The following is a 119,202-nucleotide window of genomic DNA, read 5'->3' as shown; positions in this document are numbered from 1 at the left end:
CGCTTAAGTTCCCGCTCGTCTAAGTAAAGTGGTCTTTAACTGTCTCATTTTGTTATAATAATACTAAGTAAATTAAATTTATATTCTATTTAAATTTCACACACATCTAACTCATTACAAATAATACTGTTTTAATTTATATTATCTATTTAGATATATTTAAGTATATCTTTTCAGATGCTACTAAAATAGTTAACAACTTAATCAGTGACCTTTATGTCATTTTGTATGGCTCATCCTCTTCAACCTTGTCCTATGTTTTGGGGGTCACAAAATAAATACAACTTTTGCAATTGCATTTTGTTTTTACGCTTGTAGGCCTACCTGTGCAATTATTTAGCAAGCTAAGAATATCTAAGTCCACTAATTCACAACAATTCATCATCAACATAGCATTTTGCTTGTAATAAAAATTAGGCATCCTTTAAAATTAGTAACAAGGAATATAGATAGAGGGACTAACAGAAATGTCATCTTAATTGGAGTGTCCCTTAAATAGAGGTTGTTCATATTGTTAAACATATTGCCCTCGCTAACTTAACAGAAATGTCATCTTAATTGGATTGTTCCTTAAATAGAGGTTGTTCATATTGTTAAACATATTGCCCTCGCTAACTTAACAGAAATGTCATCTTAATTGGAGTGTCCCTTAAATAGAGGTTGTTCATATTGTTAAACATATTGCCCTCGCTAACTTAACAGAAATGTCATCTTAATTGGAGTGTCCCTTAAATAGAGGTTGTTCATATTGTTAAACATATTGCCCTCGCTAACTTAACAGAAATGTCATCTTAATTGGATTGTCCCTTAAATAGAGGTTGTTCATATTGTTAAACATATTGCCCTCGCTAACTTAACAGAAATGTCATCTTAATTGGATTGTTCCTTAAATAGAGGTTGTTCATATTGTTAAACATATTGCCCTCGCTAACTTAACAGAAATGTCATCTTAATTGGAGTGTTCCTTGAATAGGGTTGGTCGTATTGTTAAACATATTGCCCTCGCTAACTTAACAGAAATGTCATCTTAATTGGAGTGTTCCTTAAATAGAGGTTGTTCATATTGTTAAACATATTGCCCTCGCTAACTTAACAGAAATGTCCTTTAATAAGGATGTCCCTTAAATAGAGGTTGTTCATATTGTTAAACATATTGCCCTCGCTAACTTAACAGAAATGTCATCTTAATTGGAGTGTTCCTTGAATAGGGTTGGTCGTATTGTTAAAACATGTTGCCCCCTCAGCATAGAAATGTCCCCTTAAAATGGGTGTTCCCTGAATATAGGTTGTCTGTATTGTTAAAACATATATTTCCCCTCGCTAGCTTCACAGAAGTGTCCCCTTAATTGGGGTGTACCTTGAATGGAAATGAGGGATTCTACTATAGCTATGATTATGTTGTTTTTTAAATATATTCACATTAATTTATTTTAATACCATTTTAATGTAAACCGATAAAATTATATATTTTTATTGTCTACACTGTACATTTAATTTTGTTTGGTCTCTTTCAATATATAAATTAATTTCACTTTAAAAACATTTTGAACTAAATTGATATTATTAAATAATTATACTAAAAATACTGTAATGTAAATTTTTAACACTAGATAAATTAATTTTTAAAATGTGTTCTTCTATTTTATCCAAACGGCTAGTTCCAGTAATAACAGATTTACTTCCTTTTATCTGTGGATAAAATGAAAACAGTCATTTTATTAACTATTTAAAAAGAATGTATATAACAAACTAAGATACACGTATAAAAATCTATGAAACGAAACATTTTTTGGCACAAATCCCAAGAGAGGAACTATTTACAGAATGGATAAGTCTCATTTGAAGTGTAGGGAGTGGATAAGAAAGAGTTGTGAGACTAGGTCAGGATTGAACCAAGATCTTGGGATTGGAAGGCAAGCATGTTAACCACCAAGCTCTCCACTACCGGTATTCTTTTATTTATTAATAAAAACAGTTTAGAGCAGTTATTGTTATAGATTTGAAAGCGATCTTTTGTGGAGCTACCTTAAGGCCAATTTCGATAGACAAGCGGTAATGGTAATAAAAATATAGATGATCTATGTTATTCCTTATGACCATTTGCACACAATGTGGAGAGGACAAACGGTTCCTACTCGGGATAGATACAGATTCTACGTGGGACAAAGGTACACGGTTATCTGCTTATTACCGCTTGTCTGTGTAAATTGGCCTTAAGCCTCAAATGAGACTTAGTTTATAAGCATGACAACTTATAAAATAGTTTATCCATCCTGTAATTGATAAATTAAAAAGCAAAATGACGATTCAAAAATGATATAGCTGTAATAACTTACTTGTTTTGTTTCCTCCACTAGGCGGCCTGGTCTGAGGTAAAGAGTCAGACAGTTTAGGCATTGGAACAGGAGTCATGCCCCTACTCACTGGGCGGCCTCCCTCTGGTGTCCTTGGGATCTTAGGCCTAGTACCAAAAGCTGCGTTGTATTCAGAATTACTGTCAAATGAAAACACATGTGACACCGTATTACAGACTTCGCCAATAATACTGTATATGTAGAGATATGTTACAGAGAATTGGGTGAATCTTTCAATAAAGTGTAAAGTTAATGTTTGAAGATATATTGTCTCTTTTAAAAAATAGGGTTTTTTTTTGTGTTAAATATGCCATATTAGTATCACATAATAATATCAACACAAAAAAAAGTATTGACATGAAAAAAACTAATTTAAAACCAAGTCAAATTGTTTTGTCAGATAGGTTTTTGATTAAAGTGTAACCATTTATTTTGTATTTTTATATGTGAAATCATTATTTTTTACACTTATGGAAGTGATTAAACTTAATTAAAACTGCAACATGGCCTATATGTGTGGTTTTGGTAATCTTAATTTGTCATGTTTTGACAATACATCTTTAAGAATTGAACAAGGTACTTACTGTCTTCCATTTTGTGGAGCTGTTGGTTTCATGGGAGTTTTATCAACAGCAGTCACAACAGGACGATCCGTCTGTAATAATATATTACAATCACTTTATTAATTCTTTATGCCATTAAAAAAAATTATTAAACTACAGTAGAACCACTCTTTTATGACACCTCTATTCAAGAAACACCCCTATTAGGGGACACTCCTATTCAGAGGACACTCCTATTCAGGGGACACACCTATTCAGGGGACACTCCTATTCACGAAACACCCCTATTAGGGGACACTCCTATTCAGGGAACACTCCTATTTAGGGGACACTCCTATTAGGGGACACCCCTATTAGGGGACACACCTATTCAGGGGACACTCCTATTCAGGGAACACTCCTATTTAGGGGACACTCCTATTAGGGGACACCCCTATTAGGGGACACTCCTATTCAGGGGACACACCTATTCAGGGGACACACCTATTCAGAGGACACTCCTATTCAGGGGACACACCTATTCAGGGGACACTCCTATTCAGGAAACACCCCTATTAGGGGACACTCCTATTCAGGGAACACTCCTATTCAGAGGACACTCCTATTCAGGGGACACACCTATTCAGGAGACACTTCTATTCAGGGGACACTCCTATTCAGGAAACACCCCTATTAGGGGACACTCCTATTCAGAGGACACTCCTATTCAGGGGACACACCTATTCAGGGGACACACCTATTCAGGGGACACTCCTATTCAGGAAACACCCCTATTAGAGGACACTCCTATTCAGAGGACACTCCTATTCAGGGGACACACCTATTCAGGGGACACACCTATTCAGGGGACACTCCTATTCAGGAAACACCCCTATTCAGGGGACACTCCTATTCAGGGGACACTCCTATTCAGAGGACACTCCTATTCAGGGGACACTCCTATTCAGGGGACACACCTATTAGGGAACACTCGTACTCAGGGGACACTCCTATTAGGGGACACTCCTATTCAGGGGACACTCCTATTCAGGAGACACTCCTATTCAGGGGACACTCCTATTCAGCGGCAACCAACAAGGGGAATTCCATGTTTCAACACTACAACAAGCCAAAATTCAAGGGACACTTGTTGGGTCCCAAAGGTGTCCCCTTAATAAAGGTTCTACTGAAGTACTAAATCCCAAGATTAGAAGTTTTCAGAAACAGTATTCAAATGATTTGAATTCATGAATTTCAATTGGAAGGCAAGTATGGAAAGACCATGCTGTAGTGCCACCTCATCCAAACAAACTTACCCCAAGTTCATTCGCTAGTATTTGTTGAGCTTCTGGATCTTTTTCTGAAATGAAAATATAGTAATTGGCAATTAAAAAAACTTGTCACACGCTGACCTATACACATACATCCATGTAGAGTGGCAAACACAAGTGAAAAGCAATGACAATTAGTGTTTAAGAAGAAAAATAATTTCAAAAATATAAAATACTATAGTAGAACCATTATTAATGGTCCTTCATGACCCAACAAAGAGGTCCCTTAATAGGGTGTCCTCTGATTAGGTGTTGGCCACATATATTACCCACTTGTTTGATTCACTGTAGAGTGTCCCTGTCTCTGGGGTATCCTAAATAGGGGTATTACAATGTAATTTATATTTCAATCAAAGTAATAAAATACATCAACTATTACCTACTGTTTCGTTGATTTTGTTTTTTAGGCCATGAGCATTTAAAAAAATTATTGTAACTATATTATAAGAAAGTTTTCATACTTAGGTTGAGCGGCGGTGGTGGCTGTGTTAACTGACCAGCAGAAGTCTGTGATGAGGGTCGGCTCCCACCACGGCTACCAGAACGAGTTGGCGGTCTGGAATTCTACAGATACAGTAAAGGTTGAAAAACCGAATTATAAATATTTTACAAAATTGAAAATAGAATATGAAATGGTCAATGAAGAGAACAATTACTTGTATATTAAAATATTCAATTCAATCTTTTATTTATTTATTTTGGAATCCATAGATAATAAAAATACTGTAATAATTACATACAAATTAAATAAATAAATTTTTAAAAATAAATAAATTAAAAAAAGACATAAAGAATAATCACAAATATAATTACCTGTCCATTCATGTTAAACTGTTGAGGATAACTAAGTTAAAAAAATAATTCAAATAAATTAGTATGGCATAGTTTTGTTTATTTATAAGACGGCGAAATACAATGAACTGGTTTTAGAGCCTTTATGAATTATTTGTTCTTATTCTTATTCTTTATTGCCAATCAAAAACAACAACAACAAACAACTAAAAAGTAAGTGGTAGGAAACACAAAAGTGAACTAAATCCCTGACAAGAGCCTGTGAATCCTCTTACCAAAGTAGCACATAAAGATAAAATATAGCATTTCAATAAATATATCAGAAAATATCCACACAAAAAATATCAAAAACCATTCATAAAAATACTCAGAGTAGAAATTTCATTTTGAGTTATTTATTATATTATTTATTAATTCTTTTTTGTTACCTATAATTTGATTGATTTGGTCCATCACCGCTTCCCTACAAAGAAAACAAATTATAAAAAAAGAACTATTTAAGCATTCATTTATAGAATATAATTTTAAATTAAGGAAGAATTCATTACTTTTTTTAATCTGTTACAATGATTACAATTTTGTTTGTATTAATCCCAAATTCAAGAAAAAACCCGGACAGATGAATGGCCGCAGTTTGGTGGCAGCACTCGACATGAAGGGACCCTTAGGGGAGTAGCAGAAAGTTGTGGCGTGTGTCGTCCACACCTGTGCGCAATTCAGCCCAGTAGACTGTAACAGATCATACCCCCATTTACATTTAATACTTTTGAAATTTACCATCATGTAATGAGTATATAACAGTTTGTCTCCCGTCAACTCTCCTGAGCGAGGGCGCAATAACTCCTTTTTGTCGAGGTCAGCTTCCATTGAGTCTTGATCAGCATCTTCCTGTAAAATAAATAAAAAAGAAAATATTACGAAAAAAAAATTGACATTTTCTTTAAAATAGAAGTTTACAGAGAATTGTAACAAATTATATGTTATTATACCTCATTTTCATCCTCATCTTCATCATCTGATTCAGATTCCTCGGCAACAGCATCTAAAAAAATAATAAAAACAGAAAAGAAAAGAATAAATGACATCATCAATTTTAATTGTAACTCTTTGTAGACATCATAGTTACAACTTTAATTGTAACTATACTTTGTATATAAAATAGAAATAAAATACTGATATGAAATACATACAAGTAAGAATATAAAAAAAATTTCAGAGAAAACTATTTTTTTTCTTTTTCTTCCTATTTAGGAATTGTCAAGTCTGTTGAGGCAAGTCTGTTGAGTTTTTGTATTATTTGGGTTTTACTAGCAAAGCACCAACCTATATTAAGTTTCTTAATGATATAATGTAACTGCCTGTTGAGATCACTATCTGGCTCCTCCTCCATAAAGCATTTTAACATGTCCTCCAATCCCTGCAAAATAAGTAAGTGTTCAATAACAACATTGTACACAAATAGGGGCATTTCTTATCACTTGATTTAGTTCACTTTTGGTTTTCCATGTCTCATGTTTCTTGCTGTTATTTTTTATACCTGTATATTTTATAATGAAGGGCTAGTGTTGCCCGAAAGCTCTGCTAGTTTTTCTGGCTGTTTTACTTTATTGTTTTGATTTAGCTTTTTGCTTTTTGCTTATTATTTATTTATTTCTCCATTCGAAGCCACTGATACCCTCAGCATTGTCATTTTGTATCTCCATTGAGATCGAAGCCACTGATACCCTCAGCATTGTCATTTTGTATCTCCATTGAGATCGAAGCCACTGATACCCTCAGCATTGTCATTTTGTATCTCCATTGAGATCGAAGCCACTGATACCCTCAGCATTGTCATTTTTGTCAGTAATTTGCTTCTTTTTTTTTATTTTATAGTTATACCTTTAAAATGTCCTTGTTTTGAGACAAATAAATGAAATAAATTGGTATTTTAATCATCGAGTAACTATGGTATTAATCCATTTTTAAGATGTTTTAACACCTTAATTTTTTGCCATACCATATATATTGAGTGCTGCTGATGTAAAAATGGTGTTTGTCAATAAATATTATTTACCATTTCTTTTGCCTCTTCTCTGATCTCAGGCAAGTCCAACAGACTGTACAGTGTACCATTAAGAAACGGTTGAATCTAATATCGGAAATAATACATCAGAAATATAATATACACAGTAGAATATATGGAAGAGTTTTGTGACTGCATTGTCTGTTGTGTTTTGTCTGTCTGTGAACATGGTGCCGTGAACATTTATATTGTAAACTAGAAAGACACTCCGAGAGTGCATACCTCCGCCTACTGTAAAATTCTCCTACATAAGATTTCTCCGGTAAAAAAAAAAATATATATATTTGTGTGTGTCTTAATGCTGTTTGTGATTTAGGCTAATTTCATTACAAGCATGTGTATGCAAGTTTGGTGTAATGGTTATGTAACAAGCCTTTCAATTAACAATAGCTTCAGTTGACTAACAATAGAACAGCAACGCGAAAATCAAACGAGTGAATTTGAAAAGAAACAGGTTTTTTAAACTACTCGCATCAAAAAACGTGCACATTAAATCAAATTATGTTTTAAAATTACAAATCACACATTATAACTCTTGCCTCTTGTTAAAAAATGAAGTTTTTTGGACAAGTAGTTCTCCAGAAAATGCAATTTCAGTTTACTTGTTACTTTAAGACTGCTCGCCGGCTTTAGAAAAATTCTGTCCTATCTTTTAACACTAGCAGGTCTAAAAAAGTATACTAAAAAGTGGTCCAGAATTGGGACTGTGGTCCCAAATGGTCCCAAAATTTAATGGAATGGTCCTTGACCACATATCTATCTGTCTATTCATTTTGGTAAAGATCTTGTAATTACTTTTTTTTGCTAACAAACAAACAAACACATGCTACCGATTACATATACCTCCTTGGCGGAGGTAAACTAATTGTTGTGAAGTAGTATTTTAGTAGAAGAATATTCTTTTAATTTTTAGATGCACCTTGTGTACCACTGATACAAAAGTGTAGTACCAATCAATAAATTATCATATTGTACATAAATAAAAAAACAAAAAATATTTGAAAAAAAAAACAATGTTCATACATTTATTCATCAGTGGAAAATTACTTCCATTTGCATAAAAAATATACATAGAAATTATGATATACTAATTAAAAGTTATTAGAATTTAATACAACGGATAATCTAATTAATATAAAAAAAAAAAAAAAATTACCTCTTGGTGGTCGAATATATCCAGTAGAACTTTTAATATTTTTCCTCTCATTTTGATGCATTGCCTCTTACCTAATAGAATAAAAAATATGTAATAAGTTCCGAATAAATGAGAAGATATTTTTGTAGTTTTTATTTATTCAAAATCCAACAGTGTTGAATACAGAATCGCCATATATACATAAAAAATATATAAATCCAAAGGCAAATTACTGAAAAAAATGACAATGCTGTGGGTATCAGAGGCTGGATCTCAATGGAGATAAAAAAATAAAAAGCGAAAAGCTAAATCAAAACGATAAAGTAAACAGCCAGAAAAGTTAGCAGAGCTTTCGGGCAACACTAGCCCTTCATTTTATATATATATATAACAATATAAAATTTGATTTACATAACAATTTATAGTGAACATTAAGAAAATAAAATAAAAAATAATATAAAATTCTTATAGATGGTTTAATTAATTGCATATTGTCCCCCAAAAAACAAAAAAAATGAAGATAAATAAAAAATAAATAATACTATATAATTATTTTATAATGTATTCACTTTATTCACTGAAAAAAAAAACAAAAACAAAAAAACAAAAAAATAAAGATTTTACAATTATAAAAAGACAAAATAAATGCAGATAAATTTAACAAAAAAATTCAGTGTCTGACAAATTGACTTTTGCTTTGAATTACAGTTTTTCAGGTAAATATTAACAGCATAATAAAATATAATAAAACCAGCGGCATTTATCCGAATAAATACACACAACTTACCAGCAGTTCTTAAGCACAGGTTCATTGTTAAAGCAGCTGAGAATTCTAAAATATAATCTGATTGGTTCTCATGTTCCTCAAGGACAGAAACCAGCCAATCAACAAGGCCGTTTTCTATCATAGCATTTTGTGGTCCACGTCTATAAAAAGAAATAACAAATATTTTTTAAAAAGCTGTATCATGCATTTTTATATATTTGTCTACATCAGGTACATTTTAAAATACATTAAAAAAGAAGTAAAAAATTATTTGAAAATACAGTGAAACAATAATAAAAATACATTGTACGATAAACTCTTTAACTATTAATCAATAAACATATTACAGTTTTGTTTCTTTGGAAAAAAAATACATAAATGATTTTTTTTTTTTTGTACTACTGTATAAATAAATTTGTATCTAGTAAGTATTGTATTTGGGAATTCTATTGTACAAGAAAAGCTAACCATTGCACAATGAATACTCAATCATGCATGACTGAACGACAAGCACAATAATCAATGAGGTCAGATAAGGGTCAAAATTTGCATATGCTTTAAATATGTGTTTTCAAGTATTTTATACTTATAATTCATTAATTTATATTTTATTAAAGACTATTACATATCTAAAAAATAAATAAAATATTTTATTTTAGTTTTTTACATATAAAAACCAAAATTTTTGTATGGTTTTTGGATATTTAAATTTTATGACACTACTTAATCAACATAGCATTTGGTCATATATATACTGAAAGATACCAGAACATGGTATCGCTTCTCGGCCTTTTGGCTAAGATCATGTGTAGTATCTGTTCTTTTCAGCTTAATATCTGAAACGCTACTCATCGAGTAGCTTCTATATTAAACTGATTTTTGAACCTAGGCCATGGAATAGGAGCTTGCTCCATCCTGGCCACGGGTTGGCCTGGTATTGCAGTACCTCCAGGATCGGCCCATCCTCTTCGGAGGAAATGATAACCCAAAAACAGAACATTTTTAGTTTTATTTATAAGTATGGTCAACCATTACTTCTTAGGTACCGATGGGGGTTCCAGTATTTTGGGACAGCGGACACTAACTTAGTACAACAATTTACTGTGTAAAGGAATACAAACTTATTATTACAATATTCACTGTAATATACATTTTTTTCAATTCCATTAAATAAATTATTGCCCCAATGAATGTTAAGTTATTCGACAGCTTGTTTAGCGATAAAAAACATGGATTAAAGAATAGAAGGATATGCATCGACGGTGACATCAAACGATTTTACAACGCGCTTGCCTATACTAAAGCACTGCTGCCAATCAAACAAACACGTCCATTGAACTCCGTGTCTCTAACCGCGGCCCTCTGTAAAACGCTGCGAATCAACTGTTACATTTTTTGAGACCAAAACGTAACCATGTAGAAATCGTATGCGCAGTCTGAATGTTCTATTGACATGTCTGCGTCGATGATTAATTGACAACAAACATATATTGCTGAATAATTCTGTTTTAGTTTCATCACAATCGAACTACGAAAAGTTCACTTTCTTACGACTGGTAATTTTAAGTAGTTGGTAATATTAATAAAATATGCAATTTTTATATTTGAATTATACGGCCATACTGCGTTGAAACACCGGTTCTCGTCAGATCACCGAAGTTAAGCAACGTTGGGCCCGGTTGCGTTCTGGATGGGAGACCGTCTAGAAATCGTGGCGGGTGCTGTATATACTGGAGAGTGATGGTGTAATGGTAATATCGGACTAGCATGTGATAGGCATGGGTTCGAGGTTATCTGTACCATACTAATTGCATCCTTAGGCAAGATGCTTTAACTCTCATTGCCTAATCTGGTAGGCGCTGCACTGCTGGCTGCCGTGGGTCCGTGGAGGGCCTAATCCGAATTTCCTCACTGAGGACAAATATTAATACAAAATACAAATACAAATCATTATTTGCCTGCCATCTTCTGTCATTAAAACTTGCGTTAATCTATAGAATATTAAATTATGCATTTGACCATGTATGTTGTTAGCGTGGCCGGTGTTCAGACATACAACAATCGTGTTTTTAATATATGGCTAAGCAGTGGTTTCTTCATAAATCTCCTTAATTATCGATGTGATTATATTTAAACTGTAGTGCCTGGTGATTGGCTAGTGGTTATGTCATCCACATCACATCCAATCACCAGGCCTAATTGAATGAAAACAGCGATCCCTGATTCGGGATTGGCTGGCTATGTATAGTTGCGATTCGTTACCTAGCGGTCGTTTTGAAAAGTACACGCAGGGCAAACTTGATCACGAACAAACGAAGTAGGCCTACCTATTATTATTCACACAAGAAGTAAGACAACGGTGAGTATATAGATTACACGTTGTATCTACTACATTTAAGATTAGCCTAGGCCCTACCTAGGCAGTATCAATGTCAGCAAATCATAGGGTTTACTAGCCCAGTTTAGCCTCGTTAGTAGAAGGCCTGGGCCTAGGCTAGCATTCTTGCTGATTTTGTAATTTTACAACAAATGAGACAACAAATAGTTATTGTCTCAGATGTAGGGCTACTACAGGTCATAAAATGCTACTTTAATCATAAAAAATCATTAGCGTAGATCAATCGCGGCAGAAACCTATACTAATTACAACATAGTCAATAGTTGACTATCTACAAACATCATGCCACCACCAAAGAAAGCGCGAAACAAGCGTAGCCAACAAGGTTAAATGTCGTTGCACATGTGCAGTAAACAATATATTAGGCGCGCGACCGTTTCGTTGTTACCATGCGGTTAATTAAACTGTAACATTGTGGGCGGTCCGCGGTCTGTCAAGGAACCCTTGATCTCACGTCGATGCATATCCTTCTATTCTTTAATCCATGCTTAAACTAACCTTAAACTGAGTTTCTGCATTGCACCAAGAGCATTCTCTCTAGTTATTAAATCCAGCTTCTCATCTTGAACTACTTTTTTCAACTGAGTAACAATACATGGTTCAATAGCTAGATAGGATCTCCCTGCAAACCAAGACACAGTACAATGTTTAATACAGTTATAAATGACATATATCTTAACAGTTAGATAGGATCCTTTTGAATATGTTTAGAGTTGTGAGAACGACAAAAGTATATTGATTGAAACACCAAGAAACTGATACTGGCTCAGGAAACTGTCTACATAGAGACATAAAGTTGGCATTTAGATTAATGCTATTTATGGTTTTTAAGAGAGTGACATACCACATTCATTGCAATAAATTACACAACGAGAAAACTATAACTAAATATATGTGTACCGCAAACTTTAAATCAAGGTATATTGATTGAAACGTCGAGAAACCAAACAGTTCTCTTCAGAATTAACGCAAACTTTATATCAACATAATGACAAAATAAACAGTTTAATTCAACGAAAAACAATACTTTAAATTACAGTTTTTTAAAGTAAATAATTATTTTTTTAATTCAATTTTTCGTAAACGTGTATAAATAAATACCATAATAACAAAATAAATTTTTTTTTATAAATATCATTTCTAATCTCACCTGGTGAAAGTGATGCTAAAGCATTGATGAACCTTGACATGTACTGCTGAGCTATAAGGTCATCGGAGGTCAAGATGTTTAATAATTGTTCCTGTGGACAAAACATACAACAGAAAAATTAGAAATAATAAGATTAATGTTTTATATGAGCGAAAACAAATTTAAGAGAACAAGAACTAAAAACAATTTTAACATAAATTTCTTACAAGAAGTTTACTGTCCATTCTGCAGCCTAATATGTCGTTGTTTACTAAATCTTTCACCACACGAGTGCGCTGTTCACCTTCTTCTGATTGTGTTAATCTCTGAAATTCGGAATAAAATAATATTAGTGTCAGTATAAAATGTTGTAATTGTACTATTTAAAACTTTTTCAGTAGTTAATATAACATGTTACATGTTACATGTTTTTCCTAGACTTTAGCCTAAAAATGAATGTTTGTATTGTATGTAACATTTTTTCAGTATCAGGAAAATCAGTATCACATATTTATCACATGTGCACCTGTATCATAGTCTATAAGCTTAACATAATACAAGCACCCTGATACAAGGCAGCACATGTGATACATGTATTACAGAATTTGCCTATAATACTGGACAAATTATGCCATATTTGACCTTGAGGGCACTATTTTATTAGTGTGTTTGAGAGCACCACAGTACTTGACAATAGGGACTTTACGAAACATGACGGTTAGGGGAGGACGCCGAATATCCTGTGTTCCCTAGAGCTTAAAATCATATACAGTCAACATAGCCGTTTTATTATTTACACACCCTTGCGCGATGATGATGTCCGGCAGTATATCTCTCCGATTCCTCCCCTGTCTCGTGGCACGGGCCCTTCTGAATTGCTTGGCTCCGTTGATACACCTTAGGCATAGCCTTCCTAGCTAGGGCCTCGCATTTAAACGCCACTTACACAGCCATTTTAACCCAATGAAAATGTTATTTCATTAAACAATTTAAATAGAAGTTAAAATATTATTTAGAGTTTTGAAAATTCCACGTTTAAGTCTAATTTGAACTGTATATTGAAGGTTATATATACATCATTTCTATTCGTTCTCCATAAACGGGAAAATGGCAACTTTATCATTCTGAAAAAGTTAAGACAAAAGAATTTCACGAGAAGCTCTGCCCACTTTGTTAAAGCTCATGCATAAATTATTCATGAGCACCGTCCTGTGGTTTCATAAAATCCCTATTGACTGTAGAAAACACTTAATATCAATCAGTTTTACCCATCGTAATGCTTGTAACAGCTTGGCTTGTTCTCTAGGTTCTGCACATACCATAGCACTTTTAATCTTAGCATAATCAAGCGAGGGCAGCTCCTCAACGTTCTCCAAACTACAATTGTCAAACCAAAAAAAAAACTTTCAGAAAAATTATTCAGCAAAAATCTGCTTAATTTGCAAACTGAGATAGAGAAGAAACTAAAACAGAAAATGTGTTAATATTTTTTTGTCACCAATATAAATAAATAAAATAAAATTAATTCATTAAATAAATGTCATCTATTATAGAACAGACCCATACTTTATCTAGTACAGCAAATTATCAAGTCATGCAGGGAATATTTTTGCATAGTAGAGAGGTTTCGCAATTTTACGAATACGATATCGAAAACGGATACATCACGCAAACGTATTCGTTTTTGTAAGCTAGAGTAAAAATCTGTTTCACATGGCAACGAAATATTGAGGGGCGCGTCCAAATATGACTGCGGTAAATTTGAGCAAAGCGCATGTACGTGTTGCTTGGTGGTTGGCTGCCTAGGCCTAGCGTAACATCAAAGCGAGCGAGGACTTTAAAAACTGCTATTTATCAAAATTGGCCTGGCATTTTAGTAAATTACTTTAGAAAATTACTTTCAATAAATATGTAATTATATTATAATCCTGAATCATTCCTGATTCGAATGCAAAATGTGCAAAATAGATCAAAAACTATACTCGTTTTGTAGTTACGAATATGACTGGTGATATTCGTCAACACGAATACGCTTTACGAATATAAAATGGGGATCTGCTCAAAAGTTTCACATATGTGAGACGTATCCGTTTTCGTTATCGTAAGGTTGCGAAACCTCCCTACTAACTGCATATTCACATGAGAAATCTACCTCATATTAAGGATTGTGTGATAAGGATGTTTAAGGCCATTACCAGTATTTAACCTAGGTACATCAGGTTTCAAGCAGATGAACCATTAAGCTAAAATATATTTTGTTTTCCTTTTAAAAGTAAATAGAAATACAAAACAACCACCAACGACAATAATTAAGCACATAGAACGAACAAGTAATTATGACCACACCCTTGCTAAGTTTGTATTTTTATTTCATCATTAACTCAGATAAGCACATTAATCCATATTTTATAATTACTTTTAATCTAAAAGTGTTATTTGAGGCTTAGGTAGTGGAGTGGAAACCACTGTGAGTTACTCCCCTGGCACTAGTTCAGAATTGAACCCTGGATCTTGATATTGCAAGGCAAGTGTGTTAACCACCAAGCCATAGCACCACTATGTATAGTTTACTATTATATACTATACTACCACCAGACTATGTTTGTACATTACTACCCCTTTTTTGGGACACCTCTATTAAACGAACCCTTTCCAATGAAATGAACAATATATAAGTTTAAAACTATGGCCAACCCCTATATTCCGGGGACCACCCTATTATATTAGTGGAGGGGGGGGGGAGGGGAGAAAACCCTATTAAGGGGACACTTTATTGGGTCCTGAAACTGTACTCTAATTAATTTTTGTTAAATAAGTTTAAATATAACAAAGTTAAATTGTTTTGGTATGTACCTTTTTGCCATTTATCATTAATCATAAAATTCCTTGTTACTGTACAGATTAGATCATCACTTTATTTTTTTTTTAATTGACCTAATGGAAGTCGGAGTAAAAAAGGCGCAATTTCTAGAATTTAAAGTAGATTAAATAAAGAATACACAGAAACTAAACCAGAATATGTACTGTATATGTGTGTAAACTGGTTTTTTTTAAGTGATCGCGCGATTTTAAACCCTTCAGGGAACATTGTTTTTAAAAATAGTGCATTATAGTAAGTCTAAAATGCTATTATGAAGATAGTAAAACATACAAGAGAGTCATAAGCAGAATACATTTACAAATTAATATTTTACTAAAATATAAACGTATAAAAATAACTGATATGAAAGGGCTTTTACCTTTCTTCTATGGTAGGGATTCTGATTGAATTAACATGAAATGTGTAAAAAAGACAAACAAAAATACATATTTAAAATTAATCGTGCAAAAAATAAATTATTTGAATTAAATTTGATTAATTAAATAAAATAATTGTATAATAAAATATTGTGGTAAGAAGTTTTTTTTACCTGAAATGGGCAACGGAGCTTCTAACATATTGTGCAGCCTGAAAAATTGCAATTTTGAAAATTGATTATAAAAGGAATTGACTTTATTATTGGCGAGTGGAGTGGTGGAAATATGTGTGGAAAGAGTGTGTTTGGTTGGAGAGTGGGAAGGGGCTTTGGAAAAGAGGAATTAAGTGTTTGGGAAAGCAGAAGTATGTGGAGAGGGAGAATTGTGTAGGGAAGGGAAAGTATGTGTGGAAAGAGAAATGTGTTTGGTTGGAGTGTGTGGAGGGGCTTTGGAAAAGAGGAATTAAGTGTTTGGGAAAGCAGAAGTATGTGGGGAGGAGAAAGCAGAAGTATGTGGGGAGGGAAAAGTGTGTGGGAAAGGGGAAACTGTGTGGAAAGAGAAGTGTGTTTGGTTGGAGAGTGGGGAGGGGCTTTGGAAAAGAGGAATTAAGTGTTTGGGAAAGCAGAAGTATGTGGGGGTTGGGAAAAGTGTGTGGGAAAGGGGAAACTGTGTGGAAAGAGAAGTGTGTTTGGTTGGAGAGTGGGGAGGGGCTTTGGAAAAGAGGAATTAAGTGTTTGGGAAAGCAGAAGTATGTGGGGGTTGGTTAAAGTGTGTGGAAAAGGGGAAACTGTGTGGAAAGAGAAGTGTGTTTGGTTGGAGAGTGGGGAGGGGCTTTGGAAAAGAGGAATTAAGTGTTTGGGAAAGCAGAAGTATGTGGGGGTTGGGAAAAGTGTGTGGGAAAGGGGAAACTGTGTGGAAAGAGAAGTGTGTTTGGTTGGAGAGTGGGGAGGGGCTTTGGAAAAGAGGAATTAAGTGTTTGGGAAAGCAGAAGTATGTGGGGAGGGAAAAGTGTGTGGGAAAGGGGAAACTGTGTGTGGGAAGGGGAAGTATGTGTGGAAAGAGAAGTGTGTTTGGTTGGAGAGTGGGGAGGGGCTTTGGAAAAGAGGAATTAAGTGTTTGGGAAAGCAGAAGTATGTGGGGAGGGAAAAGTGTGTGGGAAAGGGGAAACTGTGTGTAGGAAGGGGAAATGTGTGGAAAGAGAAGTGTGTTTGGTTGGAGAGTGGGGAGGGGCTTTGGAAAAGAGGAATTAAGTGTTTGGGAGAGCAGAAGTATGTGGGGGTTGGGAAGGGGAAATTGTGTGTGGGAAGGGGAAGTGTGTAGGGAAGGGAAAATTGTGTTTGGGAAGGATGAAGTGGTATGTGTAAAGAAAGCATAGGAAAAGTTAAGGAAATAAGTAAAGAATAGAATTTCAATTATATTTTCAAACAAAATTTGATATGTACCGTGCCAGGCCGCGTGGTATCCATTGATTCCCTCAGTTGGGTTGTAAACAACCTTGCGCATACTGTTTGTAAATATTCTGGTGTAACCTTTAAATAAACAAAAATTATAAATTATAAATTTAACCACTACATGATATGTGATACACATGAGATGCTGTATTACCAAATATTCCTATGATACTGGGCAGATTTGGAGATACAGCACTGAGTAAAATAATCATATATTATTGCAGTAATGTAGTTACTTCAGTAGCTGCAGTAGAAAATATGATCATTCTGTACTACCAAAACTGTTAATTTATATAACTTTTGATGGGTCTCACTTACTCACCATTTTACCATTAATGCAGTTCTCAAGCGAATCAACTAGCTCTGCTGTTATACCAATCAAATTATGGTAATCACTCTAAAAAGACAATATAAACAACATATATTAAGTGTAAATGGGGGAATAACTAGTGACTTGCAGCCTACCCGGCCGAATTGCGCACATGTGTGGACGACACAACTTTCTACACTTCCCTAAGGATCCCCTAATGTCGAGTGCTGCCACCAAATGATGCCCGTTCGTCTGTCCATGATATTGTTAGCATAGGTTAAGTTTTTAGAAACAGGCTAATTGCATTGGCATAATTACAAATTGGCGATCAGAACACAAAAAGGAAGGAATCTTGCAACAATTCAATAGAGGGCGCACCTGTAGGTAGTTATAACGCTTCACATATCCTGTGGCTTTCTTTTCGGCATCTATGACATTCTGCTGGAGTTGTTGAAGTTGAGTAGACATTTCTGTCGGAAAAAGGTAACATAAGACTTTTTAATTCTGGTATTTTGACTTAGAGGATCATTAAATGAATATCAATCAAAGAACTTATAACACAAGAATCTCCTGTTCTTCAATTTGCATTCAAAACACAGTATCGGAAGTACAGGGTTAAAAGGTCAAACTGGGCGACGCCATTTCACAGCATGGAGCAGCACCCCCTCCAAACTAGGAAGTCAATTACTCTACCCCCCTAGAGTATTAGCAGATCCCCTCTATGATTTTGACTTTCTAATTTGATGCGGGCGCCCTACTCCTCAGTCAATTACTCTATACCCCCTAGAGCATTAGCAGAACCCCTCTATGATTTTGACTTTCTAATTTGATGCGGGCGCCCTACTCCATGGCTCACAATGGCGCCACCCATAGCTCTATTCTATCCCACAATGCCTTTCGAAATTGTTACGCGCTTCGGACGAACAGGAGATTCTTGTGTTATAAGTTCTTTGATATCAATAGAGGGAAATGACGAACAGACATCTGCATTCAAGTTGGGAATAAAATCATGATAAACTGTTTGGAGGTGCTAATTTCTATATGCTTAAACAAAGTGCCTATTTAAGGTTTTAAAGATAATAATTCATTAAAAAATAAAAACCACTATAAAGTGAAATCTTTAAATATTTATTGACTTAAGTGAACTGCTTAGTATTTAAGTGAAATTTGTGAATACAACCACTGATATGTACAATTTATATTAAAACCTTCATATATTCAAATTTTATTTTTTTAATTTAGTAAATCATAATAACAATTGTCTTACCATTTGGTACATCTTGCTGAGAAAAAATGTTAAGAAAGTATACAATAAAAAACCATAAAAAAATGCACAAAAGGATTGAAAACCGTCTATACAGTACTAAACACCTATACAGAGTAAATAGGGAAGTGACTTGAATGTCTCATAACAATTTAGAGTATGTTGATCGTGGCTGCAGTAAGTCTATTGTTAGTAAGTACACTAAAATTTAAATAGGTAGATCAAAGGATACATAGATTTCAAAGAGCCTAGGTTGTGGCCTAGCTGGCAGTGTTAGTGCTAGAAATTTCTCCACCCTCAGTCTTAGGTCTGGAACCCACTGGTCTAAAAACAGCTCTTTGTAGGCCGGGTGCTTGATGGGGTCTGGCACAAATGGCAAGGCATAAAAGGGTAGGAATTCGGTTGTTTGGCTTAACACAGCTCCTCGTGTCTCAATGAACGATTTAAAATCGTTCATCGCATCTTCCACTTTAATTGAGCTCTAGAAAAAAAACAAGAAAATTCAAACCATAATAATATTACATGGTCAAAAAAGCCAATCTTAGAATTGATTGTTTTTTTAACAATTTATTTCTTGTTTAACCTGGCTTAACAACTCAGGTTAAACCAACTCTTATTCTTTCATGCTCAGAAAGATTGAAAACGTTATATATTGCCCTGGGGGTGAATTTCTAACTAAAGCTCTGTTTACACTAGGAAACGTTATTTGACAAAAAAATTGTGATGTTCCCATATATATGGACATGATGATGTCGTATCACTACCATACTTGGGTATATCACTACCATATTTGGGAACATCACTCTTTTTTTGTCAAAGTAGTTCGATAGTGTAGACAGAATTTAACCTTTGGTATATCACTACCATATTTGGGAACATCACTCTTTTTTTGTCAAAGTAGTTCGATAGTGTAGACAGAACTTTAACCTTGGGTATATCACTACCATATTTGGGAACATCACTCTTTTTTTGTCAAAGTAGTTCGATAGTGTAGACAGAATTTAACCTTTGGTATATCACTACCATATTTGGGAACATCACTCTTTTTTTGTCAAAGTAGTTCAATATTGTAGACAGAGCTTTAACATTGAAAAAAGGTTCTATAGCAACACTATCGCTCTGCTTTACTGTGGACAAAAGCTAAGTGGGTTATTATCAATGTTGCTAATTGATATATATTTTATAGTAAACAATGGGAATTTTAAACCCAGAACTACCCATTTAATTTCCACCTATAGAACAACATTGTGAGGGCGTGTGGCGCTGTGTGTTGGACGTTCGACTACTGATCGTTAGACCGAGGTTCGAATCCAACTCTCGCTGCGTTGCTTGTATCCTTAGGCAAGATACTTTACTTACGTTTGCCTCTCTCCACCCAGGTGTATAATTGGGAACCCGGTTAGATCAAGACACAACTTTGCACTGATTACTAGCTGCATACATGGGAGTATGTTTCCATAGGTGTTTGATCAGGAAATGACTGGGGTAATAATGTTCAGCGCATTGAGAGCTTGCTTATATGCGCTATATAAGAATGAACTATTATTATTATTGTTTATAGGTGGGATTAAACCCCAGGTTTCTAATTCAACAATTAACTGTACTTTTGATATGTCCAAAAACTTTTCAAAATATTAACCTTCTTTCCAGTTGACATCTGATAATTTATGGGAAATATTGCAAAATAAATATTTAAATAAAACTCAAGCTTCTTGCATGTAGCGTCTCCTCTGCGTATTCCTTCTGGAATATTCTCATCCCAAATTCGGAAAAATTCTTTCCGTGCTCCCATATTGAAGAGGTTCATAATATCAGTCTGAAAAATTAAAGATAAAGGATAATTTAATTACATTTTTAAGATCCTTGCCATAAATCGTACTACAAAATGTACAGATTACTAGGATCATACTAATCTTCGCCCGCTAGGCTCGGTATCATCCGGTAGGGTTTTATGATATAAAATGTACATGCTAACATTATATTTAATATTTAATTGTGATATTTATTTGTACGTTTTATAAATTTTGTATTACTATATGTTTATTCCGAAACTAAAGACCGCCCTCTGGGATAAGTGATGTTTTGTTGTTCATGTTGTGACAAATGAAAAGTTTAACAATATTTTAACTGATTTTAACTAATTTCTGGAAAGAACTTGTTGATCATAAAACCTACACCCCCACCTTCCCTCTCCACAAGCGTTAACATCCTTTACCTGTAAATCTTTCTTTTTCTTATTCCATGTTCGAGCGGGAGAATCTCTAATTGGTCGACTCTTTTCTTTGACCTCTTTTTCAAAAATTAATTCTGTTTTTTGAAATCCACAATATGCCAAATACTGTGAAAAAAAAATAAATGTAATGAATATTATGCATTATCATATGGTCTTGATGATTTATATAACAACAAACTAACAACATCAACACAGTTACGTAAACATCACAATGAGGTTGATACAGTACCTCTTTGACAATAGCATTAAGGTCTCCCTCAAATGCTGCAACTATGTTGCCAGAATCTCCTGGTTTTCTGGAGCCCATTTTCTAAACTGTGAAAATAAAATGATAATCAATTTCAATAGCCAAACTTGAAACACATGGGATGGATGGAATTAATTTGGCACTGTTTTTACTTATTAGAATAGAGGCCTACTCAAAATCAGTTTCCCATATTTTTGTTAACATGTCATTACTGATTATGTTGGCCTACTAGGCCTAGGGCCTAGGCTATATTTAATAATAATAGTACTAGGCTAGTAGGTAGGAGGCCTCCACGGTACTACTACTAGCTAGGCTGGCGGCTATAAATAGTATTAATTATTTTATAGGCCTCAGCCCTAGCCGGGCTAGCTCAGTCTCAGTACGCTAGCAAAAGGAAGGTTAGAAAAAAGAAGGAAGGCCTAGCCCTAGCATAAATTAATTTATATTCATGTAAATATAATGAAAAAATAAAGTTAACACTAAAGCTGATAGTGATAACATTAAACGGCGCTATTTAAATACTCAAATATTCTACAAACCGGCAGTAAAATGCTGGTTTTTTCTAATTCAACACTCGATCAAAACATCATGGATGTAAATATTTTTAGTTGCCCTTCTCCACGGTCATAGTTCAGAGGTTATTATAACGTTTTGGATTCGTCGATTGTTGTTTCTTCAAACATCCTCCATGTGTGAAAATCAAAAAATCAATATTCAAAGCGCTAAATATAAAGGGTCGGAGGCAAGGTGTTACAACAATAGAATTACGAATTTGTCATTAAAACTTCATCCAAGAAAATGCAGAAAGTACAAGCTTCAAATCCAGACAATCCTGTTGTATTCGTTGATATTGAAATCGGTGGGCAAGTAAGTTACAAAGTTGAAAGTAGACCTTATATTATTAAAAAATAAAAGGCCTAAGCTAGGCCTAGCTAGTAGGCCTATATTTATTGTAGTAAGGATCAATAAGACAGACACACAACACAGCACAATGCCGCGTAAGATGAATGGAAATCCCTACCACAGTAACCGAATACTTTTGGTCGCGGTCTATTTACAGTACAGTACTCAATCTTAGCTGGGAATTTAAATTAAAACGTTATGAATATTATAAGACTAAGTTTATTAAGTAGAAGAATCAATCAATCAATCAATCGTTCGATTTATATAGCGCCATTCCAACATTCATTGCTCATGGCGCTGTAAAAAAAAAAATCAGAAAAGGTGAGTTTTGAGTAGTGACTTAAAGTGACTCAATAATGATGTGTGTTTAATGTTAAAGACCCCTTCCCTGCAATTTTGGACGTTTTTTGGAAATTAATACATATATATCACTTTAAAAACATTAAACCATGTCATTCCTTGTCTTAAATGTACGTTTTATGGTAAATTATGATAAAAAGTGAGAAACAATGCACTACCTAAGTAGCTCGCGGCGATCGACCTCTCGTGGACGGTCTTAGGCCTAGCCTAGCTAGGCTTAGTTTTGTAGGCCTAGCTGGTAAACATCGATAACGTACGAACATCGTACGCTAGCTATATACCTAGCCTGACGTTGTATAATTGCTGCATTAATTGTCTTTCTATTTTTGCCAGACTCCGTTGATACAAATTGGGGAAAACCCGGTATTTTCGCTGAAAAGTTAGGAGTCTTCCATTTGTTTTGGCTTCACGATCGATCGAAACGTGGGCGAATTACAGGTGAAAAACAAAAATATCAATCCGCGCGTAATGCATTTTGGGATTTATAGCGGGCCGCTATAATTATTAGAATCGATTTATTTTTCACATTTTTAACCGTTTAAAGACGAAAAAAGTTATCGCAATAGGACCATATAGTATTATTTTTACATTAAATATAGTTTGTGATCTTAAATTAGATCTAAAAAACGTAGGGAATGGGGCTTTAAGGTAAGTGGTTCCAGAGCCTAGATCCAGCAACACTGAAAGTCCGATCTCCCCAACTATGTTTGCTCCTTGGAATGTCCAGTAGCACCTGATGACTAGATCTTAGTTCTCGCTTTCCCTTCTTGACTGTCAACAATTCTGAGAGATATTTTGGAGCGCAACTATTTAGGCATCGGAACACCAGCAGCAGGATCTTAAATTTAACATGTGACTCCATGGGTAGCCAATTTAACTCTTTGAACAATGGTGTGACGTGATCATACTTCTTGGCACACATCACCAAGCGAGCTGCCCAATTTTGCACCTTCTGGAGAGTCCGCAACTATAATATAATATAATATAATAGTTATAGACAGTTAGCAATCACAAAACTAAAAGGCCTTTGACATAGAAATAACTAAGCTATATTAATTATTATATCGCGGTGTATAAAATGCGACTCGACTATATTAAATTATTCAAAATTCAATTACAGGAAATAGGCCGTATGAAGATGGAGCTATTTGCAGATGTCGTACCGAAAACAGCAGAAAATTTCAGACAATTTTGTACAGGAGAACATAAGTAAATATATTAGTAATTTAAATATTATGTAATCTTATTGTACAGTATTGGATGATTTACAAAGACGTGTGAATTATATTTAATTTGTGTACAGTGATATCAATTTTATATATTTTTATTTTAGTGGAAGGAAACAATTTACGTCTATTGATAACACAAGTTCGTGTTTGATGGATATAAATTGCGGTGTACCACAGGGTTCAATTCTGGGGCCTCTACTTTTTATTTTGTACATTAACGATGTATTTAATTGCTCAAACTCGTTATCTTTTGTTTTATTTGCTGACGACACAAACATATCTGCATCTCACGAAAACTTGGATACGCTCATAGAACTAGTTAATGGTGAACTAAAAAATGTTTCGGATTGGTTCATGTGCAATAAACTATCAATCAACGTTAAAAAAACTAATTACATAATTTTCCGCAATCAGCGAAATCCAAGTAATTTAGAGAATGTAAATATTTATGTCAACAATAAAAGAATAGATAGAGTTAAATCGACTAAATTCCTTGGAGTACATATTGATGAATTTCTCACATATAAGAACCACATCAATGTTACAGCTAGGAAAATATCTCGATATGTAGGCATACTATATAAAGTAAGACATTTTTTACCAACCTATGCTCTCTGGACAATATACAAATCACTCATTGAACCAGTATTAAATTATTGCAACATAATATGGTGTAGCACATTTCCAAGTTATTTAGATGAGTTATTTAAACTCCAGAAAAGGGCATTACGAGCTATAACATGGTCAAAGTTTAATGATTCAATGACTGAATGTTTCTATAAATTTAAACTTCTTAAAATTGCGAATATCAATAAGTACCAAATTGGGCTTTTCATGTATAATGTTACTACTAATCAGGACGTGCGTTTTTCATCGCTCTTTATTAAAAATGGTTCTTACCATAATTATAATACAAGATCTAAAGACAAAATGAGACTCAGAAAACGTAATCGTACTTCTACTAGTTTTACTGTGTCATGTGTGGGACCCAAATTGTGGAATGACTTGAATTACGAACTACAAAGTACCAAATCAATATATATATTTAAATCATTGTTTAAAGAACATTTATTATCATTTTACAAATAATTTTAAAAATTATACTTGTTGCAGGATTTAGCTTTTTTATTATTTATGTTTTAGTTTTTTAGGCTAGTTAGGGACATAGGGGGACACAACTAATCAAGCTCTTTTGAGTTTTTATGTGTTTCCTTTTCATCTTTTTTATGTTCTCATATTTTGTTGTTGTATATTTTCATGATAGAGGATGAATAAAGAATATTTGAATTTGAATTTGAAAAAATTTTGAATTTTCACAAATGGAATAGAATTTGGAACCAAAAGATCATTGATATTTATACTGTACCATTGAATTAGTATTGACGTATACAGTATTTTATTTATTAACTGTATTCACAAAGAAAATTGGTCACATGAACATAAACTGAATACCTGTCTGTACCATCTTATTTATGTGCATTACTCTCATTGTCCGGCTCTTCAGATTGGACGTTAAAGCTTGGTTACCACTAGAACGTAACGCAAGGACGTAAACGCAACGCAAGCGTTTTAACAAGTGAAGTTAAAGACAGTTAGCAATCACAAGCGAAGTTATAGACAGTTAGCAATCACAAGCGAATAAGCCATCGCTTGTGATTGGTCAATTCACTTGCGTTGCGTTGAGTCCTTGTGTTGCGTCGCTAGTGGGAACCACGCTTAAGTGTTCTTCCTCTGTACATTAAACTAAATGTACAAGTTCTTGATAAATAACTTGGTACAAGCTATTAAAAAAACTAAAAGGCCTTTGACATAGAACCATGGTGGTATTAAGATTTAAAGTTTTAGATTTTTTTTTATAGAAAAGACGGAGTTCCTATTGGCTACAAAAAAGCAACGTTTCATCGAGTTATAAAGGATTTCATGATACAAGGCGGTGACTTTGTCAAGGTATACAGTAAAACCTCTATTAAGGGACACCTCACGAACCCAAAAGTGTCGCCATAATAGGAGTGTCCCATGAATAGAGACTATAAGTCAAAGTGTTAAAACATAATATATTGCCCCTTGTTCATTTCACAGAAAATTGTCCATTTAATAGGGTGTCCTAAAAAAAAAGTTAAGTTATGCTGTATTAAACAAAAATGTCTTCTAGTTTGTTAATCATTATCAATAGTTAAACAGTTGGTTTTTGTTTGATTTATTTCAATACCCTAAAAAGCAATCATTAGCCCGATACGGTACCAGGAATTACCCTCTGAATCTCCATTGTTCTGCACTTAGGTCCTATCATTTGCATTGTAATTACTGAAACATGAATATTTATTAATCATATCCATAAGGTGTGGAGCTAACAATTTACTAATACAAATGCTTTCTGTTGAGCTGTCTGTCTAGTCAAGTGGATTAGACTATGAACTTTGCATGTCGATGTATGGGGTTCGAATCCGATGCTTACAATATTGATGCTTACCTTAGTGAAATAAGGAGGCAAAGAGTAATTACTCATATAGGCTGCCTCCTCTCATAGTGTTTATGTGATGATGAGCAACTTCTTTTTACTTTATAGTGAGAGAGATTATTTAGACGATTAGGTTTAGTTATATTTAGGAAGTAGTCCGGCTATCTTTCACATAAAGGGTAGGGTCCCCAACTTATGTACGGAAAAAAAATTGCTGCCTGGGCTGGCTTTCCCTTTCCCCACTGGATCCGTCTATGTATCTACATAAAAACTAAAATTAAAGTTACTTGTTTCATGTTGTTTTAATTTTTTTATTATTTACCTAGGGTGATGGTACAGGAATGAGCAGTATCTACGGCACTTCTTTTGCAGATGAGAATTTTAAATTAAAGCACGATTCCCCTGGTCTTCTGTCAATGGTTTGTATATTATAAAATAGAATAGGGTGTCTAGAAAACTCAGATCTAGAAAACTCAGATCTCCGATATAGCTGAGTTTTCTAGATCTAGAAAACTCAGATATATCTGAGATCTGAGTTTTCTAGACGCCCAATAGAATAAGAGTAATAAACATTTTAAAACACAATTACATTAATAAATTGTGGTGGGTATGGAGACTGCACCTTTTCTCATTCTCACAGATTTCCTCATCTTTATCATTTTAAATAAATTGATTAAATTTCAGTATGAACTTACTGAGTGGTTTAGAATTAATATTCTGTGCCTGTTGTGTTTATATTATATTATTATAAAATAGTTTTTTTTCACCAACAGTACCCTAACTTTTGAAACCCACCCCTACACTTCAGGACCCTAGTCAGTGGGAGGGGTTGAGTGTTTGAACAAACCCGCTTTTGCCCGAAATTCAAACTAGAGGCCAGCAGGAGAATTGATGGTAAACAGAATGTAACCTAGTTATGATGATTTTGTCCATTTTGTAAAAAAACGAACTTCTCTGTAGATATCCTTGCAACCAACAGACTTGAAGTTTAAAAAAAAAAAATTAAATTTAGAAATTTATATATTTAGGCAAATTGCTGAGGATAACCATAAGTGAATTCATTCATTATTCAGGTAGCAATCCTGTTCATAAAACAAATATTACACAAGATGCTTTACATAAACGAAGTCTTATTACAAATCTTTGGGAGTGAAGTTAAAATTGTCATTAGAAAAAGAAACCTGACATGACAGGACTTGAACCCAGGACCCTTGGATTGGTAGGCAAGCATCATAACCACCAAGCCACAACACCACTCATTCGGAACCTTATGATTTGTTTACTTTTTATTTACTTAGGCTAATTCCGGACCTGGTACTAATGGGTGTCAGTTCTTTATCACTTGCGCAAAGTGTGATTTTCTTGACAGTAAACACGTTGTATTTGGCAAAGTTATCGATGGCTTATTAGTTATGAGAAAAATTGAGGTAAGTATCTTTTTGTAGTGTAATGATTAATCATTATTTACTTGGTAAAAGTATAGTACTTTGTTGATATAAAGTTTGCAGTATACCACGTATATTAGTTCTGAAAAGAACTGTTGAGTTTCTTATGAGTTTCAATATGCTTTGATCGTCCTTGGGAGTTAGAGGAGAAAGATCAAAGCATATTGATCAAAACGTCGAGAAACTCAACAGTTCTTTTCAGAACTATTATCTGTGGTGTACCGCAAACTTTATATCAACATTTAATTTTGCTATGCAAACCTTCAAACAATACATAGAGTACTTTGCTTGCACGATAGCGTCCAGAATTTTTAATTCATCGTCCAGTTATATATTGATTTCAAGGAAAATTGATGCAATAGTGATGTCACAAATTTAACTTACCTGTATCTTGCTGAAATATTAAATATAGCATGCCCTCTGTATAATGATGAGTCCCCTCTCTCTCTGTATATACATTTCACTGATATATTTTACCAAGTACTACACTCATTTTCTGAGTGCTTTAAATTATTTATAATAATTAATCAAATTATATAAATTAAATAATTTCAGAACATTCCTGTTGGGTCTAATAACAGACCGAAAATTCCTGTAGTAATTACGCAATGCGGGGAGATGTGAAAAAAAACAGACAACCAAATGAATATGAACATTTTGGAGACCTTACAAGCAGATGAGGATTGAACTATTTACCTTAATCATAAAGATCGGCACTCTCTTGAGAGTCCACTATTTACAGTTTGAATTCTCATGTTAAAATGGTATCCTACACAAACGTGATTTTCGGTACAGTCAACAACCATGCAGATGTCAGTCGAGTGACTAGACACTACGCGCAGGAAATGGAGTTTTTGTGTTTTTTAACAAAGAGACACTAATGTTTAGCCTTAACATAGTAGTTCATTAATTAACAAGATTACAATTTTTCGCGAAATGTATGTCTTTATAAAAGTACTGCGTGGAAGTCAACCGTGCATGTATTTATTAGGGAGCTTTCGCATCAGAGAACGTTAAATCAACCAAGGAAATTTGCGATAAGAACGAACAGAGTATACAGGTTTTATATGCATACGCAGATTAATATTTTGTATAAATTACTGTATCCTAACCATCAAAAGCTCACTATTATCTTCTTCAGTACGATAATGTAAAGTTTTCTATTGGAATAATCTCTATAGTTCCCTTTTACCAACAAGAAAACAGAATGTGTTCCTGCAAACAATTTTTAATAAAAATGATGAAAGTATATTGTACGGTTTTCTTTTAATTTAAAGCCTCTTGACCACTAGGCAATTTTATTCACACGAATCGAAACCTCCATCTTATGCATTTTCCAATTTCCTTTATAAATGCAGCGAAATTACTACTATAGAGTTCTGCGGTGTAACTGTAAGTAAGGAACATGGTAAAATGAAAACTCACTACATTAAAAAAACAAAATTCACTAGTATGATATCCACAAATGTACATAAATACGGTACGTGGCACTGCATGGTTGCTAGCCAACCAAAAAATGCATTCAATGCTACTATGTTGATAAACTGTATAAATCTGTATTTCGATCAAATTATGTATCTTAGCTTGATTTTTTTAAACTTAAACTGTAGTTGAAGAATAAATAGATTAAAAACAAATAATTAATGATCTTTTGAAATTTTTAATTTGTTTTTATTTAAAATTATTAAGATTTAAAATGACTACTTCAATAAGCCTATTTCAAACCATTGGTGACATTAGAGTCACTCAGGCAGGTTAAACACATTTTTTGGTTGGCTAGCAACCATGCAGCGCCACGTACAGTGGTGACGTCAGCACTCTATAGTTTCAAACTAAGCGAAAAACAGTTCCGGAAATGAGTTAAGACACGTTTATGAGCACTAATGCGAATCGAACAGGTCAGCAGACACGAATGGGAATGAAAATCGCAGCTATTCGCTCTTGTATTGGAAAATTACAAAATGGTAGTGCGAGTGACGTAGTATTTGTGCGAATAAATTAAAGACAAAACGAAACCATTTCTAATATTTTTTCTTTAATGGTGTTATTCATCACGCCCTTACTGAGCACATGTTGACTAGTAAACAATTGTATAGATGTTAATTAGATCAACAGAACGAAACAGAAAAGCTTTTTGCAAATGAAAAAGAGCCATCTTGCAAGTGGTCAACTGAACAAGAAATATCACTTGACAAGCTATTTAATGTGTTATCAAACATAACTATAGAATTAAATTCTAATTCGAAAACATCTACAAGAATTCCGGGATAGACTCTTATATAGAACAGCTCTATCTTTTAGAACTATTAATTTCTGTACTCCAAAAAAAAAAGGTCTTACAAACAAAAATGGAGAAAATTAACTTTTTAAGAGCAAGTAATGTGTATAAAAAGATTCCTTTTTCATTTAGTAACTTCTAAAGTTTGAATTCATGAAATTTATTTGTTGGTTTTTCAGTACAAAAGAATTGTAGAAATTATTGCTTATATTTTTTTTTACAAGTTTTTCTATTTTTTTTTATTATCTTTTCTGTTCAAAAATTGGAGAACGTCTCAGAAAAAAAGTAAAATTGATTTTTTAAAATAATGTTGGTATTAAATTAACCATGTAGTACGGAGTAACTGTTAATAATTCCTCGTGACATGTTACTCATAAGATGGGCTATAACATCCTATTCACTGGCAGTCACGCCATTTTCTATTGGCTTGCTGTCGGGCTCAATCACGGATGCCACTGGTGTAATTGTGGTATCATCATGACCTCCCTGCAAAATAAAAACAATTTAAGTGAACATTTGTACTTCTTCTCATGGCTTCGATTCCACAATATTACAGTTAAGGCCAATTTACAGCAGTGACGGTAAGCGGAAAACCGCGTAGCTTATCCCACATAGAATCTGTATCCTTAGCGGAAACCGTCCGCTCCATGCTTTGTGTAAATGGTCATAAGGAATAACATAAATTCTATATTTGTATTACCGTCACTGTCCGTCTGTGTACATTGGCCTTTAATGAAAAAGTTTAAATTGCATAAAACATGCTCTAAATTTAGAATCAAACAACATCACATGTATGTGTTGACAATGTACTAGTCTAAATAATTGTATTATTCTTGATAAAGGCTAACGGACATTGTAATGTCCACATTCAGCCAAGTTAGAGATATTTAAACGATGACAGAGATTTGATAGTAACATACCTCATCCCCCTCCTTCTGTTCATTGCTTTCTCTTGGAGGTCCACGTCGACGACGGAATCTTCGGCGCCGTCCACGCTTCTCACCGTCAGCAGGGGCCCGATTTTCCTCATCACCATCAGCCAATTCACCATCGTTACGCGGTGGTCCTCGGTATCTGCGATTTCTACCACCACCTCGGCCACCACGACCACCTCTGTACCCACCTCGGCGAGGTCTTTGCTCAGATTGGTTATCTCTATCCTCGCCCTCTTCTCGATTCTATAGAAACAAATATTTTTATTGGTGGTTTTTTTAGTTAGTTTATTATTATTTACATCCTATCCTGGTCAATCATAGGATAGGAAACAAACTCATACAAGGATTTGGATCCAGGACTGTATAACAGGCATGTTAACAAAAATTGTCCATTACAAATTAATGATATTATTAACTTACTACAGTACAAGTAAAGAAGTGGTATATGGAAAGAATGGTGAAAATATAGGCTACCCTACCTCCTTATCGTCATCATCTTCGGAGCGGTTACGAGGTGGACCACGATATCTGCGGTATCCTCCTCCGCGATACCTTCCACCACCTCGTCCTCTTCTGCGGACATTCTTTTTCTCACCATCTCCACCTCCTTCGGATGTTTCACCCTCACCTGCGCTTCCTTCGCCCACCTCTCCATTCTCCTTCTGTGGGCGCCGTCTACGGTAATACCGCCGGCGGAAGTTACGTCTCTCAGCAGCATACTTACTGCCCTCGACAGGGGCACCATCTGGCCCTGTGACGTTGGCAGCCTCTGTGCCTTTGTCGCCCTCTACAACGTCAAATTCTACAGCCTCGCCATCTCCTACACTGCGTAGATATTTCTTTGGGTTGTTTTTTTTAATTGCAGTCTATAAAGTAACATTGTTGAAAATGTTAATTATAACTATCAGGGTAAATACTGTAGAATCCAAGGAGTAGCCGAGCGGTTAAAGTGAAACCGTAGTCTCATGGCATGGGTTCAAGGCTCATTCGTTCCATGGTTCTAGAAGTCATATGAACCGTAGGTCCCAGGTACAAAATAATACTCATATGCATCTTTCAAGACAAGTAGGGGGTTACCTACAATACATTCAATAAAGTTAAAAATCAACATTTTCTCAACTTACCTGATGTACAAAAACATCTTCTTTATTATCATCTCTGTTGGAAAAAAAATAATAGTTACCAATTTTGACCAAAAAGTGGATCGAAAAAAAAATTTTTATTTAGCTTTAGCTGAAAAAAAAGCGCAAAGAAATAGTCAAGCTTTTTGGTTAAATGTATTTGTTTATTTTGTATTTTCAAATTTTTTTTTATAGAAGTGACTAACGTTAAATTAATCCTAATTTTTCATGTTTTTGGGGGACATCTTTAACCAAATATAATATTACTTTACTGCCCTCTATAGATATATTATTCCTCCAGTTGACTAATATTTTTTAAACTGGTCAAATTAAACATGTAACCTAAATTCAAGTAATATTTTGAATTTAATACAGTATTTCTATACTTACAAAACTACTAAACAAAATAAAACAAGGTGACAACCCGTTTAAAGATAGTATTCAACACAATAGGTTGTTAGGAACAATCAATAATATATGAACAATGAAAACACTCAAAGTCCAACAGACTTTCCATATTCCACAATGGCACCTATGCAGAATGTGAACACCATGCAAATATAGTATTGATTCGCGAATATTGAATGCATTAAAATTAAAAGCAGATTTTCAATGAAACCGAGCGGTTTTATGTGACTAAACTTACCTGTTGATAAAACCATATCCATTCTTGACATTAAACCATTTTACGGTTCCAGAGACTTTGGTGGCTGTAAAAGAAATATATTTTTATCGGTTACTTTGAACTCTGAACTTTAAGGTTATTTTCATAGATCATACTACGCGTGTAAGCATATAAGTACTAGATCGTCCACTATAGTCACAAGAGGTGATTCCAACAGGAGGGGGTCCGCTCGAAATGGCTGCCATAAATATTATTTAGTATATAAAGCAGTGAACTCCTTATATTATATACTCATATTGTTAATCACAATGAAAAGAAAAGTAATTTCTTAGTCTCGCGTTACAGGGATTTTATGAAATATGAGGGGAGGGAAGTGTTTCGTAAAGTCCAACTCTAGCATTGCACGTGCAGGCATTGTGAGGGACTGCGTGGTGAATGGTCGTTTGCAGCCACCATTGTGTGGTTCACCCTCTACTTTTTGAACTATAACATTATGAGTTCACCCTCTAGCCAATTTATAGAATTTTTAAATTATAATTTTGAACTTATGGTTTCCATTATCTTATTAAATTCATCTTAAAGCTAGAAAAAATACATAAAAATGTAAGAAACTAGGCCCTAAATAAACAAAGAAATTAAAACAAAAATATTTTTACTGGGTATTGAACATTGATAGCTACTATTTTATTGAAATTTTAACATTAAATGTAATATTTCCTTAAATGAAACATAAACAATATGTAAAATAAATATTTTTAAAAACATGCTGAGATAATATTTTGATAAATAAATAAATGGATTTTATAATTTATAAACAAATTCAACTTTAATGTTGTTAATAACATTAATGATTTTCATTTATTATTAATAATGAATTATAAATAATTGTTGGAAGACCAAACATGGATGGACAAATGTAAATTCAGTCAATCAATTGGTCGACAAAAAACCAAAATAGTTTTGCTGTTGCAGCATGCAGCAAAGTAGATGAAAGAATGCTTGGCATTTCTGATGACTGTATTTTCTGATGATGATGCCGATTATTTATCAACCAAATAATAAATTTTAGAAATGGTTACTATAAACTAATAATAATAATGTACTTAAAAAGACTAATACAGTATAATCAAATTAATGATTTCTTACTGTAAAATAAAACCCCAATAAAAGCTAAAATTGTTTTCGACGAGTGCCAGAGCCAATCCGCGATCGATTCGCTGCCGACGTGTTGACGAACTAAACCGAGTCGTTCGCGAGAGCACCACGGCCAACAATTCAAGACAGCCTAACATTAAAATCAATAATTTAATATTTTGTATAACTTATAAATTAGAAATTTTGAATTGTACATACCGACGACCTTTTTTTCTGGGGCCTCTTCGGTCTCAATATGATGTTCCTGGCCCTCAGACATTGTTTGAGATGTTAATTCTAGATGTTATAAACTCCACTCTTTTCCACAGCGTTGTTCTTTATGCTGCATGACTAAGTGCATTCTGGGATATTTAGACGCTTTCTCTAAATTGTAAGTGCGCCACCAACATTATACGTTTTAACAAGAGGCTATGATTGTGTGGCTAATAATATAAATATGATGATAGTAAAGAATCATAATAATAAGAAATTATATAAGAATTATAAAACTCTTCTAATATTATCTATAATCATTTATTCTAATAAAGGCAATACATTACTTAATTATTACTATAAAAAAAATCAAGATATCTAAAGCCTGCACTCTCTACACACACATCAAACATTTCGCGGTGACAAAAAAATGTGATGTGTACAGCATGCAGAGATCATATGGACATGATGATGTCATATCGTTAACTATATTTGGGCATATCACTACCATATTTGGTCACATCACACTTTTTGGTCAAACTAATTTGATAGAGTGTAGACAGAGCTACTGTACAATTCTAACTTTTTATTTTACAGTTATTGAGTTTATAGTTATGGGCACCCCCAATTCATTTCTAATTTCTTTCTTTCTCTACCATGGCCTATAATATTCAATAATAACTGTACATAGGCTAGATAGGCCTAGCTAGGATTATTATAGGCTAGATAGAGGCCTAGAAGTAGTAGTAGGCCTAGTAGCCTCCTATACTAGCCTATTTTCTTTTCCTTTTTTTCTCTAAAAACTGTGTGCAGTCCGTGTGCGTGTATAGCACAATATTTGTTAGCACTTATTTATTTATTATTAGAGCTGTGTTTATATTAAAACTTGAAGGAACCGAATAATCATTTGTTTTGCATTGTTTTGTAAAGTTTTGTATATATAAGAGGATATATAGGTAGGGGTATACGAATTGATACATTTCGATACCCAAATTTTAACTATACGCATGCGCGCTACATAACCTCAGCTCTCCCTCTTTTCCACATCCACTAAAAAGTTCATCGCACGTGAGTATAAAATGTAGTTTATTTTGGGCAGGATATGTATAACACTAGTACTAATTTACATTTTGTATCTAATTTCATAAATTACAATGCCGTTGAATAATTATGATTTTTGTTCTGTCTCGATTGCCTGCTAATAATCGACGGTGGTTTGCGATCTCGATAATATGATTTGTCACCGCACCACGGCTGCCATCTTCTCATGATCAGTGCAGTTGTGATGTAGTACTATCAGCCAAACCGTGGCAAAACGTGTACTGAGTGACCTGTCGCCTCTGCAACAACAGCAGGCTAGCCAGCTAGCCAGCCAGCCAGCCTCCAGTCTAGTAGTGCTACCTAGAGAGAGGGCTACATGTTCCTTAACATAACAATTTACTAGATTTTTTTTGCTGCAGACATCTGTTGACTCGTAATAAAAAATTGTTTCTAAAATTAACTGACAAATAAAGGCACGCAGTTTAGTTACAGTAGTGACTGCAATATTATTATTATTATTTTCCAATATGTTAAGTGATTATAGGCCTGTAATTTCTATTGAAAGAATTGTGTTTTTAGATGTTAATATTTAGTTAGGACTATACTATAGTATAGGCCTAGAACTATTTTGCATGGTTTGGTAATTTATTTCAATTAATCGAGGAAGCTTTCTGTTATTTCATCTCCGCTCCCCCTTCATAAAAGAAATTCCTCCCTTTTTTTTATTCATAAGCATAACCCTTGTAATGCAAATTGTATTGTATGATGCTCTATACATGTGGGAGGTGCGTCATTTGTTCGATGTGGGTCATACTATGTATACCATGATAGAGAAGTCACTTACCTTTACGTGACAATGACGCACCCATTTTAAAATTTATTGATGGACAACAATGCACTATGAATAACGGCAAATTATTGGAAAAATGACCATGCTGTGGGTATCAGTTGGTTGGATTTCAATGGTGAAACAAATAAAATTAAATATCATTTTAATTTTTTTTTGTAGATTTTGATTGAAAATGAGTGAGTATGAGACCGATTCGGGTGCCTCTAAAACATTCCCAGCCCAGTGTTCTTCCCTTCGCAAAAATGGTTATGTAGTGATCAAGGGGCGGCCATGCAAAATTGTGGAGATGTCTACTTCTAAAACCGGAAAGCATGGTCACGCTAAGGTAAATTAAGTGAATTGAATTATTTAACATCCTCTCTCCAGAGAGAAATTAAACATGTAAGGTTAACAATTTTAGAAACATTCAAGAATGTCTGTTTACACTTGCAAGCAAACTGTATAAATTATGTATTTAATGCATGTCGTAAACAAACAAATTGAATACTATGCACAGTATGAAACGCAAGTTAATTCTAATAAACCTAATGTGAGACAAGCTACACACACATGCAGTCCCAGGGCATCATTTATAAGGAGCGCCTGCGCGACCGCGCTCCTCCGCGCTCCTCAACAGGCTTCGAGGAGAGCAATTTATCGCGCTCCTTAATTTTCAAAATAGAGCCTAGCTTTAGACAGTGTTGATTTTTCTGTCAAGAGGCCTAAAAACACGTGGATTTTTAAAAGTTAAAACCAATCTAGGCCTAGGCTAATAATATATAAGCTAAGTTATAAAGCTACAAGCCTAATGGCAGTCCCTCGTTTTTAAGGATCGCGAGCGCGATCGCAATCAACAACCTTCGAAAAGGAGAGCAATTCATCGCGCTCCATCTCACAGTGCGAGGTACCAACAAAGGGGATTCCCCTGCCTGCGTGCATTCCAAGGGCGAGTTTACTTCATCGCCTCATAGTGCAACCAGTACGGTGTCATAGAAACACCTCCTTTACAGGAAGATCATGTCCCAACCAATAATTTTTCCCTTTATGTTTTTATGGAACGAGTTAATAAAATATATTTAATTTTAAAAGGAAACATTAATATAGGAGGCCTAAATATAATGTTTATTATTTAAAAAAGCTTAGCTGCTGGTTGCTTTAATTATGTCATTTTGAAGATGGATTATTTCTTCGAAAGTTCTAACCAATTTTGGTCACTCAAATCCTCCTCAAAACACGTGCTGATGTGTGACGTCAGCATCTTCTAGAAGCTCTCTCAGCCCTCCCCTATTTTGTGCGTGCGCCCATGTGTGACACATGTAAACACGATCAAATATCTTTCTTAATTATTTTAAAATGACACTTTGTAACTTATTATCAATATTTTAATGGCTGTTGCATGTTAGAATTGTATAATTTATGAATTGCAGGTAAATACTTTTCAGGTTTTCTGTCTGATTTCTAGGCCAACAAGCTAGGCTAGAAAAGCTAGGCTAAAAAGGCATATATAGTTGGCCAGGACAGGATTCTCCAGGCTCCTGAAACCCAATCTACCCAGGCAGGCCATAAAAAAAAATTGGCTTGAGTTTTTTGTACTGTAGAATAATACGATCCCCACGGAAAATATTGTGTGTAAAGGTGGGTGTGGGGGATTTTAGGGGAGAGGTACAGTATACATTTGTTGTGCCCGGGGGGGGGGGGGGGGGGCGACCATCCTTCAACTTCAACATAAATATTTGAGGAGAGCGATTTAAAATTTTTGCAAGGAGAGCGAATTGCTCTCCTCGGTGATTTGAGGAGAGCGATTTGTTGCTCTCCTGGGTTTTACATACGTGATGCCCTGCAGTCCCCCTACAGCAGCAATTGTTTTTATTGATAGAAAATACAAGAACATTGTTATTAAACGTACAGGCTATATATACTGTACTTTTCTAGTTAGGCCTCGCATCTTGGGCCTAGCTAGTGACCACCTGCATGATGTACAATACAGTAAAGTAGGCCTAGGCAAACACGGTAGCCCTTATAGCTACGATCTCTACGTATTTGGGGTCAATTTAAGGTCAACCTGGATTTTACGAATCTCTTGTTTTACTGTACGTAAAATGAAGGTTCTACTGTACTAACACATAACACTTGTAAATTGTACCTTTCCAATTGACATATTTTCTATATCCATCACAGGTTCATCTGGTTGCTCTTGATATTTTCACAAACAAGAAATATGAGGATATTTGTCCATCAACCCATAACATGAATGTTCCACATGTCTCGCGTGTGGACTATCAGGTGAGTACTCTCAAAGAACTTAATCTCCTGTTCGTCCGAAAAGTGTAACAATTTCGAAAGGCATTGTAGGATAGAAAAAGAAAAAACGAGTGGCGCCATTGTGAACCATGAAGGTCTATATTTGATTATAATAAGTGTTTTCAAATAAAAAAAATTATGCAAGACTACTTTGATTAATTAGTTTATTTGTGTAGTTGATCATCATTGAGAAATTGTATAATTTTAGTTTTGAAAAGACTGAATTTTACTATATTTTGTATTAATAATGTATTATTCAAGTACAGAGACCTCTATAGTATGGGTATATTAGTACAGAGACCTCTATAGTATGGGTATATTAGTACAGAGACCTCTATAGTATGGGTATATTAGTACAGAGACCTCTATAGTATGGGTATATTAGTACAGAGACCTCTATAGTATGGGTATATTAGTACAGAGACCTCTATAGTATGGGTATATTAGTACAGAGACCTCTATAGTATGGGTATATTAGTACAGAGACCTCTATAGTATGGGTATATTAGTACAGAGACCTCTATAGTATGGGTATATTAGTACAGAGACCTCTATAGTATGGGTATATTAGTACAGAGACCTCTATAGTATGGGTATATTAGTACAGAGACCTCTATAGTATGGGTATATTAATAGTTTTGCCTTTCTAGTTTGGAGAGTGCACTTCTCTATGATGTGAAATGGCCTTTTAACACTTTATTTCCGATACTGTATTTTGAATTGGCGTTGAATGTTATGAATTCTTTGGTACTATTGTTTTCCAGTACACTGTACTGACTGGGTACTATGGTTTTTCCAATACTGACAGGCAGAGGCCCCAAGTTGAAAACATTTTGGGTAAACAATAGAGGGCTTCCTATAATAATTAAAATAATATAGAGGGCGCTATTTCAGCTAATATATTATTAAGTGGGTTGCATGTGACATTAATACAACTACAATACAATGTCACATGTGTAATTGGCTTGGCAGTTGATGGATGGCTGTTAATTTGTAAAACAAATTCCTAATAAATGCTTTTGTTTAAATACCGATCGTCATTATCAACAGGACCAGGAGTGTTAATTTAGATGACAAATCTCTAGGCTAAATCGTCCAGATTTTCGGGGGAAATAACCAATTTTCGGATAGGCGAGGATCTGCATTAAAAATTTTGGGGAACTTTGGACCTCTGGACTAGGTACTATTGTTTTTCCAGTACTGACTGGGTACTATTGTTTTTCCAGTACTGACTGGGTACTATTGTTTTTCCAGTACTGACTGGGTACTATTGTTTTTCCAGTACTGACTGGGTACTATTGTTTTTCCAGTACTGACTAGGTACTTTTGTTTTTCCAGTACTGACTAGGTACTATTGTTTTTCCAGTACTGACTGGGTACTATTGTTTTTCCAGTACTGACTGGGTACTATTGTTTTTCCAGTACTGACTAGGTACTATTGTTTTTCCAGTACTGACTGGGTACTATTGTTTTTCCAGTACTGACTGGGTACTATTGTTTTTCCAGTACTGACTGGGTACTATTGTTTTTCCAGTACTGACTGGGTACTATTGTTTTTCCAGTACTGACTAGGTACTATTGTTTTTCCAGTACTGACTGGGTACTATTGTTTTTCCAGTACTGACTGGGTACTATTGTTTTTCCAGTACTGACTAGGTACTATTGTTTTTCCAGTACTGACTGGGTACTATTGTTTTTCCAGTACTGACTGGGTACTATTGTTTTTCCAGTACTGACTGGGTACTATTGTTTTTCCAGTACTGACTAGGTACTATTGTTTTTCCAGTACTGACTGGGTACTATTGTTTTTCCAGTACTGACTGGGTACTATTGTTTTTCCAGTACTGACTGGGTACTATTGTTTTTCCAGTACTGACTGGGTACTATTGTTTTTCCAGTACTGACTAGGTACTATTGTTTTTCCAGTACTGACTGGGTACTATTGTTTTTCCAGTACTGACTGGGTACTATTGTTTTTCCAGTACTGACTAGGTACTATTGTTTTTCCAATACTGACTGGGTACTATTGTTTTTCCAGTACTGACTGGGTACTATTGTTTTTCCAGTACTGACTGGGTACTATTGTTTTTCCAGTACTGACTGGGTACTATTGTTTTTCCAGTACTGACTGGGTACTATTGTTTTTCCAGTACTGACTGGGTACTATTGTTTTTCCAGTACTGACTGGGTACTATTGTTTTTCCAGTACTGACTGGGTACTATTGTTTTTCCAGTACTGACTGGGTACTATTGTTTTTCCAGTACTGACTGGGTACTATTGTTTTTCCAGTACTGACTAGGTACTATTGTTTTTCCAGTACTGACTGGGTACTATTGTTTTTCCAATACTGACTGGGTACTATTGTTTTTCCAGTACTGACTGGGTACTATTGTTTTTCCAGTACTGACTGGGTACTATTGTTTTTCCAGTACTGACTGGGTACTATTGTTTTTCCAGTACTGACTGGGTACTATTGTTTCTCCAGTACTGACTGGGTACTATTGTTTTTCCAGTACTGACTGGGTACTATTGTTTTTCCAGTACTGACTGGGTACTATTGTTTTTCCAGTACTGACTGGGTACTATTGTTTTTCCAGTACTGACTGGGTACTATTGTTTTTCCAGTACTGACTGGGTACTATTGTTTTTCCAGTACTGACTGGGTACTATTGTTTTTCCAGTACTGACTGGGTACTATTGTTTTTCCAGTACTGACTGGGTACTATTGTTTTTCCAGTACTGACTGGGTACTATTGTTTTTCCAGTACTGACTGGGTACTATTGTTTTTCCAGTACTGACTGGGTACTATTGTTTTTCCAGTACTGACTGGGTACTATTGTTTTTCCAGTACTGACTGTGTACTATTGTTTTTCCAGTACTGACTAGGTACTATTGTTTTTCCAGTACTGACTGGGTACTATTGTTTTTCCAATACTGACTGGGTACTATTGTTTTTCCAGTACTGACTGGGTACTATTGTTTTTCCAGTACTGACTAGGTACTATTGTTTTTCCAGTACTGACTGGGTACTATTGTTTTTCCAGTACTGACTGGGTACTATTGTTTTTCCAGTACTGACTAGGTACTATTGTTTTTCCAGTACTGACTGGGTACTATTGTTTTTCCAATACTGACTGGGTACTATTGTTTTTCCAGTACTGACTGGGTACTATTGTTTTTCCAGTACTGACTAGGTACTATTGTTTTTCCAGTACTGACTGGGTACTATTGTTTTTCTAGTACTGACTGGGTACTATTGTTTTTCCAGTACTGACTGGGTACTATTGCACATTCTATAAAAGAATATTTATAATCAATTTTAGATGTTTGATTAAGGTTTTACATGATTTTTCAGCTGACCAATATAGATGAGGGTTATTTATCTCTTATGGATGATGGTGGAGATGTTCGCGAGGACATCAAACTACCAGAAAATGAAATTGGTAAGGAAATTAACACCAAGTTCGAAAATGACGAAACAATTTTGGTGAGTTGGCATTCAATATACTATTTATAATTCTTTTCACATGAAATAATCCACTGGCCTAGTTTTACAAGCCGGCCCAACATAAGCCAATTTTCTTACCCACACACCATTTTGCTAGCCTGCAGTAAATTTGGTATTTGACGTTTTTTAGGTTACCATCCTTAAGGCGATGGGTGAGGAGAAGGCTGTGGGCGTCAAAACTTCATCAGCCTAAAGTACTGGAATGTTAAGGCTACCGACTGTTGATGTGTTAATTGGTCTAGAGAGGGCAGTATAAGGGACCAGAATTACCAAGTGGAAGGATGCTAAATAATAAAAAAAAAAACAGCTCATTTTTTAGATAATGTCTGAGAAATTTTATTTAATCTTCCAGACATTGACTAAATATTGTTACTTACTCTCTTTTTTAAAGCAGATGAACGATTTTTTTCTGTTGTAACTTTTTTTTAAACTGGAATTTATTTGCTAAAAAACATGGATCAACATGAGAGATATTATTTCAAAAACATTGTGTTATTTTTTTCTCTTGGTGTTTTGTGTAAAATGCTGATTTGTAAATGGCTTTGGATACTGAAGCCTTTATAGTGTGCCATGATTTATTTAATTTGTTACTGATAAAAATAAGAAATATAATTGTTTAAACTGATTATGAAGTAGGTTATAGATGTACAGTAGATGTCCTTATTATATACCAGTGACTGCTATTGTCTTTTGTCCGATGCAAATTTCTAGAATAGTCACGTACCTGTTTATTATTATCATTTTAGAAGGGTAAATATAATTTCAAAGGGTTATATATTTACTTGAATATAAAAAAATAAGTAAGACCGGCCCTACTGCCGTTAAAAAGTCGTTGTACGTAAGCTTCCTACTTCCGGTTCAGTTGATTAACTAGAGACGTGAGCTGGTAAGAAAGTCAACGATAATGATTTTAATCTTGATTTAATATTTGTGATCAGTGGGAAAGGTACTTATCGACATAATGCTAATGAATGAGACAGTAAGGAATTGCTGAGTATTGGTATGTATTGAAAGTGATTTTGATTTTTGTTCCACACCACCAACCCCCTCCCCCTTTTTTTTTTTTGGACAGAAAGCCTTCAATTTGAAAATAGCAACATACAGTTATACTTGTCACGATCTCCATTTGGCGTTAAACTCTGTTGATCCCCATAATGAAATCATGATATTCTATCCCTCAGAATAAAGATAAGGCCACCACTTTGTAACATAAGCGTAAATATTTGATTACTTGACAGGGAATTAATACTGTAATTCTTAAAAATCTAACCTATAACCAACGTATAGAGATGCCCTTTTTAAATTTTTTAATAAATACAAAGCTTTAAAATGCAAAGCTTGTCCCCACTTACTGTAACCAGAGCCTTTCGTGATCTTATGCCAATAGCGACATTTGCATTGTGCAACACCAAGTTAGACTGTTGAAATAAAACACATGTATGCAGGTAGAACTTGTGGGCATGTGCAGACACAATGTTGCGACTGTTTTGTAGTTTGGTGTTGCTGGATGCAAAACGAACGAACGATACCTAATAACATTTAACGTGTCTTTATCAGTCTTTATCTAAAAAGGCTTTATATATACGGTTTATTGCAAAGAGTCAGCAAGCATGTGTCTTGTTGGAATTCATTGTTTTCCAACTGGAGTAGTTTGCGCTACTGTATTTGCATGGTACATTATATATATAAAAAAAGTCAAAAGGCATTGGAACTTTCTAAAGATTGTTTTTTGTGCTAATAAAGTTTAGATGCAGATAAGTCTACCTTTGTTGACATTTCTTTATTTTTCGACTCCTAAATTTCTGCCTTAGCAGGGAATAATTTTGCCAGTGTAGCATAGCAAAAAGCTATACAAAACAACCTTCTTGCTACACATTTCTACAATTGTGTAGCAAAATATACTATAGAAAACTATGTTTCTCGATTCAAACATCAGTTTTATTAGCAATATTGCTAAACGAAATTTTAAGATGAAATTTTTCCCTGCTTAGTTGCTCTACTAACTGCATGTCGTCTCAAAAGACAAAAAATAAAGTGCCAGTTTCTAAGCAAACAATCGGCCGGCGTGCACATTTTTTTTCTGGACGTTTTAGGCGGAAATGAATATATATATGGGAAGGAGATTAATTATTTGTTTATTTTAAAGAGTAAATAAGCCTATCTACTGTATTTTAAAAAAAACATCGAGATTTGTTATGGAGTTTGAAACCTGAAGTCCATAATAAGCCACACAGATGGCTTGCAGAACTTTGATAAACATTCTTATATTCTACAAGCGAATTAACCAATGACAAGCGACAGTTGGGATAATCCTATGATTTGTGAAATCATTAAAGCTTGGTTGGTTCTCACTAGGATGCAACGCAAGCCGCAACGCAAACGAATTAACCAATCACAAGCAACAGCTGGAATAATCTTCGTTTTTGGTTGGTCAATTCGCTTGCGCGGCGGCTTACGTCCTTATGTTGCATTTTCAGTGGGAAACAAGCTTTAGAATCAAACCGCGCCGTATAAAACAAAGCAAACGAAGTGTGAATATGTTAAATCACTGCTGGTGCTACTGTACTCCCTAGGCCTACTCGACTCCCAAGACTCTGCTACAATCAGTGTGCGGCTTAATCTTTATTTGAATCGTTTACAATTTCCCAATTAATTCAGCTTACATCTAGAAGTTGAAGTGTGATCACTTAGTTGCCAAAGGCGCCCGATCTGGCAGCAAATGCAGCCTTTCTTTGAGCTTCCTTTTCCGCCGCCGCCTTGTCGGCTCTTTTCTTTGCGTAAGCCTTCCGTTGTTCTGCACGAATCTCTTCAGCATTGTCCTCGCTATCCGCGTGCGATTTTTGCTGGCACGGAAAAAGAAAACAAGTTAGAAAGACATCTCTCTTTCATACAATAATCTTCAACTGAAATAAGTTACTGAAATATTGAGACCAATGGAGAACTTACCTTGGTTTCAAACAGAGCTTTTGCTCCTCCGACTCCAGACGTACCTGCATGGGTTGCAGGCTTTGCCAGTATCATTTTGTTTGTTGCGGCAATTTTTGCAAATCCCGTACCTTCTGGTAATACTCCTGTTAGGCATTTCTTCCACATCAACATAAACTGAGAAAAAAAATTGGTATCAATCCGTTATACGCAAAAACGCAAGTGTACAAGAGGACCTTCGCATTTTTCAGACGAGAACAAAATACACAAGTTGAGTTATATTTATGATTACAAATATGTAATAATATGTTGAATGTGAGTAATCGTGGTGATCGATTGCAATTGGTCTCAGGTTGTCGCACGTATTTGTAGGCCTAATAATTGCAGAAGTCGCATTTAGTAATGTTCCGTCATCACACCTTGTAATATAACTCGCACTTTGTAATATTAATAATATAAGCTGTCGCGTCAAAATTTATAATAAAGTTGTCGCACTGCTTAAAAACCCATCACAATATGAAACTGCTGTGTCGCATTTTGTAATTATTCAGGAGCTGTCGCCCTTGATATTGAGAAATTAACTTTATTACAAAGTGTAACAGGTATTATAAAGTTCGACACTACACCACATGCGACAGGTTAAGTGCGACAACTTTACAAAGTGTGACAGGTGTTACAAAGTTCGACACTACACCACACATGCGACAGGTAAAGTGCGACAACGTTTCAAAGTGTGACAGGTGTTACTAAGTTCGACACTACACCACATGCGACTGGTAAAGTGCGACAACTTTACAAAGTGTGACAGGTGTTACAAAGTTCGACACTGCACCACATGCGACAGGTAAAGTGCGACAACGTTTCAAAGTGTGACAGGTGTTACAAAGTTCGACACTACACCACATGCGACAGGTAAAGTGCGACAACTTTACAAAGTGTGACAGGTGTTACAAAGTTCGACACTGCACCACATGCGACAGGTAAAGTGCGACAACTTTACAAAGTTCGACACTACACCACACGCCACAGGTAAAGTGCAACAACTTTTCAAAGTGTGACAGGTGTTACAAAGTTTGACACTACACCACATGCAACAGGTAAAGTGCGACAACGTTTCAAAGTGTGACAGGTGAGTTCGACACTACACCACATGCGACAGGTAAAGTGCGACAACGTTATTACAAAGTGTGACGTAACATGCGTATGCTTTTAAACCCCAATATATGCCCATGGGATTAACTGATTTGCTTACTTCTCTGAAGCAAAGTTTGTCATCTTTATCTTCGTCAACCGCCGCTATCAACTTCTTTAATTCCAAATGCGTCATAGGCTCGCCGCGAAGTTCCATCATGCATTTTAACTCATCGTAACAAATATAGTCATCGTGATTGCTATTGTACCTAAAAAAACATAAACACTTTGAATGATAATAATAACAGTCATTTCTGGTAGCCTAACAGAGAAGTACTGACAATATGACCAGGAACGAGTGACTTTCCTGTTATGACTTCACGTCGGCAGTGTTCTTTTTACGTTCATCTACTCTTAGTAGGCCTTATTCTATATTAAGGTCTTATTGTAAGAAATAAGAAATGTCATCTGTCGTGTCAGTAGTCAGCAGAGTCTAGTAGAGAACAAAGCTAACGTTTCCGGAAAATAGAAATCTTCATAAGTCTAGTATTTAAACAAAGCACATCACATTACAGTTGGAAATGGTATTGGGGTGCAGACCTACTTGATGGGTAAGCCTACGTTTATACTTACTGCGCAAACATGTCTTCAAATTCTTGACACTGTTCGCGCGTAAACTCGCTGAATTCTGGATACGGGTGTGCGAACTCTTTATGTGGGTCCTTGTACTCTAGTTTGTTTTCTTCTATCTCTTTTCCAGATTCAACGTCTAATCTTTTTTGCAAACGAGAAGCCAAATCATTATCAACCATACTGATGAATTAATAATCAATTAAATTGAATAGATATGTATCGTACTTAGTGGATCGACTCTAGTTCTGGGTGTGGTGACGTTTGTTTTTATGCTATTGTCAGGAGCAGCAGCTCCAGGGCAACAGGAAACGCGCGACCGTTACTATGCGCGTCACCAACGCGCTACGCAGGGTCGTACGCGCGCGTAATTCTTTCAACTGCAGTTGTTAAGGTAATTGGAAACACAATATAACTAAAAATAATAGGACTTATTATATTACTATCAATTCTGTCCTTGATTATTCTAAAGAAAAAAAATTTGATAGACATGGCGAATGTGTTTACCAGAAAGCACAAACGTCCGAGAACAACTACTTTTACAGACTTTAATTTGTCTCAGACTGGTCCGAGACTTTTTCCACGAGTTCTATCACCAACACGTCGGCAAAACCCACATTCAGTAGGACTACAATACCAGTCTCCATACAACAAAGATAATTCTACTTTTGGAATATGGAATCCGGACTTTAATTCCATTCAGACTCAATTACCAGACATGATCCGACACACTCAGATGACCAATTGGACTTCTGGACATCACGGACCATACACAAGCAATTATGGTAAACCGCCGGATATTCGGTATACCTTGAATTCAACATCACGGTCAAGTTATCAAGATCCACTGGTAGTGTTCCCGACATTGCAGGACAAGCGCGAGGTAGGAACACGATTTGGGTACACGCCATGTAACATTGGAAGAGGTATCGTGCCCAACTGCATCCTACCGCCACTTGTAAAATCAAAAGATGATAAACGAAATCACTGAAGCTATTTTTAGAATATGGTTTATTTAGATTATTAAAATCATAATCATGTTCGGTAACATTAGTAAATGTACAGTGGTTTTAATAAAATAAATTGAATAAATGTTAACAACCTGACAATATATTTAAAATTTGTTATTTTGAAATTATGAAAGTAAAATTTCTAACATATAATGCACATAACATAAAATTAGCACTGGAACAGGTAAGGGTCAGAGTCACAATTTTGCAAAATCAATCAAGTGCATTGGGCCCAGTGAAGACGGCCGTACCCAGTCATTTCTTCCGTCACTTCTGCTGGTACTGATCTCATCTGAGAGTTCCGCCGCAGTCACAGTTGCATTCTCCATAGCTAGCATCTTGTGATCTTCTGTGAGTGTGATTCAAACTGCTGCTGAACTTCTGGAACTTTTAAGTTTCTCACTCTTTAAGAGCAATGCATTGCTAGTAACTATCAACTTCATTGCAACATTAAAGGTCACAGATTATCAGTAATTTCATCTTCATCTTTCTCTTCAAGTAAAAGTAAAGTACGGTCTTTAACACCGCAATCACCAAGACTTTCTTTCAACCATTGTAATTTTTTCTTTGGTACACAATTCATGAAAACATCACAATCTGCAAAAGACTCCTTCACTTGGTATTCCGCAAATGTTATCACGTCTGTAACTGTACTACTTGGCAAGAAAAATCGTTGAAATCTCTCACCGGTTGGTAGTCTTATAGCAATTAACAATCTATCCATTTCTTCCGTCGGTTCTGGCTGTACTGATCTCATCTGGGAGTTCCGTCGCTGTCGTAGTTGCATACTCCGTAACTCGCGTCTTGATATCTTCCGTGAGTGCGATTCAAACATTCCCTCTGCTTCTCCTTTGCCATGTTTGATTGTCGCAGATGTCACATGACCTTTTACATCTGGACTATGCGGTTTTATACTGTAATTTTGAACAACGTTTTTAATTTTAATATCTTCATACGGTGCCGTCGAATCTTTCATACGCTTCTTCTTCTTCACATGTGGACTGTGATTTTCTTGAATATGCAAACTACTGACATCGTTAATAACATTGTCTAGTAAATCTGAAGAAGTTGTTTTACTCCATTTCTGACCAATATCAGGTAATGGTCGATACACTGAGAAGGAAGATCCGGGTCGAGAATTGGTTTCTTCTTCATGAAAAGTGGAACTTGATTTTATTTCCTCTTCGTGTACAGAGTTCCGACCAACAACTGATGAATCATTTTGTCTTTTAAGCTTACTGGAAGCACTAATTATTTTTTGAGGGGTGGCAGTTCTACCATCTGTGGTATCAACACCATCATGTTTGTGATTTAGTGGAATATTCCTATTGTAAGGATTGTGAGTGTGCAATCTCTTTGCCATTTTGTGGTAGTCTTCTATCCATTAACAATAATAATGATTAAAACATAATCTGCTGTTGTCATGGAATCTAACAGCAATATCCTGCACAAAAAAAACAAGAAAACTATTATTAGCACTGTATCCCATAATTGATCAACCACACCAAATGCTAAAATCCCGACAACACACTTTGTGCTTTAATGATTAAACAATATTGTATGAAAGAATTTAACTATAGTATATGGTGGCCTGTAAGTGTCACGGCAACAAGTATCTTGGCAATTTACAAAAAGCCACACCAATTTTTAAAATAATTATTTCAGCATATATTTATTTGCCGTGTGATGTTTTCTTGTTAATTGCCATAATATTTAAAAAAAAGTTGGCATGATACTTTTACAGGGAGGCTATCGTAATGACTAATTAGTAATAGTATGAATGAACTGTGACTGATTCATTCGCCGTTTTCACACACACGTCAATCAAGTGACACACAGAGCTGCCCTGCTGCATGATTGCTTGCTGCTGCTGCATGATTGCTAGTAGTAGGCCTACTACTACTAGCCTAGTTAGTACTATCTAGCTAGTTAGAGAGGGTGGTAGGACCTAGCCGCCTACCTCCTCTCCATTCATTTAATTGACCTTCATCACAACTAGGCTAGGCCTATAGGCCCTAGGCCCTAGCCTAGGCTAAATTTAAATGATTTATAGGAATAGATAAATTCTACAGTTGGTCAATAATATCTTACACTTGTTAAACCAACTTTTTGCAAATTAAAAAACATTTTTAACTTTCTAGTCGTCCTCTTCCCCTCCTCCTTTCCCAAACCACTTTTTGATCTTTTTTGATTACAGTTGTTATTGACAACATTACGCATGTGCAGTTCATAAAACTTTTCTAAATTCATAAATATCATCAAAGAATTAATGATTAATTGCAATTTTAAAATTATAATGTATTCATAAACAGTTAGTTTTAAAATTTTAAAATTAAAAAATTTAATATATTTAACATTTAACTAGGATTATAATTTTAAATTGAACAGTTTTTATTTAGGTCATATTTTTCAACGAAGTCGTTCCATTTTTTATTCGATGCGCAACGTTGATTTTCGAGTTAGTTATCTAGTCTATTCTTAGTACGAGTACAGTGGAAGAACAAAGAAGTGTTTTATATTCATAAAAAACATATTACTACAGAAAATTATATATACTTTTGAACCAGGTGTTGTACATAAAATGGCTACTCTTTTGAGCCAGCTTATCGATGGTAGGGAAGGTTCGCAATTGATCGTTTTAGAAGGTAAGCCTCTCGTCCGTCTTCACTTTCTTAAAAATCCAAAACAACAACCTGCACACTCGATTTACAATTATAAGTTGGGCACTCCATGGGCGGCCTAGACTCTAGGCCTAGTAGAGGCTAGACCTACACCACTAGTATGTCAATATATTTGATGGGTCATATATATTTTTATATGGGTAACGTCTAGGCAGAGAGAGGGGTATGAAATGAATTAATAATAATTAGTAATCGATACCAGTAGTACTACTAGGCCTAGGCTAGTACTAGTAGTAGTTATAAATCGTATACTGTCTATTTATTAATAATAATATTATACTAAGTTCACAAGTGAAAAAAAGTTTTATTTTATTAATTTCCAGATAGCCTAATCTAATTGCTTTGTTTTTTTTATCGTACCTTATTTATATACATACAAATTAAAGTTTGAATTAAAATACAGTGGTAAGTACTCCTAAAAAAAGATATGTAACTTGTTATGAAATTGTAAGTAATTTTCAAATAATTCACATTTTTGTTCATACTTGAATTTAAAAAACATTGTTGGACATGTTTATTTAGTTTTTTATAAATTCATTTCCTCAACAATATTTATTATGTAATTAATTTTTGTATACATGAGAATAAGTACTTACAATATCCAATTGAAAAACCCCCCAGAGAACTAATAAAGGTCTATTGAATGCTGTAGGCGTTTATTTGCTGAGAACCTACTTGGGAATTTCTAGCACATTAACTAAACAAAAAACATCTTTGTTTTGCATTGTTTTTCTTTCAAGAAGTTTTCTTTCAAGAAGTTTTCTTTTCATGAGTCATCGTTATAACATTTTATTCATATGCTAATGAAATATGGCTCATGGATTTCTGTGAGAGTATACTTTTCTAATTTGTAGACTTACTGTAGCTCAATCAATGTTGATGAAAAGGGGAAAATGGTTCAATCACAGCTAGCAACACAATTGAACAAAAACTAGTCCTAAATAATATTATTTGTACGGTATTTACCTATTTCAGTGAAACATTACTGCAGTAACTGAAGTACAATTTACTATGTTTAATTACTGTATGTTGTTTATTTATATTGTGTGTTTATATTGTATCCCATATTTGTTCACAAAATATATCAATATTTCCACTTTTAAATATCAGTATTCAAATCACTTCATATACTATTGGCTGTGTACTTAATTAACATAACATGAATATTCAAATGATGTATGCTAATGGATTGGCTGCTTTACTCTATGTCATGTTTACCTGCTGTTACTTTCTATCTGTTGCACCATGTTCTTCTCTCTTCATGAGTGTAGATTCTGTGGCACACAGTGGCCGGGCACTTCTACGCTGTATCACAACTGAGCTAGCCTACAGGTAATTCAAGTCTATCTCTACCTATTGGGTGTCTATAAAACTCAGATCTACCAATCCAGATTGTGATATCAAATTTAAAGTTCCGTCTCCACTATTAAACTTGACAGTGACAAAAAAGTGTGATGTGCCCGAATAATAATAATGGGCACATTAAATGTTTTTGTCACATAAAGTTTGATAGTGTAGACAGAGCTTAATTTAAGTGCCTAGATAGATAATTATCTAACTCTCCTAAATATGGAGAAATAACTCTGATTACATTGTATGTATTTTAAATACATTTATTTGTCTTCAGTAATTTTAAAAAAACAAAATAGAGAAATCACATTAAAAAAAAACTGTGGCTGTATTCACCATTCACAAACATTTATTCTTTAAATTAAAAAAAATCTCCTATCTACAGTAAGTGAATAAAATTAAAAGTGAAATACTTAAATATTTATTGAGTTAAGTGAAATACTTATTATTTAAGGGAAATATCTCACTTAAGTGTGATTGGTGAATACGGCCATTGTACCCAGAATGTAATAACGTTTGTGGAAGACCATCTATGCATAATTATGGATTGTTCCTTGAATATGTATCTCAGATTTGAGTTTTGTAGACACCACTACCTATCTGCTTTGTCTCACTTTCAAATAACATTTTTAACAGATTTTTCTTTTATTATAAAAGGGGGTGAGAGAGGGGATGTTGGAAGGGAGGGTGGAAGTGGATCATTTATGAAGCATGTGCATATTACTACCATGGACCTATATCTTATTATGTATTCAAGCTTTTCGGGTTTTCCCTAAATCAAAATGATAAACGACATGTCTAAGTGGATTTCTTCAATTGCCCTACCGTACTATTGTTACTAAGGTTCAGCAATTTCAAAGTTGGGGCAGTTTGATATCTAAATTGTATTATAAACATTTATAAACCTTCCCATCCACCCCACCTCTTTCCCCTTAATTAATAATAGATTGGCCTTCCAATACATCCCATCTCTTTTCCCCCCTTAATGAATAAAAAATACCCCATTGTTTGTTGCAAGCAACGTGAAGCAGTATACAGTAAATGTGGCAAAGGACGTGTTTCTCTCATCATGAGAGGAACAAGTCCTTTCTAATTTTTCTTCAACATGACAGTTTCTATTTATTTATATTCTAGCATGGGCATGAAAATAACCTTGGAAATTTAACATTCTGTATGACAGTTTTCACTGCCAAATTTATTGAAAAAATAATGAGATAAATAAAATGTTTTCATTTTTTTGCTACCGGAGCCAGTATCATAAATGTTTTTAATCTGATTTGATTTGATTTAATTTATTTCGGCATCAGTACATAAAATATCACATACAATACATACAATTAAAATTGGCAAATTTTAGTTTACTGTTTGGTGACACACATTATAATGTAGTTTTTCATATCAAGGTTTAAATGCTTGAAATTAAGGGGGTTGGGCAGGGGGTGTCATAGGGAAACACATAATAGATTTGAAGCTATCTTTTAGCTAGACACTAGACAGGTACGACAGTATGATAATCATTAAGAATTTGAAATATGTCGTTTAATGCAATTGTTTCGAAGATAAAATGATAACACTGTAGAATCCAATGCTGATTGGTTGCAGGTTGGACCAGGTGCACATATTCAACTTCGACACGTCGCCCGATGTATTCATTAACACAATCGACACAAAGGTGAAGAATAAACTGCAATGCCATGATGGATGGACTAACCCGCTTCAATGGAACTTAAATAGGTAGGTTTTACCAAGGAAGAGTAAAGAGTAATTTTATCCTTGTTTGACCTACTGAGACTACTACAGTAGTGATACAGGTATTTTGTTTCTGTAAAGCATAGAAATAATTTATAACAACTAGAGAGTCAACTCCAATACAATCACAACTCAAAAAGAGTTCTACCATGAGGAGGAACCATCAAACAATACCGTAGCTGCATCAACAGAACCATGTCCACTACTCAGTTAGGTACCACTGCGTCTGTGTTGCGGTATGCATAAGAGAATGTATTCTTAAATATGCTGCAAAACTTTCATTTTGAGGAGTCCCTGCCCCTTTTTTCTTTAATTCTCTGTTTGGTGCCTCTAGTTGACTCTCTAAAAGTAATACCTCTATGGTTTTACCATTAGTGATTTCATTTGCCCTGTTCACTTCAAGTGCATACTGTACCTCTAGTTGAATGAATGAATTGAATAAGTAGATTAATGAAGCTTCGGAAGTGATGTTTTTTTGTCAGTTACCACTATCATTTATCAATCATTTTGGGTACAAAAAAAGTTTACTTTTAAATTAAACAATTTTTCTTCGCAGCACAAATTACAGACACAACAGTTTAGATATAAGCACCTCTGAAGACGTCTTCATGAGGAATGTAAAGAAGTGTAACCGAGATGACAGTAAAAGGGTTTGCGTCGTTGTGGATTCTCTTAGCCCGGTACTCCTTCGCAAATCCCCGACATACGTGTTTAATGGTTTGCATCGATTAATCAACACCAATGATTTAGGCAAGTTAAAGAAAAAATTGTTGGCAACTCACCCAAAAAAATATCTATAATATACGGCGGTATTATGAATATGCTGTAGTACATAATGTAACTGTATATAAATATATATACCCAACAAACAAACAATAATATTGCTATAATATATAATGAAAATTAACATTTTTTTTTAAATTTCGTTTTAGGTTTTGAAGTATGTTTAGTAGTGTGTCTTGTTCACAAAGATGTTCACGATGAGAGCGCCCTCTGTGCGTTAGAACACCTGGCGTCTACGATTCTCACGGTTTCCTCCTACATGTCAATAATGCCATTAAATGAAGCGCCTTTGGGTATTTGTAACATTGTACATAAACGCAGAACTGGAAAAGTATTTAAGAAGGTAAATATTTTGATCAAACTTAAAATATTTAGCAAGTTTTGCATTTTATGATTCATTAAAAAATGTTTTTATAAACAATCAATTTCATTCTCACTCCTGAGGACGATCAAAGCATATTGATCGAAACGTCAAGAAACTCAACAGTTCTTTTCAGAACTAATACATGTGGTGTACCGCAAACTTTATATCAACAAACAATAAAAAATTATCAATAATGTTGATTATCAAAAATAAATTTTCATTTTACAGAAAGAAGGCTATAGTGTAGATAGAGACTATCGACTTATTACATTCCCAGAAGAAACAAAACAGTCAGTTATTAAAATGGAACCACCTGATCAAGTGAGTACAAATTGCAATCATACTGTAAGCCCACCATGGGGGAATCTTCATTAAAAAAAAGTCAATTTTCTTTAAAAATAAAATTTTCTAAGATGTACAGCATTAGTAAACTAATGGTGTGTAATGTGAAAAAATTTGAAATATCTTGTTTTCGTTTTATGTAAGTTTTTTTTTATTTATAGGGAGATCCGACAGCAAATTTAACCTTTAATCTGACGCTGCGAGAGTCCGAGAAACAAGCAAGAAGTGAAGTTGTGTTACCGTATACCCTTAGTGCTAAACGGTAAGTTGAGTAGTCGAGCCTTTACTGCGTCGCAAACCTATACAATCAGCACAGGTTCAACCAATCTTCTTAAAACTGGAGGTCCAGTGTACACATCTGGCTTGTGTGCATTTAAAGAAACCAGTACTTCGGAAGAGTAGGCAATTACCCTGGTGTACTAGTCCATGCAGCCCTAATAGGCTGCAAGTTATTCCCCCATTGACATTTTACATTTACAAAAAGAATTTTTTTAACCTTATCCCAAAGTGAGGTTTTGAATTGCGAAAATCTAGATACTAGCTACGTCATGTTAATTTAGTGTACGCAGTATGCCTCCTGGCCTCATTTGATGCCTCTACACAGCTTCAGATTCTAGATCCAGACAATGACACGATATACGTAGGTCCTTAAGCCGTCAAAAAATTGAGAGCTTCTATAAATGCCTCCCTATGTTGCCACAATTTAACCTTTGATTATTTCAATTTTGTTTTCTCAGAAAAGCAAATGAATTAAATCCTGGAGGGAGGATTTACTATGAACCGGATGAAGCGGACGACTTTGACGACGAGGATCCAGATGATGATTTAGACATCTAAAGGGGCGGAGCCAATGGACATGGGCGGAGCCAATGGACATGGGCGGAGCCAATGAATGTCAATCACTGACCTCCATAACCAAATACCAGTACTCGATTTATATATTCTCCATTTTCTAAGCTGGATCTTGGAATGCAATAAGAAACCATTTCGTATATATTATTTAGGACCAACTAAAATATTAGTATTGCTTTCTTATGTTTTTGTTTTGTAAATAATGTTTGTAAAAGTAAAAATCTGTAGAAATGTATTCATTTTAAGGGACTAGCATTTCACCATTTTATTAGGCATAAACTTTTATAAAAAAAAATGATAAAAAAGTCATTCGTTATTTTTTTAAGAGAAACTGGAGGGAGTATTATAATTTGATAAAACTTTAAAAAAAATGTCCTTGAATGCAAATGGTATTAAGTGATTTTGAGGAAGGAATAGAATTACTGTAGTGTTGTTCACTGTCAGTTTAGGTATACAGAACAAAAACAGTTTTTAAACTCAGAAAAGTAGAAAAATAAAATTGTTGACTAACATACTACATTTCACTGGTAACTCAGCATTAATTTATATTGTACACCCAATTAAAATTAAATTCTGCTTTTTTTTGGCTAAAATCCTGACCAATCCATCTCTAAAGGTGCTTTCATACCAAACCCAACATTTTCAGATAGAAGATATGCTGCTTAATTGGCTAAAAACCTGCAAAAATCCATCTCTAAATGTGCTTTCACACAAGACCTAAAATTTCAGATAGATATGCTGCTTGATTGGTTAAAGTCTGCAACAATCCATATCTAAGGGTGCTTTCACACAAGACCTAACATTTTCAGGTAGAAAAGATGTGTTGCTTGATTGGCAATGAAAACCTGTATATAAGGGTGCTTTCACACAAGACCCAATATTTTTCTTCCTGCTAGTCCTGATTCAACTTCCCTTATATAATGTTTGTATTCTTAAAATAGACTTATTTAGCCTTCATACCCCAGACACCTTTTATATAAAATAGACTTATTTAGTCTTCATACCCGAGACACCTTTTATATAAAATAGACTTATTTAGCCTTCATACCCGAGACACCTTTGATATAAAATAGACTTATTTAGCCTTACCCGAGACACCTTTTATATAAAATAGACTTATTTAGCCTTCATGCCCAGACACCTTTTATATAAAATAGACTTATTTAGCCTTCATACCCGAGACACCTTTTATATAAAATTGAATTTTTGAAAATACTATTTTCATCAAACACATTGTGAATAGTTTATTAATATATAGTTCATAATTCTGGGATGATATAATTTTTTGGGGGTTTTTCTGTAGAAATGTATATTTTTCCCTCACACACATTTAATCTGGTTTTGATAAAATTAAACTATATTTGTATTTTTTCTTTGAAAGTAGACTTAAATTTTGTGTGAACAAAAGTAGCACAAAAAATCTATTTTCTACAAACATGTATGATTGTCGTTCATTATACAAATAATGAATATTTATGAGTTTAATGGTACAAATAATAGTTTAATAGTGTATACTATTGCACACCATGTGACCCACTATCAAATGACAGGAATTTATTTAGCACAAAAAATCTATTTTCTACAAACATGTATATATGATTGTCGTTCATTATTATACAAATAATGAATGTTTATGAGTGTAATGGTACAAATAATAGTTTAATAGTGTATACTATTGCACGCCATGTGACCCACAATCAAATGACAGGAATTTATTTAGGTGTTTAATAAAGAGTATTACACAGTAAAACTGAACTTTTATGGTCCCACATTCTCCAAGTGCTTTGCGTAAACAGTACAGTCAAAATAACAATGGACTAACGAGTGTCCAGTTGTAATGTACTGTAGTGCTTTATTTTACTCTTAGAAAATCATAATTAGCCAATCAGATCTAAGTAATGTAATTATAAACTTGTCTAATTGGGTGAAAAAAATCAGGAAATAACCAATTGAATTCCAGCCTTGCCTTATAATTTGAACTAATTAACAAAACAAATCAGGGCTGATATTTTAAAGACAATTTAATTTTGATAAAACTGTAAATATAAAAGAAATTTGCCTGATGAACAAATTTGCATTATTGGTGCTTAGATCAAAAGATAATATAAGATAAAGTAGTTTGTTTCGAGTCCCAGTACTGTGTTATCAAAAGTTTGTTTTAATTTTTAAAACCCGAAACAAAATGTCCTTGGTTTTAAGTAAAATAAACACTAAATTGTCAAATTTTTTGTTACAAATTTGGATGCTATATTTGAAGTGCTACTTGTTTATTGTTTATTTTATATATCTATAAAGTTTGGTTTCCACTTGTACGCAACACAAGGGCAAAAGCCCACTGCAATGTATAATGGCATGAAGAATCACTCGACTGTTGCCTTTGATTGGTGTGCCTGCATTATTGCGTTACATCCAAGTGGGAACCAAGCTTTAACTTTCAATGAAAATATGTTTTTAAAGCTCTGCCTACACTATCAAACTATGTTGCTGTGGCCAAATATTGTAGTGATATAACATCATGATGTCCATATATGGGCACATCACATTTGTTGTCCTAAAATTTGATAGTGTAGACAGAGCTTAAGTTAAGTTTTTAAAGTAAATTTAAGTAAATGTCTACCTTGATAAGAACAAAAACATGTTCCGAAAAATAAAAATATGTAAAGAAACTTCCATTCGCTTTTTGTTAATAAAAAACCATTTGTTTATGTGATGTTTGTTTTATTTATTAGTACAGTAAAGCTCCTATTAAGGGGACACGTTCAGAACAAAGTGTCCCTTGAATAGGGGTTGGTTGTAGTGTAAACCATATCTTGCCCTTCATACCATTTCACCTGTGTATAAACAAACATTGCAAAATTCAGTGAGTTGTACGGCTGGCATTTGTACATTTTTTTGCTTAATTAAAAAAAAAACTATCAAAATTGGTTAACTTTTAGGCGAGTCTTTAATAGTGTATTGTATTAGGCCAAGTGTCCTCGAGATCTTGACCAATATCAGTTCGCCTATAGACCAAACCGGTCTACCGAAGATGCTGTATCGATCACTTTGCATAGGATCTTAGAGCATCTCGAACGTGATAAAAGATATGCAAGGATTTTATATATAGATTTTAGTTCAGCATTTAATACGATTGTACCGTATAAGTTACACACTAAGATGGTTGAAATCGGTTTCGATATTTCTATATGTAACTGGGTGTTAAACTTTTTAACTGATCGACCCCAACGTACTAAAGTGAGTACCATTATATCAGATAAGCGTATTATAAATACAGGTGTACCACAGGGCTGTGTACTGTCGCCCTTTCTTTTTACTTTATTTACCTATGACTGTGTTACCTACTACAGTAACTGTCATATCGCTAAATTTGCGGATGATACTACCATTGTAGGTCTAATCAATGATGACAGTGATGAGTCTAATTATCGCAACCAAGTTAAACGAGTTGTAGACTGGTGTAACGAAAACAATCTGTTCTTGAATGTATCTAAGACTAAAGAAATGGTTGTAGACTTCCGTAAATCACTTAATGTCAAATATCCAATATTTATTAATGGTATATCAGTTGAGTTTGTAGAAGAATTTAAATTCTTGGGTATTTATATTTCAAATGATCTGAAGTGGCATATTAACACACGTAACATTATTAGAAAGGCCCAAAGAAGAATCTACTTCCTACGTAGACTTAAATCATTTGGTATAAACTCTGAAATAATGTCGTCCTTCTATAGGTCAGTTATAGAGAGTGTAATAACGTATTCTTTAACGGTATGGTTCGGTAGCGCTACCGAAAATGAAAAGCGTGACCTAAATAGAATAGTCAAGACCGCATCGCGTATAATTGGATCTGCACAACTGCCTTTGGAGAACATATTTTCGGATCGTCTTCTGAAAAAGGCAGTGGCTATCAAAGATGATCAATTTCATCCGGCCTCTAGTATGTTCCAGTTGATGCGCAGCGGTCGGCGATTTCGTTCTATTAAGGCCAATAAGGCACGATTTACAAATAGTTTCTTTCCAGGATCTATTAGAGCCTTAAATATGATGTAGACACTTTTTTTTGTAATGTTTTTGTTTTTGAGTTCGTGTTGTGTCCGTTGGATATTGTGCTCCGCCAACAGAGCAAACAGAATTTCTATGTTTTTCCTAAAACAAATGATAATAAATGATACTTGACTTGACTTGACTATTACGATGAGTCTTTAATAGTTTGATAAATTAGTACCGGGAACAGATCCAGAACTGATTTTAAACGCGTACACCATATAATCAACAGAGTTGTAACATGTGTGTAATCATATCTCAGCATTTACTTAAGCTCTGTCTACACTATCAAACAAAGAAATGTGATGTCATATCACTACCATATTTGATAGTTTGGTAGTATAGACAGAGCTTTACCGTATATATCCCATGATGGGCTACAAGGCGCTACTGCAGTTTCGGATCCACCTTATATTTCGGCTCCAAATGTGTTAACTAACTTTATCGTAGAAAGCCCACCTTAGGCTTCGAAAGTACTTTTATGATGGACAATCACATAAAAAGTAACGAATAAATCCTTTAAATTGATGATTTTACAGACGTGTTTCTCACACTGTTTGTATACTTCTATGGAGCGCCAAAAGGGCTGAAAAACTTTGTGAAATCCATCTATGGAAAATCATGTTCAAATTTAAATACATTTTGCCAATAATGTCAATAAATGCTGGGTGCGAAACTACAGTAACGCCCTTATAAATGCATTTTTATTTTAAAACTTAGTTGTTTTCTTCTTGTTTGGCTGTTTCTTCAAGTAATAAATTCTCATATGATTGTAGAGCCAGCTCTACCTTGCCTGGGTGAGGAGAATCCCGCTTTAAATAAGTCTGCAAGAATGGAAAAACAATGGTTTAGAATGGATCCAGTGTAGTGGTAAATAGAGGCCTAGCAAATATCATCATCAGTGGAAATTACTTCCATTTATTGTCATTTTCATATAAACTATATACATAGACATTATGTTCGCTCGGAGATATACAGAAACATATAAATAAAAAACTAACAAAACAATTACAAAGTGTCGCATCACTCACATAATGTGGGGGCGTGTGGCGCAGTGTGTTGGATGCTGGATTACCGATCGTGAGGTTATGGTTCGAATCCAACTCTCGCCGCATTATTATTATACGGTATACTGACAAGCATAAAATGTTTTCTTGGGGAATGTTGTCCTCACCAAGAAAAACATTTCCTCTTTCTTTTTTGGCCCTCCTCAAAAGACTGCTTATGGTGTAGTATAGCATTTGTTGTGGCTAATACATCGTACTGTACCTACCTTTATGATGTCTGTGCCAGTCAAAGATTTCTCCGTCACTTCTTTCGCTGACGTACTATCTGGATGGAGCAAGTGGAATAAACACACCAAATCAACAGCATCATCAATTCTACAAAATAAACAATCAGTACAAGTTACTAATCTACTAATAAAATATTTCAGTATTTTTCTACAAGCAATAAACATAACACACAAAGAAGACATTTCTATGTATGTAGGTAAAAAGTTTGTTTGATTTTGGTTTTTTTTTTTGGGGGGGGGGGGGAGGGTTTAAAAGGTGGATGACATATAGGAGATTTGGTAGAAGGTTTATTATAAAGAGGTTTGTAAAGCCTGGTTCACACTACTACAGATGCAATCAAGTTCAACAATGACAAGCGACAGTAATATAACAATACAATAATCCATCGCTTGTGATTGATCAAATCGTTGCATCTACGTCCTTGTGTTGCATCTCTTGTGAGAGGTTTATGAAGTCTATGAGAGGGGGAAATGAGGCTATACAGGTTTCAAAATATTTAAGTTGTATTGGAGTAAAGTGGTTTTTTACAACTATAGTGTAAGGGAAATGAAGGTGGAAAAAAACATGAAAAATGAAGATTATTAAAATCAGACTTTAAATAGGCCATTTTGCAGTTTTAATAAAGTTATTCAATTCGGTAAAAAATAAAAAATAAATAAATTATTTCACTTATAAAAAGACAAATAAATGCTTCAGAAAGACAATTTAAGCATTTTTTGGGAAAATAATTTTCGATCCAGTTTTTGGTCAAAATGAATAACTTTTAGGCAAAATTAAAATGACATGTTAAAAAAAATGTGAACATTTTTTAGGGGGGAATATATATCTTTACCCTGTGTTTATTATCTTACATAACCTTTGACCCCCCTTAAATAATCTCACCTACTTCCAGGACCCTTTAAATCAATAGATATTTGTTTGCTTACAATTCTCGTTCTATCATGTCGGTAAGCAATCCATCAATTCTTTTATTAACTGTAAAATAATATGCAAGGCCACCAAAATGTCGCGTTGATCGAAGTACGTCATATTTCAATTTATTTTCTATTTCAGTGTATACACTCCTGTGAACCTGGAAAAAATTAGCACAAATGTTTTTTTTTATTTGCTACTTAAGAACATACCAAACATGCTTAGCAATTATCTTAAATTTGCTTTAAGTCAATGCTTAGTCAATTTTCAAAATAACCCTTTTCCTTTTAACTTTAGAAGTTTATTTCTTAGGATAAAAAGAACTGGTTTGATAAATAAAGTTCAATTATTAACTAAAGCACTTCTTAACTAGCTAAGATAAGATAAGATAACTTTTATTGATCCTCAAAAAGGAAATTCATTGCTCGTCATAATAACAAGAAAACACAATAAAAACAAATATAGAGGCCTACCAGACATAATGGTATATTGGAAATATATGAAAAATAAATTCAGGTATACATTATATACCGTATATCCTCGGGTATAATCCCACTTCAGGTTTAATCCCACCCCCTATCCCCGGTCCTAGTACTAACTTTTGGCCTGGATGTATACCACTCTTTAGATGAGTTTTTACAAGAAATGCTACATTAATTTTTTTCTTGAACCAGGATATCCCTGGGTATAGTCTTATAGTCGACCCAATTTCGTGTTCTGTTCTAAGGGGGGTAGGGGGGAGGGGATTATACCAGAGAATAATACAGTACATACAAACCATCATCTCACACCAAAGACACAAAACAAAAACAGAGAAAAAGAATGATTTTATAATTTTTACCCTAATAAAATGCTTATCATCTGGTTCAAACTGTACACATGCTAGGTCCAGCAGTTCTTCATGTCTATCATCATTTAAAGAGTTCTTTAAAAAAAAAAAAAAATATTACAATTATTCACACATTAGCACTGTGATGTATGTGATATAAATCACAAATATAGCACTGTGTTGGATGTCATATAAATCACAAATAAACTTATAGCACTGTCATGAATCCGATATAAATCACAAATATAGCACTGTGATGGATGTCATATAAATCACAAATAAACTTACAGTGCTTTGCTGGATCCGAAATAAATTAATCACAAATATAGCACTGTGATAGATCCGATATAAATCACAAATATAGCGCTGTGATGGATGTACAAGTTACCAACATAAGCTGTTGCTTTCAATTGCCACAAAACACGTTCTCCTTGGCCTATATTTTTTAATTATTTGCAGTGGATCTTGCACACGGAATGTATGTGATCTACATACTGTACGGGACTTTGGTATTGTCATACCTGAATATTTTCTTCTGCAAACATCAATGGTGGTACAAGTCTACGGCCTTCCCTTGGGAAATATACTTGCGTAATTCTATCCCTTTCTTCCCATTTGGCTTTCCTTAATGTTCCGTCTGGCTCTCTCACTACAATAAACCGTTCCTTAAAAACAAAAATTCACAATTTCATAGATAATAATAATAATAATAATATCTATTCGGCCATCAATGTAAAAATAACCAGGAATGAGAATAGGCTAAAGCCCAAACAGATTCTGCACTCACTCCATACAATACAATCAGTTAAAGATAAAACCATATACAAGAAAAATACAAATAAATTATACATAACATGAAATATAGTGTTTTGTTAGAGCAGCCTTAAATATTGAAATTGTTTGTGAATCTTTTATGTCATTTGGTATTTGCTCCCATAGTCTAGGAAAGGAAACAAATACAGAATTATGAAAAGTATTGCCTTTCGAATTCCAACGTAAAAGCCTACCCGGACATCTTTCACTAGTTTTAATATACTCATTGAAAGAATGGGGACAGTAACCTTTCAACACCTTAAATCCTAATGAAAGTCTATGTAATTTAAACAAGTCATCAATAGATAATAATTCAAGCACTTTCAACCTATGAAAATAAGATGTGTCCCAGGAACCTTCCTTTCTAAACATTATTATCCTTTTTGCTTTCCTTTGTATACTTTCTATTCTATTAATATATGATTTCTCAAATGGTGCCCACATTGAACAACAGTAGGTAACCACTGGAAGTAATAGAGCTTTGTATAAGTTCAACATAGCTATTACATAGATAGTAGTAGAACAAAAACGGTCCTGTAGTGTTCTGCGATACACTATGGTCTCCTATTAATTTTTATTCTTTATCCTATACTGGTTTATACCGGAATGATTGAATACTTGGTCATTGTACTTTTAAAATCCAACAATCACTCCCAACATGATTTCTCAATCCCCCCACCACCCACCTCGCAAGGAGATGATTTCAGACATACAATGCAAAAGATTGAACATCATTCTTTATTTTACGCCCTGGCACTCTCACCCCAATTTTAACATCCTTTATCTGCCACTAATCCCCCTTATTAATTAATTATTCAAATATCAAACAGTAATTACTCTATCATTTAATCCCACTGTTATATCAGTGAATACGTATTTTGAAGTCTCTAGGCCTCTCAATTCCCGGTTTCGAGTAATCACTTCATCAATCTCTGTACGTTCTTCCATCACTGGAGGCATTTCAAGCTTTTCTTCAGCTTTCTTCATTGCAATTTGTCGAAACTTAAATAAAAGAAAAACAGAAAATTTGTAATCTTATAATTATACCATGGAAGAGAAAACCCTGAACAGATTATACTGTATGTATAGTTGAAACCAAACCAAGTAACTGAACCAGTAAAGATCTACAGTAATTTAGATTAAACTAATCATTACTACCATTAAATATATGCATTATTACATAAACCTGTACTGTTTGCCTCACTGTAATGGACAGGTTTTGGCATAAAAAAATGTTGGTTGCTCAAGCACGGAATCAATTGAAAAACAGCGTCGGTCGGTCGGTCAGACTTTTTATTTCTAGTCTATTTTGTTTGTGTTATTTCCTAATAAACACTACTCGACCAAAATCTAATAAAAAATAGAGGGCGGTATAGAAAATTGGCGAATGCACAATTTCGAGAAATAAAAACCACCATAGATAAGTAATAATAGCACTAAATTTGATAATTAATTTTTTAAAGCTTTTAATTTTATCGTTAAAAATCAATATTAGGAAATAAGGACGGTACCTCTTGGAGTTTCTCTTCACTCATGAGTTGGTACTTTGGTGGTTCTAGTTTCTGTGCCATTGGTTTGAATATTTTTTCCAACTGCATTCCTGTAATTTTTTTTAGTATTTCTTGAACTTTTTCATCTTGAAAACCTAAAAAAAAAGCATTATGTCAAATGTATGGTTTATAGGCGCTTGGCAGTCGACCATACCATTTTAAATTGACGCACACGACACGATAGACCATTAATTATATATTTAGGCCCGATAGTCTTACTTTAGGCCCGATCGTCTTTCAATAGGCCCGATCATCTGTTCCCAGTCGCCACAGGCATAAAATATGAAAGCTAGGCCTACCTAGCCTAGGCCTAGCCTACTCTGCTAGGTATATTTATTAACTTACCAGGTGTATAATCTGTACTATTTTCTGTAGACTTAGAACATATTTTTCTATGATGGCTTTGAATTAGAAAGTTAGAACAAACAATGTGCTTATTATTGATTAATGTCTCGTTTATAAAAAGACGTGCACGAACAACTTTGTTCATGTGCGCCGCCATGTTTGTTACCTCATAAAATATAGATGGCGCTAGACTACTAAAAAAAGATCCTCTTCTCTCTCTCTCTTTTTCGCCGCCACAATTGCACCTAGCCTAGCCAAATTAAATTTGGCGAGTTACGGTCTAACTTTATAACCAAAAAATAAAAATAAAAGAAACCGAAGTTGTATAATGGCAGGCCTAGACGAAGATTGGGGAAAAGCAATAAGTCAACAGGAAAAAGGAGATGGAGGAGGACTTAGTAATACAGTAAGTTTTTTTAGTGATCAGGCTAGGCCGCCTCATCGAACCGGCTGATTCTCATTATTCCAAATAGCACGCTGGGCATGGGTTTGTCCTATACAGTTGACTATGATGACTGTAGCATGATTTTAAGTTTTAACGCTATTGTAATTTTTGTGGTTATTTTGAACAGGTTCAGCAGAAATTGACAATCTCATCACCACCAGTAGCTGAAGTCGATACATTGACACCGGAAGAAGCAGGTAGAACATTAAAATTACTTTTTTCATGTGTTTTATAACGTTTACTACTTATAATTATATGGTAATTTTCCTATTCAGGTTATTAATATATTTGTAAGATGGTATTGTCCATAAAATAAAATAATTGGAAACTGAAAAAAAAAAATTAGTAAATTCAAATTTATAATAGCCTATAAGTAACATCAAGTTTAAAACTTTTACTTAAAACTTTGTTTTAATATCTTATTTTTCATTTCATAAACAGTATTTTCATTTGCTTATAAAACCATAAATAACGTTCCATGCTTTGTAACTTTATTATTTTATTTAAACTTGTGGTATTTTTACAGTATTGAAAATTAATTTCTTAATAAAGTTTCTTGTTACCATTAGCCCAACAAGCAGAAGATGCATCACTACTACAAAAGGCATTACATTCTAAACTTGTACAGTCGAGTCAAGGTGTGAAGCTGGACATTCAACAGAAAGACCCAAACTCCCCACTTTATTCTGTCAAATCTTTTGAAGAATTACACTTGTAAGTATTGTATTTTCAGGCTTCTCGTCATGCTGGTTGGCACCGGTCGCCCTGCCTGGCACTCATAACCAGTGGGGCTTTAGTTGGCGACAGGCTCCTAACGTGCTGGTGAGAACCCAGATTTTGACTAGTATTATTACACAGTTGGTTTACCTATCCAATGGCACCATCTAATTATCCAATTCTTGATAACCTGCGATCTAATTGTGACGTGAGAATATGGCTGATAATTATCAAAAGCGGCATTCGGTTATCGCAAAAAAATGTTTCTAAAAAACACACATTTTCAGCAAAAATTATGTGAGTTTTTGTATTTAACCATACAAAACTAATGCTTTGACTGATTTTGTATGAAAGTTTGTTATTATTATTATTTTATCATTTAAAACTATTTTATATTCCATTTTCCTTAGAAAACCGGAACTTTTAAAAGGTATATACCAAATGGGATTTAATGCCCCGTCAAAAATCCAGGAGACGGCTCTGCCTATGCTTCTAGCTGATCCGTAAGTTTAATTCAAAACCTCTTGGTCTTTGTGCTTTTTAGGGGGGACATGTAGGTGTAAAAAGTTAAGGATGAGTGACAAGACGTTGAAGGATGGGCGACAAACAAGTTTAGGGTGTGTTCAAAATGTTCAGGATATGTTCATAATGCTTAGAGTGTGTTCAAAATGTTCAAAGTGTGTTCAAAATGTTCAGAGTGTGTTCAAAATGTTGGGAGTGTGTTCAAAATGTTCAGACTTTGCTCAAATGTTTCTAAGAGTGTGTTCAGAGTGTTGTTCAAAAAGTTCAGAGTGTGTTCAAAATGTTCAGAGTGTGTTCAAAATTTTCAGAGTGTGTCCCAACAAATTCAGGGTGTTCAAAATGTTCAAAGTGTGTTCAAAATTTTCAGAGTGTGTTCAAAATGTTGGGAGTGTGTTCAAAATGTTCAGACTTTGTTCAAAAAGTTCAGAGTGTGTTCAAAATTTTCAGAGTGTGTCCCAACAAATTCAGGGTGTTCAAAATGTTCAGAGTGTGTTCACGATGTTCAGAGCGTCTTCAAAATGTTCAGAGTGTATTCAAAATGTTCAGAGTGAGTTCAAAATGTTCAGAGAGTGTTCAAAATGTTCAGAGAGTGTTCAAAATGTTCAGAGTGTGTTCAAAATGTTCAGAGTGTGTTCACAATGTTCAGAGTGTGTTCACAATTTTCAGAGTGTGTTCAAAATGTTCATAGTGTGTATACAATGTTCAGAGTATGTTCACAATTTTCAGAGTGTGTTCAAAATGTTGAGAGTGTTCAAAATGTTGGGATTGTGTTCAAAATGTGAGTTTGTTCAAAATATTCAGAGTGTATTACAAAATGTTCAGAGTATGTTCAAAATGTTCAGAGTGTGTTCAAAATGTTCAGAGTGTGTTCAAAATGTTCAGAGTGTGTTCAAAATGTTCAGAGTGTGTTCACAATGTTCAGAGCGTCTTCAAAATGTTCAGAGTGAGTTCAAAATGTTCAGAGTGTGTTCAAAATGTTCAGAGAGTGTTCAAAATGTTCAGAGTGTGTTCAAAATGTTCAGAGTGTGTTCACAATGTTCAGAGTGTGTTCACAATTTTCAGAGTGTGTTCAAAATGTTCATAGTGTGTATACAATGTTCAGAGTATGTTCACAATTTTCAGAGTGTGTTCAAAATGTTGAGAGTGTTCAAAATGTTGGGATTGTGTTCAAAATGTGAGTTTGTTCAAAATATTCAGAGTGTATTACAAAATGTTCAGAGTATGTTCAAAATGTTCAGAGTGTGTTTAAAATGTTCAGAGTGTGTTTAAAATGTTCAGAGTGTGTTCACAATGTTCAGAGTGTGTTCAAAATGTTCAGAGTGTGTTCACAATGTTCAGAGTGTGTTCACAATGTTCAGAGTGTGTTCAAAATGTTCAGAGTGTGTTCACAATATTCAGAGCGTCTTCAAAATGTTCAGAGTGAGTTCAAAATATTCAGAGTGTATTACAAAATGTTCAGAGTATGTTCAAAATGTTCAGAGTGTGTTCAAAATGTTCATAGTGTGTATACAATGTTCAGAGTATGTTCACAATTTTCAGAGTGTGTTCAAAATGTTGAGAGTGTTCAAAATGTTGGGATTGTGTTCAAAATGTGAGTTTGTTCAAAATATTCAGAGTGTATTACAAAATGTTCAGAGTATGTTCAAAATGTTCAGAGTGTGTTCAAAATGTTCAGAGTGTGTTCAAAATGTTCAGAGTGTGTTCAAAATGTTCAGAGTGTGTTCACAATGTTCAGAGCGTCTTCAAAATGTTCAGAGTGAGTTCAAAATGTTCAGAGTGTGTTCAAAATGTTCAGAGAGTGTTCAAAATGTTCAGAGTGTGTTCAAAATGTTCAGAGTGTGTTCACAATGTTCAGAGTGTGTTCACAATTTTCAGAGTGTGTTCAAAATGTTCATAGTGTGTATACAATGTTCAGAGTATGTTCACAATTTTCAGAGTGTGTTCAAAATGTTGAGAGTGTTCAAAATGTTGGGATTGTGTTCAAAATGTGAGTTTGTTCAAAATATTCAGAGTGTATTACAAAATGTTCAGAGTATGTTCAAAATGTTCAGAGTGTGTTTAAAATGTTCAGAGTGTGTTTAAAATGTTCAGAGTGTGTTCACAATGTTCAGAGTGTGTTCAAAATGTTCAGAGTGTGTTCACAATGTTCAGAGTGTGTTCACAATGTTCAGAGTGTGTTCAAAATGTTCATAGTCTATGAACATTTTAGTGTGTTCACAATGTTCAGAGTGTGTTTACAATTTTCAGAGTGTCTTTACAATTTTCAGTGTGTTCAAAATGTTGGGAGTGTGTTCAAAATGTGAGTTTGTTCAAAATATTCAGAGTGTATTACAAAATGTTCAGAGTGTGTTCCATGTTCAGAATGTGTTCAAAATGTTTATAGTGTGTCCAAAATGCTCAGAGAGTGTCTCTCAAGAAATTATTAAAGAAACATATTTAATACACTTATTCTACCTATATTTGTGGTTACCCTTTATAATATATTTTTTAGGCCTCATAATATGATTGCACAGTCACAGAGTGGTACAGGTAAAACAGCGGCATTTGTTCTCACGATGCTCAGTCGAGTTGATGGTAGTAAAAAGTATCCACAGGTAAATATTAAATAAATAATATAATAATTATAATAACAATATTATTAAGATACTGGTGTCATTTTTAATTTTTAACTTAAGGAAATCCGATTCATTTGTTTATATTTAAAATATGCTAAACCAAATTTTAAAATTGAGAAGGTATGAGTTTAAAATATATAATACAATTAGCATGTTTATTCATTAACTGCATTGAGGTTTAAAATGCTAAAAGGTCATTGCTGTAAATTGTGGAATTTTTCTTTTTCTTGATGTTTTATGGATAATGATGGATAATCAGTGATAACAATTACAATTACTGTATGAAATAGAGACCTAGTGGTTAACATAATTGCTTACCAATCCCAGAGTCCTTGGTTCAAGTCCTGTCAGAGATCTTGTATCAGTTAGAGGAAAAATGTCAAATTTAGCACCGTGGTCATGTTACAAGAGTCCTAGAAAGTAGGAAACATATGCCATTTTCTCCCGACTGGTATGGAACTTTTCTGACAGCCAATACAGTGCCTGTACCTAAGCCTCATATAAGACTTGGTTCGAAAACACAGGTTTCCACTGTTGAATTCCTGTATAATTGATGAGATCTGTGTTTGTTTTTGAATGATATGAAAATAAATACAAATTAACAAAATCTTTCATTCATAGGCTCTGTGTTTAGCACCGACGTTTGAGTTAGCTTTACAGATAGGCGAGGTAGTTAAAGAGATGGGAAAAATGTTAACAGACATATCGGTACGTTACGCTGTACGAGGCGAACGAGTTGCCCGAGGCGAAAGGCTAACAGATCAGATTGTTATTGGGACCCCGGGTACGACTCTGGATTGGTGTACACGTTATCGTGCGATTGATCTTAGCGCAATAACCGTATTTGTCTTGGATGAAGCGGACGTGATGATAGCAACGCAAGGACATCAAGATCAGTCAATTAGGATAAGAAAGTAAGAAATAGACTCGTTTGCAGGCAATAACCAACAATCACATGTCTTAATTTAATACTAGGCTGGTTAAACACACTAGCAATAACCAATCACAACAGGGTGCAATTTGGTACTAGCCCGGTAAACACACTAGCAATAACTAATCACAACCGGGTGCATTTTGGTACTAGCCCGGTAAAGACACTAGCAATAACTAATCACAAACTGGTGCAATTTGGTACTAGCCCGGTAAACACACTAGCAATAACTAATCACAACCTGGTGCAATTTGGTACTAGCCCGGTAAACACACTAGCAATAACTAATCACAACCGGGTGCAATTTGGTACTAGCCCGGTAAACACACTAGCAATAACTAATAACAGATTGCAATTTGGTACTAGCCCGGTAAACACACTAGCAATAACTAATCATAACAGAGTGCAATTCTGTACTAACCTGGTAAACACACTAGCAATAACTAATCACAACCGGGTGCAATTTGGTACTAGCTCAGTAAACACACTAGCAATAACTAATCACAACCGGGTGCATTTTGGTACTAGCCCGGTAAACACACTAGCAATAACTAATCACAACCTGGTGCAATTTGGTACTAGCCCGGTAAACACACTAGCAATAACTAATCACAACCTGGTGCAATTTGGTACTAGCCCGGTAAACACACTAGCAATAACTAATCACAACCGGGTGCAATTTGGTACTAGCCCGGTAAACACACTAGCAATAACTAATAACAGATTGCAATTTGTTACTAGCCCGGTAAACACACTAGCAATAAACTAATCATAACAGAGTGCAATTCTGTACTAACCTGGTAAACACACTAGCAATAACTAATCACAACCGGGTGCAATTTGGTACTAGCTCAGTAAACACACTAGCAATAACTAATCATAACAGAGTGCAATTTGGTACTAGCCCGGTAAACACACTAGCAATAACTAATCATACCAGAGTGCAATTTTGTACTAGCCCAGTTAAACACACTTGCATTAGCAATAACTAATCATAACAGAGTGCAATTTGGTACTAGCCCAGTAAACACACTAGCAATAACTAATCATAACAGAGTGCAATTTGGTACTAGCCCAGTAAACACACTAGCAATAACTAATCATAACAGCGTGCAATTTGGTACTAGCCCAGTAAACACACTAGCAATAACTAATCATAACAGAGTGCAATTTGGTACTAGCCCAGTAAACACACTAGCAATAACTAATCATAACAGGGTGCAATTTGGTACTAGCCCAGTTAAACACACTAGCAATAACTAATCACAACAGAGTGCAATTTGGTACTAGCCCGGTACACACACTAGCAATAACCAATCACAACAGGGTGCAATTTGGTACTAGCCCGGTACACACACTAGCAATAACTAATCACAACAGGGTGCAATTTGGTACTAGCCCGGTACAAACACTAGCAATAACTAATCACAACAGAGTGCAATTTGGTACTAGCCCGGTACACACACTAGCAATAACTAATCATAACAGGGTGCAATTTGGTACTAGCCCAGTTAAACACACTAGCAATAACTAATCACAACAGAGTGCAATTTGGTACTAGCCCGGTACACACACTTTTCATTTCTACTTGATAATGAAAATAGAAACATTAAATGGCATGTAGCCAAATCTGAAGGAAAGACAAAATGTAGCTGTTTATTTTTCTGTGTGTCACAGGATGACTGTAGAATTAGCAGGTTTTGGATTGTAGTACTTTATCTAAAGCTCTATCCATACTCAAAATTGATGTGACAAAAAATGTGATGTGCCCATATAATATGGACATGATGATGTCATATTACTACCATATTTAAGCATATCACTACCATTACCATATTTGGGCACTTCACACTTTTTGTCAAACTAGTTTGATAGTGTATATAGAGCTTAAAAAGAAATAAATATTAATGTATTTTTTTTGACAGAAAATTATTAGACACATGTCAGATGATGTTGTTTTCTGCAACATACGATGAAGCAGTTATAAAATTCGCACAGAGCGTGATCAACGACCCATTGATTATTCGGTTAAGGCGAGAGGAGGAGAGTCTGAGCAACATTAGGCAATATTACGTCGAGTGTCGAAGTATGGAGGACAAATTCCAATCACTATGTAACATCTACGGCACTATATCTATAGGACAAGCCATGATTTTTTGCCATGTAAGCTAATGTAAAAAAAATATGTTAGATTTTAGTATTTTTGTTTGATTTAAAACTAAATTGTTGGGCTTAATATTCCATTAACAAATAAAACAACAATGTCACTGACATAGTTATGGATCAGAGGTTAAAGGGTAGAAGTGAAAGAAAAAGATACATACACAACAGAAAAATGCAAATAATTATAGGTCAGAGGTGAAAGGATATATCTGAATGCAAAAAAAGGAAATTAAAAAACAGCATACACCATAAAACAGTTACAAAAAAGTTCCTAGTCAATCAATTATTTTTAATTCTGTCCTGTAGACCAAACGAACAGCAGCATGGTTAGCGGAGAAAATGGTAAAGGAAGGTCATGCGGTGGCGCTGTTAAGCGGTGAACTAACTACTGAGCAGCGAATAGCTGTCTTAAATCGGTTCAGAGCTGGAAAAGAGAAGATCCTAATTACTACTAATGTCATGGCTAGAGGTAATAACAAATCATTGTTTAGATTTCAGTGTCAGTGAGGCAGTGCGTCTTCTTGTATTAAACGAATATTTAATGCTGATACTTTACCCAGCCCTAGGTATTACATTAAATAGTCCTTCAAACAAAATAAATGATGACATAATATACCTAGCCTACCTAGGCCTAATATAAATATAGGCCTAGGCTATATGTTTAGATTTGTTTCACTATCCAGGCTACAAAAATTATCAATAATATAGTACTGTAGTAGGCCTACTAGTGTGAAAAGAAAACTAGGCCTCTAGGCCTATTTAACTTCACGACTACGAGCGATATTATTGTATCAACGTTAAATAGTAGGGAGTTTTCGCAATCTTACGAATACGATAACGAAAACGGATACGTCGCGCACACGTATTCGTTTTTGGTAAGCCAGTAAAAATCTGTTTCGCATGGCAACGAGATATTTAGGGCGCCGTCCAAAATATGACTGCGGTAAATTTGCTTGGCTGCCTAGGCCTAGCGTAACATCAAAGTGAGTGAGGACGTTAAAAACTGTTATTTATCAAAATTGACCTGGCATTTTAGTAAATTACTTTAGTAAATTACTTTCAATAAAAGTATAATTATATTATAATCATGAATCATTCCTGATTCAAACGCAAAATGTGCAAAATAGATCAAAAACTATACTCGTTTTGTAGTCACAAATATGACTGGTGATAATCGTCAACACGAATACGCTTTACGAATATGAAATGGGGATCAGCTCAAAAGTTTCACAAATGTGTGACGTATCCGTTTTCGTTATCGTATTCGTAAGGTTGCGAAAACTCCCTAATAAAAAATAATTTTCTTTCACAATTTAATATAAGAGGCATTTATGTAAACCTTTTTATTTATTTTTTAAAAACTTTTAGAACCATCAAAAGTGGCTGATTTAAAGCAATTTATTTCTGCGAAGCAGCTACTGTATTTATATCCTGGGCAGCAATTTTATCTTCCATTGCCTTTCATTTCTTGTCAGATCCGAAAGGTCATAATACTTCTACCAAGCTATTAATGAATCGAGAACTTTGCAAACTAGTTAAAATCTAGTAAGCTTTCGTTACATATAAAAAAGACCAAATTTGTTTGTTGTTCAGCAAAATTGAAATAACAAAAGCAACATTTCTTGGCATTTTTATTGGTGAATACTTTTTTTTTATCTAATACTGTACACCTAAAAAATGTTGCTTTATTTATGTTTAAATTCAAACATAATCCACTGCCCAGAGTTTTTGATACTTATTTTTAAACTTTTAGTTTGGTACGTAATTTTAATACCAGAAATATTTTAGATTATGCTTATGATATTGTTACGACCACTTTTGGCCTAGGCCGAAATACCTAAATAGCAACAACGAGGCTTGGAACAAACAATAGTCGACACTCAAAGTATTATGCAAGGAGCACGAGCTCCATTTATTTCCTTTCACGAAGCACAAAATACATAACAACACAATTATAGATACGTATGATACCGAGTGGTTGGTTTGCCTGGCCATCCGTACACATCACAACCTCCCCATTCTTATCGTCCTGCCTCGCTTCCAGTCTCAAGCACAATTCTAACCGCAAGCGTCCTTGGCTGGCCCTGTCTCCTGAGTGACCCTCTTCTTTGTATCACACACCCAGCACAGCTTTCCAAAATACCGCGCACCACCACGCTCCATTCTGATTCGTCCACTTGACCACCGGCAACTTGATTCATTTGCATGTGACATGTGACACCTGACTCTCGTCACACGTAACAATATGCATGGCACACTCGGACGATAAATATACGTTTCTATCTATAAAGATTGTTTTACATACCGCTTGTATGAGAGCTATTTTAATAGGACGCAGACGATACAAATATAACAAACTTTGTCCCCATTGGGATTGGCCACTTAAAGTAAGGAAGCTAGGCCTACCACAGGAAATCACCATCAACAGAGACGAAGGCCCCCGTCAACTAAGTCAGTGTATAACCTTGTCATTAGACAGATTTGGCCCTCTAGAGGTCAATCAATATTAGGTATTATCAGGTTAATTTGCTAATTTTTGGTTTTTGCAAAAAGAACTACTAACTCAATAACACAGTTATTTAATTTTGTGATCAGGTATTGATATCGAGCAGGTCACTGTCGTCGTGAACTTTGACTTGCCCATTGATCTCAATATGAAAGCTGACTGTGAAACGTACCTGCACAGAATCGGGCGAACAGGGCGGTTTGGCAAGTCTGGACTGGCCATCAACTACATTGACGGTTCAAGGAGTATGGCTAACCTAGAAATTATTGAAAAACATTTTGGTAAGAACCCTATTTATTCAAATAAACGTCCGGGACATTCATTGTTCGGGAGGGATTTTAGCGAGACGTTAATCCGCGGGAGGCATTTTTTTTTTTAGAGTAATATGGTAACATGTATTTTAATCAAATAAATTCTCCTTAAATATGAACATACAATTTATATCAAGAAGTGATAAAATATAGTAAAATTTTAAAAGTCAAAATGCTTGGTCAATTGTAGATCATGGAAGTCAGTAAATTCTACTACAAATAGAAATGTGTTATTATACAATATTGTGTGTATATGCATGTGGCGGGACGTTTATTTTAGAAAGAAAATTATATTAACATTTTGACTAAAGAAATATTTTTGAAAATATAATTTATATAAATTGTTTTGTAAGAGCATGTGGCACAGTGTGTTGGACGCTCGACTAGAGATCAAGTTTCGAATCCAACTCTCGTCGCATTGCTTGTATCCTTAGGCAAGATACTTTACTTACGTTTGCCTCTATCCACCCAGGTGTATACATGGGTACCTGGTTAGATCAAGACACAACTTTGCGCTGATTACTAGCTGCATTATGGGAGTATGTTTCCATACTGTACGTGTTTGATCCAAAATATAAAATGACTGAGGTAATAATGTTGGGCGCTTAGAGGTTTCACAACATTAGGCGCTATTTAAATCCAGGATATTATTATTTTTCCTAGGAAGGAAGATTGAAAAACTTGAAACAGATGATGCTGATGAAATAGAGAAAATTGTTTGAAATTTGAAGGGACTTTGGTAAGTTTTATTTATCTTTTCTACATACGCATCCAACAGCAAGTACTTTGCCAATTACTGGATGAATAAACTACGGTGAAATTTCATGGTTGAAACTAAGTCTTATTTGAGGCTTAGGAAGTTGAGTAGAAGTGAGTGCGACCCTGGCACTATTTCAGGATTGAACCCTGGACCTTAAGCAATTGAAGGAAGCTGGTACTCCACTACACCAACAAGCTACAGCTCCACTTTTACCTATAGTAACTTAAAGATGTATTGTACCCCAAACACATGAAAAATGAAGATTAATATAATAAGAATTTAATTAGGCCATTTTGCAGTTTTAATAAAGTTAATATCCACTTAAGTAAAAAAAAACAAAAAAAAATTATTATTTCACTTAATTTTAATTTTAACCAAAAACCATTTAAGAATTTTTTTGCTTTGAATAAACATTTTTTAGGAGACAATATATCTTTAAATAATTTGAATGTAAGTTTTCAACAACAAACAAACTTTTTAAAAATGTTTTTCCCTCAGCAGAAGACTGAAAACAGAAGATGCCAAGAGATAGAGAAAATGTTCTGAAATTAAAAATGTTTATATACTGAACACATTACCACTACAAAATAATTGTTTTCAAATTTTTAAATAATTCCAAGATAGGGTTTCCTAATGGATAGAGTAATGATGTTATGTTTTCCAAATTCCATGTGTTTATATTGTGTTCAAAGACTACAGGGTTTAGGAAAATCCCTTAAAAATAATAATGAAACTGACATGATAAATATTAGAAGCAAGCAAAAATATGTTTATATAAAAGTTTAATGTCCTGGTGCTGTGCTCGCTTCGGACGGCATGAAATAATAAAGTATATTAGCGCGAATGAGGGGACATTTGTTTGTGCCATGTAAAAGCTGTAATAGCTACTCTTTCAAGTTTATCTCAAAGGACTAGATGAAATTGTCATGGATGTTTCCCAAGCCAGAGACCACCCAAAATTTGATAAAAAGCTAGGGTTAGCTTTCTTGGTGTAATGAAGGCAATTACCTAGTTTACCTTATTTTTTATCGTGTATTTTGATTTAGAAAATAACATTCATCAAACAATTACTTATAAATGTATTGTTTGTTTTTAGGTGAAATTTTTTTTTTTTTCTATTTAGGCAAATTGCCAAGGATAACCATAAGCGAATTCATTCACTATCCTTCTTAAAGGTGGCAATCCGTTCACGAGACAAACATATACACACGATGCTCTACATTAACAAAGTCTTATTACAAGTCTTTGGGAGTGGAGTAAAGACTTGTAAGAAGACTTTGTTAATGTAGAGCATGCATGATTGGCCCAGTAGTTGATCAAACTTATGTCAATAAAAAAACAACCAAAAAGTATCTGACCGACTGCCTTCCATTGATTCATTTTATTTTTAAGCTCTATCTACACTATCAAACTTTTTGAAAAATGAAATGCGATGTGCCCATATATAGACAAGCCCACATATGGACAAGATGATGTCATATTATCACTACCATATTTGGGCACATCACATTTTTTTTGTAAAACTTGTTCGAGTGTAGACAGAGCTTAAGACATGAAGTTTAAAAGTTCATTACAACATGTGGTCCCATTTGTGGTCTTTAATTGGAGAGATTATTTGTAAACCACTTTAAGCGAATTAGGTATGATGCTTAGCATCTAAAATTTCCGATACTCTGTACATATTGAGCCCAAGAGAGTTTTCTGATGATGTCATCAGTTTTGTGATGATGTCATTAGTTTTGTGATGATGTCATTGTTCAAAGACAAGAAAGCTAGGCTAGAAAATCATGCGTTGAGAACATACAAAATAAATGCAAAATTGTAAAAACAACAAATCGTTTGTAAAGATTTTAAAAATTTGGATATAAAATCTTTAAATAGTAAATAAAATAAAGTATTCCACGCATAAAAATGATATATTAGTGAAAATTCAGGAAGTATGGTATATTATTAACAGATTTATTTATTAAAAATATTAGAGAGACGTAGATATTGAACAATTGGAATAACCATTATGATAAAATACAGTATTCTGTAAAACTGAATTGCATGTATTTGTAAAATTTATCTATAAAAACAATTAAGATGTTGTGTCTGAGAAAATATTAAAATCTTGCTATATTGTATTAGCAGCAGCAAAACTAGAGAAATGCAAGATTTTGGCTTCAAATTGCAGACATGTAATTGGCTAATGTTATTACCGAGTGACAGCAAGTTTTATCAAACAGTTTTAATTTGATGAGTAAAAAAAGAAATATATGTTATTGTTACAGTTCATTAATAAAATGATTGTTTTTAAAATATTGGTTTAACATTTTTTTATTTTAATGTCTTTCTTATTTGCATCCAATTTGCATAAACATCCAATTTGCATAAGCATCACAATAATCATCCAAATTACATAATCATCTAATTTGCATAAACAGTCAATTTTCATAATTGTCAAATTTGCATAATTATCTAATTGCCATAAGTATCAAATTTTCATAAGTATCAAATTTGCATAATCATCCAATTTGCATAAACAGTCAATTTTCATAAGTGTCAAATTTGCATAGTTATCTAATTGCATAAGTATCAAATTTGCATCAAAACTCAATTTGCATAATCATCCAATTTGCATAAACAGTCAATTTTCATAAGTGTCAAATTTGCAAAATTATCTAATTGCATAAGTATCCAATTTGAATAAAAATTCAATTTGCATAAGTATCAAATTTGCATAAGCATCACATTTGTATAAACGTCCAATTTGAATAAACAGTCAATTTTCATAAGTGTCAAATTTGCATAATTATCTAATTCAATAAGTATCTAATTTGCATAAGTATCAAATTTGCATAATCATCAAATTTGCGTGTCAATTTGCATAAACAGTTAATTTTCATAAGTGTCAAATTTGCATAATCACCCAATTTACATAAGTATCAAATTTGCATAATCACCCAATTTGCATAGTATCAAATTTGCATAATCATCAAATTTGCATAATCACCCAATACAATGATTTTTTCATCTATATTGAGTACTTTCGAAGAATTCTCTTGAAGAATTCTCTTCTTCTGATTATAAACACTTATCATAAATACTATAATAAAAAAAACAACTTTTTTTGTTTACAAATTTTCTTTATTCTATTTACTATAACTTTAAAAACATTTATCTAATAAATTTATTCAATAGATTATGTAAAAAGTATCAATATACATTTTAATAAACTACTTATTTAAAATTCTTGACCCAAAGAGTACAAACAATCAGTTATGACTACACTTTTTGTTCTATGAATTGCAGATTATTGAAATAACAAATGAAATCAGAAGTTTGAGGGAAACCAGACAATTAACTACCTTATACCACGCCGTTAACCACAAAACAACTCTGACACATCTAATAATATTTTTTATAGTTACAAAATTTATCTTCAAATTTAGAAAAACTTTACTACCACTATTTAGGCTACCGATTGTTAAACAACTTTTATCAGACAGACAGGCCTACAACAAAAACAAATTACCGTAAATCTTCTAATTGTAACCCTCGGTTATTATTCTTTGATTGTTTTTTACGGTGGGTTACTATTAGAGTAGTGGGTTACTATTACTAATCTTAAATTAGGCACCTGAAAATAGTAACCCACCCCAACATTTCCGGTCAGCAAATCATAGCAAAATAATAAAACAGTACGAACAAACAAATTTGGTTGAACTCTAACTTTATGTTATAAACTCAAAAACACTCAATCCTGCCCCACTCCCGAAATCAACATGCATTATCTCCTTATTTTCAAATACGGCTGCATCATAAACGACCAGTCTTCATAATGTCATTTTGCCAATAATTTTTGTGACTCTAATATTAACCTACATGGGTTACTATTAGAGTAGTGGGTTATTATTATAGATTGACTTAGGTGGGTTACTATTGGAGTGTGGGTTGCTATTAGAAGACTTACAGTAAACTTTATGTCAAGGACACAAGTTACTTGCTCGCTTGATGATGTTGGGTCATTGAAAGCTTTCAGCTTATTCACCCATACAAATTTGTTTCCATTAAAAAATTGTGTTGCTTGTTGAGCAGAGCATCAATAAAATGTAAGCTCTGTCCCACTTCTAGTTTAACAAAAGTTTGATTTGCCCAAATATGGTAGTGATATGCCCAAATATGACATCATCATGTCCATATATGGGCACATCAAATTTTTTTTGTCACATAAAGTTTGAAAGTGTAGACAGAGCTTTAGATTGTCCCTTTAAGAGAAAGTGCTGTTGAACATGGCCCTCTTTAAAAAAGCTGTGTTTAATTAAAATTAGCAATACTAAACTATACTACAACAAAACAATACTTGATTAAACATTCTAAACTAGAGTAGTAATATGGTAACTTTTGTAAAAGACTGGTGTACAAGTTAAAAGGTGTACACACTACAACGTACATTTTTATTTGCAATCACAGTAAAATTTCTTAATTGTTTATTGCATAATAAATAATACAATGTAATAATAAATAATACTTAAAATACCAAATTTTGGTAAAATAACAAATTAATTATTTTTAGCAAAATCATTCAATTTTTAGCACTGTACAAATTTTAATTATTGCACTATTTAAAAGGTTAAATTTTGAGATTCGTAGCTGTTAAATCTAAGATAAAATGTGTCAAATTTAACAAATTAAATTTAGTATTTTTTATATTACACATGTGAAGTCATGGTCTATATATTAATACTGTGTCATGTAATGATACTATACATTTTTATAAAATTAATACTTAAAACATATATTTTTACGAGGATAAAAAAAAGAATTAAGGTGGAATCTCAAAAGTTGAGGTGGTACTCCAAATATATAGATCTTCAACAGGAGAAAAACATTTGTTTAAAGCTTAAACAAAATTCCTTTATTTATCGTTGTGAGGTGGTTTCCCGAAAGATCGTAAAATCAAAACGGTACTGGGTATGACCAACTAGCGTTATTGTCACCGGCTAGTCATCCATTCATAGAAGTACTAATGTAGTAGCCTACCTGTACGGTGACCATAGAATGTGACCCGAGGCATGACTAACTACGACTTTTAGATGATAGAAAGTTGAGAAAAATTGTTACGAGTAGTTTTACGACATGAAGATGTTTATGAAATTATGTTAAAGATGTAAAAACATATTACATTAGGTATATAAACAGTAATGAGTGTTAGTAAAAATAATATAATGTAAAAAAGATATAAGGAAGAAAAGCAAAGAGATTATGGAGCGGCTGTACCTGAATATACAATATAAATATTGTAAGGTTAAAAACTAGAAATTTAGGCGATCTTGTCAAAGGTCAAGCGCCTTCAGCCTGCCACGTTTCGATATTCAATATTGAACTTGACCTTAGAAAGAAAAAGATAGAAAGAAATAAAAAATCTTCACTAACCCACCTCTCCCAACCCACCCCTTCAATTTATAACCTGCCAAGTTGTGGCCAAAGTGAGAAAGTACAGTACCTAAATAAAATACACATTGAAACAGCCAAAGCACAACATTTAAGGGAGAGAGGGCGCTAAATAAACAATCTCATGCATCGGAGGTCAGCAATTTGGCAGTTATAACCTAATTTTTATATAAAACAACATTTGTTATTATCATGATTCCTATTAAACCTATTTTTGAACGTCAAAAATTGCAAATTATAAATAATCAAATATAATTATAAATATTAATGAATTACAAAAACACAAAGTAGAAATGAAACGAAAACAAACAGAAATGATGATAATGATTGACCTCCTGTGTCAAACACATTTGGGTCAAAGTTGAAACAGTTCTGTGTGCCTTCTATCATGTGGAAGCTCTGGGCTTTACAGAATTCGCTGGCCGTTTCAAACCCCTTCAGCAGAGGTTCATTGTTGTATGTAGCGGTATTGCATACTTTAAACGTTTCCTCGCAGAAATCAGAACAAATGATCACTCTATTCCTATATAAGGAAAAAAAAAACAATTGTTATCAGCACTATAGCCTAATGGTTAGTCTAGGTACAAAGATATTTTGGCACACATGGCGTTTCATATGTATCATACTTGAGCTCACTATTTCAGACAAAAATCAAAACGCTGCTGGCATGAACTAACATAAAAAAGACGATAACTACAGACTTGGAGCAAGTCTCCCTAATGGGCACCAGTTGTATATCATTAATATTCATGAATACTAGGATTGATTGACTGATTAGTTTTTGACCGAGATGACTTGGTAGCAAGCTAATGTTGGACCGAGTTGAGTTGGGACTGAGTTGATGATGTGGGACAGAGTTATGTTGACTTGGGAGCGAGTTGACTTGAGAGCTAGTTGACTTTGAGCGAGTTAGTGTTAGACTGAGTTGACTTTGGACTGAGTTGATGATGTGGGATGGAGTTAAGTTGACTTGGGAGCAAGTTGACTTTGGAGCAAGTTGACTTGAGAGCGAGTTAAGTTGGAGCGAGTTAGTGTTAGACTGAGTTGACTTTGGACTAAGTTGATGATGTGGGATGGAGTTAAGTTGATTTGGGAGCGAGTTGACTTGAGAGCGAGTTGACTTGGAGCGAGTTAGTGTTATACTGAGTTTACTTTGGACCGAGTTGATGATGTGGGATGGAGTTAAGTTGACTTGGGAGCGAGTTAACTTGGAGCGAGTTAGTGTTAGACTGAGTTGACTTTGGACTGAGTTGATGATGTGGGATGGAGTTAAGTTGACTTGGGAGCAAGTTGACTTGAGAGCGAGTTAACTTGGAGCGAGTTAGTGTTAGACTGAGTTGACTTTGGACAGAGTTGATGATGTGGGATAGAGTTAAGTTGATTTGGGAGCGAGTTGACTTGGGAGCGAGTTGACTTGAGAGCGAGTTGACTTGAGAGCGAGTTAGTGATATACTGAGTTGACTTTGGACCGAGTTGTTGATGTGGGATGGAGTTAAGTTGACTTGAGAGCGAGTTGACTTGAGAGCGAGTTGACTTGAGAGCGAGTTAGTTTTAGACTGAGTTGACTTTGGACCGAGTTGATGATGTTGGATGGAGTTAAGTTGATTTGGGAGCGAGTTGACTTGGGTTGAGAGAGTTGTGTCAGACTGGTATGATGTGGGACCAAGTTGACTGGGAAGGGAGTTAGTGTTAGACTGAGTTGACTTTGGATTGAGTTGATTTGGGACCGAGTTGACTTGAACCGAGTTGTTTTGACCAAGCTGACCCTACTTACTCATCATACCAATCCATTTGATTTGGACTGCAGAAGTAACACATCATGTAATTTAATCTGTTCTTGCACTCTTGCGATGCTTTGTTGATTTTGTACATACCACCTAAGACCGATGTCACCTCTGTACGACGACAACACGCCGAGTCGCTGAACCATGAACAGTTCGATAAACTTGATTGTGGAGCTGCATAGCGTTGTTCACCTGAAAAATAATGTACGTTTTGTATCATGTTATTTTACTATTGGTATTCTATTATTATATTGTTAAAAATGTGTATTTAAAATGATATAGGACAGTATCTTAACATAGTTGAGGTGGAAACATACTGTACAGTATATTATGAAAACATTTATTATAATTATTTTCAACAATAACTATATTATAAATTATATCTCCTAGATCTGCAAAATGTAGATTTTTTAATTATAAATTATTATAAATACGTAGGCCTATTATATAGTACTATTTAAAAGATCAATTGAAGAAAAACTATACAGTAGGCGAGCGCTAGGCCAGGCCACAAATGAAACACATGAGAGGCTACACTGACTGCTATGCAAGACAAGAAGGAGTTTATTAATAATAAATAAGAATAGGAATTTCCATACACATCACACTGGTTCTGCCTAGCATTTATAACACGATAAAATCAAGTATAATTACCATAATATGAACAGACTTTAGTACTGCAAACAGCAACAATACACGCACAAAAAACTGATTGTATTGCTAAAACTTGTAATTTCATTATTTCAAAAAATGGTTCTAAGAAAAATTGGAACGAAAAACGATCCACTTATGTTTGTTGTGAGAGATCAATATAAATGAATTATAATTATTCGTTATGGTTCAGTACACATCAGGTCATAGGTCGTTCACATTGGCAACCAACGAAGCCAGTTTCTTCTTTTTCGGAGTTGAAATTATTCTTTTAAAATTTGGTTTGAAGGTGTTGTTTCGTTAAAACTTATAATACCAACAAGGTCTATCGGTAGTTAAGGGATAAATAGGATAGATAGAATAGTTTAACAAGTAAGCCTAGATAGACAAGACTTCCCACTCTCTGTCTGAGTCTGAATCATTTTCACACGTACCGTGTGTACTACTACTAGGCCTAGGCTTAGGCTAGGCTAGACCTACATGATAAAGCCTACTAGCATTGGAGTACAGAATCGGCGGCTCGGTTTGTTATCCGTGTCAAGATTAAGTAGGCCTAGCCTAAGCCTAATACTATAGTATACTATAATAGTATACAACTAGGCCTAATGAATATTTATGAGTTGGATGGTGAGAATATTTCATGATGAGTTGAAAAATTGACTGCTGTGAAGTGAAGAAGTGAAGGCGAGTTGAAGAAAATAGAGCAGTCAATTTTTCATCGAATGAAATAACAAAATTCTCTCAATTCCAAATGACACTCTTGACGCGATTGGCCAATCAAATTGCAATACAATCAGGTGTGTTATAAATATACAGTAGTATATCGTCTTCTTCGAGACGGTGTGGGAGGGAGACTGACTATTAAGAGGCCTAGAAACATTTCAACTATGATAGATGATAATTAATGAAGGTAATAAAAAAAACAAATCCAAAAAAATAATGACACGTCACTGTTAGCATCTTTATTGAATGAATGAGTTTGTATTATACAGTACATTTAACAATATACCAATTTAATTTAGGCTAAATCAAGTTTTTTTGTAGAATGTCAGATCCAAGTGGAGTACAGAACCGTTATGTTGAGACTTGTAAAGAACTTGATTTAAAACCAAATAAATTTATCATGAAAGTCCTGGACATGGAACGGCAAGAACAAATTATGTAAGTATAGTTGGACTTTTTTTGGGGATTAATGTAGATTTTAAGTGAAACGTTTATTGGTGTTTCTTATGCACTTGTCAATTGTATAACCCACTATACGACCCCCCGGGAGATGTGCGTTATGGATGCGTCTTTTAAAAATAATTATATACTGTATGCAGGGGTGTAAAAAAACTCAAATGGTACGTCACATCAATGAACAATGGTGTGTCAATGTCCATCACTTTACCACCCACCATATCATGAACACAATGCGTCAAAATGGGTGCGTCATGGTCACCTAAAGGTATAGTCACTTTTTTTATGCAGGGGTAGGTCATTGTATTCACAAGGTATGACCCACATCGGACAAATGGCGCACCTCTCCCGGGGTCATATAGTGGGTCATACAATTGACAAGTGTATTAAGGTCTCATTTTTGTAATTGAAATTTTAATTTCTGGGCTGCTTAAACTGCTATCTCACACTGCTCTGTAGATGGAAAAATAGCAGACTGCATGTAGGTAGATCGTGTTACATAAGGGTTTCAAGGGTCATGTTCCACCCTCACAATGTAAGCACTCTCAATATTTCATTTCATTGCTTTTTTTAGTACTATATAATTATATAAATATTAAAATGTAACTGTTTAAATTTTCAGAAGAGCTAAAAACAATGAGTAAGTAAATACCATGAATTATGCATGATCCAATCATGAATATTATATTATGCAAGTCATATTCATGAATATGCATGATTTCCTAGCATGTGCAGTGTTTCATATCCAACATAATTTCATATTCATGAATATGTATTTCAATATTCCCTCCATGCCATTCTTATTTAATGAATTGCTGACTTTTTATAATTAAATTTAACTTTATAATTTTAAACCATACTTTAGTTTGCTTAGCATTTTAGCCATATATTAAAAATTGGATAGTGCTATTATATTGCATGATAAACCTTCTCAATTATTCTTTTGAAACAACAAATACCTTTCTAACTAATTCTTAACTTACTAAGTTTTGAGGGAAATCTGGATAGAGAAAATCCTTGCAGTGGTGTAACGGCTATGAGCGCTCACTGGCTAAACCCACGAGCCCCAGAGCTTATGGGGGCCTCTGAGCAGTGCCCAGAGGAAAAAACAGGCATTAAAATATGTCAAAAAGGCTGAGGCCTCCAGCGTTGAGGGCCAGTTAGCGTCCCTAAACCAGGAGCTTCATGCCTTTGCATTATGCAACTGGTCCTTTTCTCTCAAGATAATGTATTTATTATGTGTTGTGTTATGTCAATCTTAAATACTTTAATTTGTTTTCTGTTCTATGTGTAAAAAAACGAATGAACAAATTAATAATGCTTTATATCTTTTATTAGGAAATACTTAATGTTGATTCTTTCCTTAGATTTTACTTACTTTAATAAGTAATAAGTTACTTAACTACCCATATATTCTTATGTTTAATTTTTTGTTTTCATTTATGTCATATATGCATATGTTATTAATAAATATCAATATATATTAATCAATCAGTCAATAAGTCAATGAATCAATCTATCAACCTATCAGTCAATCAATTAATAAATCAATTAGTTAATCAATCAGTCAATCTATCAGTCAGTCAAGCTATTATCAGTCAATCAATCAATTAATTAATAAATCAATTAGTTACTCCATCAGTTAATCAATCTATCAGTCAATCAATCACTCTTATCAATCAATCAGTTAATCAATTCATCAATCAATCAATCAATCAGTTAATCAATCAATCAGTTAATCAATCAATTAATCTATCAGTTAATTAATTAATTATTCATTAAATCAATTAGTCAATCATTCAATTAGTCAATCAATCAATCAATCATGTATTCATTCAATAAATCAATCATTGAAATATCACAAAAAGTTTAAACACATTTCATTGGTTGATCTAGAGATCCACAAGACAATATGGCGATCAAGTTGCCAGGCAACAATCACCTCTTGACAGATACAAGACTTCAGGATGAGGACGCATTGATTCTTTACAAGTCATTAGTGAACAGTACGTATGTGACCTCACTTGACCTCAGATATAATAATATCTCCGATGAGGGTGCTAAACATATTGGAAATCTGATTAAGGTAAGACAGAGAAGTCAATCGGATGCTGCCGTGTGCTCTCTCTTAAATTTGGAATAATGTTTAAGCATTGAAAGTGGTGGGTTAGCTTGTACCTAAAAGTCCATATAGCTGATATCTTATTCTTATTCTTATATTATACTAATATTAACTTGGCATTCACAATGGTATTGAGAATGAGAATTGACTGTCCTAAAGTCATTCAGTCAACTTCATCTTAAATAGTGCATTTCACTTACTCATCCTGAGCTTCTGATTGGTTGAAAGTTTTAGATATCTGATACTTTGAGAAGTACAGTGAACTTATGGTTATCCTTGGAAATTGCCTTTTTATATACAAAAATTAAATTAATGTTACTTAGAAGCAAAGTATGGAACCCACTAGACCAGCATTCCACAAACTTGTTTTTTTTTTTTGTTGCTTAAAGTACAGTTCTTACGATTAAGCCCAGCTACCCATACATTGTTTGCGAAATGTCACACCAGACCCACTAGTTATGAGTAAACTAAAGCTCTGTCAACACATCAAATTTTATGTAGAAAAAAAATGTGATGTGCTCTTATATGGACATGACGATGTCATATCATTAGCATATTTGTGCATGTCACTACCCTATTTGGGCACATCATTTTTTTGTCAAGAGCTTTTTTTTTTATTCTCATTTTAGGCAAATTGTAAAGCCTGGTCTTTTTGTGTATATAAAAATTAGTAGAATTTGTTTTTCTTTTAAGCAAAGTAATTATTTTGGTTAAAAAGAACAAAACAGCTTTTTTCTTTTCACAGGATACATGTGGTCTGAAACATTTGAACATTATGTGTAATGACATTGGCCCTGATGGTGCTGCATACCTGTGTGCCGGAATCCAGGTACAAATCATTAATAATCGTTGGATATTAACAGGAATTTTCCAGTTTTTGAAAGGATGTAGAGGTTATATCACCATATTAATTTTAATGAACAGTTTCCGTTTTTATCAAGGTGAATGCAACACTCATCTCATTCCGGTTAAATGGGAACAAGATCGGAAACAAGGGAGGAATGGGTTTTGCTGAGGCCCTTCAGGTGAACACGGCATTGGAAGATCTTGACCTGGGAGACACTGACCAGGTGAGAGAAATAGTTAACATTTGTGAAGTCAAAATCTCATGCCAATCGTTTTGCAATTTCGGATTTCTGCAGGTGATGTGCAGTGGTGTAATGCAGAGGCGTCTGGTTTAGGAACCCTAAGAGGCCCTCGTTTAGGAACCCTAAGAGGCCCTCGTTTAGGAACCCTAAGAGGCCCTCCAATGCTGGAGGCCTCTGGCGTTTTTTTGCCTTTTTTGACATATTTTGATACCTGTTTTTCCTCTGGGCACTGCTCAGGGGCCCCCATAAGCCCCGAGGCCCGTGGGTTTAGCCAGTGAGCTATCATAGCCGTTACATGTTTGTAGAATGTCAATATTGTTGCCAATTGTAGAAGAGTACTCATTTAGTTTAGAAAATAGGGAGCCAAAGTGAATTTGACCTCTATTCAGTCCTGATCTCTGCCATCCTCAGTATCAGAGGTCAATTTCTTATTTCATCAATTATATTACAAACACTTGATAATCTCAATTATTGATTTCTTTAAAGGGCACAAAAAGTATGATAGCTATGGCAACCGTTCTGAATCGAAACTGCACGTTGAAGAAGCTAAACATGAACCGCCCTCTATTGTTCAGTCAGCAAGAAGAAACAACAGTTCATTACGCTTTGATGCTAAAAGTGAACAGTGATCTATGTGAACTTCATTTACAAAAGTGCGATATTAAAGATTTTGGAGCAGAGCGTCTGGTCGATGCTCTTGTGCTTAACATTGGCTTAAAATATCTGGATCTTAGTTGGTAAGACTTCAGTTGAATCTGCTAAATTTTTTCTTCATATGCAGTACACCTCAGAGTTTGCACACACCAGGGGTCAACCCTGGCATTTTGTTTAATATGACTATAACAATTAAAAAAACTCTGGAGTTCAAAACACCTTCGTTTTTCAAAACTCGGTGCAGTACATTGAACTTTATAAAACTTGTTTTTTCTATGAATATGTTTGTTTTGGTTTTTATGCATATTCATATTTTTTTTTGTACTGCAAAAAAAATGAGAAACATATGTATACGAGTACACTCTGAAAAGTGTGTGGATGAATGTAAAAGATCAGGATCTGATATATATACAGAACACGCAAAAAGTGCTTTTTCAATGGAAAAGTCTTAAAGCTGTATATAAAAATAAGCTGGTTCTAATGTAATACGTACATAATTGTTTCTTCTTTGACAGCAATCGTATCACAAGAGATGGTGCCCTCGCAATTTCAAAACTACTGAAGCGTAATACACCGCTTGAGGTGCTTGACCTTGGGTTCAATAGGATTGAAGATGATGGTGCTGTGTATATCAGCGAAGCCCTCACGCAACTTAACCGAACTTTAAAAACGTAAAAATATTTTATTTCAATGGAAAAGAGGTTTGCCATGTATCACACAATGGGCTGATTCATGTGTCTTGCTAGTGTAGAACAGGTTTTATATAATGTCATTTTTTATTTTTACAGCCTTGTTATAACAAGCAACAACATCCAAGGCGCAGGGCTGGTGGCTATTGCAAAGAGCATGCATTCCAACCCAAGTCTAGAGAGTGTGTTCATCTGGGGGAACAAACTGGAGGAACCTGCCTGCGTCGTAAGCATTCCAAGGGTTCTCTCTATTTTTGTTTTACATTACCTGCCTGCCACCAGCAGGAATTCGGTTTGTCCCAAAATTAAATTGGTGCTTAAGTATAGTTATGACAAGCCATGTGTGCCAAAATGTAAAGTGTTTGTTTTACAAAAATTAAGTCAAATCGCTGTCTAGCCTACTATAATGAATAGATTTATTTTGCTGTGTTAAAAGCACTGTAAATGTTACCATTTTGTTTTTTGTCCTTTGAGACATCATTTACTCCTGTTCCCTTGTCCTTCCGATGGGATGTTCAGCAGTTGATGCCATGGAAATGATTGTAGGCCCTGCATTATATATATACATTTACCTGTTCTCATTGTCTGAACACGTTCCTACTAAACAATTTGTTTTGTTTTGATTTTTAAAAAGGCATTTAGTGAACTGATTGAGTCACAGAGACTAGAAGAGGAGAATACTGATGTACAAGCTTACGTAGTGGACGGACAGACATACTTATCCGAGTTGAACCATGGAATTCGACGGCACTACTATTGGACGCCGTCTTATGGGCCTGACATGAGCATTGCAACATAGTACTGACAAAATGTGTGTAAAGTGTATATAAACAAATATGAAACTCGGTTGGTATAGTGTTTGAATGATGTACAGTCTAATTTGTATGTTTGTAATACAGTATCTAAATGATATATAATTTGTATGCATTTTTATCATATTATTTTCAAAACAGGCAATTCTTTTTCACATTGTGCCACATGATTCAGCAGCTATCGAGTCTAACAGTCATTCTATACATGTAATGCCCTTTTTTTAAAAGTGTGTGCACTTTATACTGCATGCTCATGTGGCGCGTCCTAAAAAATGAAAGGTATAATCTAGTTTTATATAAATATTGTGACTACAACAAAATTGTAAATATAATACCTGTATATTATTGTTGATAATTAAATAAAGAATTTATGAAATTTTCTGTTTTTTTGTAAATGTTTTCTTGGGTCAGAGAACACAAACACAAGTATACAACAAATTCTTATACATTTTATTTTTTATTGAATTACACATTTTAATTTTAAAAGCACCAGTCACTCGAATTTCAACAAAAATAATCTGTTTAATATATTTATTTATTCGATCGACCATCTTTAGTGAGTGAAGGAAAGGGCCCTTGAAAAAACAAACATATAAACATAAAATACTTGAATTATTACTGTATTTAAAAACATGATTATTACACCATATTTAGACATATTAAATTTATGTTTTTCTTGGTTGTCCAGTGATTTTCAGAATTCACAGTATTTAAAAAGTCTAAAATTATTTTAAAATAAATATTCTTTATCATTTTTGTTACGTTTTCTAGTAGTCTTTGGTGACATAGTTAATCACAACAATAAAGGACCAATAATCATTTAAAAAGTACAATTAAATTTTGTTATAATTAAAAATATTATTTATGTTAATCTAATCAACAGAATCATCGCTTTTATTTGAATCGTCATGGTGATTTTCGGAGAAATTATCTCCGTTGACCAAGTGATTATTAATCGGCATTCCACCGTTCTCATATGTACCCTGTACAATTTTACTTGGACTGAGTGACCCCTCGAAAGAACCGCTTAAAGACCTTGCAATTTTGCCTTGGCCATCAGTAGCGGTTTCTGATAATACTGCCTCGCTAGTTTGTTCACTATCAACGCTCTGTTCTACGTGGTTTGCAGGCGGAGTTTCGGTTGTCGATGTTGTATCGCCATTCGGTTTACTGGACGCCATCTGCCATGCTGGGATTGGGCTTGGTTTCGGTGTACGAGGAAATTGGTTTCTAAAGCAGACAAAAATAAGGAGGAATTGTGGGTAAAAATACATCAGATGATTAGGTTTTAGGAATTATGTAAAATTCAGGAAGAGGAATTGTGGGCATGGATGGGCAATCAAGAGGATTCATTAAAAATAAAATACTGCAGTAAGTTCTCCTGTATCACGACACTAGGAGTCAACCCAGAACATGTTGCAAGTGTCACAGTAATGCAACACATGAAACCTCTACCATGACACTAGGAGTCAACCTAGAAGATGTTGCAAGTGTCACAGTAATGTGACACATGGAACATCTATAATAACACTATGAGTCAACCTAGAACATGTTTTAAGTGTCACAGTAATGTGTCCAGTTTCACAGTAATGTGATGCATGAAACTTCTACTACGACACTAAAAGTCAACCTATAACATGTTTCAGGTGTCAAGGTATTACACTACTCCCCAGATTATGTCATATCTTGTACCTGCTTAACACAAGTCCTTTGAGCGAAACAAGTTCACTTTTGATATCACCGATGTCAATACTTTTCACGGTGGTTTCCATTGTTTTATTCCTGGCAACATCCAATGTTAGCTGGTCTAGCTTTTGATCTTGCTTATTCAGACTTACTTTCATGCTGTCGACCATTTTCTGAACCTCATTCACTATGGGAAAGGAAGTTAAATAAACTTTAACTATCTTCAGAAAAATGTAAATAAACTTTTTTCACATCTGCAAAATGTAACAACTTGTAACCAGGTTTTTTTTTTTTTTGTAGCCAGGTTTGCATAGTGTGAAGACAATTTTCGGGAAAATCTCCCAAGAAAAACACACAGACGAGACCTGTTTTTTTATTCCGAGATGTCCTGTGTTTGTACTGTGCATGTGTGTTGCCCTGGAATTTAACTGACATGTTAGTCCCCTAAACTACAGTATTATACATTTTTTTTAAATTAAGAAATCTGCATCCATTCATAAAAAAGAGGTATAAAGAAATTTGATGCTACACCCAGTTTCTTTTGTTGTTACGTTGTCAGACATACTGGATACTTTACTGGTGAATTTATTTTTTGTACATTAGTTGGGGACCCCTTATGTGAAAACTACTTCCTAAATATAACTAATCTAAACCTAACCCTCTAAATAATCTCTCTCATTATAGGTAAAAGAAGTTGCCCATAGGATTCAAATCCCATACATAGAAATGTAAAGTACATAGTCTAATCTACTCGACTACACAGACGATTCGATGGAAAGAGTTGCATTAGGGAATTGTAGTAAGCTCAATTCATACGTCACACCTTATGGATATGACTAATGAATATTCATGTTTATTTTGTGACGTTTCATGAAGGGTCTCCAACTTATGTATGAAAAGAAATATCGCATCATGGTGAATCTTAAAACCTTTACCTGTTTCTGCTACACTGTCCCCGAGTTCTTTCACTGCCTCTTGCATTGCCTTAAGGGCTTCAACCTGTTCACGTTTCCTCGTTAAAAATGGTGCAATTACATTCTGAAAAAAAAAAGTAGCAATTAGAGTTGTTACATCAATTCTATATTTTCAAATTGATTTGGTTAAGACTGAATAGTGATAGACAAAAATTGTTTTAATTACACTATTACAATACAATCATTACTGTAATTTCAAAGTAAGTATTTGTCTGTTTTAATGTCAACTTTTAGTTTGGTTTTATACAAATTTTATTGTATTTAAAAAAAAATTTCACGTTTTGAAAATGGCTGCAATTATAAAAAATGGAAATACATTTGAAACTGGCATGAAATGTAAAAAAAATAATAGATGTACATACAGATCTAAAAGATAACTAAATACACAAATATGAATATCACCTGATAGAACTTGTATATACAATAGGCAAGGCTGCCAACAACCACGCCAAGAGCCGTATATCCACGCCATCCTTGGGGTCGATAGGATACTATACAAAATAATAAGGAAAATCACATCAAAATTAAAGGTTTTCTTATTTTAATATGATGCCTAGATATTTTTCATTTCAAGTCGTCATTTTGGCAACATGATTTCACAAAGAAACTATTTGTAAATAAACGATCAAAGAGAATAGGATAAAACATTTAAAAAAACGAAAAAAGGCCGAACTTAAACTTTCTGAAAATATTTTCATATAGTTTAACTAAAATTTAATTTTGATAATTTTATATTGATGACCTCATCAAAATTTAAATAGCGTAATGAACCATAATTACTGTAGCATATGGGCAATTCCATGCAAACATGGACATGACCAAAAAAATTCAAATTAATTAGTCAGCTCAAAATTTGTGTTTATGTTACTCTTTGAATATGTGGGAACTAGGTTTTTAACTTTTTCAATTCATTTATGACTTTTTGCAGCCAAAAAATTACGTTTATTCAATGTTGAATATATATTTTTTTTTAGGTGTGAAAAATAGGTAATTACGTTAACTGATTATTATTTTCCCAACAAAGCAATATTTATAAAGTAACATGTCTAAGTAATACGGTAGTACACTTAAGATATATGGAAAATATGATATAACTACAAATGTTGAATATCCCATATAGGAGTGCTGTGTATATTCCGTTATATATTAGGGTATGTAATGCGAGTGACAAAAAAAATGATTTTTTTTTTTTATACCATCATGATGATAATTTTTTTTAATGAAATTTTATAATTTAGCTATACTACTTTGAACAATTAAAATTTGACAAATAAAAATAAAAAATCCCCGTAAATACAAAATTGTTGAGACATTGAAAAGTGAAATGCGAGTGACATGTAATGCGAGTGACGTTAAAAAATGGACAATGTAATGCGAGTGACATTACTAAAACTCTTTTTTTTGTAAAGTAAAATAGTAATTAATCTATCATTAGTTATGAATTAGTCCCAGAATTAGTATATACATTAATTTCATAATACAATGTGTGATTTGGCCCTTATTTGGAGGCACTACAGTATAATAATTATAGCATTAGGTTTGTTGAGGGCACAATCCCTAGCAACAACCTTTTTGCAGTTAAATCATTTGAAAAATCAAATCATTATAAGAGCTCATTAAATAAAAAACACTAAATCTGGTGAGATTTATCAAATTTGGTACAATCTTTTGTGAAGATAAGAAGGTAAGAATAAGTATACATTTATATTTAATCACAATTTTAAAGTTTTTTTTTTCTTATATTGTTAGTGTTAATTATTTCAAATTCTATAATTTGAAAACACCGCATAGGCCTAAGGCTATAATAATTTATTTATATATTATTATTTATATATTATTATTTACTAGGCATATTTTAAACCACCAGGTCTAAAGCATTGTAGTTTTAAAAACAAAATATATAATTGCTTATTATTTAAAAATAATTTTAAATTATCATTCACATTTGCATCCTGCCTTTAGAAATGGCCGAACGACAGAGAAAGTACCTAGAAAAACTGAAAGCCGAGGGAAAATACACCTCATACAGAAACAAACAAAATGAAATTTCGAAAAGAAGTAAAAAAGTAAAAGAAAAGAGAAAATTCTAGCTCTGCCACTAGCTTTGAAGAAGCAGAAGATTGATGCTCTTAAAGTTGCTAATAGAAAACGTGTGGCTATTAGTTCAGAGCAAAGAAGGCTGCTTTGGCATTAGACGGGCCATCACCTTTTAGAAGTGCTATGGCTGCGCTAAAGCCACTACCAGGGCAAAAAGAATGCTTGATGCTGGTTTGCGAAGAACTTTGAGTTCCATAATTTGTAAAATGGCTGTTTGAATTTTCTATTTTCATTTTTAGTGACCGTATTTAAAGTGTTCTGTTACTGTGTTTGTAAAAAATCAAGATGTTCTGTTAGTGTTAAAAATAGATGATGTCCTTTAGAACTTCATCCAAATGAGTTGAAATAAAAGTTTTTACTTGAAAATTGATATAACATTCTTTGAGTGGTTTAATTTTGCATTATTTAATTATTGTCTACTTTTCTTTCTGCTTTGCTTAGTAAATACTAAGTTCACTTCTTACGGTAATGCGAGTGACAGTAATGCGAGTGACGGGACTTTTTTGTTAAAATGTAAAATATTTTTAAAATCTATGTAATGTTGAATTTTTTTATTATCCTATTTTATACTTTAAAAGTACAGCAATTAAAAATATAATAAGATCTTTTGATTCATATATTTTTAGTTTAAGGACACGTTCTTATCAAATCTAATCAAATTTTTGTTGTGTCCTTTTTGTGTAATGCGTGTGACAGAATTTCGCAATGGCGTCATTGTCGAAGTAAAAGACATACAATTTTTTTTATAGTATTTTATTAAAGACTTGCACCTAAAGTATGTTCATATAAAACATTGACTTAAAAATCCAATTAGTATAGAAAGTACAAAGCTTAGACTAACAAAAATGACTGTAATGTGTAATGCGAGTGACCATGGAATTGCCCATATCATAAATTTGAAATATAAAACAATAATAATCAATATATTACCAATTGGTTGTGAGACTGGGACAGCAGGTGTTACTTTATTATACGGAGCGACCTGATTAACGCCGGACCTATTAATTGCGATTTCTATCTCCTTATCGGTCAAACCTTTTTTTACCAGAAAAGCTTTACGAGCCGAGACAGCACTGGACTGTACTTGTGGATTCTGCAAAAATTTAATAGCTGTTTCGATCTAAAAAGAAAAAAATAAATAAAGATTAATTGTTTCAGAAAAAAAACAGTCTAATATATGGTATATTTTTTAAAAATATGTTTAATCATTCATAAAATGACATAGGCCTACCAACTTTTCCCGTGGAATATCAGATGTATTTTCACTTGGCAGCAGTGGATTATCCATCTGCGGAACAGGTGACTGTAAGAATAAAAATGGTTAATTTTTCAATTTAAAATATATATTATTAAAATTATTGTTAATAAATATTAGTGATTTTAATATTAATATTAAATATTTAATAATTTAGCCTAGGTCTAGCTAGGCCTATATTTATTTATGTGTTTTTTTTACTTTAAAAAGTACAAAGCTGAGGGCTCGCTGAAGAAGGTTCTTCACCACACACCCTCTGCACTAAACTGGTGGTGGTGGTGGCACAATGCAAATTCAACCACTTGGCTGACCTGCCTGTAGGTTCCCCCTGTTGTGTGTCTACTCTATAGCTAGGCCCTAGCCTAGTGTGTTGCTTGTAAAGTGGACTTGGTTGGTTGAGAGACTTTTGCCTCACTTACTATGAGTAATAATTACTAAATGATACATTTTCTCCTTTATTAAAGCCTACCTTAACATCTGATGACATAGTAAAAAAAAACAAATTCGTACAATTACAAAAAAACGTTTATTTGTAACAATTTCTACATCATATTTAGGCCTAGGGCCTAGGCTAGGCCTACTGTGTTTCGTTTTAAAATTTGATGATTGTGTTGCGTTAACTTTTTTCAACATGGATGTCGCCCTCTATATACAGTAAGCACAAACAAAAAAATAATGGCCGACAACCAAAATTTTGACAGCGAAGACGGAGTTGAGGTTGAAATTCACGAAGCAAATAAACGAAATAAAATGGATCATTCTAGTAATGTTCAAATGTTTCAGCATCCATTAATTGATCACAAAAGGTCTAGATATCCTTATTGTATAGTATGGACACCAATTCCTCTATTAACGTAAGTTGTTATACTTTTTTAGGCCTACACGTCACTGACTTTTTGATCGGCAAGCAAGCAAAAGAAGCCGGTCGACCGGAATCAAGTCAAAGGTTCCCAGCGCGCCTAGGCCTAGCCCGACTTTTTAGTATGATTGGTGCATCATCCATACGTATTGTAAGTTGCTATAGGGCCTTAGAACATGTAAAGGATTGCGAGAACGATAAATAAATAAACACCCCCTAACCTGCATTTTATCTCCATATTTTGTTATTGATTGATACGAAAATGTTATTAAATTAATTATATTATTATTTTAAAATAATTAAGATTTGAAACATTTTATGTCTTTTTTAAATTTCAATTTATGCATAATAATAATAGGTGGCTATTTCCATTCATTGGACACATGGGTATTGCAACGTCTGCAGGCATCATACGTGACTTTGCAGGACCATATTACGTATCGGTAAGACAAGGCAAATTTAAATATTATTGTGTGTTTTTTCACAGTCTGAAAACAATTTAACTTACAAATCTGCAGTGTAACTCTGTCGGGTGACCCTCACCCGGCCTGAGCTCCTCTTATTTTTAGAAAATTTACAATGCAATGTTTACAGTTTTTAAAACTCTGTCTACACTATCAAACTATTTGACCAAAAAAAATGTGATGTGCCCAATATATGGTAGTGATGTGCCCAATATATGGTAGTGATGTGCCCAATATATAGTAGTGATGTGCCCAAATATGATAGTAATGTGCCCAAATATGATAGTAATGTGCCCAAATATGATAGTAATGTGCCAAAATATGGTAGTAATGATATCATCATGTCCATATATTGGCACATCACACTTTTGTTGTCAAACTAGTTGCTTTTAGCACAGCACCACCACTAATGTTCCTTTTTACTGTGGAATAGGAGGATTGTATGGCATTTGGTAAACCAACACGTTACCTGATATGTACACCACGGATGGAAAAACCAGGTCTATGGGATCAATCAATATTTGACGCATCAGAAGAATATAAAACACGAATAGTAAGAATTAAAAAATATTGAATCATTTACAAACCAACATTTTGTTTATACGTATGTAATGAGGCTATCAGTATGGTCAACTCACTGTGCATGTAGATTGTCTATCGGCATGGTTAACCATGCGATATAGTGATTATTTGGTGCAGAGCCAATCAAAGAAGTAGGTGCACGTTCAACCTTAACGATAATCACTTCACAATATGATGCTTAATTATTGTATAAATGCTAAGATATTATTCTTCCTAAAACTGTACTATTTTTAACAATTTTTTTAATGACATGAAATAAAATTGATAAATCAATAATAAATCTGATAATAAAGGATAATTTATTTACCTCATTAGCATAATTTATGCTGTGATAACTGTCACTCTCATGTTGCTATGGCACTAAATGATATGCGTTACCAGGAGAGCAAACATTGGAACATGGTTAAATTGGCAGCCAAGATGTTCGTTCAAGGCAAATATGTTGGGTACGTATATTGTTTTATATTAATTATTGATACAGTCAACTCTCCCAATACCGGATGCATTTGGGCTAGCCAAATATGCCTTGTTTTCTGGAAAGTCTGGTATTCGGAATGGTTTTTTAATGGTAAAAATGAATTTGGGACTGTTTGGAGTTCAGGAAAAGTCTGGTATTGGGAGAGTTCCGGTTTTCAGAGAGTCCGGTATTGGGAGAGTTCCGGTTTTCAGAGAGTCCGGTATTGGGAGAGTTGAGTGTATAAATTAGTGTCTCCTTTTCTCTCTATTACATTCAATAGTGTCCTAAAAATTAAAAATCTTATTTTTAAATGCAAGATTAATAACCTACCCACTTGGCTGGATTCTACACAGACAACTTTACTCCCCTCTAAGGGTCCCCTCCCTACTCTTCTGAAAAATACACTGGTTTTTTAAAGTGCATAATAAGATCTCATCCAAGAATCTTCTACCACCAGAACTATGATTGAGGAGTGACTTGAACCTGCGCCAATTTTATGGCTATAGTTACTACTTGGCCACTTAACTTTCCTGTCATTATAAAACTATACTTGTTAGTGTGTATTGCCAAGCCTTACTGTCTGGCCACTCCATTTTGCTGACTATACTTGTTCTGTCATATAAATTACAATTGGTTTTTGCCATTTTTCAGTGCTTGCGGAATTGTGAAAACATGGTTACCATCGCTGATTGTATACGGAATAATAATAGCACTGGTATTAATATTCTAGATATCATATCGCAACTGTAACATATTTTCAAACACTGCACTGATATTTGTATATATATGGTAAACATTCTCACTTTTAAGTTTTTTGTATAAATTTGTTTTACTTTTTTGTATTTGTAATACTGATTTTTTGTGTGGAATTAGTCATTATGAAAATTTATTGTGATGTTTAAGAACACCTGATTGACTTACGTTTAAACATTTGTTATTGTGTAGATTCCAGTTTGACTTGTAATATAGGGATCATGTGAAAACTAGTATACTGCAGTTACTGCAGTAGCTACATTTTGTTTTAGCAGTAACATGTGATTTTAGTTTGTTTCAATGTAGAAGTTCATGAGGGCAGTCACTGAAATAAACAGTGCGTATGAACTACAAAAAAAGGCTTGCTAAATATATTGCATAAACATGTTAAAGAGAGTAAATAAAATGTTGTTACTGCAGTAACTTCAGTATAATGAAATTGTTTAACTTGTTAAAACAGTTTGTTAAATAGTGATGTTCTGCCATGAACAGTAGAACCCTGCTTTGGAACACCTCTATTAAGGGGACACCTATATTGAGGGGACACCTATATTAAGGGGACACCTGTATTAGGGGGCACTTATATTAAGGGGACACCTATATTGAAAGGACACCTATATTGTGAGGACATCTATATTGAGAGGACACCTTTATTAAGAGGACACCCCTCTATTGAGGGGACACCTTTATTAAGGGGACACCTATATTGAGGGGACACCTCTATTGAGGGGATACCTATAATTAGTAAGGGGACACCTATATTGAGGGGACACCTATATTGGGGGGACATCTCTATTGCGGGGGAGTGGGGGGCGGGAACACCTATATTGAGAGGACACCTATATTGAGAGGACACCTATATTGAGGGGACACCTATTAAGGGAACATCTCTATTGAGGGGACACCTATATTGAGAGGACACCTATATTAAGGGGACACCTCTAATCAGTGGGCACCTATTCAGTGGACACCTCTAATCAAGGGAAACCTCTATTAGGGGACACTTTGTTGGTTTTTAGGTTCTGCTGTTGTAACAGAATATTTTGATTGTAAGTATGTAAATATTTAATTGATGACCAATCTATAACACTTATAATTTTAAAAATCCGTTTAATTTGTACTTAACATAATAATTCATAAATAACGAGAAAACATTTACTATTTATTAGTGCAATAAAACATTTTTACAGAATCTATAATTTCAAAATATTTAAGCAACATGGACTATGCACAAAGAGAAAGTTGTTCTTATCAAATGATAGAATAAATTTTAAAAACACACAAACTTGAGTGAGGTCAGGGGTTAAGTCAACTCCTGTTTTTAGTTGTCAAAATAATATGTAAATATAATAGATTTATGAAATAATAATATACATATTTATAAGTGTTTAAATTCTTCTAAAGGACATTTTGATTATGTTTAATAAAAATGTTTTAATTTTTTTATTATACCAACAATACATCATAATAATACATGGATATTATATAGTGCTTAATGCACAAAGCATCCGAGTCTAGTCTAAAGCCTGGTTCCCACTAGCGACGCAATCTACGCAACGTAAGAAAATGCCCTTCTAATAATTGTATTTGCCCCCGCCTGCGTGAAATCAAACCTGAGATGTTTGCAGCACTATTGCGTCGTCGGTTCCCACTTGTGATTACGCAATACAGCACTTTGCGTCAATACGTCGCTGCGTTGCGTCCTAGTGGGAACCACGCTTAAACGCTTCACATTATTACTTCGATCATCAACGTATGGAAACATACTCCCATATTAATATATGCTCCAGCTAGTAATCACCACATTGTATGTTTGACCTTTAATACTGGGTACCCATTTTTACGCATAGGTGAAGAGAGGCAAACGTAAGTAAAGTGTCTGGATAATGCGACAAGGCGTTGGATTCGAACTCACTGCGCCACACACCTCTTGAATGCATTTCATATTTTTTATAAAATGTGAGAATCATCAAAGGTCAAACACGCTGAAATATATTGATGTATTGTCCCCCTGAAAAAATAATTCTTAAACAAATTGTTGTTGAATATTCCATTGTTATCCACTTTGATAAAAAATTGGATCGAGAAAAAAAATGTATTTACCTGAAAAAAATGTAATTTAAAGCCAAAAATTGTCAAATTGGCTGCCAGCCAATGGATTTTTGTTTGAATTTAACCATTTTTTGTCATTTTATAAGTGAAAACATTATTTTTTGTTTGTTTTTTTTTCTATGGATGTGAATAACTTTATTAAAACTACAAAATAACACTTCAAAGTCTGATTTAATTAATCTTCATTTTTCATGTTTTTGGGGGACAATACATCTTTAAAATTTACAATAAAACAGACAAATGAGATAACAATGATTGCATTATTCTTTCATTGTAAGCAATAATGTTGTTGACCATTTTCTCTAAAAGCTATGACGTCACAACCATCGTGGATACTACGCAAGATCTTCGACAAACTACACCCATTGGTAAATGTTAAAACTTGGATCAGTTTTGGTACCATCAATACCATTTCGTTGATTTGACTGACCTAAAAAGTACTCCCCATCTCGCTCAAAAAACGTTATACCATAACACGAGTGCGACGTCATGTCTCCGTACTTTACGAACATTGATCCCTCCAGTTTAAATATTGGCGATGTCGTAGTAAAGAGGTCGGCGTCAACATTAGTGTAACTCCATAATTTTCTGAGTGTGGGTACTATCATAAATACTTCTCCACCAACCTGTAAATAAATAACATTCAATGCGTGAAGGTGGATTAAATTAAATCTAGACGTACTTTCCATGGCATGTTCTGCAGAGAACGCGGGAGATTTCTAAACCAACCTTATAATAATGTATAAGAAAGAGGTCCATATTATTTTGCGCTGTGAGGATAGCGCCTCCCTCTATACACTTACAGAAGGATTATCAGGGGCGGACGCAGGGGTGTTTCCCCAGTTGCCCGGGCAACACCCTTAATTTCATACTAAATGTTTTTTTCTGCCACTAAATTAAAATTTAGATCCCATTTCATCATATTATATATTAACTGTTAACGTTATAGAAGTCCAGGGTTGGAAAAGACGACTATATTTATCTTCATTTCCCTACGTCCGTAATATTTGGGCGAATTTCTGTAATAATTACGGACGTCCTGTGGCGCAAATACTCAGTAGCTACGGCTCTCTGAGGAATCTTGGGTAACCCCCTTAAAATCGTCCTGCGACCGCCCCTGATTATGCGTTTGGTATTGATATGGGGATATTACAATTGGGGCCCCAAGACGAAAAGAATTAAAATGTACTTACAATGGTACTTATTTATAAAGGACTTACTTACAATTGTACTTACTTACAATTGTACTTACAATGGTACTTACTTACACATGGTAATGGTACTTATAATGGCACATAATTCCAATGGTCTTACAGTACTTTATTTACAATGGTATAGGCCTACTCACTGCTGACAATGGTACTTACTTACAATTGTACTTACTTTGAAAACTGTAGTGCTGACAGGGCAATGTTCTAAAGGAATACGTTGATGAATTTTGAATTCATCAGTCGATTCGTCCCATATGTACACTATTGTATTTTGTACACAACTTAAATGATTGACAACAACAAAGTAAGTATCTCCGTCATTTGTGAAAATGTCGATTCCAGTTGAGCCAGCATTTGATTCGTCGAGTGACTGTATCAATCCTTTGCTACCTGAAGAGATGGTTCTAGTTACAATCCGTTATGCGTGATTAACTAATGAATGACGTATTTCATTGTCAGAGTCCAGTATGTGTACAAACGAGATTGTGAATAAAGTTTAAATGAATTTAGATGATTACCGTTGTTTTGTACTTAGAAGATTATTGATTGGCATCATAGTATGCCTACTCAGTGTATTATTTTTGTATTTCATACGCACTCAAAAGCGAGTAAAGCTCCCCAATTACAGGATTGATAAACTATTTAATAATGTATCGTGCTTATAAGCTATAGTCTCATTTGAGGCTTAGGGAGTGAAGTTGAAAGTAAAGAGTCGTGAATTACAACCCTGGCACTAGGTCAGGATTGAACTCTGGACCTTGGGATTGGCAAGCACGTTAACCACACCAAGCTACAGCTTCATTACACTATTTGAGATTACTTGAACAGCATAACAAAAGTATAAGTGTGTTTTTTTTTACCTGCTGTATGGTATACTGAATTCCTCCAGCCTGCACCACATTTTTCGTGCGGGTTTCCTGCACACACAACATTACATTCACTATCAGCACTCTCGCCGTATGTTGAGTATGCTGTTCCGCAAAAACAGTGGCTTGAAAGCTGCACACCAGAATATGGACTGCCTTGGCCCGAACAATAGTCTAAACAGTAATCTATTGTCATGCTTCCACTCTGGACTGTAGCCCCTGTCATTGCTCTGGTTTGTTGGTCTCTAAAACAGCCTATATAACGCCCTGAATCAAGCAAAATATGTCAACATCATTTGTCGTAGTTATTTAGTTTTATTTCTTTCACATTATAATTCAATTGATTGACAGAAAGTTAATTTAGAGTAAATATTTGCTGCAGAACTTAGTCCAGAAGTTTTTAAAAATTGGATGACATATGAGCACATTCAGTGTTTGAATCTTCTTAAACATTATGTGACAAAATATGTGATGTGCACATACCTCATATCACTACCATATTTGGGCACATCACTACTATATTTAGGTAAATCACTTTTTTTGGTTAAACTAGTTTGATAGTGTAGACAGAGCTTTAAAACAGCTACGAATTATTTGTAAGCGGCACATTGCAATATATCTATTATAGATTATGAAGGACGCCTTGTGTTGTGTCACAATCGTGTGTTGAACCCGGTTTACATTGTCTGTCTAAATGTGATGTGACCATAATGGACATGATGATGTCATTCATATCACCACCGTACCATATTTAAACATAGCACTACCATATTTGGGCACATCAAACTTTGACACAAAGAGTTTTAAGCGGAAAATAAGTAGACCTACCTACAATCACATTATCAAATGCGCCTCAAATGTGTTATTTAAACATCGCGCTCCGGTAAACATTCGGCCTAATCGTTGATGGCACAGACTCACTCACTGAAGATAAGTTGAACTCTTAAGCTTGGTTCCCACTGGAACGTAACGCAAGGACGTAAACGCAACGCAAGCGTTTTAACCAATGACAAGCGAAGTTATAGACAGTTAGCAATCACAGGCGAATAAGCCATCGCTTGTGATTGGTCAATTCACTTGCGTTGCGTTACGTCCTTGCGTTGCGTCGCTAGTGGGAACCACGCTTAAAATATGCATACGTACGCATACACACTCATTGTCTGGTAACATTACCTAAACATTTTCGTACTTCAATTATACACTGAATTGATTATCATTTTTTAAATTTACTTACTTTTTTCTTTTATTCTCCAAACTTGAGATTTAACCGCGTGGTAACCTGCTGCGTCGTCGTAGTAGTTTACTATTACCGCGTACAGCGTACCATCCACTGCGAATAATTTTCCAGAGAAAGCGCCGTGACTTTGTATCTGGGAATAGTCTGCTAGGAATTGATTACTGGCGAAATCCCATTTATACACCTCTGAGTAAACTCCGTAAGCTGTGAGTAGAGGTAGAGGGAAACCAGGCCAAAATATAATTTTATACCCCCAGGGCAGAAGTATTCCAGGCCCGAATGGAATGTCATATCCCCAGGGCATATTTCATATTTCTATTGTTTAATTTCCAGGTATTGTATTAATAATTAGTGAAAGGTCATTCTTTGTACCAGACCGGAAAGGAATGTCATATCCCCAGGGTATATATTATGTTTTCTATTGTTTAATTTCCTGTTATTGTATTATTAATTAGTGTAAGGTCATTCTTTGTTAGAGAAATGGTTTGTTATTTTGGCGGGGTTTCTGTTTTGGCCTGTGCTATATTCGTAAAGAATTTGTATTTTTAAAAATTATTGAAAGGTCATTCTTTGTTAGGGAAGGGGGTTTGTTATTTTGGCGGGCTTTTCGTTTTGGCCTGGGCTATAATTGTAGTTGGTGATGAATTTGTATTTTAAATATATTAGTGAAGGTAGTTCTTTGTTTGAGGATTGCTATTGTTATTTTTAGGCGGTTTGACCATTGCATAGGTCACTTTTGTTTAGTATATCCTAATTTCTTTTGTTCATTGTTCTTTTTGTTTGGTACAATAGTTTTGTTTTTGATATTTTAGAGCCGTTTCTTTTTAGACATTGTAAGAAAGGGGACTGCTTTTTGTGACCTTTCCAGTTGCTTTGTCTATTTTAACGTAGAGTTACAGTATTTCGCTATGTCTGGAAGTATAGATTTTTCGCAAGGTAGATGTGTAGATACAGTTATAATCATTAGCGATGATGAGGAGACTGCTGTTACAGGTAGCGATATCGGTGATCGGTACATGCGGACCAATGAGGGTGTACCCACCGGTGTTGATGAAGGAGATGAGAGGGGTAGCCGGGCTACAAGTTGTATATTTACGTACGTAGATGAGGTAGAGAGAGAATTTTTATTGAAATTGGAATATTTAGCCAGATAAGTGTTTGTTTCTCAAGTGTTAAACAAGTGTTGGATGTTAAGTCAAGCGGCTTGTTATGGTTGCGAATTTGATAGGCCTGGTCAAAAAGATCATGACTTCTGTTTAATGAAATCTCCAGAAGAACAGATTGACTATTTTTATCGGGAGGTTCTGGATAAAGAGTATGTTACAGACGATACCGTGTACAGTGAGCTGAATAAGTACGAGGAATATTCATTACCACGGTATAGACATTTTGTTTACTTTCTCGTCAGTACCTTGACTAATTCAGAGAACCTGTATAAGTTATTGTGTGAGGATATCTAAAACGTGTTTCGCACGTGCCACGGAAAAAACGATTGACCGGAAAACAAACAATTAACAATACTTTAATCCGCACGCGTTGTAAGGAGACAATTGACAGGTAAAACAATTAATATCACTTTAGGCTAATTACTGTAAAGAGCTACGTAAACTGTAAATATAATATAGGACCTGATTCAAGCGAAGTTAAGACCTGTTTGTATGCAGTCGCCGAGCACAGTTATTCATTTTAGACTTACAGCGATGATTTGTATCTCGCTTTCTCTCTCTCCATTCACCGTCATTGTATTTTCTAAAGCTTAGCCAGATTAAAGCCTAAAGATCACTTTCTATATTTATGAAAAACTGTCAGCAGGATTTTTAGAATGTACTTTAAAGATCAATACAGCGATTCCAAAAGAAAACGCACAGAATACAAGAAATCTTCAAAAAAAGTTCCACATGGAAGAATTACGTGAAAGTACAGAAACAGATTCTAAACGGAGCGTATTTAAAATCAAAACAACAGTTGCTATCCCCCGATAGGTTATTGGTGCAAAAGATATTAAGAGAAAATTTAGATTGTGATTACCTTCAACTTCTTGATAAAGGAGCAGCCGATACATTGTTTAATAAATGTGAGGAAGAGATTGACTGTTTTACCGGTGATCTTGCAAAGGTGAAAGTATACGGAAAGTGGTTTAATATTCCTAGAAGACAGGTTGGTTCCATTATATTTGTTCTTCATCGTGGTTTTGTATTATTATTAATGATGTACTAGTATTTCACTTCCTTTTTTATTTACCGTTGAGTAGTTCGGTGCTATTTACTCGCTTACTGTAAATATTTTTTGTGCGTATTCATTTTCATCTTACCAGATAAGTTTCATTAATTACTTTCTTTGTATGATTTCCCCTCTGCAGGTTTCTTTCGGCGATTCGGGCTTAACTTACACATTTTCAGGTAATACAGTACCATATTTACCGTGGCCTTCATTCCTGGAAGATCTCCGCGATCTTTTAAAATCGGTTACAGGACATTACTTCAACTTTGTTTTGGTCAACCGGTAAATATTCTTGTTTTTTTGTTTTTTTTGATTGATTAAAAAGGTCCAGCGTTTACCTCTAAAACTATACGCATGAACAATGATATCAGTGGTCAAACTGAGTAATTTTTTACAATTTGCGGGATAAGATTGTTCTAATTGTATTATGCAAGTGTTTATTTTACTTTACACCCCCGATGGATAATAGGTTTTCTTTGGTCTCATGTTATTGTATTTTGTCATTACTCAGATATGCTACTGGTAGTGATTACATTGGTGAACACAAAGATGATGAGAAAGACATGAATCACTTTAGTCCAATCGCCTCTGTATCATTGAGGCAAACACGTATGTTTAGATTTCGGCATGGTGATGCACGGGGTCAGAGTCCCAAAAGAATCATTAAGCCAGTAACTGTTGATCTTAAACACGGTACATTATTAATGATGAATTATCCCACTAATGAGTACTGATACCATTCACTACCTAAACAGCAGTCCATCAAGCTACCAAGAACAAATCTCACGTTTAGAGATATTAAAATATGAGAGAAATTTCACGCAAACATTACAGTCTTTAATAGTTGTCGCAGATCTCAAGAATATTTACTGTTCATGATCTGTTTAGTATAGTAGTAAATCATTTTTGTGATGCTATTCCTACAAATAGCTGTATTTATTGAAATTCACTTAGATCTATACCTAATTCCATTGATCGCTAATATTCATGTGATTGTTTCTCATTGTGTGCATAAAAATTAAATAATCTCTTAAAAGTAAATTGTATTGTATTTCTAATTGTTATAAATACATGTGTAACAGTTTCTTATGTTTTTAACAAGTGTGTAAGTTTTTCTTTAAAGCGTTTTAACCGTTTAGTTAGTAATTTCAAGAGAAACAGGTACTTGAAACGGATAAATGATGTCGTAACGTGGGAAACGGACTGGTAGATTAAAAGAAACGTTATAGGCCTAATAACACTAATAATAACAAACATATATTTCGTACATAATCGATAAGTTATCTAAATATGTGTGATTAATATTATTACAATAAAGACCATGTAGATCTACAGTAGTTTGACTGTAAGTGGTATTGTAAATAAATTTTGAATTCAACGGTGAGAAATAACAGATGTCTGCGTATTATTTAATATTACTTTTATCATAATTGCAAACACAGGTCGATCATAATTTGAAGGCAGGAAGACGTTTTGGTTGCCAATTGTATTTTCTTTACACTTAACACATTTTAACAGAAAAACAGGAAAGCTAGACATTCAACCGGAGCCCAAAAATTGAAATTTGTTTACAAGCAGGTTATTTGCATTAGTTATTATAAGGCCTACTTTTTTTTCTACATGTTTATCTTTCGACTATTTAAAAAAAATTTTTTTTTTATGAACCTTCCGCTGTTTCGTTAGCAATTTTACAGGCCTGTGTCTTCGCTCTGTAGGCTTAACCTTATAACGACATATATTTTAACGATTCTTTGTAAATGCTTTCTTATTGATGGTTACCTATAGCTCTCTCACATCCCTTAATCTAGCACCATTTTATGAAAGATTCCTCAGTAAGGGGTTTATTACTGGCGCTAGGTATCATCGACAGGGAATATTAGACAAAACATGACGTCAATATTTTTAAAAGGTTTTCTCATTCAAGAACAGCTGACGTCAATGAAGAATACGTTACAACACGATAACTACCGGACAGCAGCAAAAAAAACATCAACCAATCACAAAGCTGAGCTACTAGTTAAATAATAAATAAATGAAACAAAGACAAAAGAAAAGGAAATACACCAAACAAATCATTTTCGTCTCGAAGTTATATTAACGTAAATTTTTCCTTCACAAAATCACAGGAGACGCGTTTTTAACGTTTCCAATTGTAAAGCAGTTTAAAATTGCGTCGCATTTAGTACTGCTAGTACCTTACTGTAAAATAGTATCTACCGATATATATTTTGCTGGTCACTCATCATTTTTATTACATCACATTATTCAACTCATCAGGTGTAATATCTTTACACAAATCCTTTATATCTTTACTTTTATTTCTTACCAGCTCATAACAAACATGAATATTACTCTAAAGGATTTATACTCAATGTATGATAAACCCCCCTTTTTTAAAGTCTGCATAGCGGCACGAGAAAACAATTGATAATGGGGATAAAAAGTTTGTCTTACATTGTTATACCGTAACCTGTGTTTTTCTTTGTTTACACCATCTCATTGTTTATAATTATGTATGTTAATGTCGATAGTGTTTTCGCTAGTACAGTTTATTACTTGTTTATACTCGTAAAGTTTGCAGGCCTCCATGTTGTTGGTATATTTTGTAAAAATTGTATTTAGGCCTATGTTTACTTTTTAAAAATCGTTTTATTTGCATTTTATCTCCTCCTGGTTAAAATGAGTGTGATGAAAAAAGTTAACAAGTATAACCACTAAAACGGTTCATTACCTGTAGGAAATCATCAATATTGTAACATGCGGTAAACAATACAAATTAGTTTCACAAATTATTTAAACAATAACACTAACAAATTATTAGAATTTAAAAAAATGTGTACAGATTTTATTTCGATAAAAAAGTGTACAAAGATAACTTTACAAAAAGTGTACAGAATAAAATAACAACAAAAAAAGTCCACACATAAGCTAATTCTTATAAATGTGTACAGTGTACATTGGCTACAGACATTCTTAAAACAGACGTGTACAGATTGTAGTTCGAAAAAAAGTGTACAAAAATAACTTTACAAAAAAATGTACAGAATAAATTAACAACAACAAAATCACACATTAAACTAATTCTTATAAAGGTGTACAGTGTACATTGGCCACAGACATTCTTAAAACGAGGTGTACACAGCTTTTATTTAAAAAAAAAGTATACACAAATAATTTTACAAAAAGTGTATAGAATAAATTTACAAAAAAAGATCACACATTAAACTAATGCTTATAAAAGTGTACATGTCGATGTGTACATGTAACGTGGCATTACCATTAAGAAACAAATACAAACCAAACACTTAACAGCTAAAACAGCATAGCGATCGTTTTCGTACGAAAAACAATACCTCCAGCAGGTATATCAACTTTAGTATTTTACGTATAGGGCATACACGTGACAAATACACACACCCTCTTGAATTGTAGGTACAGGCCTTTTACCGTTCGTAATTCAAACTGTTCGGAAAATTGAAGTTAATATTCTGAGATTAGGCCTATAGCCTATGATTGCATTCTGCCTTCCCTCTCAGGAGCTTAGACTTTGTCAACGGTCTAAAAGAGCTGTAATGCAGGATGCGAAACATAAACGTTTATTAATAAACAGTATATTATAACGATAAAGAAACGAATGTACGATACACCAATATAACAGTACAATAACTGATTAACTGAAGACTTGAAGTCTACTGTATTCCTACAATCATTCAAGTAGACATTGTTTGCTGAGTGTATGATACTTTCTCCAAAGAGAATTCGAACGATGTGTTTCTACGGTTATCAGAACGGGTCAATAGTAATATAAAAAAAAACCAAAAAAAACAAAAAAAAAACAAAAAAAAACGAGCAGCCTACTAACTTCCAAAAAATCAATACCTAAATAAGCTGAACCTAACCCACTAATTAATCTCTTCCATACATCAAAATCGGTCGAAAATGATCTGAACATTGAAAAGTGGACACGGTCGTCTGTTCTTCTTTTCTGTTTCCACGGCCGGCTTGTGACATCCTCGATGGTGATAAAGCCATGCGGTCTACACACTTATGAAGACCACATCGCATAACATGTTCAGGGAACTTATTTTTCAACTCTCTGATACAATGTTGAAATACAAGTGGACTGGAAACCATTTAGGAATAGGGTTTTCTAATAATAAAAGTTGTGTAAAACTTTAGTTATGGTCAAGAGGAATTGGTCAAGACTTGGAGTAAATGGTAAAAAAACCGGGGGGGGGGGGGGGGGGGAAATGGTCAAAACCGAGAGAAAAATCATTGTACACCATTTTATAAGTTTATAGTCAATTATTGTGTTAATATTCATTTATGAATAAACCTGTATACGTATTCAATAATAATAAAAAAAAAAAAATAACTTTCTTACGCTTAATATCATGAATAGCATATCTTTAGTGGTTAAGGTAATATATTATTTCTCTGTATACTGACGTCACACATATAGATAAAGAGAGACTGGCCATTAATAAAAGTTGGGTAAAATTTTAGTTATGGTCAAGGGGATTGGTCAAGACTTGAAGTAAATGGTCGAGACTTGGAGTAAATGGTCGAGACCGGGGGGAAAATGGTCAAGACAGGGAGAAAAATTAATGTACACCATTTTATAAGTTTATATTCACTTATTGTGTTAAATTTCATTTATGATTAAACCTGTATACGTATTCAATAATAAAAAATTAATTTTCTTACACTTAATATCATGAATAACATATGTTTAGTAGTTAAGGTATTATATTATTTCTCTGTATACTGACCTCACAAATATAGATAAAGAGAGACTGTAACTAAATGTTTATTGATTATTAGGGTTACAGTGAGAGTTCTATGCAAACATTAAAAGGCCAATTAACGAGCCACCCAACTTAATTAAGTACCGGTACCTAGCAAATGCGCTCAAACTCAATAAGGGTTACAACTCTACAAAAGAGGACATTTTATTTTTAAACAGGGTTAAACATAAAAAGGTCAATTACTTAAAAAGGGTTGTGTCAATTGACACTTGAACTTTACCTCTATACAAGGACGAATGGACAGTGACAATTTACCATTAAACTCTGGTCAACCGTTTTATTGGGGGGCTCTCAAATTTCGACGAAGTCGAAAATTGAAACTCCCATGCTTTTGTGACCAGAGTTTAATGGTTAATTGTCACTGTCCATTCGTCCTTGTATAGAGGTAAAGTTCAAGTGTCAATTGACACAACCCTTTTTAAGTAATTGACCTTTTTATGTTTAACCCTGTTTAAAAATAAAATGTCCTCTTTTGTAGAGTTGTAACCCTTATTGAGTTTGAGCGCATTTGCTAGGTACCGGTACTTAATTAAGTTGGGTGGCTCGTTAATTGGCCTTTTAATGTTTGCATAGAACTCTCACTGTAACCCTAATAATCAATAAACATTTAGTTACAGTCTCTCTTTATCTATATTTGTGAGGTCAGTATACAGAGAAATAATATAATACCTTAACTACTAAACATATGTTATTCATGATATTAAGTGTAAGAAAATTAATTTTTTATTATTGAATACGTATACAGGTTTAATCATAAATGAAATTTAACACAATAAGTGAATATAAACTTATAAAATGGTGTACATTAATTTTTCTCCCTGTCTTGACCATTTTCCCCCCGGTCTCGACCATTTACTCCAAGTCTCGACCATTTACTTCAAGTCTTGACCAATCCCCTTGACCATAACTAAAGTTTTACACAACTTTTATTATTAGAAAACCCTATTCCTAAATGGTTTCCAGTCCACTTGTATTTCAACATTGTATCAGAGAGTTGAAAAATAAGTTCCCTGAACATGTTATGCGATGTGGTCTTCATAAGTGTGTAGACCGCATGGCTTTATCACCATCGAGGATGTCACAAGCCAGCCGTGGAAACAGAAAAGAAGAACAGACGACCGTGTCCACTTTTCAATGTTCAGATCATTTTCGACCGATTTTGATGTATGGAAGAGATTAATTAGTGGGTTAGGTTCAGCTTATTTAGGTATTGATTTTTTGGAAGTTAGTAGGCTGCTCGTTTTTTTTTGTTTTTTTTTGTTTTTTTTTGTTTTTTTTTATATTACTATTGACCCGTTCTGATAACCGTAGAAACACATCGTTCGAATTCTCTTTGGAGAAAGTATCATACACTCAGCAAACAATGTCTACTTGAATGATTGTAGGAATACAGTAGACTTCAAGTCTTCAGTTAATCAGTTATTGTACTGTTATATTGGTGTATCGTACATTCGTTTCTTTATCGTTATAATATACTGTTTATTAATAAACGTTTATGTTTCGCATCCTGCATTACAGCTCTTTTAGACCGTTGACAAAGTCTAAGCTCCTGAGAGGGAAGGCAGAATGCAATCATAGGCTATAGGCCTAATCTCAGAATATTAACTTCAATTTTCCGAACAGTTTGAATTACGAACGGTAAAAGGCCTGTACCTACAATTCAAGAGGGTGTGTGTATTTGTCACGTGTATGCCCTATACGTAAAATACTAAAGTTGATATACCTGCTGGAGGTATTGTTTTTCGTACGAAAACGATCGCTATGCTGTTTTAGCTGTTAAGTGTTTGGTTTGTATTTGTTTCTTAATGGTAATGCCACGTTACATGTACACATCGACATGTACACTTTTATAAGCATTAGTTTAATGTGTGATCTTTTTTTGTAAATTTATTCTATACACTTTTTGTAAAATTATTTGTGTATACTTTTTTTTTTAAATAAAAGCTGTGTACACCTCGTTTTAAGAATGTCTGTGGCCAATGTACACTGTACACCTTTATAAGAATTAGTTTAATGTGTGATTTTGTTGTTGTTAATTTATTCTGTACATTTTTTTGTAAAGTTATTTTTGTACACTTTTTTTCGAACTACAATCTGTACACGTCTGTTTTAAGAATGTCTGTAGCCAATGTACACTGTACACATTTATAAGAATTAGCTTATGTGTGGACTTTTTTTGTTGTTATTTTATTCTGTACACTTTTTGTAAAGTTATCTTTGTACACTTTTTTATCGAAATAAAATCTGTACACATTTTTTTAAATTCTAATAATTTGTTAGTGTTATTGTTTAAATAATTTGTGAAACTAATTTGTATTGTTTACCGCATGTTACAATATTGATGATTTCCTACAGGTAATGAACCGTTTTAGTGGTTATACTTGTTAACTTTTTTCATCACACTCATTTTAACCAGGAGGAGATAAAATGCAAATAAAACGATTTTTAAAAAGTAAACATAGGCCTAAATACAATTTTTACAAAATATACCAACAACATGGAGGCCTGCAAACTTTACGAGTATAAACAAGTAATAAACTGTACTAGCGAAAACACTATCGACATTAACATACATAATTATAAACAATGAGATGGTGTAAACAAAGAAAAACACAGGTTACGGTATAACAATGTAAGACAAACTTTTTATCCCCATTATCAATTGTTTTCTCGTGCCGCTATGCAGACTTTAAAAAAGGGGGGTTTATCATACATTGAGTATAAATCCTTTAGAGTAATATTCATGTTTGTTATGAGCTGGTAAGAAATAAAAGTAAAGATATAAAGGATTTGTGTAAAGATATTACACCTGATGAGTTGAATAATGTGATGTAATAAAAATGATGAGTGACCAGCAAAATATATATCGGTAGATACTATTTTACAGTAAGGTACTAGCAGTACTAAATGCGACGCAATTTTAAACTGCTTTACAATTGGAAACGTTAAAAACGCGTCTCCTGTGATTTTGTGAAGGAAAAATTTACGTTAATATAACTTCGAGACGAAAATGATTTGTTTGGTGTATTTCCTTTTCTTTTGTCTTTGTTTCATTTATTTATTATTTAACTAGTAGCTCAGCTTTGTGATTGGTTGATGTTTTTTTTGCTGCTGTCCGGTAGTTATCGTGTTGTAACGTATTCTTCATTGACGTCAGCTGTTCTTGAATGAGAAAACCTTTTAAAAATATTGACGTCATGTTTTGTCTAATATTCCCTGTCGATGATACCTAGCGCCAGTAATAAACCCCTTACTGAGGAATCTTTCATAAAATGGTGCTAGATTAAGGGATGTGAGAGAGCTATAGGTAACCATCAATAAGAAAGCATTTACAAAGAATCGTTAAAATATATGTCGTTATAAGGTTAAGCCTACAGAGCGAAGACACAGGCCTGTAAAATTGCTAACGAAACAGCGGAAGGTTCATAAAAAAAAAAATTTTTTTAAATAGTCGAAAGATAAACATGTAGAAAAAAAAGTAGGCCTTATAATAACTAATGCAAATAACCTGCTTGTAAACAAATTTCAATTTTTGGGCTCCGGTTGAATGTCTAGCTTTCCTGTTTTTCTGTTAAAATGTGTTAAGTGTAAAGAAAATACAATTGGCAACCAAAACGTCTTCCTGCCTTCAAATTATGATCGACCTGTGTTTGCAATTATGATAAAAGTAATATTAAATAATACGCAGACATCTGTTATTTCTCACCGTTGAATTCAAAATTTATTTACAATACCACTTACAGTCAAACTACTGTAGATCTACATGGTCTTTATTGTAATAATATTAATCACACATATTTAGATAACTTATCGATTATGTACGAAATATATGTTTGTTATTATTAGTGTTATTAGGCCTATAACGTTTCTTTTAATCTACCAGTCCGTTTCCCACGTTACGACATCATTTATCCGTTTCAAGTACCTGTTTCTCTTGAAATTACTAACTAAACGGTTAAAACGCTTTAAAGAAAAACTTACACACTTGTTAAAAACATAAGAAACTGTTACACATGTATTTATAACAATTAGAAATACAATACAATTTACTTTTAAGAGATTATTTAATTTTTATGCACACAATGAGAAACAATCACATGAATATTAGCGATCAATGGAATTAGGTATAGATCTAAGTGAATTTCAATAAATACAGCTATTTGTAGGAATAGCATCACAAAAATGATTTACTACTATACTAAACAGATCATGAACAGTAAATATTCTTGAGATCTGCGACAACTATTAAAGACTGTAATGTTTGCGTGAAATTTCTCTCATATTTTAATATCTCTAAACGTGAGATTTGTTCTTGGTAGCTTGATGGACTGCTGTTTAGGTAGTGAATGGTATCAGTACTCATTAGTGGGATAATTCATCATTAATAATGTACCGTGTTTAAGATCAACAGTTACTGGCTTAATGATTCTTTTGGGACTCTGACCCCGTGCATCACCATGCCGAAATCTAAACATACGTGTTTGCCTCAATGATACAGAGGCGATTGGACTAAAGTGATTCATGTCTTTCTCATCATCTTTGTGTTCACCAATGTAATCACTACCAGTAGCATATCTGAGTAATGACAAAATACAATAACATGAGACCAAAGAAAACCTATTATCCATCGGGGGTGTAAAGTAAAATAAACACTTGCATAATACAATTAGAACAATCTTATCCCGCAAATTGTAAAAAATTACTCAGTTTGACCACTGATATCATTGTTCATGCGTATAGTTTTAGAGGTAAACGCTGGACCTTTTTAATCAATCAAAAAAAACAAAAAAACAAGAATATTTACCGGTTGACCAAAACAAAGTTGAAGTAATGTCCTGTAACCGATTTTAAAAGATCGCGGAGATCTTCCAGGAATGAAGGCCACGGTAAATATGGTACTGTATTACCTGAAAATGTGTAAGTTAAGCCCGAATCGCCGAAAGAAACCTGCAGAGGGGAAATCATACAAAGAAAGTAATTAATGAAACTTATCTGGTAAGATGAAAATGAATACGCACAAAAAATATTTACAGTAAGCGAGTAAATAGCACCGAACTACTCAACGGTAAATAAAAAAGGAAGTGAAATACTAGTACATCATTAATAATAATACAAAACCACGATGAAGAACAAATATAATGGAACCAACCTGTCTTCTAGGAATATTAAACCACTTTCCGTATACTTTCACCTTTGCAAGATCACCGGTAAAACAGTCAATCTCTTCCTCACATTTATTAAACAATGTATCGGCTGCTCCTTTATCAAGAAGTTGAAGGTAATCACAATCTAAATTTTCTCTTAATATCTTTTGCACCAATAACCTATCGGGGGATAGCAACTGTTGTTTTGATTTTAAATACGCTCCGTTTAGAATCTGTTTCTGTACTTTCACGTAATTCTTCCATGTGGAACTTTTTTTGAAGATTTCTTGTATTCTGTGCGTTTTCTTTTGGAATCGCTGTATTGATCTTTAAAGTACATTCTAAAAATCCTGCTGACAGTTTTTCATAAATATAGAAAGTGATCTTTAGGCTTTAATCTGGCTAAGCTTTAGAAAATACAATGACGGTGAATGGAGAGAGAGAAAGCGAGATACAAATCATCGCTGTAAGTCTAAAATGAATAACTGTGCTCGGCGACTGCATACAAACAGGTCTTAACTTCGCTTGAATCAGGTCCTATATTATATTTACAGTTTACGTAGCTCTTTACAGTAATTAGCCTAAAGTGATATTAATTGTTTTACCTGTCAATTGTCTCCTTACAACGCGTGCGGATTAAAGTATTGTTAATTGTTTGTTTTCCGGTCAATCGTTTTTTCCGTGGCACGTGCGAAACACGTTTTAGATATCCTCACACAATAACTTATACAGGTTCTCTGAATTAGTCAAGGTACTGACGAGAAAGTAAACAAAATGTCTGTACCGTGGTAATGAATATTCCTCGTACTTATTCAGCTCACTGTACACGGTATCGTCTGTAACATACTCTTTATCCAGAACCTCCCGATAAAAATAGTCAATCTGTTCTTCTGGAGATTTCATTAAACAGAAGTCATGATCTTTTTGACCAGGCCTATCAAATTCGCAACCATAACAAGCCGCTTGACTTAACATCCAACACTTGTTTAACACTTGAGAAACAAACGCTTATCTGGCTAAATATTCCAATTTCAATAAAAATTCTCTCTCTACCTCATCTACGTACGTAAATATACAACTTGTAGCCCGGCTACCCCTCTCATCTCCTTCATCAACACCGGTGGGTACACCCTCATTGGTCCGCATGTACCGATCACCGATATCGCTACCTGTAACAGCAGTCTCCTCATCATCGCTAATAATTATAACTGTATCTACACATCTACCTTGCGAAAAATCTATACTTCCAGACATAGCGAAATACTGTAACTCTACGTTAAAATAGACAAAGCAACTGGAAAGGTCACAAAAAGCAGTCCCCTTTCTTACAATGTCTAAAAAGAAACGGCTCTAAAATATCAAAAACAAAACTATTGTACCAAACAAAAAGAACAATGAACAAAAGAAATTAGGATATACTAAACAAAAGTGACCTATGCAATGGTCAAACCGCCTAAAAATAACAATAGCAATCCTCAAACAAAGAACTACCTTCACTAATATATTTAAAATACAAATTCATCACCAACTACAATTATAGCCCAGGCCAAAACGAAAAGCCCGCCAAAATAACAAACCCCCTTCCCTAACAAAGAATGACCTTTCAATAATTTTTAAAAATACAAATTCTTTACGAATATAGCACAGGCCAAAACAGAAACCCCGCCAAAATAACAAACCATTTCTCTAACAAAGAATGACCTTACACTAATTAATAATACAATAACAGGAAATTAAACAATAGAAAATATAATATATACCCTGGGGATATGACATTCCTTTCCGGTCTGGTACAAAGAATGACCTTTCACTAATTATTAATACAATACCTGGAAATTAAACAATAGAAAT

At 34.1% G+C, this 119,202-nt stretch overlaps 15 protein-coding genes, 1 non-coding gene and 1 pseudogene across 24 annotated transcripts; 9 read left to right on the top strand and 8 right to left on the bottom strand.

Moving 5' to 3' along the window:
- Nucleotides 1–219: 219 nt before the first annotated feature.
- On the bottom strand, nucleotides 220–21,858 carry LOC140045212 (lisH domain-containing protein ARMC9-like). Of its 2 annotated transcripts, XM_072090029.1 has the most exons (28): nucleotides 21,794–21,858; nucleotides 21,237–21,322; nucleotides 20,990–21,112; nucleotides 20,414–20,590; nucleotides 19,007–19,255; nucleotides 18,778–18,793; nucleotides 17,889–17,980; nucleotides 17,523–17,597; nucleotides 17,192–17,278; nucleotides 15,923–15,960; nucleotides 15,752–15,772; nucleotides 13,781–13,889; nucleotides 12,740–12,838; nucleotides 12,534–12,624; nucleotides 11,882–12,005; nucleotides 9,007–9,146; nucleotides 8,241–8,311; nucleotides 7,076–7,150; nucleotides 6,343–6,436; nucleotides 6,009–6,061; nucleotides 5,797–5,907; nucleotides 5,448–5,482; nucleotides 5,041–5,071; nucleotides 4,689–4,791; nucleotides 4,213–4,256; nucleotides 2,939–3,009; nucleotides 2,337–2,494; nucleotides 220–1,689 (listed from the first exon to the last, which is right to left on the bottom strand). In XM_072090029.1, exons 2-28 carry the CDS (start codon nucleotides 21,312–21,314, stop codon nucleotides 1,676–1,678), a joined length of 2,379 nt encoding a protein of 792 aa, XP_071946130.1. In that variant the 5' UTR covers nucleotides 21,315–21,322; nucleotides 21,794–21,858; the 3' UTR covers nucleotides 220–1,675. The 2 variants fall into 2 exon arrangements, with proteins under 2 accessions (XP_071946130.1, XP_071946131.1); XM_072090030.1 differs by lacking the exon at nucleotides 15,752–15,772.
- Nucleotides 9,762–9,953, top strand: LOC140045588 (U2 spliceosomal RNA). Its single transcript, XR_011844603.1, has one exon. It is a non-coding gene; the product is annotated as a U2 spliceosomal RNA (small nuclear RNA).
- Nucleotides 10,595–10,715, top strand: LOC140045730 (5S ribosomal RNA; annotated as a pseudogene).
- A 78-nt stretch (nucleotides 21,859–21,936) lies between the features above and the next one.
- Nucleotides 21,937–29,624, top strand: LOC140045215 (peptidyl-prolyl cis-trans isomerase H-like). Its single transcript, XM_072090032.1, has 6 exons — nucleotides 21,937–22,121; nucleotides 23,638–23,726; nucleotides 25,606–25,693; nucleotides 26,531–26,623; nucleotides 27,503–27,631; nucleotides 28,205–29,624. Exons 1-6 carry the CDS (start codon nucleotides 22,053–22,055, stop codon nucleotides 28,271–28,273), a joined length of 537 nt encoding a protein of 178 aa, XP_071946133.1. The 5' UTR covers nucleotides 21,937–22,052; the 3' UTR covers nucleotides 28,274–29,624.
- Nucleotides 29,625–29,667: 43 nt separating this feature from the next.
- Nucleotides 29,668–34,118, bottom strand: LOC140045213 (uncharacterized). The gene is made up of 6 exons (XM_072090031.1): nucleotides 33,962–34,118; nucleotides 32,630–32,693; nucleotides 31,987–32,020; nucleotides 31,342–31,728; nucleotides 30,848–31,105; nucleotides 29,668–30,413 (listed from the first exon to the last, which is right to left on the bottom strand). The coding sequence occupies exons 1-6, from the start codon at nucleotides 34,020–34,022 to the stop codon at nucleotides 30,321–30,323; spliced, it is 897 nt and encodes a 298-aa protein (XP_071946132.1). The 5' UTR covers nucleotides 34,023–34,118; the 3' UTR covers nucleotides 29,668–30,320.
- Nucleotides 34,119–34,968: 850 nt separating this feature from the next.
- Nucleotides 34,969–43,397, top strand: LOC140045210 (eukaryotic translation initiation factor 5A-1-like). Its single transcript, XM_072090024.1, has 5 exons — nucleotides 34,969–35,023; nucleotides 36,006–36,171; nucleotides 38,004–38,108; nucleotides 41,484–41,615; nucleotides 41,767–43,397. The coding sequence occupies exons 2-5, from the start codon at nucleotides 36,019–36,021 to the stop codon at nucleotides 41,827–41,829; spliced, it is 453 nt and encodes a 150-aa protein (XP_071946125.1). The 5' UTR covers nucleotides 34,969–35,023; nucleotides 36,006–36,018; the 3' UTR covers nucleotides 41,830–43,397.
- A 664-nt stretch (nucleotides 43,398–44,061) lies between these two features.
- On the bottom strand, nucleotides 44,062–46,575 carry LOC140043855 (EF-hand domain-containing protein D2-like). The gene is made up of 4 exons (XM_072088332.1): nucleotides 46,326–46,575; nucleotides 45,814–45,961; nucleotides 44,583–44,738; nucleotides 44,062–44,479 (listed from the first exon to the last, which is right to left on the bottom strand). Exons 1-4 carry the CDS (start codon nucleotides 46,502–46,504, stop codon nucleotides 44,324–44,326), a joined length of 639 nt encoding a protein of 212 aa, XP_071944433.1. The 5' UTR covers nucleotides 46,505–46,575; the 3' UTR covers nucleotides 44,062–44,323.
- A 161-nt stretch (nucleotides 46,576–46,736) lies between these two features.
- On the top strand, nucleotides 46,737–47,424 carry LOC140043854 (uncharacterized). Its single transcript, XM_072088331.1, has one exon. The coding sequence runs from the start codon at nucleotides 46,813–46,815 to the stop codon at nucleotides 47,311–47,313; it is 501 nt and encodes a 166-aa protein (XP_071944432.1). The 5' UTR covers nucleotides 46,737–46,812; the 3' UTR covers nucleotides 47,314–47,424.
- LOC140043853 (uncharacterized) lies at nucleotides 47,337–49,532 on the bottom strand. 2 transcript variants are annotated; one of them, XM_072088329.1, is made up of 2 exons: nucleotides 49,424–49,532; nucleotides 47,337–48,776 (listed from the first exon to the last, which is right to left on the bottom strand). In XM_072088329.1, the coding sequence occupies exon 2, from the start codon at nucleotides 48,693–48,695 to the stop codon at nucleotides 47,790–47,792; it is 906 nt and encodes a 301-aa protein (XP_071944430.1). In that variant the 5' UTR covers nucleotides 48,696–48,776; nucleotides 49,424–49,532; the 3' UTR covers nucleotides 47,337–47,789. The 2 variants fall into 2 exon arrangements, with proteins under 2 accessions (XP_071944430.1, XP_071944431.1); XM_072088330.1 differs by having other exon boundaries at nucleotides 49,439–49,519.
- A 247-nt stretch (nucleotides 49,533–49,779) lies between these two features.
- LOC140045209 (elongator complex protein 5-like) lies at nucleotides 49,780–58,163 on the top strand. Of its 2 annotated transcripts, XM_072090023.1 has the most exons (8): nucleotides 49,780–49,977; nucleotides 51,285–51,345; nucleotides 52,966–53,097; nucleotides 53,669–53,862; nucleotides 54,045–54,238; nucleotides 54,488–54,580; nucleotides 54,763–54,863; nucleotides 55,339–58,163. In XM_072090023.1, exons 1-8 carry the CDS (start codon nucleotides 49,914–49,916, stop codon nucleotides 55,436–55,438), a joined length of 939 nt encoding a protein of 312 aa, XP_071946124.1. In that variant the 5' UTR covers nucleotides 49,780–49,913; the 3' UTR covers nucleotides 55,439–58,163. The 2 variants fall into 2 exon arrangements, with proteins under 2 accessions (XP_071946124.1, XP_071946122.1); XM_072090021.1 differs by lacking the exon at nucleotides 49,780–49,977 and having other exon boundaries at nucleotides 50,991–51,345.
- Nucleotides 58,164–59,646: 1,483 nt separating this feature from the next.
- Nucleotides 59,647–65,397, bottom strand: LOC140045208 (small ribosomal subunit protein mS22-like). Its single transcript, XM_072090020.1, has 8 exons — nucleotides 65,242–65,397; nucleotides 64,858–64,991; nucleotides 64,184–64,348; nucleotides 63,055–63,198; nucleotides 62,546–62,629; nucleotides 61,719–61,864; nucleotides 60,771–60,879; nucleotides 59,647–60,321 (listed from the first exon to the last, which is right to left on the bottom strand). Exons 1-8 carry the CDS (start codon nucleotides 65,384–65,386, stop codon nucleotides 60,214–60,216), a joined length of 1,035 nt encoding a protein of 344 aa, XP_071946121.1. The 5' UTR covers nucleotides 65,387–65,397; the 3' UTR covers nucleotides 59,647–60,213.
- A 79-nt stretch (nucleotides 65,398–65,476) lies between these two features.
- LOC140045207 (ATP-dependent RNA helicase DDX19A-like) lies at nucleotides 65,477–78,512 on the top strand. Of its 2 annotated transcripts, none has more exons than XM_072090018.1 (11): nucleotides 65,477–65,647; nucleotides 65,814–65,883; nucleotides 66,256–66,400; nucleotides 66,814–66,906; nucleotides 69,417–69,519; nucleotides 70,162–70,454; nucleotides 72,397–72,634; nucleotides 72,941–73,103; nucleotides 75,230–75,421; nucleotides 76,115–76,190; nucleotides 76,713–78,512. In XM_072090018.1, the coding sequence occupies exons 1-10, from the start codon at nucleotides 65,570–65,572 to the stop codon at nucleotides 76,171–76,173; spliced, it is 1,434 nt and encodes a 477-aa protein (XP_071946119.1). In that variant the 5' UTR covers nucleotides 65,477–65,569; the 3' UTR covers nucleotides 76,174–76,190; nucleotides 76,713–78,512. The 2 variants fall into 2 exon arrangements, with proteins under 2 accessions (XP_071946119.1, XP_071946120.1); XM_072090019.1 differs by having other exon boundaries at nucleotides 76,710–78,512.
- Nucleotides 78,513–81,564: 3,052 nt separating this feature from the next.
- LOC140043852 (uncharacterized) lies at nucleotides 81,565–84,230 on the bottom strand. Its single transcript, XM_072088328.1, has 3 exons — nucleotides 84,086–84,230; nucleotides 83,422–83,623; nucleotides 81,565–82,170 (listed from the first exon to the last, which is right to left on the bottom strand). The coding sequence occupies exons 1-3, from the start codon at nucleotides 84,168–84,170 to the stop codon at nucleotides 81,912–81,914; spliced, it is 546 nt and encodes a 181-aa protein (XP_071944429.1). The 5' UTR covers nucleotides 84,171–84,230; the 3' UTR covers nucleotides 81,565–81,911.
- Nucleotides 84,231–84,309: 79 nt separating this feature from the next.
- LOC140043851 (leucine-rich repeat-containing protein 34-like) lies at nucleotides 84,310–90,972 on the top strand. 4 transcript variants are annotated; one of them, XM_072088325.1, is made up of 10 exons: nucleotides 84,310–84,371; nucleotides 85,127–85,243; nucleotides 85,884–85,901; nucleotides 87,158–87,347; nucleotides 88,129–88,212; nucleotides 88,325–88,453; nucleotides 88,958–89,208; nucleotides 89,641–89,796; nucleotides 89,914–90,040; nucleotides 90,449–90,972. In XM_072088325.1, the coding sequence occupies exons 2-10, from the start codon at nucleotides 85,128–85,130 to the stop codon at nucleotides 90,611–90,613; spliced, it is 1,236 nt and encodes a 411-aa protein (XP_071944426.1). In that variant the 5' UTR covers nucleotides 84,310–84,371; nucleotide 85,127; the 3' UTR covers nucleotides 90,614–90,972. The 4 variants fall into 4 exon arrangements, with proteins under 4 accessions (XP_071944426.1, XP_071944424.1, XP_071944428.1 ...); XM_072088323.1 differs by having other exon boundaries at nucleotides 85,105–85,243; XM_072088326.1 differs by lacking the exon at nucleotides 84,310–84,371 and adding an exon at nucleotides 84,405–84,879 and having other exon boundaries at nucleotides 85,105–85,243.
- A 128-nt stretch (nucleotides 90,973–91,100) lies between these two features.
- Nucleotides 91,101–97,248, bottom strand: LOC140043850 (peroxisomal membrane protein PEX14-like). The gene is made up of 7 exons (XM_072088322.1): nucleotides 97,108–97,248; nucleotides 96,615–96,686; nucleotides 96,314–96,503; nucleotides 93,689–93,777; nucleotides 93,248–93,350; nucleotides 92,319–92,499; nucleotides 91,101–91,856 (listed from the first exon to the last, which is right to left on the bottom strand). The coding sequence occupies exons 1-7, from the start codon at nucleotides 97,123–97,125 to the stop codon at nucleotides 91,499–91,501; spliced, it is 1,011 nt and encodes a 336-aa protein (XP_071944423.1). The 5' UTR covers nucleotides 97,126–97,248; the 3' UTR covers nucleotides 91,101–91,498.
- A 64-nt stretch (nucleotides 97,249–97,312) lies between these two features.
- Nucleotides 97,313–100,533, top strand: LOC140043848 (transmembrane protein 222-like). Of its 2 annotated transcripts, none has more exons than XM_072088320.1 (5): nucleotides 97,313–97,492; nucleotides 97,856–97,940; nucleotides 98,395–98,514; nucleotides 98,859–98,989; nucleotides 99,652–100,533. In XM_072088320.1, the coding sequence occupies exons 1-5, from the start codon at nucleotides 97,314–97,316 to the stop codon at nucleotides 99,728–99,730; spliced, it is 594 nt and encodes a 197-aa protein (XP_071944421.1). In that variant the 5' UTR covers nucleotide 97,313; the 3' UTR covers nucleotides 99,731–100,533. The 2 variants fall into 2 exon arrangements, with proteins under 2 accessions (XP_071944421.1, XP_071944422.1); XM_072088321.1 differs by lacking the exon at nucleotides 99,652–100,533 and adding an exon at nucleotides 99,458–99,586.
- A 452-nt stretch (nucleotides 100,534–100,985) lies between these two features.
- Nucleotides 100,986–105,506, bottom strand: LOC140043847 (uncharacterized). Its single transcript, XM_072088319.1, has 4 exons — nucleotides 105,177–105,506; nucleotides 103,937–104,209; nucleotides 103,249–103,466; nucleotides 100,986–102,491 (listed from the first exon to the last, which is right to left on the bottom strand). Exons 1-4 carry the CDS (start codon nucleotides 105,481–105,483, stop codon nucleotides 102,222–102,224), a joined length of 1,068 nt encoding a protein of 355 aa, XP_071944420.1. The 5' UTR covers nucleotides 105,484–105,506; the 3' UTR covers nucleotides 100,986–102,221.
- Between the last annotated feature and the right edge of the window lie 13,696 nt (nucleotides 105,507–119,202).

Source organism: Antedon mediterranea, chromosome 3 (genome assembly GCF_964355755.1).
Source record: "Antedon mediterranea chromosome 3, ecAntMedi1.1, whole genome shotgun sequence".
NCBI lineage: Eukaryota > Metazoa > Echinodermata > Crinoidea > Comatulida > Antedonidae > Antedon > Antedon mediterranea.
This window is presented reverse-complemented; position numbering and strand designations above follow the sequence as displayed.

Bases quoted from the DNA above. Each gene is read 5' to 3' on its own strand.
- LOC140045210 (XM_072090024.1), top strand. From the start codon at position 36,019: ATGAGTGAGTATGAGACCGATTCGGGTGCCTCTAAAACATTCCCAGCC. The intron at 36,172-38,003 runs GTAAATTAAGTG...TATCCATCACAG, and splicing joins GAAAGCATGGTCACGCTAAG to GTTCATCTGGTTGCTCTTGA. The intron at 38,109-41,483 runs GTGAGTACTCTC...ATGATTTTTCAG, and splicing joins TCTCGCGTGTGGACTATCAG to CTGACCAATATAGATGAGGG.
- LOC140043850 (XM_072088322.1), bottom strand. The intron at 93,351-93,688 runs GTGATATTCATA...TTTTTTTTTCAG, and splicing joins GTATATACAAGTTCTATCAG to AATGTAATTGCACCATTTTT. The intron at 92,500-93,247 runs GTAAAGGTTTTA...CCTTTCCCATAG, and splicing joins GGACAGTGTAGCAGAAACAG to TGAATGAGGTTCAGAAAATG.
- LOC140045208 (XM_072090020.1), bottom strand. From the start codon at position 65,386: ATGAACAAAGTTGTTCGTGCACGTCTTTTTATAAACGAGACATTAATC. The intron at 62,630-63,054 runs GTATGACAATAC...TTTTTTTTAAAG, and splicing joins TTGCAGAAGAAAATATTCAG to AACTCTTTAAATGATGATAG. The intron at 61,865-62,545 runs GTAAAAATTATA...AATTTTTTCCAG, and splicing joins ATGATAAGCATTTTATTAGG to GTTCACAGGAGTGTATACAC.
- LOC140043848 (XM_072088320.1), top strand. From the start codon at position 97,314: ATGGCCGACAACCAAAATTTTGACAGCGAAGACGGAGTTGAGGTTGAA. The intron at 97,941-98,394 runs GTAAGACAAGGC...ACTGTGGAATAG, and splicing joins CAGGACCATATTACGTATCG to GAGGATTGTATGGCATTTGG. The intron at 98,990-99,651 runs GTACGTATATTG...GCCATTTTTCAG, and splicing joins GTTCAAGGCAAATATGTTGG to TGCTTGCGGAATTGTGAAAA.
- LOC140043851 (XM_072088325.1), top strand. From the start codon at position 85,128: ATGTCAGATCCAAGTGGAGTACAGAACCGTTATGTTGAGACTTGTAAA. The intron at 88,213-88,324 runs GTACAAATCATT...GTTTTTATCAAG, and splicing joins ACCTGTGTGCCGGAATCCAG to GTGAATGCAACACTCATCTC. The intron at 89,209-89,640 runs GTAAGACTTCAG...CTTCTTTGACAG, and splicing joins AAATATCTGGATCTTAGTTG to CAATCGTATCACAAGAGATG.
- LOC140045209 (XM_072090021.1), top strand. From the start codon at position 51,173: ATGAATATTCAAATGATGTATGCTAATGGATTGGCTGCTTTACTCTAT. The intron at 53,098-53,668 runs GTAGGTTTTACC...TTTTCTTCGCAG, and splicing joins CTTCAATGGAACTTAAATAG to CACAAATTACAGACACAACA. The intron at 53,863-54,044 runs GCAAGTTAAAGA...ATTTCGTTTTAG, and splicing joins AATCAACACCAATGATTTAG to GTTTTGAAGTATGTTTAGTA.
- LOC140043855 (XM_072088332.1), bottom strand. From the start codon at position 46,504: ATGGTTGATAATGATTTGGCTTCTCGTTTGCAAAAAAGATTAGACGTT. The intron at 45,962-46,325 runs GTAAGTATAAAC...ATGTTTTTTTAG, and splicing joins TTTGAAGACATGTTTGCGCA to GTACAATAGCAATCACGATG. The intron at 44,739-45,813 runs GTAAGCAAATCA...TTTTTTTCTCAG, and splicing joins ACAAACTTTGCTTCAGAGAA to TTTATGTTGATGTGGAAGAA.
- LOC140045207 (XM_072090018.1), top strand. From the start codon at position 65,570: ATGGCAGGCCTAGACGAAGATTGGGGAAAAGCAATAAGTCAACAGGAA. The intron at 70,455-72,396 runs GTAAGAAATAGA...TTTTTTTGACAG, and splicing joins CAGTCAATTAGGATAAGAAA to AAAATTATTAGACACATGTC. The intron at 73,104-75,229 runs GTAATAACAAAT...TTTTGTGATCAG, and splicing joins TACTAATGTCATGGCTAGAG to GTATTGATATCGAGCAGGTC.
- LOC140045212 (XM_072090029.1), bottom strand. From the start codon at position 21,314: ATGGGCTCCAGAAAACCAGGAGATTCTGGCAACATAGTTGCAGCATTT. The intron at 15,961-17,191 runs GTACATATCAAA...GCAATTTTTCAG, and splicing joins ATACCACGCGGCCTGGCACG to GCTGCACAATATGTTAGAAG. The intron at 6,062-6,342 runs GTTGGTGCTTTG...TTATTTTTTTAG, and splicing joins CATTAAGAAACTTAATATAG to ATGCTGTTGCCGAGGAATCT.
- LOC140045215 (XM_072090032.1), top strand. From the start codon at position 22,053: ATGCAGAAAGTACAAGCTTCAAATCCAGACAATCCTGTTGTATTCGTT. The intron at 26,624-27,502 runs GTTTGTATATTA...TTATTTACTTAG, and splicing joins CCCCTGGTCTTCTGTCAATG to GCTAATTCCGGACCTGGTAC. The intron at 27,632-28,204 runs GTAAGTATCTTT...AAATAATTTCAG, and splicing joins TAGTTATGAGAAAAATTGAG to AACATTCCTGTTGGGTCTAA.
- LOC140043852 (XM_072088328.1), bottom strand. From the start codon at position 84,170: ATGAAATTACAAGTTTTAGCAATACAATCAGTTTTTTGTGCGTGTATT. The intron at 83,624-84,085 runs GTAATTATACTT...ATTATTTTTCAG, and splicing joins TAAAGTCTGTTCATATTATG to GTGAACAACGCTATGCAGCT. The intron at 82,171-83,421 runs GTAAGTAGGGTC...TTCCTTATATAG, and splicing joins CAAATGGATTGGTATGATGA to GAATAGAGTGATCATTTGTT.
- LOC140045213 (XM_072090031.1), bottom strand. From the start codon at position 34,022: ATGTCTGAGGGCCAGGAACATCATATTGAGACCGAAGAGGCCCCAGAA. The intron at 32,694-33,961 runs GTATGTACAATT...TTTCTTTTACAG, and splicing joins CCCAGAAAAAAAGGTCGTCG to CCACCAAAGTCTCTGGAACC. The intron at 30,414-30,847 runs GTATGTTACTAT...TTTATTTTGCAG, and splicing joins AACAGAAGGAGGGGGATGAG to GGAGGTCATGATGATACCAC.
- LOC140043854 (XM_072088331.1), top strand. From the start codon at position 46,813: ATGGCGAATGTGTTTACCAGAAAGCACAAACGTCCGAGAACAACTACT.
- LOC140043847 (XM_072088319.1), bottom strand. From the start codon at position 105,483: ATGCCCTGGGGATATGACATTCCATTCGGGCCTGGAATACTTCTGCCC. The intron at 103,467-103,936 runs GTAAAAAAAAAC...CCATCTCTTCAG, and splicing joins TTCAGTATACCATACAGCAG to GTAGCAAAGGATTGATACAG. The intron at 102,492-103,248 runs GTAAGTACAATT...ATTTATTTACAG, and splicing joins TCAGCACTACAGTTTTCAAA to GTTGGTGGAGAAGTATTTAT.
- LOC140043853 (XM_072088329.1), bottom strand. From the start codon at position 48,695: ATGGCAAAGAGATTGCACACTCACAATCCTTACAATAGGAATATTCCA.